The following is a 144,179-nucleotide window of genomic DNA, read 5'->3' as shown; positions in this document are numbered from 1 at the left end:
CTTTGACTGTGTCATACAGCATGCCCGGAATTCGAAAATCTCCAAACAGGTACACTGAAAATTTTGAACTCAGTGGCCTTTGCGAGCCTTTTATAAATATTTGGGAAAAACTTTTAAGAAACTCTGGTGACATTATTTGGCATTAAATTGTATAACTGTAATAATTTATACACCCGTCTGAGACAAGTTTTGCAATAACCGGACAATTTTATCTGGGTGAGTAGATGTTTTAAATCATTTTCTTTAAATCATCAATTTGTAATTTGTGGCAAATGTTAAGTGGCAAGTTTAATTGTAACATATTATGTTGTATTTTTATGAAGTTGTTCATCGTGCCCATCTTTATTTAATTTTATTTCCGGAATACGCAGTAATTAAAGATAAAAATTTGTCTTTTCTCCTTACCAAAGAATGTAATCACATATTTAAATCCGTAAGTATTAACGATAAAGTTAATGTATTCAATTCTGACAGCTATTTTACATAGTTTCTTTAGGGGCGTAGCAAACGTTGTATCAGCTATGGCAATGCTACGGAGCCAGCTAGTTACGAGAGCCCACCAACACACTTTCGTATCGTATTGAGTTTAACATACAAACCTAACAATCGATGAAATTCACGGCTTCGAAGCTTTGTGGAGACCGTGCATCTAAGATCTTCTAATAGCAAAGTTCTCTGTAATTGTATATGATGAATTTGAATTTTTGTATGTAGTATAAGTTGGATCATTTAACGGGTATTAATACTACACTGTATCTGCCGTTCTTCTACAGGGGTCACTGACTTTTTATTCTAAGTGTCCAGTATAGCAGAGCCTATTCAATGTCAACTACGCCAACGATTCTGTTTCCATTTACTTTCTAATTACGTCTGTATGGCTTAATAACTGCCTCTTATAATTTGTTTTTAGGTTTCATATGTATTATATAAAATTAAATTCCATCTTATATTTTTCTGTGTAAACTTCGTTTAGTACAAACAATATTTTGGTTAAATCTGTTTTAACATTTTATTTTGGAGATAAAAAATTTTATATTAAATATTTATACTTATTATTTACTGTATTTCCGAAATGTAAAACATAAAAAATTATTAAATTATATGTTATAGAATACAAAAAGTTTTTCCAAGTGATAAACTATCATTTCAGCAGTATAAAAATTCTTTACAGACATCTTACCCTGTGAATATATTGATGATATGGATACTTTCGAAACACATTATGCCTGGTCAGTGGCGTAACTAGGACGTGTGGACCTTGGTAAGGAAATAAAAAACCGAATCATTTTATAACAATATTTTTTTGGAACTGTAAAAAAAACTAAAATTGTACCTACACACACATAGGTAGAGGCAGTGGTGAGGCAACATCATTTACTTCATTATAGTTACGCCGTTGTGCTTGGTGCATTTTTTTTAAATTAATCGTTACTCAAATCTATTCATACAATATTTCAAAATTTTATGTTATTAGCGATTTTTAGAAGGACAGTTCTGTTAAAAATTACAACTCAATGAAATAAGTATTACTTGAAAAAAAATTTAAGTAACAACTTATAAAGGCTATTTTTTATGCCGGAATGTATTGTACAGTACAAGATTTCAGTTTCAATCCGTAGTATTTACTAAGAATTGAAGCAGAAATCTTGTACATTCTGATATAAAAAACGAATTATCACAAATAATTTCACAGATTACTTATGAAATTTCAGACCGCAACATTTCTTGTAAGTGGAGATTATTAAAGCCGTGAGCTTATTTTTAAATATAATTCTTACCCGAAAATAATATGTAATTATTAACTTAAATTTATTAAAGTGACGTTAAAATGCACATACAGTTCAAATGCACGAGACCTTAACTTTAATGTTCGATAAATGTATATTTAAATAAATGTATTATGTTCTGTACATTAACTTTGTTTTACATAAATATTTAAACAAGAAAAGCTATAAATAAACGACGACAAATTCATTATATCACATTCATGCGTTTTATTTCTCAGATAGGACAATATTAATACATAGAAAAAAAGAATTCTCATTTTCTATTTGTAATATAGCTCCAGAAAAATCTATCAATACATAAATGCCTGTCATATGAAAGCTTTTGCTATATTTCTGGACATGTGGGTTGAATATCCGTTGCAATCAGTAGCTGTTAGTGTGTTAACAGATCGTTCCATGTCTTGTATAAGGTCCTGTTGTCCCGGATAAGTGTATCTAGTATTGATCTTGCTGCGTTTTTAATTTTGATGAAAGCTTCTTCAATAGATCCAGCTTATAGGAATTTGGCGGCAGAAATTTTAGAGCATGCATTCTTTCCACAACATATTCCTAATTTTATGTATTTTCATATTAACCATTATTAGCCATACATTAGACAAGTTTTCGTGAGCATCTAGATATTCCAGTAGTTCAACAATGAACTGAGATATTGCTAGTCCGTGTATTAATTAATTAATTAATTAGTAGTAAACAATTGAAACTAAATTCACACTAGCAACTATTGTGACGTTTTCCGTTCTTTTATGGTTGGAACTATTCGCGAACTTTTTTGTTCTACTGTAACTATTGTTTCGTCTAAGATGAAAATAGAAACCACATTCACCGATAAATATTAATTTCAGCTGATCATTAGGTACAGTACATTTGCAGTGGAGTCATTCGCATATTCGTAACGCAATTCAATTGTATTTTGACCGTTACTTCTATTTAATATTTGAAGTTTCTTTTTAGAGTAATACATAGCTGTGTAGTTAAGACATTATGTATAGTTGCTAGAGACAACGTCACCTGATGTTACTCATAGATGAAATTAGGAATAGCTTTCAATGTTATATGCCCATTTTCCTTAATCTTTCTTTCAATATCATTGACTATTGTAAATGTTATCTTTTTAAAGTGTTGAATTAGCGATGTAGGTCTCTTGTCAAGTAGCTAGTGTTCCTATACAGTGGTGCTTCGTATAACGTACGCCTCGAATAACGGACACTGCGAACAACGGACTTTCTGTTTGGCCGTTACGTGACTCGAGCAACGGACTGGCTGCGAACAAGTGCGAATGATGTCTCCACTCTTTTGCCGTTGCCAATGGCAATCTTCTATTTTTAGATGTTTTCCCCTTCTCGGCTTCCCAGAATAGCTTCTTGATGTAGGTATTTTGGGAGCCTTTGAAAACAGTTGCTCTTTGGCTGCAGAAGAGTAAGCTCTTTTTTTTCTTCTTCTTTGTCCAACCTGCCTGTTCATTGGAAGTCTAACCAAAAGGCCTGGGTGACCCAGGTTGTCTTCAAGGAATGGATCCTGAAAACCTTTGCTCCTGCTGTAAAGCAATGCCTGCTGGACAAAAAGCTGCCGCTCAAAGCCCTGCTGATACTGGACAATGCCCCTGGTCACCCAAAAGACCTGAAGGATATCCTGGAAGAAAGCTATCCTTTCATCAAGGTGCAGTATCTATCAGCAAACATCAATGCAGTATCTTCAGCAAACACCACTGCCATCCTTCAGCAAATGGATCAGCAAGTCATTGTCAACTTCAAAAAAATGTACACCAGAGCTTTCTTCATGAAGGTGTTTGAAGAATGTCAGCTTTGTGGAGATATGATTGTCCGAAAGTTCTGGAAAGAGAAGTTTGACGTTTTTGTGACAATCAGACTAATCCAGAAGGCCTGGGGAGAAGTCACGCAGAAGACCCTCAATTCAACCTGGAAGAAGCTTGTTCCTGAATGGACCCAGGAAGAACCAGCTGAGGATACAGAAGTGGTGCAGGAGATCATCTCGACGGCCCGAGAGTTGGAATTGGAGGTGGAGGATGTTGAGGTGCTCATTGAAGAACACCAAGAAGAGCTGACAACTAAAGAACTCCAAACACTTCTGGCCCAGGAACATGAAGCTCAAAGGGAAGCGTCATCTGACGACGAGGAGGAGCAATCCAATCAACTAATTTCAACTGCTGCCACCAAGGACTTCTTTGTCAAATGTGGAGAGCTTTAGGAGTTTACCAACACTCACTATCCAAACACAACTGAGGCCAACAGGATCAATGATCTCTACAATGACACCTTTGCCCGTCATTTCCGACAGGCGTTGAAGAAGAGAGAGAAACAGACCACCTTGGAAATGTTTTTCAAGAAGCCAGCTGCCAAAAAACAAAGGATGGAACAAGAGGAGTTGACCCTGCAAGTCAAGGTAGCCTCTCTTGACTCTGACTCCGATTTAAAAACAACAAAAAAGAGACCTGCTGCAAAGTGTAAAAAGTGTGTGTCTGTATGAATGTGTGAAAAAAGTGTTCCTCCATCTTCTCCTAACATCTGACTACCCGGCATAATTGGTGACTGCTCCATTTTAATTTTTTTTCATGGTACAGTACGGTTATTTTATGCTGAGGAACGAATTAGATGTTTTAACATGTATTTCTATGGGAAAATGCGTTTCGTATAACGGACTTTTCACTTAACGGACTTGCACCTGAAACAGATTAAGTACGTTATATGAGCACCACTGTATTTTGCAACTATGTGTCGAGCTGCATTGTAATTTAAGGAAAGTTGTTGGCTAACTTCTGGAATATTTAGTCATATTCATCAATTAACTTCATCAAAAGGTGTCGTTTCTCACTACTTATTTTATCGCACGACATTTTCTACAGAGAATCGTTCAGTCCATTGTTTTCTGATACTGGCGAGAAATGTAAATGAAATCTGTTGACACATGTTTTAATAAACGCGAAAACTTATTTTATCTATCTAATGAAATATTTCATATGTTGATATTTTAACTTGATGGAATGTATATAAAAATTGTTGCTAAGATATAGTAAATTGTTTTTATCTAGATTGTAAAAACTCGGTGATGCTTTTGCAGTGAAAATAAGTCGAAAGTGTTTGAGTTCTGTTGATAAGTCACGAAAAATGCTTTAAATAAATATTATTTATGGATAAGAAGAAAAAACATTGTCGCATAAAAAATAACATTACGATTAACAATACAAACGAGCGCATTTTAGTTAACTATAAAGACTAAGTAATGACAAGCTAACGATTAAAGATATCTCACGAACTGAAGTAAATCAAACCTACCTTATTTTCAAAAGAAAAAAAAAGACAAAAAGAGAGAACTAGTACAAAAGTTCTTGAACATTTTCTTAATTTCGTTCTCTTTTAAATCGCTATTATTTGCATTTCGTTTTCTTCTTTTTCGGATGCTTTTACAAATTATCTCGATCGTTTTCCCTCCTCTCATGTGCACACTTCTCAGTTATTATTATGCTTACGTATCCACTTGAATTTTCATTGAATTCATATTCAGAAAACTAAATAAGGATTACATATTTCAATCGATACTAATACTAATTGGTAGGATAAAATACTGTATTCGATTTTTTATACAATTTTATTATTGTACGCGACGTTGAAGTCTTATCATTCGACTGACTCTTCTTTAAGCATTTTTGCCGCATTTTGATTAATAATATAAAAAAGACATAATAATATTTATTAATAGATTTACATTAGACAAAATTTAAGTTCTACTGCTAAAACTTACGGTATATTATGTTTTATTTACTGATTTTGTATTTATTTGCTAAAACAGCAAATTTTATAGAATTGAGACTGAAATGTGAACAAACTGTTAATAAAAATACAATTTAGGCATTAAAAGAGTACACATAAACGTTTATTCTAACTAATAATTGTGTATAAGCGCTGTATATAGGCTACATGTGAGCCTTTTATTTTGAAATGGTGCAAATCCATCTTGAAAGGAAATTATAACCATATCCGAATATTTTATTAAATTTAGCTCCTGTAAAATTTAGCAACACTGTGAAAACGTAAAATTTATGCAATATTCGGGTATTTTCCATTCGATACAAACAATGAGTATATAAGTCATTTAAAATTCTCGATTTATCACCACAACAAGAAAGATCGAGTAATCTCGGAAATAGAAAATTATCTTCTTTGTATACAAAAAAACTAGGCCAATTACATCAGAAGAACGTAAGGACATGATAGATTTATTACTATATGTACTGTAGTACTGTACCTCCTATTTATCACGAATACTTTAAAATATTAAACTCTAAATAAAACTGAAAATATAAATACTGCATAAAGTAATAAATAGATAAATTATTTATTTTTATATTATATAAATATAATAATTAATCTTTTACTTTTAATTTTTATCAAGTGAATAAATATTTAAATAAAATATCATAAAATGTTCTTGTTGTTATTAAAAAATAATGTCGTTTAATTAACGTTTACAATAATTCGTAAATAATAATGATCGTAAAATAAAAAAAGAAAGATACTAATAAAGAAAAAATTAATACGCTTAATTAAAACAAAACGCTATGGAATAGAGACCACTTGACAAAATATAATATTTACAGCAAAAACTTACTGTAATATTTCGAATGATTTACATTTTATATACACACAGTACATTTTTACATCGAGATTCGAACTAAACTTTAAATTTTGTGAAAAACGAGTCAAATTCGTTTATTGTATTTCATAACGGAATAGCAATTAACGGTGATCCCGAGAGCACGGAAGACCAGGAATCCGTTGAAACATTTGTAAGATAAGTAGGCTACTGGGTGACAATCGCTCGCGATTCACGAAAAACAGGTGTAGAAGACTTTGCCGTAACTCGAAAATTTCCAATACAAACACTGGAAATTCACGATGTCGCGAGATTCTGTGTGACGGAAAAAAGTTTATGGCGTTGGAACAGTGCGTATAGAAGGAAAAACAACAGAGATATCAGTGTTTGACAATGGGAAGCGGGAGACCCGCTAATACCCGCGACAGAATACTCGTACACGTTCGCGTACAAGACAGTAGCATTCTAGTTGCTACTTAGCTGCAAGAATAAAAGTATTTGTCGAGTGGAATTCAACAAAGCGTGCATTTCCCTGTTTTTTTCCCTCTTCCGCGAATGTGTGCGGGGGTCTTCTGTCAGGAGTATTGGGTCTCCCGCTTTCCATATCTTCGTATTTTCGTTCTATATAAACCATTCCAACGCCTTATGCTGTTTTACATCACACAGTATCTCGCGACATGGTGAATTCCCGATATTTTATTGCAAATTTTCGAGTTCTATCCCTATTTTCATGTATAGCAAGCGCATGTCACCCTGTACTTATCCTGCAAAAGTGTCGACGGATTTTTCGTTTTCCGCGCTCTCCAGATCGCCGTTAGTTAGACCCAAATTACTTTATGACTATCCAATAGATTTTTTAAAATTCTATGCCATATGGGTACAAGAAAAATCTTTATTACAGGCTTATTATAGATTTGTCCAAGCCTTCAATAATCAGCCAAGTAATGAAACGTGAAGTCCCTGACATAGCCGAGTCGAATCATTCATGAAAAATTCCTCAGCATTCGATTCAGACTCGAAGCGAATCTTTCAAAATGTCAAACGGGCGTATTAACTGCCTTGGCCAATTGCCATTATTCGTTTCCCAGATAAAATCAGAATGAAATAAATTTGAATGGAATCATATTTTGTATATGTCAATGAAACATGAACATAATTAAAATATTTTGATCGTCCATAATCCTGATATAAAGTTCACCGTCGTATCGATTTCTTGCCGAATTTATAGAAAGAAAAATTAATTAAACTGTTCCAGAAATAGAACATTCCAGTTAAATTTTAACCTTTGAAGAATTCTAATTACAAATATAAATTGAAACGAATTAAATAAATAACTTATAAAAAATATAAGGTTAACAATAAATAATATACAAGGTTAAGAAAATACAAATAAATATGCTAATAAGAAAAATATATACCAAAAAAAAACTATGAGAGTATAACACATAAGCTAAATATGATTATAGAGGAACATAATTCAAAGATTTTTATGTCAAAATCGTCTTTCAATGATGTATTTCCAGGCTAAAGATAATTCGTTTGCATCTCTCGCTTTCAGGCACTGCTCTTTCATCATGCTCTTGTAAATAATCTTGATGTGGAAAAAATAGAGATTTACAAAAGCAAGATCAAAGAGCGGTGCCTGAAAGCGAGAGATGCAAACGAATTACCTTTAGACTGGAAATACATCATTGATCAAGGTCTATTTGTGGCACAGTTTCTAAAAACGGTTTTAAGAAACCTGATGATGTCCTATAGGAGAAGGCTGAAATCGTTAATTAAAAAATGTTCACTCAGCAAATGCATAGGTGTGGTCGTAAATTTGAAATTTATTCTCTGTTGAACACGTCGAACTGTATCAAATGGCATCGTTTGTTGTACTCAAATAATAATACGTTTTATTATGGTTAATGTGAGAAAAAGACTTTCAAAACTGAAAATCTGTCTTAATAGAGGAATGTAAGAACATTACTATAGATATAGTAAAGCGAATAGTTCCAATTAATGTGTTTTATTTTCCCTCAAAATTTCAATTCAAAAATTTTTTCCAGAACAGATTTACATAGATGACCGGCATGACTCCATTATTAACAGGAAAAGTATGATGTACAGGGGAAAGACGTTACAAAGAATGTTTTAAATTAAATAAATTTAAAATATGATTAAATATTACAGCCCGGCATTGCAACGATATCACAATAAATAACTGCTCGTTCTTGGTATCATATTTTGATTCAACATGAATTAAAAATATATCTGTTAATATTTAAAAAGTAATATAACTATTATTTCATAGAAAGAAATATAATTTATTCATTAATATTCCGAATGTTTATAAATATATGTAATAATAATAGATACACAAGAACCAAGTTTATGCCATCAAAGAGAATATTTCACACTTTATGAAAGTTTGAACATTAATATCATTTGTATCGATCATAACCTATCATATCAAATTTGATCATTGTAAATTGTGGTATATTGAAATTGTAGTTAATACTTACCTATTAATCATTCTCTAATATTGTATTTTTTCAACACTGACTATTAAATGACGTTCTTGAATAGACAATTCATAAAATGATGGATCGGTCGAAGAATCCATTTACTAACTTCCGCAATCTCTAAGTCCAATATCTTATGACTTTATGAAAGATTAGGTTTATTATATATCAACATTTACAGTACTGAATCACTTAATTAAGGACAGCGATTGCCTTCATTTATATAACAGAATAGCTAGTACTATGTCAATTACCGTCATCTTTGAATAGTTATCTCCGTTATTCTATACAAAAAATACAATCTAATTTGGGTGTCAACATGGTTGTGAACCTCAGCAAATTAAAACATCACAGACCTACATAATCTTACGTACTGTATACTATATCAATAGAGTAACTTCTATTGCAAGGGTTCCCAACTTGTGTCCCAACAATAAAAATTTGGAGTTCTACAATAACATCCGTTGAGTCTAGTGATGTATGAATAAACCAATTTGGGATGTGAAGAGTAATTGTTCTAGTCTCGGATCGAGTCCTTGTATGTCGATACGAGGACTCCATCCTAGACTATATACGTGCTAAAGTTATTTATAAATTTAAACAGTGGAGACAGACTTATCGAATCAAAATTATGATATAATGATTGACAAGGTAACGGAAACCATAAAAACAGTAAAACAAGCTAAAGTTATAAAATCATTTAAAAAATCAGAACCTTAAGAAGGATCCGACAAATGAATAAAAATACAATCATTAAATCTGTATACTGTGTATATATATATTAAAAGCAAAATGTTTCGTCAGCACTGCACACAAATAACGTAAATTTGAAAATAAATTTGATTTGATTTCAATTGGTTAGATTTACCTATGGTATACAAAATGGCGGCGTTCCGGTCGCCATCTTGTTTGCACACGCACATGTGCAAACAAGCTGGCGGCTTTCGAAAATAACCAAAACGCGCTTAGATTTATACTTTATTTTAAATTAAAACATTTTAAAATTGTAAATTTGCTACTTACTTTTTCTTGTGCTTTTGTTTTCATTTCTTTCATTTTGAATCAAAGACGGTATATAAAAAATACACCATTCTACCTTAACTCCATCTAAAACTGGACGTAGTGAATTACGAGATTGGATATATCAGTTGTTCGAACATGTTTTGCCTGGAGTGGACATAAAAATGTAAGCCTCTGGGAAATTAAGCCTTGCAGTTCGCTTTGCTCGCTACTTCGGCTGCGATAGGCTACGTCTCCTCGGCGAGTTGCACCTCTTATGCTAGCCCACATTGTCGTGGCCTCGGAACACACGAGAAAAATAGCCTTGGTTATGAACGTTAAAGGATGAATCACTAACCTCCGGGATGTCCATCGGAAGCACGAACAGTCAAACGCCATCAAATTTAAAATTTAATAACAATTATCGTAGAGATTAACAAAGATTTGGGAATAAATTTCTCCTAAATAACTTAGTTTTATAAAAATCGTACTGAAAACTTACGTAGGGTACACACAGCACGCAACGACAAACCTTCACACACGTCGCACAACCTATTAATTTGCATATTACCATGAGAAACGGTCATCTACTACGTCATTTTTATTAATTTGCATTTTAACATACTACCACATTTCACGCCGCTATCATCAAAAAATGCATATTTTGTCACACGTGTTGTTAGATATCTCCATCTGTCAACATTTTCACCAATAATTACCAAATAAATTCGTCTACCGACATTTTTTAGGACGACAGTTAAAAAGTAATCGTCATTGGGCACATTATCCTACACGTTAACTTTAAAAAAAGAAAAAATTAAAATTGTACATACTTTAATAAAACACGAACACCATTCGAAAACATAACAACATGCATCATCCGTCTACACCATAACCGAACTCGATATACGAATAATTCCTCATATTTCCAGACTGTAAAATTTTGAAAAAAATTTGCATAAAAACCCATCAGTACGATAAACGCCATCTACTTTGCACTTCTAAACACTCATGTCATCGAGATTACCGGAAGCGCTGCCATTTTGTATACCATAGGTAAATCTAACCTTTTAACTAATTAATTTTGATTATATCTAATTATAATTTTACTTTCGATTTTGGTTTTGGTGTAAAGTGGCTACCTTGTATGCTTTAATTTGTTGATATCTGCAAGGTTCCAACTTTTTTTATTAAAGTGAAAAGGATTCAGCGATAAAAATAAGCTGGGAACCACTTGGTCTATTGGAACAGTAGTAAATGGACGAATAGGGTAACGTCTAATGTCTTAGACGTTATGGCGTTTGACGAATACGCTGAGGTACTGAAGATCATGTTGTGGACCTTACAGGTATCCTTTGATTAACGATGTTAATTAATTAAAACTTCTGCCGCGTATATAAACGGATTGCCGCAATTCATTTCGCGCGTTAAGCAAAAGATGCCTGTATTATCATAATTACTGTTGGTTCATTGTCTTACTGGATTGATACGATGTCTACTGCACTGCCGGACATAAATAAAGCAAAAGCTATTATGATATTTTTATGTGTTGTTGGTGTATGTATCTGTATTTAAAAATTTTTTGACTAAGCGACGTGTTTAGTATGGCCGCATTCTGTAACTATTATTATTACCAAGATTTAATATAAATTGTAATAATGAAACTACAATGAGATCAATAGCGATTAGTCTAATATAGAACTCCTTTTTTATATAAAACATAATCATTGCAGCTACATGTTTTATATTTTACTTCGAATAAGGAAAAAATTTACCTTAAATCTAAATTTTAAAAATACATTTTTTGAAATCAGGCAGGACAATAAAATATTACCGAAACATTAGCTTTTACATTAAAATCTATTACGCAAATCAACTTTATTTCAATGATAATAGTAATTATTTATGTCTAAGGTTTATTACATATGAATATTTCGGCTAGTTGAATTTGTAATACTATACTTAAACCAAGCCAGAATTTTGATAACAAAGAGTTAGTCACCCAAGAGAAAATTTTCTCCATCTTATTACAGTGTTTTATAACTGAATTTATTTGATTTTATTATATATTACATCATTATAACCCATGAAATCACTAATACGTCATGTACAGTACATAGTTAATCAGTTATAATATAGTTAATATATGACATCACATCATTTATAACGATATAAAGCAGTTTCTGTGAAACAGTTTATTACCTGCTACAGTTTTTTATAACAACATTCAGATTTAAAATGCTGACTTTAAATTCTCCTACGCATTGTTGTTTCCAGCACTTTACTTTTCCGGATGATCTGTATATAACACGTAAAAGTATTGGAATTATGTTAGATTTGATCATTCAGGCATTTTGCAAATCCCCACGTTGTGAGACCACTGAATTCAAAAAAGTTAGAAAAACGGGCAAAAATTCCATTGATATGTATGTGTGTATGTATTGGTGTTTATTTGCTTTAATATCTCGGGTTGGGGTAATGATTAGGAAACGAAATTTGGCATGGTAACTTCTTTCTAAGAGACATTGATGTCATTAAATTTTGGTGCTTAGAGGTCAAGAGAGTGGGAGATAGATGGGGGTGCCGTATGTCATATCTCAAGTGGAGTCGGACTTAATAAAGATTTAACTCGTTATTATCATTTATAATTTTTTTAAATAAAAAACTCTACTCTTAAAATTAAGCTTTTTACTATTTTATAATAATTAATAATATAAAAAGTTTTTTAATAAAATCTTCTAACAGATGGCGCCACACATAATTTTAACATTGTGCTAATAACTCTTAATGTCGCTTAAACGAAATATTTTTCGACAGGAAAGTTACGCAACTCTTTGCTGGATTTTTTCTGTAATAAAATTAATTCTCTTCATTTGTATTAACAATTATTTCAGTAATTTTTCTTCGTTATGAAACCTGTTTTAAATCGTGTTTTATCAAAATTTTATTTTAAAAAATCAGTATTATATTCTTAAATAAATTAGTATTAAATATAAAGTAAGCGAAAATAACGATTACTCATAGTTAATATATTCTAGCATTCATTAACAATTGCAGTATTAATTTTGTTTAAGAATTTTAATGAAATAAACGGTATTTGAAAATTTTCTCATCCTTCTTTTCGTCATCTTGATTCTTATAACCGTATGCTGCACAAGATTTTGACATTTTCTACTTTTTTCTATATAATTTAATTATTTTCTATACCGACAGCTTCATACTACTCCTTAAGTTCTAATCTTAGTTGCCCGTTTCAATCTTCATGTAATTGAACTTGTTTAAAATTGTTTAAACCCTTAATGATAATTTAGAAATGCCAGTTTTTTTAAACCTGAATTTAGAAATTTTAATTAAATAACTTTATAATCGACTTTCTATTACGTTATACGTATTTATTGTGTATTTCTTGACGTTGAAATTGTCTCGTTAAGAAAGAATTGCTTGAATTAACTGATAATCATTACGGACCTAGATTACCGAATAAATAACAATTAACTCATTACTACATACATTTGCTCCCTAATGTAAGGATACAGGGAAAAATATCAGATAGCATTTTCTGATAGGTCTACTTTAGCAAAAATTATAACAATGCTAAAAGTTTAATTTAATTAGCATTTAATTCTTTTATGCTGTATTTAATACATTACACTTTCTACAAATACACAGTAAATAATGTTCGTATGTGTCTTGTAACATTGTTAATGTACTTTTTGACTTATAAAAAATATATGGTCACCTAACTGATGAGGGCTATTTAATACCATGGGCCGAAATGCATTTTAGGTTATAAATACAGCAACAATGGTTTCAATTGTTTGATACCACTTCAAGAGAATTATTTACTATGTACAGTATTTGTAGAAAGTACAGTGAACGTAAAAAATACTCTTTATATATGAAGTTTGCTTGTTTGTTCCGTTGTTTCTTTATGAATTTGAACACGGTTGTTTCAGGATCACGCTTTTATCCAGGAGGACGAAACGACTACTTTTTGTTGAAAAAACTTTATTTCTTCCGTCCGTAACAGGACTTCTATCTATCATTAAGATTGCGTCATTTGAACAGAAAAATTATTGAAAAATATATATGCGCAAGAATGAAATATGTACTGTACCTAGACGTTTTTGAGAGTCTAAGTTTCAATCTTTGATCTATTTGCATCGAAATGTGATTAGTCGGTTTATTATCAATTGGCATCCACTTACCAAAATAAATAAATAAATAAAACAACAAACACATTTAACCCATAAGTACCCAAATATATATATATATATATAAAACTCATCTCTACCCTCAAAATTAAGCCTTTTGCCATTTTATAACAATTAAAAATATAAAAATTTTTATAACAAAACCTCATAACAGATGGCGCCACAATTTATTTATTTATTATGATTAATAATATAAAAGTTATTTATTGAATAAAATCTCATGACAGCCAAGATAGTTACACAACTCGTTGCAAAATTTTTTTATTAACCGTTTTCTGACTGAGTTGAAGAAACAAATATCTCGATGATAATAAACTACAGATTTAAACTCATTGCTTATAAAATAGCCTATTAATCATTTCTTTCAAAGTCTTAAGAGGACGCCAGTCGGAAATTGCGATCAAAATCGCGTTTTTGAATGAAATTATCTAAGTAACAATAGACTAATAAACTTTAACTCTAAAAAGAAGAAAAATTACTGTTTAAGTTATAAAAACGAAAAAACAGCAAGAAGGATGATTATTGATATCACGTCTCTGATTCCAGCAAACAGAAGAAACAGTGCGACGCACGTTCTAACCTAACCTAACCTATTCTAATAATTTGGTTGATAATAATTATCGCAATTTATTAGAATAGTTTAGGTTAAGTTAGAACGTGCGTCCCCACTGTTTCTTCTGTTTGATGGAATCAGAGACGAGCCGCTATTTTGGCACCATAGGTAACATTAACCGTTATCTGTAATCGTAAGAAGTAAACAGTTTTTGAAATCTGTTAAATATTAAAACTAACCCTTTTGTAAATCGTTAATTTATTGTTTGATTTAACAATTGTTTTAAATTTGAAAAATAAAAACTTGCATTATTCGGAAAAATCGCAATTTCCGACTGGCGTCCTCTTAACCCATAAGTACTGTACCTATATTTATTAGTGCTAATAACAGGTAAAATATTTATTACGTCCGATCCCATACGAGATGTGACGTATGGCCACCGTCTATCTCTCCACTCCCTCGATCTTAACTAAAATTTAATAGCATCAATGCTCCTTATACACAAGCCACCATGCCAAATTTCGTTATTACCCTATTCTGAGATATTTAACGAAATAGATGACAACACACACTCTCTATATAAACCCAACATAAGAAAGAAAGAAAGACAACACACACATAGAATTTTTTCCCGTCATTTGACATTTTTGCAAAAAAGTTTTGAACTTGATGAATCAAAATGGTTTCTCTTTCTTGACTGCTTGTCTATGAATCATAATGAAATATCCACGTTTCATTAAACGCGATACACAATTTAGAAATTTTTAATTATTCCTTTTAAACAAATTTGTGTAAGTAAATGACTATTGTGCAGTCAAGTTTTACGTGGAATCCAGTGAGCACGGATTCAAGACACTTACAAGCGATGTTTTATGTTTACGTGAGTACTGCTATAAGAAATTGACAGCAAAACCACCAAATGAAACAAGCAACTCCAACTTGAAACCGATACCCCGCGTTCCTAAACAGAACGTATTATTTAGAACACAATTAAATTTAAATTTTCCGTATACAGTATTGTACTGTATGAATTGTTTCTTCTTCTATAAGTACTTATTCAAATTATTAATTTGTCGTAATTATGTATATAAATCATAATATTTTGTAATTATATAATTATTTTACTGTTGATTTTATTAGTTCATACATTATTATTATATTGTAGGCGATGTCCGTATGCCATTACCTACTCATGAAAATAAATAAATAAATAATTGGCAGTTCTCTCTCATATCAATTCATAGAGAAGACACGATATGAATAATTCATTTTTAATTTAATCTTCCAGAGAATTATATAACCTGCACATCATAATACAAGTACTTGGTATGACTGCAAATATTGTCCTAGTTATCATCTAAAGAGCTGTGATAAATCTTTTTAAAATAAATCATAAATATGCATACTGATAAACACTGTAACTGCGGCGTTTTGAAGATTTATGAAAGATGGAAGCCCTAGTGATTCAACATTATCTGAATACGAAAAGGAGAATGCTTTTATTTCTGAAATAATCCTCCGATACTCCTGGAAAGAAACCGAATGAGTCTAAGGAGCTTTAAATAATAGATAAATGATGCCGCCAATTTGGTCATTGAAAAGTAGGCCTATTGCCTAAATTGTTTTATTCCGTTCAACGGTAATAATAATTATTATTTATTACACAAAACGTTAAATTTAAAATTACCGTATTTCCTCTATTATAAGAAATCCTGGACACCAGGTTATATCAAATATTACCTTTATTTATGCAAAACGAATTAAAACAAAATTGAGAAAATGAGAAGAAGGATTTCTGTTCAAAAATTGACTTTCTAGTCGACTCGTGTTCAGAGTTACTAGATTATTTTAAAGACAAATTGCAAAATCTTTGCCAAAAAGAAATGAAGCTATATAAAAAGTCTAATGTTTATAGCACAATCACAAAATAACAATGTATACGAAATACTTCCTTTGCCAATCTATTTTGTATTACTTTTATACAAACATTAACCTTTTCAACATAGTTTCTTTAGTCATATTTTCTACTAAATCGGTTACAAAAGTTACAATTTATGATTTTTTTTTCTCAATTTGGCTGCTCTGTTCATGTGAACATAATTGTAGTACGACATTATGTGCTTCAATCATGTACACGTGCACTTTCACTGAATAAAACTGAGTGCTCATTCTCCACCATACGTTGTAACATCGTGTAATTTTGAATGGTGTAAGTATGATTAGATAAATATGCAAGCAATTTATTTTTATAAAAAGCAATCGTGTCAATACTATTCTATCACCTATAATCGTAAATTACAGTTTAAAAAATTCAGCAACGCGTTGCGTAACTTTCCCCGCTGTTAAAAAATAACTTTTACAGTATAGTTTTAATTATAATAAATAAAATTTTGTGTAGCGCCATCTGTTATAAGATTTTGTTATAAAATATTTTATATTGTAATTGTATATTATATTTTATATAATTGTAAATGATAATAACGAATAACGTAATCATTAATTTCGACCATACTGAAGATATGACAAATGATACCCCTTTATCTTCTCATCCCTCGATCTTTAATCACTAAAATTTAATAGCTTCAATGCCCCATATACAGTCGTGTGCAAAAGTTTAAGATCACCCATAAAAGAACAACAAAATGGACTTAGAAGTATTTTTATTGAAGAATTGAAGTTAAACTCGGTATTTTGTAGCACCTCCTTTGTTTTTAATCACTCTGCAATCCTGTTATGCATACTATAGATCAGAGACTGACAGTAGGCTTGAGAAATCTCTGTACATCAGACATTCTTTATGACTCTAACAAGTTCCGTAGCACTTGATGGTTGCTTTTCCGCCACTTTATTTTTCAAAGTACACCACAGATTCTCAATTGGGTTCAAATCTGGGCTGTTACCTGGCCAGTCAAGCACCTAAATTTGCTCTGCCGTCAGGAAGTCCCTAACAGTTTTTGACTTGTAACACGGAGCCCCATCATGCATAAAAATGGAACATTGATGAAAATGAATGTGAAGTTTCAACTTATGGCGTAACAAATTAAGATACTGACTTCCATTCATAGTGGTTTTAGGCGGCAGGGAATACAGAGCAGCAGTACCAGATGCAGACATTGCACCCCATATCATCTGGCTTGGAGGATGTTTCACGGTTGGACTCGTATATCTTTCCTCATTACTCCTTCCCATTGGGTGGCGAACACTTCTAGCACGAGCAGAAAATTGCTGGATACTTGACTCATCAGAAAATAACACTGCACTCCACTGTTGTACTGTCCAGTTCTTATGTTTCTGGGCGAAAGTCAGTCGTTTCTTTTTCATATTTGGGGTAAGCCGAGGTTTCCTAGCTGGTTTGTAGAATAATAAAGCAAAATCTTTAGTCAAACATCTTCAAATAATACTCAAACTGATGTTGGTGCCCTTTGCAGCAAGAGTATGTTTAATCTTCTTGCTGGAGGTTGTTGGAAATTTCACTACCATCCTTTGGATCACATGATCATCACGAGCACTTGTTTTTCTTGGGCGACCGCTTCTCTTCGGGTCTGTGTATTTTCCTAAATTCTTAAATTTACTGACAGCTTGATGAACAGCAGTCTTGCTCATATGTACCATTTTAGCTATTTCACGTTCAGAAAAGCCAACTTTATGCAGGGCCACTATTTCTGCCCTTTTTGCAACAGTAAGTGATGGCTTTTTACCTATTTCAATAATTAAAAGCAGCGCCTATATGGTTAAATCCACAAAACAACTGGCGATGAATGAGATGGAGGTGGTTATTTATAGCAGTCAAAAGTGTCTGATGCAATCAACACATAAGATAATGCAATATTCTGTGAAATTAATGCTATGTTTTAAAATACAAAAAATTGGCTGCTGGTCTTAAACTTTTGCACACGACTCAATACAGTGCAATACTGTAAAGTACAATACATATAGTATAAAAAATTATTATATGATATTCTTTTTTTAAATTAATAAAAATTTAGAAAAAAGTTATATTTTACAAAGTTTAATAATATATATCAAAAACTTTTTATAAAACTCCTTAATTAAAATATTTAAAATATAAAAATAAATTTAACTGTGTATTCGAGTCTTCTGACATTTTAATACAAAGGAAACCACACTAAAATAAAAAGGAAAGAATAGTTATGGGCATTTTATATTACCAATTCTGCCGAAAAATCATTATCAAATTAAAATTTAACATTAATTTAATATCTTGAAACATTTCTACAGTAGAAGGAGAAAGGATATTGTTGGTGCCTATCATAAAAATAAGAAAACAAATTTGCTATGGGCATAAATTGAAAAATTTCAGATTTATGCCCGTAGCAATTCTGAGACTTATCTATTGTAGGCTAACAATTGCATAACCAATAGCTTTTTTAAAGTATTAACATATAAATCAATGTTAAAAATTGATTAATTTTTAAATGATTTTCAGAAATAAAGTTAGAAAACAAATTAATTTGTTTCAAATTAATTTTTTTTTTAATTTTAAAATCGATAAGGGTAAACATGATTATTCCTGACTGGATTAAGTTTTAAGCTATTTTTTGAGTCTCAAATTATGTTTAACGCAAATTAATGAAAATTCTTCGTTTATCTGATTATAAATATTGTTGCATTGTCCTCTTCCTCTAAAATTGTATCTTCGCTGATTAATCGTAAACCTCTTTATATTTTTCCAATTAGTACTATTTCGCGATATGACCTCTTTATCATATTACATACAATTAATAAATCTTCATTAATTATTTATTTTTATGAATATAATCGTAATTTGTGTGAAATTAAATTATAATCGGAATATAACCGAAATATTCACATTGAAAAACTAACAATTTACTCAAAGACCATCATTTTTATTATGTTAATGGCGATAACTATCTGTAGTAAATTTTATTTGATCTTAAAATTTATTTGTTTTAAAATTATAATGATTTTTGATTATATTTAAGATAAAAAATGCAAAAATTATTCACAATTGATTAAAGCAACACAATCATCAAATTAACTGTTTAATTGATAAATGTAATAAAATAGTAAATAATAATTATATTGTTATAATTTTAATGAAGAACAATACATCTACGTATGATTTCCCTGATTTTATTAACTGTTAACTTTATACAAATTCTTACAATTGAGTTTAATTTATCCATTATAATTTTTCATTTTTGATCCAACAATGATCCAGTTCTTAAAACATTTCAAAAATAATATATTACACTCAGCGGCTAATCCTAATCAAAATTTTTGGGTTTGCTGGAAGTTATAATAAGAATAATAGGCCTACCTCTAGTACTAGACAATAGGCAGAAACGTTATTTGGTGTGAATAAAAAAGTGTCGACTATTATAAAGCCCGTTATATCTACACATGAAATATATGAAATATATTATAATGAAAAAGTATTAAAAATTTATGATAATAAGCAAACCACCACGCGTTCCCGCAAGCATCGCACTGACTTGAAACGGCTAGCCGCTAGCTGCCAATGTAAAAGGAAACACAAATGATAGAGTTTACACGTTAGAATAAATTATTGTTGGCATATTTGTTCTCATATAAAAAGTATATCGACAGTCAAAACTTTCTCTTAAGCATGCGGCGCATGCTAGCAAGCCCAGAGAATTCGCCTCTTATTACCCTCTGTTTTAAAGCGAAGGATTGCAGAGAAACAATTTACGAATTAAGAAAATAAATTTAGTGAAATAAGGCAAAAGATTGAAAAAATTCGGAGACGAATTTCCAAAATGTAGGAAAAAGATTAAAAATAATGCATCGACAACCGTGATCAGAAGAACCAAAAGAAAAACAATAACATTCGATGAAATCAAACTATTATTACTGATGTATGAAAATGGTGTGTTTGCTATTCGTTTATGTAACGATTTTATACGATTTAAAGAAATAACTTGTATGGAGCTTTGAGTGATACTCATATATTGAGTTTGCTAATGATGTATAATTCATTTCCATTGTAATACCGCTTCTCATAAGTAGTAATGAATATGTAATTACACGAGATTGCATAACACATAATGTATTTTGGCTTTAATTTCAAAACAAAAATTAATCTGTGTAATTTGTTAGATTTGTAATATGTAAAATGTTTTCGTTAAATTTTGAAAAGTTTCCACTATATGAACGGATTTTTTAGCGAACAGCGGTATAACGATGACGCTAGACTAAACAGCGGAATTTTCGTCAACGCGTTATTTAACATTATTAATTAACAAAAAATAAAAAATGAAATAAATTAAGTACACAAACGATTAATGCTCTCATTACAGTGAAATTAGTCTCGACACACAAAAATATGTGCCATGAAAATTATAAATTTAACAGCAACCGTTTAAAACTGTACAACCAAATTATGTACAGTACGATTGTGAGATCGAGGACCTGATTTTGCTCTATTTTAAGGAAATTTTTAACGTATTTCTCTATCGCAATCGTTAAGAAAACATCGCATAGAAAAAGTAATGTCACCCTTTTCATCAACAACTGTTAAGAAATTATAACAATCTATTGTTAAAAGGGGGGAAAGTCGAGTAAACAGGATGAATCTCAAAAGTCTCGAACCAAATATTATACTATCAGTTCCGTTTAAATGACATCTTAGCATCATCAACGGCTCACCTATGACCTTACACCTGCAACTTCTTCTCCAAACAGCCGATCACCTGATCATTTTTCCAGGTCTAAGGAGGATAAAAGGAGCTCGAACTCGAGTCCAGGGCGGACACCGGCGGACTCGACCATAGAAAACCCAGTCTCTCATCTCGCCATATTCCGGTGGACACCAGCAGGCTCCAACCAAAGCTCCAGTCTCACCATTATCCAGGCGGAAAACCCTATGCCTCGCCAATAATAGAGGACAACTCTCTTGCAGAGGTATTTGGTAGTTTGTCAGAATACTTGTAAACTTTCTCTCTCCTTAAACGTAGATAGAACGGGAACGATTTCTCGAGAACCTCGCGAGCGCCGTGCTCACGCTTAGTTATGTTTCGTAGTTATTTTGTAATCTAGGTTTATATCGTATACAATATGTTAGCTTGTTTAAACCTGGTGTCGACCGATTCCATTTTTCGGCTTTTAGACCACTATCGACTTACCCATTTCGCTCCCCACTCTACAGTCGAATCAGCCCTCCTACTCAACATTTGTTTACGAATCGCGAGTTAGGACGCGATCTTTTAACTATCCTAACTGGTGTCAGGTCCTGATGTCCGAAGGATCTTGCAATTTCGACGACAATTTATCGAATAGCTATCCAGTGACAAAATGAGCAGGTTTCACCAACTCGTTGCCGACTAAGCGGTTAGAGGGAACCCCCTTTACCCCCGGTTTCTCACGCGATAATAAAAATCGAACTAAGACTGTTGTTGATATTCTGAATCAAAAAGGAAACAGTGATGTTTCTGACAAACTGAATTATTCAAAACTGAAATACAGGTACACTGTATTTTATTTTCTAATTATTAGTGAAACTTCTGACTTATTTTAATTCTTTTTTGAATAAAAGTAAAAATTCGATTTAGGCCCTATATTCTTGTGTTTTTTATTATAATCTGATAAACACAAAAAATAGTAATAATATTTTTAATATTGCTTATTTTAATACTTTGTAATTCGTCACCACAACCAAAAAAAAATGTTACGTAGAAAAACCGGAAGAAATAATTAATTGCATGTATTTTATCACATTAACTACAAATTTTGATTATTTTGTAAAATAACCAGTGATTATACCGTAACATATGTTTATATATATACATATACATAATTTTCTTAAAACAGTGAATACATTTAGACTAAATATATACATATACAGTATATATGGCTCTCGTATAACAGCGTATACAGTTTTAATATTATTATTATTAATAGTTATTGTATTATATTAATTACATATCTGTATATTATATAATTTGTATAATACATTCTATAATATATATTGGTTACGTATTATATGGTTTGACATTCACTATAAATTCCTAACGTCTAACTATTACAAAGATAAGTTATCCTCTGCAACTATCTCCAACGAATTTTGGAATGTGATTAAACCTTTGCCATACACGTTAACTAATGCGGAAGAATCCATAATTCTTGAAACTAGAGAGACTATCAGACTAGTGATATTTACAGTTCACAAATTAATGAATGCCTTCCTTATTAACATTTCGAAGTCATTCATTAATTATTATAGAAATGCAAAGGACTTTCCCCCGAGAGTGATAGCCTGATTGATGATGGTATAACTATGAATTCCAAGTATTCGCCGTCGCTAATAAACTTCTTTACTGGAGAGCTGATCGAGAAAGAAATTTCGAAAACTATTATAAATACGATCTCGAAAACACTCGATGGTACTCTAATTATTAGATGATTATTTTAAAATGGTAGCTAATATTAACGCTCAACTATTACTTAACTTATTTGCATGGAAAGGAATTTACGTACAGTGAAACCTGTGTAAACCGGACTCGCACGGTAACGAATATTTCTTCCGGTTTCGCAAGTTTCCGTTTTGGACAGGTTTTACTGTATAGGCTAATATCTTTGTATATAGAAAAACCGAAATCAATAACTCTATGATTAAAATCCATGAAAAAGACTTATGTCATACGTAAAACAAATGGATTTAGGGCTCTAAATTAAATATCAGTATGTTACCTAGCACAGACTTTTCACAAACAACCGTTAGCATAACAGATTTCCCAGATTAAAAATTATTGGATAAGAAGCTAAGAGGTTACGTTTTATATGAAGCATTCTAAATTGGTCGATGATTTATTTTTCGCATGAATGAACATTTAATAAGAATTGCCTCGTCATCTCGGCAGTCTTTTCATTTCAGTTTTAATGAAGGAATGTCACATAGCTCGATTTTAGCATTTTAACTCTTTAATTTAATTATGAATAACATTTTCCAAGCTATTGACTGTAATTTAATAGACTTCTAAGGCGATGATATTCTTATCAATGAATCTGATAACAGTATCAAGAAGTTTATCTCAATACCGAACATTAACTTATCCAACTTGATATAATAAATGTTTAATAATAAACTGTACAATAATGAATAAATTGCTCTATAGTACTTCGTAGATATCTAGTTTGGTTTTTAATAAGAATCTCAATTCAAATACAGTATATAAACTATGAAACAATCCAAATTTGTCTATAAATTAAGATGGCTATCGGGTAAATAAGTGATTACAAACTTTATAACTCATTTCTACTTTCGAAAATAATGTGTAAATAATAATTTAGAAAATATCTCCTTTGTGACTGCGGATGCTGTTTAGTAATTCATTCCGCGCTGTTATATTACTTAGAATCATTCAGTTTCAAATAGAAAACGCTAGTAGATAAAATAATTATTCTCGTTTCTTCAAAATACAAACATTTTCAAAGATTTTCAGCATTTTATTCATTTTCTTTTGGCCTATTTAAAAATTTTGTTTGCGATAAATGATATGTAAAATAGAATATCTGTATGCTGTCTGTTTGTTTTCTGTACTCTTATAAATCTCTCGATCGATCCGCACCAAATTTTTCATATTATTCTCTACGATCCTGTGGAAAATATAGCCTACAACGAGCAATTATGTATTTTGACATCGTCACAATACTGGGCTGCAATTTTTAATCATATTTTCAATTGATTTAATTTAAAATATATGCACTCCTCCTCAAATCAGTACTGTAGTGTCTTCCCCCTGTACATCATACTTCTCCTTTAACAATGGAGTCGTGCCGGAGATTTATCTAACACTTTTCAGGAGAAACTTTTGAATTGAAATAACAACTTTCGGTTTGTATCAGACGTTTATATACAGTTAATCAGGACCTCCTCCCCCTACGGTTTCCATATTTGGTTTCCACTTTTATCTATCTAATGTTGTTCTCAAGACTAAGAAAAGACTGACTAACAAACGGACAACAGTGGGAATTTATAGGTCTACAATTTTTTTTCAAATTGCAGCCAATAAAACCAGCACACCCCTTCGATGCCATCCCTTCCGCACTTGTGATAATTTAAGTTTATTGCATTATTATATAAGTAATTATTACGTAATAATTAATTATTATGCAATAGTAATTAATTATTGGTAATTTGGAATACTGATGATTAATATTTTTGTAGGGCCATATTTTGCTCTAATTACAGCCGTAATTCTTCGTGGTATTGTAGAAATAAGCTTTTTACATACTTCTGGATCAACCTCTAGCCGTGATTCTTTTATTGTCTTCTTTAATTTTTCTATGGTTGTAACTCCTTTATAGATACCATTCTCTTCACAACATTCCAAACATTTTCAACAGGTATTAATGTTTCTGACATGACATTAAGAAGGAGACTAGCAGAAAAAGGTTACTACTAAAACTAAAGGCACAACAAAGCTCTATATAACCAAAAAATAAATAAATAAAGATTAATTGATTGTTTTAATTTATTAGATGTGTAATGTATAACCTGTAAACGGGATGGTAAAATAGCAATTCTTAATAGTATAATGAATGCTTATGGTTATTTAAAGTTATTAGAATGTTTGGTTGTTAAAACGCCTGAAGATCATTTTGGTGATGAGGATTTCAACTACCAGGATGACAATGCATCATGCCATAGAGCTATACAAATGGATTGAAGAATATGACATACATCATTTAGAATGGCCTGTCAACAGTCAAGATATGTCTCCCATTGAAAATGTTTGGAATGTTCTGAAGAGAATGGTGTCTAAAAAGAAGTTACAACCATAGAAAAGTTAAAGACGACAGTCAAAGAATCAGGAGTTGATTTAGAACTATAAAAAACTTATTACCACAATACCACAAATAATTGCGGTTGTAATTAGGGCAAAAGGTGGCTAAACAAAATATTAATCATCAGTATTCCATTATTCCATACTTTTGTTCAGGGGTTATATATGTGCGTTTTATTAAATGTATAACATAGTGCTATAATAATTAATATAATCTAATCTAATATAATTATTAATAATATATAAAATTTTCCCATCCAGTTTTTTAAAAAGAATAAGATTTTAAAATAAACACAATTCAAATTAAAAATAATAATTTCTGAAAAGGCTTATTATTATTTATTTAATTATCAATATCAGTTTATAAAGATTATCTGAGCAGATTAAAGAAATAAATTTGTTTAGGTCTATAGACCTATAGAATATAAATATTAAATATTTATTCAAATGAGAAAATAAATATATATAACATATATTTAATAATTTGAAATATATGAGAACACGTTAATATCAATGATCCTAAAATAATCAAATTCACAAAGATATTATTGAACTTTTAACAACTGGCAAATGTAATAGACATATTAAAGTACAGTATTTACATACCAAACGTTGTTAAGATATTTGCATTAATTACAAAGTTACAGCATTTTAAACAAATAAGAGTTGAACAAAAGTGTCGTATCACGAAAAACAAACAAAAGTATGGAATACTGATGATTAATGTTTTGTAGGGCCACCTTTTGCTCTAATTACAGCCATAATTCTTTGTAAACACGTTAATATTAGTGATCTTCTCTTAACAATAGTCAGTGGATGATTTACAAAGCTCAATTATTGACAACTGCTAAATAGAATTGTAATTAAAACACATTGTGTTAAGTTGCAATAATATTGCAAAATTTAATTTATTATCTTTATACAAATCCGTAATTTACTTTGCTCTCAATTTAAATTATTATTTACTGATATTAAAATCATAAACTTTAGTGCAGCATTCACTTTTTGCAAAAGTGTTACCTATCCTCAAAATTTAGAGAAAATATTACAGATTATATGCTTTTATTATTACTAATTACAACTAATGATAATTATGCTGAATTGTTCAAACGATTAAATTATTATAATTGATAGCTACAATAATAAATACGAATCATGAGCAATGTTGATTTAATGAATAGAGATGCAACATATTCAGGATAATATCTATTTTAAGTTATTTTTCTATTTTAAAAATAGAAGATATTTATATTATATATAAAAATATTTTATTAAAACCTAAAATACGTTAATCTAATATAAAAAATGAATAGGCCTATATTTTAATTTTGAACTCATGACTTTTCCTCAAATTATTCAATAATTGCAATGTGTTAAATTTAATCTGAAATTTGTATAGGAAATTATAAATGTGCTCAAATTTTCTGTGAGAATATCTCTTCCTACAGGGCCGGATTTACCAATCCAGGGGCCCTGGGCACAAATTCGGTGGGGGTCCCCCCTTTAAGAGTAAGCAAATTTGATGATTTAGAAAATTTACACAAAATACTGTACTTTCAATTAGATTTGAACTAGGAAGTTGTAAATTTCATTTAAAAATAAGGTTATTGTAAACATACATATATTTTATTGTGTAAAACTAATTATTTTAATTTAACTGAAAAATACCCATGTGAAATTTTTTCCCGAAATTTTCCGATGTTTCATAGGTTTTTTCCCGGGTTTGGCTTTCTCTGCCTGTTGCCCTCATGATTAGGCCACACTAGGCTGTCGCGGTAATAGAAAAAAAATTATGTTTAAACATAATTTTTTTTTCAGTTTGGTGGGGGCCCCTATTTTGTGGGGGCCCTGGGCACAGGCCCCAAATGCCCTTATGTAAATCCGGCCCTGTCTTCCTACATATATTTCAGATTAAGAATGCATATGATTATTTACAGAGTGGAATAGAGATCTATTTCTGTTTTAATTCCCGTATCCATAATTAAAGCGTAGAAATAGAAACAAATATCTATTTTTCCTATTTATTTGAAACTCAATTCAAAACTTTGCACACTTAGCGAACAAATTCCAACTATGCAGCAAATTTGTTCTCCAGGTGATTAAGAATCATTACAGTAATGAATCTATTTAAATGATTCCGAAACACAGAGCATTGTCTTTAATCAAAATAATATCTTCACTCTCGCTAACAGATGTAAAGATATCGAATAAAAAATTTGCTCTATTATGTGCACTATGACTCATTATAATCGAATGAACAATAAATCATTGTGGATATTAGAAATAGAAATTAAAAGCGTGGATCATACAGCCAAAGCGATGTGTTTAGTACTCCACGTACATCATTTCACTAATCTTATCCCAGTAAAGAAACATTGAATATTTACTTTCGGAAAATCCTGATTCTTTAGATTAGATTAGTATTTTTTCAGTCTAGTTTCAATATTTTTCAATAAAAATTAAAAATAAAAGTCTAAAATGCAGTAAATAAATAGCCTATATGTACTGTACAATTTCAACTAGTCTAGTGCAATATAGGACAATTTGTGTCTAAAAGATTGTACTTTGTATTTTCAATTTTTTATTTCCAAACTATCGAAATCATTTATTGACTATATTTCTGGGTTACAGCTACAATATTTCAGTTAATTACTGTTTTCATAGTTAACCCGATTCAGTGTTTTCCAATTCGGTTATTATGTTACTCTGCTTCGATGTCGTAGGAATCGAGCTCTCGACTATCAACTTCTGGTTCAAACTCGTCATCTCTTTCCGATTCGAGTTTCCTAATTACCCTTCGGCCGATGAGCTTTCGACTTACGAACTCGATCGTACTTTCCAACGCTCGATATTCGACAATATTTACAATTTTTTCATAAAATATTTTTGTGAACCTTGGAATAGAAAGAGTTGTCTGACTGTAAGACAATTTTAAGATGTAGAATTTTAGTTAAACTCTTTACCTCTCATTTTAAACTACATTATCCTGTACAGTATTTTAAGATGTTTACACGCTTTTCAACCGCGTTTATTCGAAAATCGAAATTAATCCTCTTTATCCACCGAGATCTACAAGAAAGAAAAAAATTTTAATGCTTTGCAGACGTCTACTAAAAGTTATAAGTTTCCTTCTTTGCTGAGAAAGACCTTTGTAAATAATATAATTTTTATTCCAATAATTTTTGATTTCAATGATTGACACTAACTTGTAAGATTAGAAATCCAGCAACGAATTCTGTAATTTCCCCGGCTGTTATAGAATTTCATTTAAAAAATCACTTAAATCATTACTCATAATAAATAAAATTGTATGTGGCGCCATCTGTTATGAAATTTAATTATAAAACTTTTTATATTATTAATAATTATAAAATGGAAAAAAGTTTAATCGTGAGGGTTGTGATGATTCTTATAAAAAAAATTGTAAATGCTAATGACGAGTAAAGTCCTAGAGGTATGACTTTTCTTGTCTCCTACATCAGAAAAGTATTTGTATCATTCATAAATTAATTATAAATAAATTTTCTGAGAATCAAGTTCTCTAACAATAAGATATTTTATGTAAGACCGTAGTCATAGGGCCATTTAAGTTGCAGTGGTTTCGTTATCCAAACTTTTAGATTTATTGTCATACATAAGAATAAATTATAAAACAATAACGATGACTTTTGGCATAAGTGAATCAATAAATTAATTTTTAAAGAATTTTATTTTTTTGTTTTGTGTATATACAAAATGTAACGATTTGTTAAGTATATAATATAAAAGAGTGCATTGAGTTTATAAAAAAAACGCTTGCAATTTTTTCAAAGTAAAATAGACTCCTGAATAATTTTGAAACAGTCTGTTTTATTTACGATCGTCAGTCTTACAGTTAAATCTCAATAACAAAAACTGAAATTAAAGTAAGTTATTTGTTACAAATTGAAATGGGCCCGAACCGTTCTTAATATAAATGTATTCAGGCCGGATCGCCGAGCGGTCAAAGTGGCCTACCGTTCTGGGAAACCCGAGATCGAATCCGGACGGGTTGAAAAATCCCTAGGAATTTTTCAGGGGTGGTCCGACCGGATATGTCGGTCCCTGTCCTTCACTACCCGGCTGCCCCATTGTGGGCCTGGTCGAATCCATAATGGGCTTGCCCTCTTAGTGCTCAAAGGGCGGAAAGAGAAAAATAAATAAATAAATAAAAATGTATTCAATGTTACATTTCAAACTTAGAAGTTATTATCAATAATGTATAATTTCATTTCGTTATATAATATAAAGTGACTCCAGTTTACCAGGTTTTTTAAAAAAAATTTTATATTATAAAAACATTTGGGTCGCGGAACCATTACAAACAAATGTATTGGGTCGCATGAGCAAAACGTTTGAGAAAGGCTAGTCTAGATAACCAATACATGGGAAAGGTATGAAAAATATATAATGACTTTAAACACAGGTTTGTCATTTACTACCCAAAGACGATTTCAAATCTTTAATTTTCCATTCATTTACTTACCATCACTTCTTCTCTTTTTCAGAAGTTAACAAAGCTATTGATTCCCCAAATGCTGCTGTCTTCAGCCCAGATATATTCCAGCAGTCCTTTATAAAAACTTAAAATCGACATCAGCTGTAGTTCGCTTCTTCTGTCATCGCTATTCCAAAAGAAGATCAAAAATCTTTTTGTCTAACACTATTTCTTCTGCTACGTTAAAAATTTTTGAAATATGCATTTACCGTAATATACTTGTAATATACTGGGTGTATAACCCAGATTTCTTCAAAACTTCTCCTAATTCAACACTGTAGCATTCATTTCCATTTGGCCACAACTAATCTGATATCATTTCTTTAATCCTCCAAAATTTTAAATGTAAACGTCCCGTTTATGTTATATATGTTACAGTCAAAACCCGTATTTAGTTAGAACGCGTTTTAACTAGTTGAAACCAGTTTATACTGGATGTCTTTGTTAAAACCCGTTTTGTCTAGTTAAAACTAGAATTTACTGCTAGTCAAAAATGAATTTGAGTTAGAACTAGTTTTAACAAAGACATCCAGTATAAACTAGTTTCAACTAGTTAAAACGCATCCTAACTAAAAACTGGTTTTGACTGCAACATATAGAATGATTCGAGGTAAGATGGTAAGCAGGGAAGATGCCTACTTTTTGATATTTTCAAACGGTGACGTCAGATATTGTCATGTGTTTGTATGATGAATCGTTGGGCCAATATTAAGTGCGGAAAGCTGTAGTTGGCTACCGTTACCTCATTTTCTACATCCGAGAAGAATAAAAGCAAGATAAGAACGAAGTTTTTGTTGCGAAATGTTTCTAGAATCATTTTAAAACTGAAAGTTAAAATAGAATTTATTAAAAATTGCGAAAAACAATTAATGTGTGATGTAGTTAAGGTTCTAAAGTTTCCATTATGAGCCACCGCCGATCCCGATCGGACATGCTGGAACACGTGACTCCACTAGACATCTTACCCCGTCTAATGGGAAAGATGTCACATTTTTCTTGGGGTAACATGCCTATTTTTTTGTTAATTGAATTCCAATATGCCTATTTTTAATAAATTTTTGTTTTCTCGTTTTATTGCAGGATATGCATAGAAATTATATAAGGACTTCTCAAAAAGGTTTTAGGACTGAAAAAAGCTTTCAGCTAGCTATAGAGCACGTTAGAACGGGCGGAAACTTAACAATACTTATACTGCGCTGTTATACTTACTATGAAGTACTTTGTACTACATATGCAATAAATTAAATTTGGTTAAGATATTCGAAAATTAATTTCATGCAATTATATTTGGTATCTTACCCTAATGGCATTTGGCATCTCACCCGGATACTTGGGGTGAGGTGCCTAAAATGCCAGACAGTGAAAAAGTAGTCATTGCAAACACAACATACAATTATTTTTCATATACTCCAAAGTTTTATTTGAAAAACATACTCAAGAATATGATATTTTCGTTAGAGGCCTCCAAAACTCAAATTATCGCTATAATTTCCTTCATAAGCAAAATGTTAGACATCTTCCCCGAATCACTATACATAACTTTATTTGCTTCCCCCAAACATATTTATGTAGCTAAAATTAGTTTTAACTAATGTTAAAAGTTAAAATTAGTTTTATCTAAAATCAAAACATGTACAGCAGTAAATTAACTAGACAAAACCCGTTTTGTCTACTTAAAACTAGAATTTACTGCAAGTCAAAAATGAATTTGAGTTAAAACTAGTTTTAACTCAAATTTTAACAAAGACATTCAGTATAAACTAGTTTCAACTAGTTAAAACGCGTTCTAAATAAAAACGGGTTTTGACTGTAACATATACATAGATATGTCTCAGGCTTTCGACCAATCTACGAGAACAATTCGATTTAGATTTCCATTCGATTTGTAATGTATTAATTAATTAATAATACGTTTTTTTTGTCATCTTAATTCACATGTTATAGCTTACGCGGATAATATTAAACTAATAAACATGGCTCCGTTTTACTACAGTCGACCTAAACTTACTATCCAAATTATTTGAAAAGGCCAACTTTAAAATTAATAGTGAAAAAACTGTCGCTAGGTGCTTTTCGTTAACTAAAAATTTCTCCTTTCCTTCCTTCGTTATTCGTGCCGATCATATAAAATAAGTCAATTCTGTAAACGACCTCAGCGTTAATTTGATAGTAAACTCTTATTCAAAAGTCACATTGACAAAATAGTTACATTTCTTGTTATTCGACTTGGAATCCTATAGAGAATTTCCCATCTCATACCCTCTAAAATTGTTTTAAGTTCCCCCTTTTTTTTGCTAATTTTCAATCTCTTATTGAGTACTGTAGGCTATTCCTATCTTGTCGATGGCTACCCTCTCTTTGGACAAAATCACGAAACAACTTAATAAAATATACCTCATCTTAAATAAATTCTGTAACTTACCTTTAACCAACCACCCTAACGTTGCTAGGTTCAGGTTATAACTTTCCTAATTTAATGATCGTATAAAATATTTTGATCAATTGTTCTACCATAGATACCACAACGGTTATGCGATGTCTGATTGGTTTAGCTTAAGAATTCCTTTACGTAATACTCGTAATTTTTCAAGCATCTATACACCTTTATTTAGAATTTTAGTTTACCTCTCTCTCAAAAGTCATTTTTTACTTTCCTGGCTGTTATGTACAAGTACATATAACAAACGAAAGTAATGGAATCGTGTCAAATATCACCCTTCGAGTTTTTTGCAAATCTCCACGTTTCGAGACCTCCTGAATCCAAAAAAGTAAAAAAAACAAAAAAAAAATTCGGTGGATATATATACGTATGTGTGTTGGCGTCTATTTCACTTAATATCTCAGGGTGGGGAAAACATTAAGTAACGAAATTTGGCATGGTGGCTTGTACATGAAGGGCATTGATGCAATTAAATTTTGGTGGTTAAAGGTCCAGGGATTGGAGAGATGGGGGGGGTCGTGTGTCTTATCTCGAAAGGGGTAGGACTTAATGAATATTTTATGTGTTAATGACATTTGTAGTTTTTAATAAAACCCATCCTACCCACATAATTAAGTCTTTTGCCATTTTATAGTAATCAAAAATATAAAACGTTTCTATTAAAAAAAAATCTGAAAACAGATCGCGCCACACACAATTTTATTTATTTTGCTTAATAATATAAAGGTTCTTTTTTAAAATAAAAACTCATAACAGCCGGGTAAGTTATGCAACTCGTTGCTGTATTTTTTACTGCGTTTCACAAAATATAGGTAGTTCCGAACATTTACTTCACGTTAATTATTACTGTTTCAAAAAGGCCTGTAAACGAATATTACACAATTTTTAATTTTTTTCTTTTTTTAAAATAATTTTATACTAATTACTTGTTGTATTTTGCTTTGCTGTACTTTATTTGTTGTATTTTATGTAGTTTAATCGGGGTTTTACTGTTAATTAGAGAGAGAGTATTTATTGTTGCAAGATTCTTCCTATTGTCAGACGTATTGTATACAATACGTTTGACAATATAGATTGTTTGTTGTATTCTAATATTTTTCCACTATAATACTTTATAGTCTCATTGTTTATAGGCTATAACAAAAGAAAATAATACAATATTATAACTTATTTTCATATAATATTGATTAGTTCAGTAATTTTAATATTAAATTGTTGACACAATATATTGAAATTCCGACAATAAAGAGTAAGAAAAAATTGTTTTAAAATTGTTATTGCTGCAAAAACACTTATTATTTGTAAGAACATAAATATTCAATTCTAAACACAACTATAGAAGGAAAAGGATATTGCTTCTTTTTGAAAACTGAGATTATAGTGTCGTAAACCAAAATTAGATGTAATATTAGGCGCGTTACCTGATAAAGCGACTTTAACACGGCTGAATAAGGTTTGCTTAGCCAACTGTATTAAAGCCGCTGTATCAGGTAACGTGTCCAATGTCAAATAAAGCAAAAAGTGATTTTAAAGGTGTAAACAATTACTTATCAAAAGAGCTAACTGTAAGTGTTTATTTTGGCACTCGTTTCAGCGTGAAGTTGATGAATTTTCAGCTAAATATAACTTTCATGAATTTAACCATACTCGAAACTGTTTGTTTCGATTTTTTACATGCCAATAGTTATTATGGAAAATATTTTGCGTTATCTTTTATTATCTCATTTAAATAAAAGAAAATTCGGATGTGTCATTTTACTGCTAGTTCAATATATATATTTTTTTCTTCTTATTTTTCAGTGATTTTTTTCAAACAAATATTTTAGTGCATCTAAGATAGATAATTTCTGGTTTAATATGATTAAAATGTTTTAATATAAAAATATAGATTAATATTTATACAGATAATGTATCTTCACTTTCCTAATAATAATATAATGCTTAAGATGATAAATTCGTGAGATAAATGTACTGAGAAAATTGTATTGTTAGGCTGCAAATTTCAAATTGCAGATCTATAAATTTCCACTGGATTCTGTCTGTTTAACTGTCTGTTCTGTCTGGCATTCTTGAGATTAAGGTCTCGACTTTCATCTTAGATAGATGAAAGTCGAGACCAGATATGGAAAGCTTAGGGGAAGAAAGCCCAATATATACGAATATTGGGCTCATGTTATTGGGCTCATATACAATATATATTGGGCTCATGTTATTTCAAAAATTTTTTCCAGAACAGAGTTAATGAGATGACCGCATGACGGGATTGATAACAGGAAAACATGTAGGTAACATATAGCACTTGCCTGTGTGGAATCAATAGTGTTTAAGCCTGTGAAAGCCTGTGAAAAGCCTATATGTGTTTAATTTTCCACGTCTAAACTAGGGTGTTTTTTTTATTTCTGAATGGTACTTCAGTAGCAGAGTGGATAAAACCACCGAACACCGGTAGTTAGTTAGTCTTGGATTCGCGTATGGCCAACGGACTGGCCAAGTTGAGTTTTCTGGGTTTTCTTCGCATTAGTAACACTTAAATTGGAGTTAACTTTACATAAACGTCTTTCCGGGATGCATCCACCTTGGCAGATCGCTCGCGTGTCGCGTTGCCGTAACCAAATAGACCAAACTAATTGTAACGAGCGATTATTTATTGTGACATCATCGTAATGTCGGGCTGCAACTTTTCATCACAACGTTGTTCTCAATTCTTTTAGTTGTGGTATTGCCCCTGTAAATCATACTTTTCCTGTCAGCAATAAAGTCGTGTCGGTCATATATCTAACTCCGTTCGGGGAGTTTTGAATCAAAGTAATGTTACTTCCGTTCTAAACCGGAAGTTTGTATGTAATTAATCTGGACCCCCTGCCCTAAGCTTTCCACATCTGGTTTTTCCGATTTTCGTCTATCTAAATCCTTTCTCGAGATTAAGGAAGGACAGATAGAGGAAGACAGTGGGAATTTATAGGCCTACAGTTTTTCTTAAATTGCAGTGCAATAATTTTTCTATAAACGCAATATTTATAAGAACGTACTTTCGACATAGTTTATACAATCTGTTGCCAAAATTAAAAAAAAAATTATTATTACATAAATGCAATTATTCTAGCATTTTTATAAGATTTTTTAAAAACTTAAATAGTTGTAATTGAAGCTTTCAGAATTGTTTCAGTATAGATAAAAACAAATTACAGTGTAATAAATTTGTAATAAAACTGTAGACTTAAATCGATTATGAAATTAGTCGACCAATCTAATCAATTAAATAACATAGAAATATTTTCTAAAATTTGTTTAATTAAATTAATTAATGCTATAAAAATGCTTTATTTATCAACGATATATCAAAGCTAAAATGTCAATAGACCAATGTTGTCGGCAGGAGAAATCCAATTCCAAGTTGGATCACTCAAAGACTTTTTATAATTTATCACAATTTACCATAGTTTATCACAGTGGAATGATATATTATTAATTTATCACCAAATCAGATTCTATAAACTGCCGAGTGCCTCGTTCCTTATCTTTCACCCCTGTTGGTCGACCTCGTTACGACTCAGACTGCTTCATTATGGGCATAATTGTGGCAGGTCATAATGGACTCTATGATTGATTAATTAATTAATTAATGTAAGGTACACTCATTATTCTTATCGCGAAGGAAATTCAAGAAAATCCTTTAAAACCTTTTCGTGAATGAAGGAAAAATGACCACTTTATTAAGATTAAAATTCAAATTTTTATGATGATTATTACGAAAAAGTTATGTAAATCTTTTTTGAAATGCATTAATATCCTGAAACCTTACTATCGTTTAGAAAAATAGTGTAATCGATACAGGCTTGTTTGCTGATGCTTTCATTTAAAAAAGAAAAAAGGGAACTTATCCACAATAAGGGAATTTTTGCTTGCAGGTATCCAAGTATGATTCATGTGTTTTGAAAGGAAATTTGAAAGAACAAAATAATCGTATCGAAAAGCATGACTGTAATCCATGATCATAACCTTTACATTTCATGAATATTAAACGATTCTTATCAAAGAATATAACAGCAGAAACTTCGCAGTCGATCTCGAAATCAAAAATAAAAAGCCCTCTGGCTTTGTGGTCCAGTAAATGAGACAGAAAACAATCGGAAATTCAATTGTCGAAGAATTTCAATGGATTCGTAATGTAAATATCGAGATTGTCAAAGGTAAACAATCAATACAAACTTATTTATTTTATTTGACACGGAAAATAACTTCGTCTCAAAATCCCCAAATTTTACATTACAAATAATCGTAATTATCTTTTATTGCGATTTATAAAACAAGTACAAAATGCAGTTTTTACTATCGAAAATTGATATTAACAAATGTATATTTTCACAAGTTTCTTTAACACCAAAACAGATTTAATTTATAATGAACAATAAATATTAAACAATCAATACTTTAAAAATCGCAAATATTCGTATTACTAACAAAGTGAATCAAGTTTCTTTTTTTTCTATAAAGGCACTCAAATCTTGAAAAATCGACATTTATCTAATTAATATCGATATTGCATTTAGCATACGAAACTTCATAATTTAAGCAAGCAACTTATTATAAACAATAAACCCGGAAATTTACTTAAAATATTCACTAATAGAAAGCTGTAAATAAAATATTTACATATTTTAAGTAAATTTCCTCCAGGTTTATTGTTTAAACTGTAAAGGTCTCAGAGCGACATTTTAGACAAATTTATTTATTGAGGCGTAGAAGAGCCTCCAGGTAAAAGTCGATTTCGCTGTATGACTTTATTGTTTCTATGGAGTAAAAAAACAGACAAATGTGAAAACTGTAAGAATATTTTTCTGTCTTTCTTCTATTGCTGAGTACTTTAACCGATAGATTATTTCAAAATTTTGAATCGTAAAATGAAACGAGCCCAATCAAAATCGGTTTAACCTGAAAATGACCCGTAAACGAATCCGAATATAATAGGTTATAGAAAATTAATAATATTATTTAATGAATTAAGTTTTTAAATATTTAATTTATTTATAACTTTTTGGACTTGCAGAAATGAAATTATAATAAGTTATATGAAAAAGAAACTATAATTTCTTACTTAAATATTCACATAAATTTTCATTACAGTGAACTGTAATGGTAGGATAATGGAACAGTAACTTAACATCATCAATCTTATGTTTAAAAATGCAAGTTCTACCGTATAATCAATGTATTATCAAGCATTTTTTACGGATTTACAAAACAATAAAAGTTATTTTTAGAAATATTATATAGTAATACTCAGAATAGTTTCTAAATCTAAACTTTAAAGTCTTTATGAATGTAAAACTGAAACAAAATCTAAAATAGATGTTTAAAATGAATTCCAGAGCCTATAATTTTGCATAATAAAATAATTTTAAAAAGGACCATATACGTTAATCAGTATGAAAATTTAATAATTTTTAATCTTTAATAGAAAGTAATATTTTACATAAATATAAACTGTATGAAGTATTCAATAAGGATGCCAACTGTCCTCCATTAAACTGTGTTATCCTGTCGTCTCCTTTTATCAATTACGTCTTACTTTCGAATACAATTTTTGTTTCATTTTTATTTTATTATCCCTGAAATATTACCGGCAGATGACGTACCAATATTTTATTTTCTTATTCAGTTTCGTCTTTATCACTCACTAGAATAACAGAGAAAGACTCTAGTATTAATCAAAGGTAAAATTTGGAGATTCAATTAGGATAGAGTTTGGTAATAATTTTAACATTGAGTTTAAAACCATATTTATTGTCTATTTAATGTTTTATAATTTACGGTTAGTCAACATATATTTATAACAAACTACTTGTTATAGATGTCCTCTATTGTACAGTACATTATCCGTGCAATGCCCTCTTTTTTGTACAAGAAAGTTGGCAACCCTAGTATTCAATTTCTACCAAAAGCACTAGATACGCTATAAACTGAAGTGAATGATGATGCTATTATAAAGGTAATATTATACAGCATAGTTCTATTATTCGAGTAAGCGTACACACGATTACGTTGATTTTTAGACGCTAGTTCATCACCATAAATTGTTTGGAAAATTTAATTTGGATGCTAAATAATAGTTGTAACGTGTATAGATCAAAGGATATCTTGGTGAGTCTATTATTTTTCACAGGTTTAGCTTAATGATTATGAAACTACAAGAATGAAAATTATCAAATAAAGTACAGTATCTACAGAATAGTAAGACTTAACACTTATTATTATTTTATTACGTGCACCGCTCAATGAGTAACACGACGAACAATTGAGAAATATACCCTACGTATAATCGCAATATGATAATTGAGTATTGTTATATTGAAGCTTTTTTGTGAATTTTTTTTTATAAAAGATAAGAAGATTGGGAAAGTATTCAGATTTGCAAGAGTCACAGTCACGGTGCTAGTTTATATTTACAGTATGCAGTTTCAGTTGAAACTGTGGTTATTTTGTTGCATAGATTGGGCGACGGTATATGTATTGTATCTGTCTTTGATTCATATATGCAGAAAGCTGTAAGTAATATTATATTTTACCAGGTATCTCCGAAAGCTTCCACGACCAGTTAACATTTAGATTATAATATGGTTTATATTATCGTTAGATAGAAACAATGCTTTTTACTGAAGGGAAGAATTTGTTTGTTATTGTTTCTTTGTTTATGTTATTCCAGTAAATGTTCCAGTTTTCCAAAATTTATTAATATAAACATAAGTTTATATAGTGTCTGGAATATGGTATGGTTTTAATATCCAGGTTATTGTTAAAAGTAGTTGAATTTGCTGTTTGATCTGCTAATTCATAGCTATTTTCCAGTCATAGCTATGTGACCAGGAACGAAGTGCAGCTTTATAGAGATAGGGACAGGGTCCAGAAGTTGCTGTATGATTTTAATTTTATTATGCTTTGTATTCCAATTTTTCATTAAAGACGATCTGGAGTCTATAAAAATGTCTACAGTTTGCTTAGTATTTTGTAGTTCGGAGGCCCATAAGATTGCCTCGAAGATGGCATTGAGTTCCGCTTGAAAAACAGATATAGCAGGGATATTTATATTGAATGATGTACAAAAGCGTGTATTTTCCATTATTATAAATACATATATATCAAATCCCATCATGTCATTTTTTAGCCATCTATATAGATAATAATGGCCGCAGTTTTTGCAGATGAAAGTTCAAGAGTGGCAGCTCCTCGGTAGCAATTCCATGTGTAGTGTAAAATTGAGTTTAATTTCTTAACAAGAAGCTAAGAGGCTCCTAAGTTAAGTAGAATTTCAGTATTTCTTGGTTTGCAATTAGAGGCAATGGAGTAAATTTTGACAATACAAGTAAGACATAGGTAAAAGCTGTTCTATAATTTTTTTGTGATATTTTTGAACGAAAATTCTTTGTGTGCTTTAGAATCTTTTAGCTGTCCTATAATTCTTCTGAAGGGTGTGTCTCCACGATAAAACCACGTAAAATAACGAAGGCTGAATGGCACCTCAAAGCAAAATTATACATGCTTTTGAGTCTACACCCAAGGTATTCCTTGCACATCTAACCAATTTATTTTCCTGCATCCTGACTTTACCCAAAATGTAATCCACAAGGAAAGTGAGTCTTGTGTCAAGAATGACAGTAAGTATTTGTATTATTTTACCTACTCCGGAATGAAATAGCTTAAATAGACTGTCGAAAACTAATTATATTTTCTTGTAAACAACATGCCTTTAGATTAACTGGAGTTGAATTCTAAGATGAGAGTTTCTTCCGTTAGTATCAATGTGGATAATTTTCTTTCTAGGTTATACTGCATTCCAGAAATTATCAAAAGCTCGTTTAATATCAGAAAACTACGGTAATAAGTAGGCAGTGAATAGGTCATTTCTAAAGCCAGATTCAATAATATCCGTGATTGGAACTGCAACTTCTACTAACTTACCAGGTACAAAACCAAATCAGTTAGAGGAGATCCAGTAAGAGTTTTTATTTAATATGAGTAACCTGGATAGAATTTTTCCAGAACTTTGCCTATTATAGGAAGCTGATAGGTCTAAATTTATTAGAAGTGATTAGCTGACTACATTCCTTTCTTTCAATAGATATATTTCGTCCTCTTTCCAGCATGCAGAAAAACAGATCTTATATAGAAAAAAGCGGTGATTATTGATACTAAAATAAAGGTTAAAATAAGGTTTCTGAAAAATAATAGTCCTTGTGTTATCTAGTCCCGGAGCTTTCATCGGGTCAATAGAGAATAGGACTACTTCCAATTCAGTTTCTGTTACTTATGGAAAATTTTAATAGGCATATATTCAATGTCAGAGTAGCATTCATGGATTTCTCTTTAAATGTCTGTGTAGATGGTAGCATTGTCATAAAGCAGATACTTGCTCAGCAAATAATTAGTCTAATTCACAACACAACACCTTTACTTGTTGCTGAGATAGTTTTATTGAAAGATTGAAAGAACTAACGTTTTCGGCCTACTCAATAGGCCATCATCAGGCTTAACTTTCGAAAACGGAACATTGGCGTTCCATTAAAAGAATACATTTGTTTAAAAATTCAAAGCATCAGTAACGGAAAAAAAGGAAGAACATGGTAATATATACAAATATAAATATACAATAAAATCAACATAGTGAAAATAAGAAGTAAAAATAAAAAATAAAAAAAAATAAAAATGAATCTACTGGTGATACTTTATATAAACAGAGTAGCAAATTATTGAGGAATAAATGTAAATATAAGCTAAGGCAAAAGCCTACGAGTTCGTGTTACATTTCTTGACTACAAATTTCCAAGCTGTCGGTAGGCAAGCTTTTATTTTTTATTTTTTACTTCTTATTTTCACTATGTTGATTTTATTGTATATTTATATTTGTATATATTACCATGTTCTTCCTTTTTTCCGTTACTGATGCTTTGAATTTTTAAACAAATGTATTCTTTTAATGGAACGCCAATGTTCCGTTTTCGAAAGTTAAGCCTGACATGATGGCCTATTGAGTAGGCCGAAAACGTTAGTTCTTTCAATCTTTCAATAAAACTATCTCAGCAACAAGTAAAGGTGTTGTGTTGTGAATTAGGTAGTATTGTCTTGAGAAAAAAAGTACCTACTAATTCTTAAATTACAGATTAAAAATTTTCTTCTGAGTGTCCAAAGACTTTAACATTTAAATAATTCTATGATCGACTTGTAGATATGATTTTATAGATCTTTATATCCTTCTGTTTTACATTTTTGTCAGGAGTTTAATTTGCTCTTTCTTGTATATATTGTTTTTGTTCTTGTTTATGAATCTGTAATAACGTGTTATATTTTTGTCTTTGGTAGCACCATCGAAGCTTTATAACTTGCTTTCTTAGGATTAGGTGTCCACCCAGGAATGGCTTTTTCTCCTGGTGTTAATATGGGGATGGAAACATCAGCACAGCTTTTAAGAAATACTTTGAAATTCTTATGTTCTACCTTCAATGACTAGATTATCAACTTAGAGATCTAGATTAATGGTAGAAAGTTTGTCAGTCAGCATGGTTTAAAGAAATTCTGGTTTGTTTTTCGTAATTTTACTTTTGTGCAGTGTCTTTAGAACTCCATGGAATATAAACCCACCAGTAGCGGACTGAATGAAACTAATGAACATTGGTCATGAGTTCGCGCCTCGCCAAAGGGCTGGCTATGTGGAGTTTTCTGGATGTTCTTCACTCTAGTACAGTACCACTAAATAAAGGGCAGTTTTTCACAAAAGACATCGCGGAAGGCATTTTCCCCTCGGCAGATAGCCCGTGTATCACGTTGCGAACCTAATAAATCCATCGGATATATCAAATTTCAAAATAGGTGATATAGTCTGAGCAAATTTCCTCCTCTTTTACAGACTAGTTTTGAATGAGCGATTTGGCTCTGTTTCCTGCTAAAGTGAGAACAATTCAGCTTTTCCCTTATAAAAATTTGAAATGAGACCAGCTTCTTTATTAATTATAGTAAGTTCTTACTCAGATAGATAAACAAACTAGTCTTCCTCTCTTTGTCAGTTTCAAATCAAACTCTATTGCAAGCATTGGAGTCGGTGTCTACTATTAGATTATTGACTTTCAAGGCACTATACAGATATTTCGGTGCTGTAATTGTTTCATTCATTGGGGAAAAATGGGGAACAGTAAACTGATGAAAGAAAGAGTTTCAAGTCAGATTTTGTCATTAGACATTGATAGCTAAAGCAACCGACATAATGGGAATGTTTGAACAGGCAAAAGGTGTGTCTCCTTGGATGAAACACTTTAATAAAATATTTAAATAAATACAAGTTCCCATTAAAAAAATTAATATATAAAACAAATCTGATGAGGCTGATTATACATTCATAATCAGGGCTTTTCCTCGTATTTTGTTAAAAATAAAAAATGGCAAAAAGGGTTGGCTAAAAGGAAAGGGCCTGCTCTGCCCTAGCTGCGTGTATAATCATTAAATTGCTAGTTGCCTAAATATTCGGCTATGTCAATACGTATTGTCGGGCTTATAATAATATTTGCAATATCGGTTTCCTTCAAAAATAATAAATAATTGTTGAAAATTAAATTACTGTATTTATATAATTTTCGCATTAAATTTGGAATATTGACTTGTAATTAGATTTATTTTCTATAATAATCATACAAATAAAATACAATTTTGCTGTAGTTATAGAATTTGTTGAATTTCGCTTTGAAATTTAACAGAATGTAGTTAATTATAGAATAAAGTTCTATAATTGAACATTTGTTAGAATAATCATGATTTATGACGTGTATGTATATCAAAATGTATAGGGAGTTGAACTTCCTTAACAATAAATAAAATCATGTCTACAATAACATATTTTATTTCTAATTCAACATTTTAATCACATATAAACTTCAAAATTTAATCATATTTAATTACAGCATCTATAAATGGGATGCCATATTAATTATTTATTTATTTTTAATAGATAATATGCTAATGGTGTTAAAGACATTTAACTATTTAATACCTCTAACATGATAGGTAAATTAGTGTAACAGAAAAAAATAAATTGTTTAGATTAATGTAACGAAGATTGAAAAAAGTAAAGCCAAGCATCTAAAAGAAATTCAAAAGATTCCTTCTAAAATAAAGTTTAATTAAAATTTGTAAAGAAATCTTTAAAGTTTTAGAACTAAAAATGAAATCGTTACTAAATCAGATAAAATCTGAAAAAGTAAAACACGTAGGCTAAGAAAAGCTAAAATCTTCTAAGTAGGATTTTAAAGTACGTGAACTTTATTCATATTTGCATCCTTCGAGAATATAGAAAACGTATAAAAATTCCTCTTCTGTCATAGGGATCCCCCATTCGAGTTCGATCCGAATGGAATCTTAACATTTTGACATTAATTCTGGTTTCTGCTTCGTGTTTTATTTCTCGTCGGTGTCCGAGCCATCCGTAATTTGAAAGTCGACACCGAAAATACAACCCATATTATTGGTCCTCTGCTACTTGGAGAAACCCAGTTCCCAATATGAAAAATTTATTACTTTCCGGATGTTATATATAAGAGAGGAAAAGTATGGCGATCGGTCAAAAAAGATGACCCTCCAAAATTTTTACATTTTTGGACTGCAAAAATAAATAGAAAAAAAGAGAGATTTTTCTGTATGTATGGATGTTAGTGAAAAGGATGGCACAATTTTGTTCACTCACTTTCAAGGTTAATAACTCCTGTGCCTTTTGCCAAAAATTTCTAAAATTTTGCAGGGAGGTTTCTGTATAAGAGGGATTCATTCTATTGAATTTTGGTGGTTAAAGGCCGAAGGAGTGGGTAGATTGAAGGTCATGTGTCATATTTCGAGTGGGGTCGGACTTTAAGGATTTTACTAGTTTTTATTTTTTCTTTTTATAAAACTCATCTTTACTCTCAAATTTAAGCTTTTTGTCATTTTATAATAATTAATAATAAAAAGCTTTTAAATAAAATCTCGTAACGTATGGCGTTTAAAGTTTGGCCTGAAAGTTAGGCAAATCGTTTATTCTTATCGATATTTACACGACGAAATTTTTAATACACTTGAAAATACATTAGATATTTTACAAATATATCTAATAAAAAATAATCTGCGACAATGAATTGTAGAGAAGTCGCGGCTTCGAGAGTGAGTGTTCTTGTAGATCTTGCTGAATCAGTCCGAGATCCTTAAATAAATTTACAAAATAATTTAAGATTGTTTTGATTGAAATAACACGCATTTAAATCAAGAATAACTGTTAATGCTCATTCGTCATGTTATTTTTCAATTATAATCTCTTAACTAATGTTCCATCAAACTAATAATAATGAATTTCATATCGAAATTTATCATTTTATCGATAATAAAATATACTCGCTAACAATTAAAAATTTTACACAATTAAGTAATTTAAAATATGTAATTCTTTTGTCATTAAAATAATTCAAATTCACATTTCAACTAAATAAATAAATTACAGTAATTAATTGAATAAAAAGAGATAAAAACTGATGTCTTTCACAAATGAACTCGTTAATAAAGGAATATTAAATTATTTGTGACAAGAAAATGTCACAAAAAATCGTAAAAATTCACAATATTATTCGGAATAAAACGTTAATAAATTGTAATCCTATTCAAGTAGCATTTTACAATTTATTTCTTTTTATTTTTTGTATAATAAATTTGATAACTACTAATTAAATATTAACGTATTACAGAGAAATTGCATTTATAATCTTAAAGATAGCGTGTATTTGAATATTGTATTTCAAATATTTTTAGGACTTGATTGCTTACTTTTCCCTCATTTGGTTGTATGTTCTTTGGAATTAAGCGAAGAACTTATCATACAGGAACGGTTTTTCCCATGGAAAAAGTAGAATTTATTTTCTATTTTTATGAAAGAAAATGCATTTCGGGCCAAGGCCCTTTTTCAGTCCTTATTATATTTTATAATATAATGGTAAAACTAAAATATGACTACTAGAATAACTGTGTTAAAAATGTAGTGTAAAACCAGTAAATAAAAAGATAAAACATGCTAAAACAGAAAAAATTCGACAATTAAAAGAAGTAAAAAACATAAAAACTGGCTAAAAAACAAGGTATAAAGTGCTTCACCTCTATATTTTTATCACTGAAATTAATCTAAATTAGTATACATTTTCTATTTAAATAATTTAAACTTAAGAAAAACTTTTTTTATTTATTAAATTAACAAGATCCAATATTTTATGAAAATATTATTATTTATAAGACTTAATATAAGAAAATTTTAAAGAATTACACCCTTTAACATCACTTTTCAACATTTAATTAATCGCTTAATTTTGATTAAATTTGATTTTATTTATTTATCTAAAGCCAAATATTTATTTTTTTTGTATTAATTACTAATTATTTTATTAATTTGATTTATTATTTACAAACTCAATAAAATTTTAATATATATTTTTTTCCCCTCCAATTTTTAAATAAATGAAAACATTTTATTTCTTATTCAATTATTTAAGCGTGTGCTTATTTATTTAATTATTTATGCGAGCATTTATTTAAAATGCACACCTAAATAATTAAATAAATAAACACACACATAAATAATTGAATAAAAATGAATGCACACTTAAATACTGTGTATTCAAGTGTGCATTATTTAATATTATAAAGCAATTACAGTATAATTTTTGTATTAGTTAATATTATATTATTCTTAAAGTTATATACAATATACTGTCTTATATATATATATATATATATATAATATTTATATATATATATTAATATTTCAGAATCATCTTTACGCAAATAATTGAATATTCTAACGCATCATTAACCTATTTATATTACACAGATCCATCTTATTTACGTTGAATTAATGGTCGAGAGATTTCATACGTAAGAGAATTTTTATTTTAATCATTGTAACGTGTAAAAATGTTACAAACTTTAAACTTCGTGTAATATAAGCTTAATAAGTTTAAAAATTTCGATATGTATATTATTAATTTATAATTATTAACACTTAAAAATTTTATATACAGTATCTATTACTTAATACAAAATTCCAGATTTTTTATTTGTTAATTGAATGACGTTAGGACCAAGTTTCGGGGATTATAATATTAAAAAACTGTAAATATTAATTTAAAAATTATTAATTATTCATTCTTATTTAATATAATAATTTAAATAAATTTTTTTAACGTAGTAATACGATATAGTAGCATATTTTTATCGGTGTTAGCTCGCCATCTAGTTTCTAAAAAATAAAACTATTCATAAATATTTTCTAATTTATTGGATTAATATGCAAAAAATATAATTAATTTATAAAATATTTAAAATAATAATTATTATTTTCTGTATATTAATTTATTTTATAAATTATTAATAATTTATTCATAATAAAATCACGAGCAAAATTATGAAAAAAGAGTGACTTTTGCTCTTGTATTTCGAAAGGGAAAAAAAAGACTGATTATTTTTATTTTATATAAAAATAAAATAACAAAGATTTAAGCTTTAAGTAATAAAATATAATTTTTCAAGGTTTATTTTGCATATGCAGAACCTAATTTTGTTAGACTTATATATAGTATAATAACGTTTATATGAACGTATTTCGTTAAATATTAATTCGTTATAATCGTAGAAAATACTGTTTAACGAATTGTAAATGAATATTTTAAAGAAATATTATGCTAAATCAATGGAGAATTTTATCTTTAGTGACATCCCGATGAGGACAAACCCCGAAGTGCAACCACGAGGGATGTAATGAAACCAAGAAGGATCCTCGGCAATAATCGATAAGACCCAAGGCGAAGGGTGTAACAGAAGAGAAATCTGGTTATCAGAAAAATCCCAGTTGTTACAGTTTTAGCCACGGCGTCACCGAGACGACGTGTACGATACAATTACGAAAAAAGTAGTAAGAATTTTCGACACAGATAAATATATTACGCTCTCGATTCCTTTTTACATATTTTAATCAAAAAAAGGCAATCTTTTAACCGAACGATTTACCTTTAAAAATTCTCATTAAAATACTAATTGTACGTAATTAATATTTATGTTTATGTTTACTCTGGCTAACGTAAATAGAAGGAAATGCCGTGTTACTTAAAGGGGAAATTAGGAAAATAGCCGGTGAGAAAAATAGTAAACGCTAAACAAATAGTAAACTTACTAATGTCAAACGAAAATAACCAAGAAAAATAATGAAAAAGTATCGATAAGTATAGAAATTCTAGTTTATATATAAGTCGAATGTTTTTTTAACTCGATCCGAATGCAAAAAGTCATGAAAGTTTTCATGGATACATATTGCTTTCGCTTTAAAATCACATTTTAAATTTTAGAAGTTGAAGGTAACATCGCTCTTTCTATTCCTTAAATCGAATCGAACGATTCGAAAACTTTTTTTATTGCATTATCGGCTCATTTTTGATAGTTCGAGTTTAATATTATTTCGCTAACATCTACGCAATTTTCAAATCAAATCGACAGAAACATTACATTCAATTATTTTATTCCAATTCAAATATTTAATACTGATTAAACCTACTCTTTTTGTATATATTTTGATGTTGGAAATATTTATTTATTATTTAATTTAATAAATAAGAAATTAGATCCGGAGAAGTTACATAGTTTTTAAGTCTAATTATTAATATACGTAATAAATTAAAAGCTTGAATTATTTTCAAATAATTCTCGTAGATTACAAAGTAAATCTCCGATCTATTTTTTAAAAATTTATAAATTTATCATGTATGAATCATAGATACAAATTTGTTTGCGGGTATACAAATTATAACCCATATAATGCTGGTAGCGTTAAATCAACTACCTGCAACATTTCTAATGTTAAATAAAACTAAATAAATAAAAACACTTATATCGAAATTATTGCGAGTTAAGACATTAATTGACCTAACAAAATTATTATAAATAAATAAATAATAGGCCGAATAACGAATGTCAGATACGCATTACTTTAACGAAGAAGTCGTCTTCGATGGGGGAGAGGGGAAAAATGGATTCTCGATGCGCGCTTTTCATTAAAATTATTAAATTTTTTCCTGAAATTTATCCAATATTTTTTTCCCAATCTTACCGTTGTTCTTCAATCCTTCTTAGCAATAACGGATTAAAATCTTCCGAGCTTCCAGTATAGAAGATCGGGGTCCCTTCTACGTAATTTTACATCGTAAACGAATAACATCCAATTATGGCCATAGAATTATTTATCAATTACAATTTACAACGGGAAAATTGCTTTGTTTCCAATTTTGGGTCTCCGTGAGTCGAAGCTCCCGTCCTAGACGTGCCTAGTGGGCAATGGCACGTTATCCTGTGGGCAAAATGGGCAATTGTCTCGGCCTCCCACCAACAGGAGGCCCCAAACAAGTCTTTTATAAGACAATATTTTCCCCAAAAAGTCCCTCGAAGTCAACACCGTACGTGGGACCCCCTAATTTAAATTTGCTTGGGCACCCATGAAGATATAAAGCACCACTGCTAGTGGGGCAATTAGGCATTGCTTCTTACTCATTGTATTTAAAAGTTCATACGTTTTCATTTTTTGTTTCTTCTTCATATGTAATTTGAACATATTTCTTTATATAGACCTATTTTTTGCTTGTTTTCTGTTATAAGAAACAAACTTTATTTAATAAACAAACAGATTTTGTACAATTGACGTGTATCAATTGTAAAAATTTACGGAAATACTTTTATGTTATACTTATATACAAGAAAATTTTTTTATATATATTTATTTAAGTACGTGGAAAAAATCGCATGTAGCGAATACTTAATATATATACGGTACTTAATGTAAATTTATTTTAGTAGGTTTTGGCCCCGCTTATTTTAAGTTAAAATCAAATCTAATCCATAATTAATTAGTGCACTTTTGCTCTAAATAATAAACAACATTTAGATAAAATCTGTCTGTTGAACCTCGCTTTCTCGCCTTATCAATTTACATTAATTATATTATATTATGTATAATTTTGTTAAATTTTTATGCCTCGTATTTTTTATTTATAGCGATTTATATAATTTTAACACTATTAAATAATTAAATTATATTAAAAAAACATCGATTATTACTTTCGTGTAAACACAGTTTTTGTTAATAAAATTATCTATTTTTTATTTATTTTTTCATGTATAAAGTTTTATGAATAACGTAGAATATTCGGAATAAAATTTCAGTTATCTGTAACATTAAGAATAATAGATATAGTAAATCATCTGGTAAAAATTCCCAATAAATTAAATCATATCAATCTGCCAAACTAATCCCAGTTACGATAAAATATGGAGTAGATAATGAAGTCTATAGTTATCTGATACTACGTTTTGATTTATTTAATAAAGTTTCATCAAAATTCGGTATGGAATTTATCCATACTTTTCTATAAAATGTCTCGATATAGTTATAAGATTAAAATACAGAGCGATTTATAAGGAGTAAGTTACATAAGAAATCATTGTAGATCCAAGCACTAACCAATTTAATATTGAATTTATTCTGTGACATTAATAGATCAGAAAGTGGTAGATCGATTTCACTCGATCGATATTTATTTAAAATTAAATGAAACTTTTAAAGATTGTACGAAACGTGATAAAGTTTTCGATAAAGTTTAGTCAGATCGTCTCTTAGTATTAAAGCGAGCGAAATTATTTATCTTCTCTGCCATTCTCGCATCTCTTATTTTCATTCCGACTGAAGGCAAACAGTCATTTTCGTCATTTGTTGACGTAGTTCGTGCAGTCGTATAGCTGGACGTGGAATTTTTATTAGCGCCAGACCATCGCCTTTGACTATTACGATACATCCCAATGGCGACCAGTCAATGAATTATGGGTCTGGCACACGTAATTGGGTCGTACGTATACTATTTACCTTTAAACGTTATCCAGTTGATACGTTTTTTCGATACTTTTGTCGTAAAATAAAATCCGAATTATAGCCGAGTATGGATCTTTTATTTGTTAGTCCAATTTTTCCTTTGTAAGGTTTAACGTTAGATTATTCGGAAGGTGCATTAGTTTTGTTGATCTTTTCTACAGATAATTACCAGTCGATTAAAGTAAAATTAGAAAAAGCTATAGATGCAGTTGAACTAACGTCTGGAATATTTAATATATTTAAAAAAATACGGTTTAAGGAAGAAAAAAGAGTGGAAAAGCATCCATTAGAGTGGCGTTTTCCCTGGTTTTTCCATTTTATTTCGAGCGCGCTTCTGCAGACAGCATGGCGACCGTCTGCTTTCGGCCGAGTGACCCCTTTCTCAGCAAAATAATGACGACTGGAGAACCACTCCTACGGACTTCACTTTCGAAGATCTAAAAAATAAAATCAATTGGATCTCTGCCTCTAGAAGTATAAACTGACGAGAAAGGAAGAAAAGTCCAAAAGAATAGCAGACTTTCTCTTCCTCGTCTTAAAGATTTTTTTGACAAAATTTAATATTATTATTTTTTACGGAGCGAGGTTTAATTATTGCGATTGTTCCTTTTTAACAATCTCGCAACGAAAATCAAAATACAGCTACGACTTTATTCTTTCGAAATAAATGAAATTATTAATTTAATTTCTTTTTTTCTTCTTCTTCTTCTTCTTTTCCTTCTAAATTCGCAGCTTCCCGGATGACACGATTTTCAATTATATAGTCTAGATTGAAGGGGGAAAATATAATTAAATTGAAGTAATGTAATTTACCAAGAAGAATCGATGCAAAATTCTGTCATCTTCATCTAATGACAAACATTCCTTTTGAAATCGTTTCTTTTCATAATTGTTATTAAATTGTTTGCTCGAGAATCACGAAAAGCGAACTTTATTGGATTCTTTTCAAAAATGTCTCCTTTATATTCATAAGATGTCCCGATCAAAAAGGCTAGGAAAACCTTGAATAAAGTTTTAAGTGCATAAAGTTTTTAAAAAAGAAGGAAAAAAACGCACTTTAAAACTTGTAACTTTAGAAAACTGTAACTTACTTCGTACTTTTAAATTTTGCTGCATGCTTAATGAGCTCTACAAGAAATCTCTCCCACCTTTTGCTGGAAATTTTCGACTTTAAAAGGAATTTTTCTTCATAAAAAAAAATACTTATGGAGGATGCTTTTTCTGTTTTATTATTATTAAGAAAAATTTTCGCCAAGTGATTAACTTCGCTGTATTAATCAAGCGAATCGCTGCGGTTGTTTTTAATTCGTTCCACTTCTCTTCTACTTTGACTGGTCATCTCGCTTTCATTTTTGAGACCGGCGACGGATTAACCGGAAATAAAATATCCGTCAACCGGGAGAAGGAAAAAAAAAGATGACGTAGTCTAAACAGAAAAAAAGGTTATTATTTTTTAAATGCGGTATTATCATCTTTCTAATTTTGAATCAGGTATTTTGGTTGAAATTCTATTAATTGCCGAAGCGGAGTGCACGCCCAGTTGCCAATCAAGGCTGGCGTGGCCACCCATCCACCCTAAAGGGAGAGTGAGCCGACCTGGCACCTGCGCAGTCGGGACGTAGCACCGATTGCCGGCCGTGTTGTGTCAAGTGCGATCCCGCGGTTTTGGCCGTCTCGATTTTGTCATGTAAAGGAAATTACCAAAAATGAGTAGTGCGGCCGTCGTCGGGAGACAATTACGTCAGCACAATGCCGGACGTGTATCGGTTTCATTTGGACAACCGGTCACCCCCATGCGTGGACGTCCACGTGCTTCTTCTCATCACAACGTTCAAAGCAACCAAAAAGGTGAACAGGGACAGAAAATAAGTAGATGGCAACAGTTCAGAAGTCAGATCACACCCCAATGTTTCTGGGCCGTTTGCAAAGCGCTGACTTGTGGTGTCTTCCTATTGTCGGCCGGAATGGCGATGTCGGTGGTGGGATTCTACGCAGAACCTCTCTCCACGGAAGAGGTTCAAAAAGGTAATAAAACTGTCCAAGTATTAGACGAAAGTCGTCAGTATCATTTACATAACTTGACGTACGTAGGACCAGTTATTATGGGTTTAGGAGGTTTCGTGTTATTGGCCGTTTGTGTGATGAACTGCGACGGGCCGGAGACGGCTGGTTCTAAAGTAGTGCCAATTAAGACTGATAAACCGATTACGAACGACATTCAGATGATAGATAAATCAAAAATGAATAATTTCTCTTCTGCCGGACCCTATTTGACCGTACCAGAGATGCAACCGGATATCCGGTGAATGACGTATGCCAAATTGCTGTTGTGCATAAGGGAACGGAGAAGATTCTATGACCGATTGACTGTGTGTCGAGTGAAACTCTAACATAGACTCAATATTTTGTGTATCCGTTAAGGCTAACTACCACCGTTACCTTTTTTATGTCGCAGTAGACGCCTTCAAATCAGATATTAGGAAAAGGGAAAGAGAAAAAATATATGTGGGTCGCCTATATTTGTAACAGACAAGTTCAATGTTGTTCCGGTCAATTTTCCATTATATTTTCTGCACTATTTAGTATTTTATTGGTTAAAACATCTTTCCAATTCACAGGAGTGATAAAAATGAAGGGTGGAGTTAACGCGACAGCACATTGACATAATTTTACCTAAATTTCGGTCACGATATATTAGCACCCATTATCGACGATTAATTTCATTCGTTTTTCGATCCTTGTTTACGCGAAAAAACAAATATCGTAATTATTTAGGCCACGGTGTTATTTGTTGCCCGTGTTACGGAGTTTGCATTTCCGATAACTTTATACACGTTTCATTATTTAATTTGGAGGAAAGATGCGAATTGCGGACTGTTGTAATTACTTAATATCTTCCCCGACTATGGTGTTTCGTGGCCATATTGTATAATACGTATTGTATTTGATACCATGGGTTAGACTATATCCAAGAGTTTAATTTTGTAAACCTCGGAGAGGTCCTGTTATCTCTGCTGTTTGTATACCTCGCATATCTCGTGTAATTTCTAATATTCGAGCAATCAATTCATCCGAATTATGCTTTCTGCTATTATTTATAAAAATCTCATTAAATATGAAATTCATTAAATTGGATTTTCAATTTACTTCTTGCTTTTGTTACATTGTTAATACGATATCTTCTAATATTCATTTATTCCAAATCAAAATTTTAATTTAAGATTTTACCACGTTATTAAAATTATTTAAAGTTTAGATTAGTATTTAAGAATTGAACTAACAAAGGGAAAATTTCATTTTCTATCTCATTGGAGGTAGGCAATAAATTATTTTCAGACCCTGGCTACATTAAAATATTAAGTACTTTGCGTTTTTTTCCTGCTTTATAGACGTAAATGTTACTTTAAAAATATTGTTTTTTTTAATTACGGATAGTTTTAATTTGCATATGGATAAATTTAAGCCCTGCCCTAATTATAAAAATTTCATTTGTTTCGTGAAATTAATTCAAAGATATTTTATTTCTAATAAGTGCAGTCTTCTGTCGACCTTGATCTTAAGCAGGACGGACACTTTTTGAGTACGTGCCAATTCGCAAATTTTGCCAAAAGTCCGACTCGATTTTAATAAAAACCAAAATAAAACAGTCTGTTAACATAGTAACATTATCTGAAAACTTCTTCATACAGAAGATCTCGCGTTTTTAAACTATGACAAGGCTGATATGGCATATTTCTTCTGTTCTTCCGTGATCAAATGAATTAGTACAGCGAAATGTTTTCTCTCAACAAATAAACATGTTTTTTTTTTCTTTTAATGAAAACAAGTTTAAATTCTACTCTTAAAAATGTCATACAGTTATCTTTATACAGAACTCGATAAAGATTGATAACGATAATTTACTAGTAAAATTTTTTACTTACCTTTATCCGATTCTTTAACCTTTCAACACAGTTGAATAGACTAAACGTGTCTACGATGAACGGAATTTGAAAGAATATGTTTATGTTTTTGTTAACATTTAAGACTTAATATAAACGTAAATTTAGATTAAAACTATTCTGTTTAAATATCTGGGTAGATACGAGTAAATGCAGGATACTAAAAATGAACGAGTAGGCTCTTGATTGAATTAAGAACTTCATTTACTACATAACATATAGTAGTTTCGAGTGTATATTTAAAGCAATTATTGTCGGAGTATATATTTTCTAATTCATTTAACGAATGAATAAGTTTCTACTTCGCTTTCCAGTCTCATATTTGAGTCTACGTTGTTAGAAATTCCTCGTTCGGTTCGTAAATTTGAAAACAGAGGGATAAATCGTAAAAGAGTCGTTTCTTTTCTATTATCTTCTAGTAAATGTCCGCAATCATTCCGAGTCTGATTACTATAAAGGTAATTGTACTGTTAAGTACAGTTACATGTAATGTATTAAAATTTCAAGGCAATTCGATTTTTCTCAGTATAGAAGTTAAGTAACAATCGCGATATACAGTAATGGTTTTTCTCAATTTTGTGTCGGAGTAGAGTAGACCTAAATCGTACCTGGCCTTAGCTAGAAGAATAGAATTGGACTGACCCTATTACACGACAATCAATGCCAGATGCGACGATCGATACTTCACAAAGGCCACACACCGATTCTTTATCATAATTTATAAACTGAATTATTTATTTGTAGAGCAAAATATTTCTCCTATCTTTATGATTGTTACTAAATATGGAAGTAAAAGAATATGCGCCAGTATTTTTAAGTTTAACAAAATTTATGGTTTCCATATTTATCGAGTAATATTCCGGCGAAATGACCGGATATTCATCTTAGTGGTCGAGCATCATTCCCAATCTTAAATGACTATTAGAGATTGAACGTGACAGCTTTCTCTTTGTGCCGTAATGATGTAAGAATTATCAGAATATTTTTTTATGCTCGATGATCGTTTGATATTCTCTGCGACGTTGTAGCCATTGTCAATATCTTTGCCAATCTGATTTGAGTTTGCGAAAGCAAATTCAATCCTTCTTTCTATCCGAGCTGATTCGATTTTCAAATCTACATTTATTTCTATTGTATTTGTGGTTAACGACGTTTCACGTTCAATAGCAAGTTTTCAGAATCCCATAACACTGTTAACTGAAAAAATAAATTTGAAAAGTACCAAATGCCCATCATTAAATGCATGCAAACCATATCAGGTACAAAATCCTTTTGATAATTTCGTTTTCTACAACTTTTAGCAAAGTTTAAATTTATACAAACTAATCTATTTTAAACTGCAATAGAGAATAATTAACAAGAAAAAATCAATTTCTGTTAATATTTAAATGGAAAACATTGCATTTAAGCTGATCATTTTTTATGCTGATTTATATTTGGGTTACTTATTTTGCAACAGTTATTACACTATTACCATTCGAACAAAAATCAAATATACCGACTTTTCAGAACAATATTTGAAAAAATAATATAAATGAAAACCCGACATGCCATTCACCATATTCAATATATACCGTTTTAATTGTAATCAATCAATCGATAGAAAGGTAATAAATTATAAGAATTCCTCTCGTCCCTTTCACGACGTCGTGTAAATAGTCTATACCATAAAATAAAACATCAAAGCTCTATTCCATAAAGACATTCAAAAACTATTCAATAATATTGCTTGGAGTTAAATGATGCATCCGTTTCCGGGGTCCGCGGACTGCAATTACAATGGATTCGAGAATGGAAATTTTTGTTAATTTTTGTGTAAAAACGACTTGCGGTAGATGAAGTTAAACAAGGAATTCGGACGTTTCAATGATTCATTTAATGAATCGACCGTTACCGTTAGAGTGGTGCAGTTTGTGAACAAGTAGAGGCGAAAGTTTATCGATGCGTTGCAAGTCGGAGTGCGACTAATGAAAAGTGGTTTCCTAGGTAACTGTAAGAGTTGAAACATACTGATTCGATGGGTTCTCAGAGGGACAATATTGACTGGTGATCAGAAAAGTAGAAACTAGAAAGAGTAATTGTGAATAATCGAGATTTTCAGATTACACCCGAAGCAGGTGTGAGTAAATGAAATGTCAGAGGTTTCTAGGGCACATTTTGGGACGCAGACGAAAACGGCTTTCGCTTCGTCTCTGGTATGTTTGCTTAAAGACTTTCTCGCCTTCTTAATCGGAGATTAAAATACAATGATGCGTAAATTTCTGCATATAAAGAATATACGGACGAATACGCATAGAATAGCCTTGTTGTCAAAGTCCTTATATATTGCCCGACTTTAAACTCGAGAGATTTATATATTAATATCTACCATTATTTTATTTTTCCGGCGCGCTATTTATCGATTAAACTTTGCCATCTCTTAATTTAGTATCGATCGTAACGCAAACTAAAGTTATCTTTAAGATTTTTAAATAAGATAAGTGGTAAAATTACTATATTGTCATTAAATATATGCCGGAATCCATATTAATTAACCAACGTATTCCAGATGGTTAATTGAAATTTGTGTAAAGGCAAACAATAACCTTTAAGCATTTATTTTCTTCGAGTTTCTATACAGTTTTAATGTGATTTATTACTAACTTAATTTGAGAAATTTATCATTTGAAGAGTTCTCGAACAAAACCCGACCGGCGAGCTAATTAAAGGTCGTTTCGTGTCTCGCAACACCTGTTGTCTGGCAAGAGGAGAAACAATTTGATTGGAACAAATTAATTGTAACTTATGACTAAACAAGAGCCTTCGATTAATCTTCCATATTTAAAGTGAATTTGCCGTGATAACCATAAGAAGAAAGAATTTAAAATGCCTTTTCAAATCTATTTATTATTAAAAAAGAGAAAGGACGATTCCCAAGGTAGTCTTCAAAACGCCACTTCTACAATAAACTCTTCGCAAACATCGATCCACGAAACTGCAACACAATTACGTTAAAGATTGCTTGTTTGTATTTTAAATAAAATTTTCCCCAAGCAAAAATAAAATAATATTTTGCTTCTTTAAATACTATTACTCATTTCTTTCCAAGTCTACTAACTTGAAGCAACTCGTATCTTCCACTTCCCCTAACAGTTGATGTAATAACTCTTATTTTCTTCGCCTTTATTAATGTTACACAGACCTGCCGAAGAAGAAAGTAATATTATCGATGGACAAAGGCTAATGACCTATGTCGCTATGTAAACATTGTAATCAGCAGTTAAGACTGGCAATCTTCGGCTTCGAAAAATAACTTGTATATTGGCAGTGGATCCGATTACAGAAACTTTTCCTAATCACACGTTATTAAAATTGAAAAAAACTCTGAGAAAAAAATAATAAATAATAATAATAATAATCTTAAAAATAATTAAAACAACTCTCAAAGTTTAATAGTAATTTTGCATTTGATAATTGAATAGAATTTCTAATTATATTTTAAAACGATAATATTATGCAAAATATTCTCATAATGTTAAATGAGTATTTTTTCCTTCGTCTAATCTTGAAGAACTCCTTTCGAGAGCATTTAAATCCGCTCAATTCCAAGTTTAAATAAGAGAACATAGCTTCGGAACACGTAAAGATATTCCTTTAATTACGTATAGTTTAATGACTTTTCTAGTTTTAAAAGCGGTGGCGCATGTCGGTTATAACCTCTTTGATGCAATTATAAAAGATAAAAATTTCAAACTCTCAGATAAAATTTGAAAATTACTAGATGAATTTCATTCGAAACTTCGTTATTAACTAGCGATTCGATCGAGTTAGCTATCCTCCAATTAATTTCACATTGCAATTAAATTATTAAGTAAACATTTATAAATAGTAAATGATGTAATTTTATCGTTTTATTAGTAAAAATAGAGGAATTCTTTTATTCGTTCTTATTAAAGGAAGCACTAACTCCTAAGTAAATATCGCCCGACTGACTTTCAATTACAGTTAGGTCGAAACTATACCTTATTGTCGTTACTATGTCATTAAACTGATTAACGGCTTTCGTACCTGGCATGTTTACTTCGTGTCGGTTGTATTCGTGTAGGCCAACAACTACACAAAAACAAACTTATCTCAAGAATACAAAAATTCTAATTTCAGATAATGCTTTTAAAGTTTTACTTATATATATATATATATATATATATATATATTTTTTCCTTTTATCTTAAACTTCGAATACTTCTTTGAAAATTTCAATTTTTGTCAGACATTCGTAAATAATTGAAAATATATAAAGGTTGTAACAAAAAATTGTATATCGTATATTAACGTCTTAAATATTTAATATTTAAATTATCGAAGAAAATTCCTGGACGTAAATGATGTAATTAATTAAATATTTATTTTTTAAAAAAAAAGAAAATTAATATTAATTTTATAAGTATCAAACACAAATTCGTGTTAATAACAACCACTTGGCTTTTTTCCACCTTTATTTAGTTGATAACCTCAACTAAATAAAGGTGGAAAAAAGCCAAGTGGTTGTTATTAACACGAATTTGTGTTTGATACTTCGAAGAATAATACAACACGGTTTCACAAAAATCAATCAAATCAATCAAATCAATCATTAATTTTATAAATTAAAAAGTAAACAATTTTTTCTCCTAAAGAGTCGACTTGAAAGTTTTTATGACAGTTCGCTATTTTTTTCTTTATATTACGAGAATCGATATTAATATTCCTGAGTGATCCTAATGGGCCGAAACTATTTTGCTTGCAGCTAATTTTGAGAAAATTTGCCATTAAAATTGTCAACCAATATTAAATATTGTAATAGAAATATTCGACCGTATTTCATTTTTAATGAAAATTACCTCTCATTTTCCCCCTCTTCCTGTTTTTCCTTCCTCTTTTACTCAAGAACGAGTCTTATTTACCGAAGTCAAATAATCTTCAAAATAAAATATAAATTAGATTTTTTCGTGTTTTCTCGTCGTCAGTCACGAATGCTATAAAGACCGAAAGGAGATAATGGAAAAACACAAAGGGTTTTCTAGAAATACAGTTATATCCTTTCATTCGGAAAGTGTTATTATGAGGATATGGATGTCTCTTAATTCGTTTCTTAGCACCGATAAAGCGATAGGACTAAGAATGACTCCGTCGAGGATGAACGAAAATTGTGTAGACATAATCTCTATAAAAATAAAGTTATTTAAATATAACAGTTGCAGTCGGTGGGCTATTTGATAGGCTGCATCGTATTCGACGTAATTCTAATTTATTATCAACAATACGTTTTATACAGCGCGCATTATGTTATACACTGTAATTATTGTCATCGTGTATAATATGTAGAACGTTTATATCAAAATTTATTATATACAAAATATATTCTTTGTATAAATATATTATATGTTAGTATTTTTAAAAATTTTACTTATTCTTAAGAAGAATATTTTATTCCAGAATATTGATTTTTTTCAGTTGAAAAAATCTAATCAAAATCATAAATTCGGTTCAATACAGACCCATGACCTAAAACATATCATAAATACTGTCAAAGAAATTCTGATTCCAATGATAAGTAAATTCAATGAATGTTACAGATAAAAGTTGTGCATGTAGCATGTAGAAGTACACTTTTTCGTGATATGTCTCTTATTCTTCACTAAGTAAAATGATTCTATGAATCATTACCTTGGCCGAATTGGCGAAATTCATTTTACGTCACAAGTCGACGTCTTTGAATGCTGTGGTATTCAAATAATATGTTAAAATTATCAGTGAACTTTCTGTAAAATATTCTATAAAAGAACTGTATTTATAACTTACATTTATATTTAAATGTCGACGTAAAATATATAATTTTCGATTTTAAATGATTTTAATTTGAAAGCGAATCAAAGTAAATATTGATGTTTAAATATAGTAGCATTGATATATGTTAATTCTTTCAAATGACTCAATTTTGAAAAATTAATCGATAATATTTAATAATAACAAGAAGAAAAAAAACATTTATATTTTAATATTTAATCGATAAAAACTAATTTTTAAAATTAAAATAAACGTTCCCTTTTTAATTTAATTAACAGAAGTTATCGATTTTGCTAAACTTGTGTTTTCTTGTTAGCCAACAGGCCGAATCATTTCATTGCGATAAACTATCGGACGAATCTACAGTATATTATTGTTTTCCTAAGGTTCTATCTTCCCAATCATCTGCTACAGTATCGACTACACTTCCAATATCAATTTTAATCAATTATACAATATCCGATACAACTGTATAATGTCTCAAAGAGATTATTTTATGCATTACCTTTCTTTACTCAAAGATTATTATTTTTAATAGTAATATTCTTCGTTGTAAATCAAAATTTTGTAACTGTACATAGGTTTTTAATTCGCGTATGACGGATCGTGTATACATTGGTTGTACTGTACTGTACTGTACATTACGTAACAGGTGCGTAAAAACTAGAGAAACAACCTTTCGGGACAAAATAGAATAAGCAATAAATAATAGACAACAAAGAAAGAATAGAAGGAAATTTTCCTTTTTCTTTATTCGAAAGCTTATCTTAACAATCTTTTCTGTGTGATTCGTATCAGTAAATTGTATCAATTATTTTAAGTGGTAATCCACGGAATGTTTTGACATTTTAAACTATATAGGTATCTGAGTTATCGTTGCTAATCAATACATACGTTATACTCAAACCATTTTTATCATATTATAACTACAATTAATAAAAATAAATAAATGTCCTCTATAAATTACTTTCATATTCTTATTTCATAAATTTCAAACAGAGTAAAAAGTTTACTTCTTCGTAATTGTTATACAATTATTGCAAATAAAGCGCGTATTTGTTTTAAAATAATTACATTTTAGTTTTTATTAAAAGTGATATTAAATTATTTCAAACTAATTTTTCAATTGTATTTCTATACGAGACCTACTATATTCTGAATCTATCTAGTTTCTCACAGGAAAATGAGTCGGGATCAACGAGATTATCACGCAACATAAAGAATGCTCGTAGGATCTTATAGAATTTGGAGTAAATTCAATTCGATTCTTATTATTTTTTATGAATATTTCGATCAAAATCATACTTTCTATTTCTATTTAATACTGATTAATATCATTCGGATATCTTCTGATGATAATCGGTAATCGAGACCGATCACGTAGCTCATTAGTAGCCTAAATGAAAGCTTCGCAGATGCGCTAAATCAGGCTAGGAAGATCTTGATTCGATTCTTTTCTAGAAAACCATTCATTGTTCTGATGATCCCTCTTAGTAACTTCAATGAAAGAGGTTACTGGATAAAAATATTGATATCAGACCTATATCGTTGCCATTTGCTCCATAAAGTTAGTTCGTAATGTCGCAAGAAGATTGGGAATAATAAAGATAAATCTACAGATACGACATATCATACTTTCATTACTAAATAGCTTTATTATTTAATTTATTTCTTTGAGGATTATTTACTACTTTAATTTACCATAATACAAAATAAGAATCTGTTTAATTTATATTTTCTATTACCAAAAAACATTTCATTGGACGAACCAATCAAAAATTTTGAACTCATTTCCGAGAAGGTTAATTATCGGTTCTAATGAATGAGCGATATGATCGGCAACTATGCTTCAGTCCTTTTACCCATAGGAAACTCGGTGCCTGTTTGGAGACTGAATTGGTCCCGCAATCTCTCAGAAAAGCTCAAGATAATCCATCACCTGATTCGATCTCAGATGAGATCCGAGATCGATTCCATGATGGATTAGTGAAAGGTGTATCCATATAAATGTAAGCCTACATCTTCTCTAGGAAGGAACGTTTCTTATTTTTCTTTCCTTTTTTTGCTACAGATTTACGTTACAAAGCGTCAAATATTTTTTCATCGATTGCATTAACGGGGGGAATTAGTTTAATGTAACAAACAGTTATGGCAAACCCCACAGGAAATGTGATTAGAACAATTTTTGCTTTAACGTAAGTCCTGAAAAGAAAGTGAAAAAAAAATAAAGAAGTAAAATAAAAGTTTCAAGATTTTAAAACATAAAAAATAGCATTCGGTTGGTCTGTAGGATCCGAAAATAGATTGTGGTATATCTTGCTAAAATAAAACGAAAATAAACTCGTGTATTTTTTAAAAAAAATGAAAAAAAGTCGATTTAAACTTGACATCGATAAGATGAAGTCGAGTTTTTACGTGATCACTTCTTTGAAAATAAATTCTTCGTTCGTACTTTTCGTGGATATTAAAAACCGACTCACATGAGTGATCGAGTTTTTAAATTTGTGTTAAAACCTCTGCCATTTGACAAAATTAAAGTAAGTGTAATAAAATCTTAATGATTAAAATAAAATGAATATTTAAATTTTAGCGAATTTACTGATAAGCCAACTTAATAAATTCTTGAATAATCACATTTCAATTGGAGATTTTTTATAAAAGATATTTAGATTAGCACCTAAAATTGACTCTAATTTAGAGTGAATTATTTAAATTATACTTTTAAATAATAAAATTGTTTTTAATCATTTTAATCTGTGGTAAAATAGTAATATTTTAATAGAGGTCTTTATTCGTTTATAAAGTATCTAAATAACACGTCATATGGGAACTATAAAGGACTCGTATCGAGTAAAATTAACTCGAAAGAGTCGAGATACAACTGCACATCCCACATGAGTTCGTAAGCAAACTGTTTTAACACACATTGGACTATATTGTATTCTGTTGATTTATATGAGCAATTAGCCTTCCATTTATATTTAGCAGAAGTTTTTGAATTTAAATTTATGGCATTCAAAACAATTATTCTACATAGATTAATCTATCTTAAGAAATAATAACGCTAACTAACGATTAGACGTATAGCACAAAGTTAATATAACGTGCTATCAAAATCTATACTTATTGCTTATGTTGTATCTTTTAAAATTAGTAATATTACAATATTTTAAATTAATATTTAAAAATTACAATTAAATCAGTTGATACTTTATATTACAAAAAAGCAGACTTCTGAATGTAAAACATACATAAAATATGAAATATAATATAAATTAGAAATAAAAATACAATGGAAACGATTACATAATGTCATTTCTAATGTTTCTTTCTAGAATAATAAGTAATTGGCATATAAAATATATTTATAATCACATTAAATAAGCGCATTTCTAGCAGGTGATGCTCTAGTAAAGTTTGGATATTTCTCTTGGTAAGTTTTAATCGGTTATTAAATATATTTTTACAAATAACAGACCCCCTCATTCCCTATGGGTACGTTAAATCGAGGGTTTACTGCTCTACATCAGTGGATTAGATGGTCTCGGGATTAGCCGTATGATCTATATCAGTCGATGTAGATTCACCACGGAAGTCCCACATTACCGAGTGAATACAGAATAAAGCTTATAGTGTTAAATTATTGTAATAGAAATTTATTTCCAACAAGATACTAAAATGTCTGAGAAGTAATAAATTTATATTTTAGCGTGAATAATTAATTTCTATATTTAGAATTAAAAGGCTGATAATAGAATTTTAAAAATTCTTTAGTCACGCAGATCGAATTACTTCATTACACATTATCATTAAAATTGCATTTTATGAAACCCGAGAACTCGAATTTTAGCGATTACCTTCCTTTTATTCAAATTGATTTCCATAAAAATACCGAAATTTGAAAATTTTAATAGAGTAATAATAAGCTCGATATTGTTTCTCGGCGCCATTAAAGATAGAATAACTGATAAGACCAACGAAGTTTATTAAGTATAAGAGTGGAGGCTGGATACCATTTAGATCCAAACGTAAAGTAAAAATATAAAATGATAACGTCTTATATTTGATATTATTATTGTTAATGTTTCTTGCATGCAAATCGGCTTAGCAAATAATACCAGGCAAATTATTTGACTAGATTCTGTCATTACTCGATAGCCTTAAAGAAAAATATCGGTTAATTCTATCTAGAATACGTCTTCTTTTTTGATTTAAAATGGAAAATGTTTCCGAAAGTATTAAACAGTTTATTTTTTTTATACGAAGAATACGAGATAAGGGTTTTAATTAAAAGAACGCCATTAGTCGATACTCCGTGGAAAAGGCTCTGCAGATAAAAGACGTAGTTGCCGTAGAACAGGTGCGATGAACACAATAAAAGAAGAACTAAAGCATTCAACCAAGTATCTATTGAACATGACAAAACCAGAGAACTATAATTATCTAACCAAGACTCTAAACACCACTTCTTGCATTCATTCCAAATAGATAATCTTTCCTTCCACGGAGGAAAAAAAATGGCTCGTATTCCAATTAAAAAATATTTTAAGGAGGCAACAAATGCGTATAATTAAATATTTCGTAAATTATAAACCGCTGGAGACATTTTTCAAAACGATAATAAGTTACGACGATATTTATGGGTGTAAGGAAGGAATTGTTTTAGTTAAAATCCGGAGTCTTATTCAAATTAAAAAGCCAGTTAATTAGTATTAAGCTAAAGTTTGTTTCGACCTAAATAGATAATCGGTTGTTGATGTTAAGTCGGCAATTTGAAGTTAATAAAGTAATTATAAAAGCAATTTTCTGGGATAACTTGGAGTTTACATTATCCTATTCATCGATATAAAAGAAAAAAAGAGTAAACACTTTATATTTTAAGCGGAAGTTAATTCGCTTGTTTAAAATTGGCTATATTTATTTAACATATGTCGTAAATGCCATCTAGCGGAAAGTTTGCGAACTATATGGGGTGACATTCTCCATTTAAGGTCAACAATTCTGGTAGAGTGGATAATGTCGTCATTGAATAGCTTGTTTTCTATTGGTTTCTGTGCGGTTACCTAGGCGACGTCAGTGTCGGGGCGATAGCAACTTGTTACTGGCCCGAACTGAAAATCTAATATGTTGTCAGTTGTTCGATGGCGATATTGAAAGAAGTGGAAAGCCGGGATATAGATAACTGATATCTGAGATCGGACCTAAACATCTGGATAAACACACTCCGGGCCATAGATGGGACGCAATGGCTCGATTTCGTAAACACTCGGTTGGGGAGGGAACTCTTAGGATATTTGTAAACGGAGATAACTTAATGAAATTTCTAAAGACAATAGTGAAAGTGTCTTTCGGAGCGAAACAAGTTCCGCACAAGTTGCCATTTCTCTTCCGTGATGCGGCCGAGCAGCTGCAGCGGCATAGATAGCGAAAGGCTGCCTTTACTTACATCTTCTCCAGGTAATGACATGATAATTTAGACACGTGACGTACGTGAGGCGATAAGAAGTCGCATATCGGACGATTTATGTGGGCGAAGTGTAGCAGTTTAAAAGCTAGAAAGAACTCGACGCAATATATTCGGCATTGGCTTCGTCCAGATGGTGCTGTGGGGAGTCGCCATTTCTGTTTTGATGGCAAAATGTGAGAAAGACATTAATCATCCACTCCGAAGGTCAAAAGCGCTCGCGTGTTTGATGATAAACTGAAAAATTGTACCCGAGGCACCTACTTGATGTTCTTTATTCGCTAGAATTGAAAGAAAATTTGATATTCGATATTCTGATATACTTGACCGACGTCGAAAATTGAATCAAAATTCGACAATTTATCACTTTTAATGTTCTATCGAAAGTTAAAATTCCGAATTGTTTGTGACAGAAGAGCTAATTATAATGCGGCTGACGATAAATTACACTTCTTTTTTTCTTTTCTTCGCCCACTTTCGCGGCTCGTTTTACAAATGTTTTAAAAATTAATCGATTTAATTTGCCTAATGAATATCGAGAAGGCCAATATCTCTAACTTTCAACGCGTAATATTAACGATGTTCAAAACACCGTTAATGTCTTATCGGCCAATTATGTGCAAATATAATGAATACTCTTTGAATAATACGCTACATTATCGCCAACTATCCGCTTTATATTGATAATCCTGGCGTATAAATTTTGCCATCCTCTTCTTTCCATACAAATGAGCGCCATTTTAAATAACATATATATAACTAGTATTGTTATCGTATTGTTATCACTTAATATAACAAAATTATAAATGATTTTTTCCTTCGATTACCGATTACCGGGTGATAATAAATGCCCCAGAAAAAAGAAAACTTACTTATTTAAAATATACTCTGTAGACAGACTACAAGAATGAGAAATTTACATTTTATTGATATTTAACATCAATATTATGAGGACATAAACTGGAAATTGGATTTAGAGTACATTACCCTCGGTTACTATTAAATTAATAATTTGTTATCGGCTACTCATCTGTATTATGGTCTTTGAAATTGGATGAGTAAAATTCGCGTCGCTTGTTTGTCTTTAGTTCAAAAATCTCGCATTTCAAAAGGCGATTGGTAAGGATTTTTCTTTAAAAATCTTCACAAAGGTAACGATGATGATAATATTTTATGGAAATGATTTCGATAATTTTGATCTTTAATTCGGAATAAAGCGGATGATCGATTTTTATGATCATTTAACGAAACAGATGACCATCAATCAAATCGATCAACCGTAAGAAATTTTTTAAACTTTATAGATTTAATATTTAAAAAAATATTACGTAATTTGTATAAATTTTGTATTCGAAACAGATTATTCTCCTTAACACGAAAGCATTTCCACTCGAATTAGAAGTTTTGCTACCAACTGCATAACCCTCCTAAGATTTACTTAAAACCGAAATCTCCGTTTCTTATTCAAGCGTTATGCATCGCAATTCACTCTCTTCAGTTTTAGCGACATTCGTAGAATAAAAAAAATCTCATTAGTGGTCTCCATTTACATATCATTTACCGAATCGCGCCTTTCAAACTACTACTTTAGCACATTTCTACTTTTGAATATGCAAGGAGCTAGATCAACTCACCCACATAACTTACTACAAGCTACGTCATTTCAAAATTGCGTTATAAATTTATAAATAACGTTAATTTAATTACAATTTTATGCAATTAAAAATACATTTTATTTTAAAAACCATCAATGAATTTTTAGAAGATTAAGATAAGAAAAATTCCTCCGTCTTTCGGGTTTACGCCAGTGAATATTAAACGATTTATTTCTTCCGATAGATTTTTTATATAAAAATCAAATGACGTTATAATATATTAATATTTTATAATATGACCTTAAAAAATGATCTAAAATGGCGCTTGTTAGATGCACTTTTTTTTTTGTCGCTGATTTTCCCAGCAGCGTAATCAAATTAGACATTTGCACAGGGATTTGAACATGGAAAAGTAAATCGAACTCTCTTAAAATTCTAAAGTTTTTCCTCCTCTCTCCATTTACGATTTTCTTGATGGTGTATGCGCATTTATAACACGAAATACCTAGCATAATATAAACGAATTTTATAAATATTCGATTGTCTCCGTGTTTTATATCCATGGAAATTGGCGATGGCTATACCTACAATAATTCTATTCTATTTCCAAAACAGGAAATTGAGTCAAACGAGGCACGTGTATGACACAAATCGGTAAATATTATTATAAAGAAATAAAGTCAAATAAATTATTTTTAACTGCATTTTTTCTTTATATATATATATAGGCCTATATATTGAATTATAAATATTTTTTTTTCGTACGATTACGAAATTATCTCATTAATTTATGAAGATGATAATGTTAATTAATTAATTATTGTTAATTTTTAAATAAGCTAATTAAGTGTTATAAAAGCTCACATATGAAATCACAATATTAATTTCTTTTTTTGTTTTCCTGTTTTCTAATATTAATTTTCTTAATAATATTCAATTTTTAAAAGTTTATTTCGAAAAATATATGATTTATTAATTATATTTAACACTTAAATTCACAGACAATCGGCTTTAATCGCCAGTTTACGATTCGGTAAACTGATCTTTTGAATTAGTTGTGGAGTTTTCGTGGAGAATTAATCAAAATCCGATTCCATAAAAACATCAATGTGACACAGAAATTAATTTAGTATATTCATTTATTTAATTTCAATTAAATAATTAGGTGTATGCAGAGTAGACCCACGTAGCCAATATTTTAAAATAATTCGTTAGGCGATCATATAATTAGCTAAAATATTAAATCTTACGAAAGATCGATCGAAATAACACATTATCCGTAAACTATACGATTAATTCGAATTAATGTTATTAAAATTTAATTAAATAAATCGAAGAATCGAGTTAAAAACGTAACTCGATACAGGACCCTTATAGAGTTATGAAATTATATTTATTAAAGAAAAATTGAATGTAAATTCTTAATATTATTTTTTAAAATACGATCTTAGCAAAGAATAATGAGTTAAATAATAAAAATAAGAAATAAAAAAATGAAGAGAGAGAGATTATTAAAGTCGACTCTTACTCCAACGGTGTTTCTCGTGTATAGCAAAGAGGTAAGAGGGAAAATAGAAAGCGATAAATAAACTAAAGCTACCAAATGGATTTTATAGGTTATATTTAGTTTCTAGATCGCCTCTTGTGTCTTTTAAAGTTATTTTGGAACACTTTCTTGTGAGATGAGCATTTTCGAGCAATAAAATTGACCGTTAAGGATCCAAAAAGTTGGTTACGTCTCGTCGCAAGTTCTTTTTTTTGCGGTTTTATACAACTCACTACACGAAATTATTCGCGATATTTTACTCCGTTTTTGATATTTTTTTTTCAATTTTTAAACGAATTCATATTTGCTAGATAATAATTCCGATGCGACAGAAATATTTTTACTACACGTTCGTAAAATTCTCTTTCGTGAAATCATTTTTATATTGAACGTGAACCGATAATTTCGATTCCTTCACGACTTCGGCTATTATTTTTTTTTTTTTTTTTTAGTAAAATCATTTTTGCATTTTCCTCTTACTAATATTTTATTATATATAATATTCTATTTCTTCGCATTATAAAAAGAAACATAAAAATTTTCTCATTTATATACATAAAAAATAAATCCAATTGGTACGAACTAAAGAGAAAGGAAAGCAAACATAGTAAAAGCACGCAGTCTATCGATAAAATCGAATGTATAATATTTTTTTAACATTTTAAACGTTATAACATTAATAAAATATGGCAAAAAAGATTCCTTTTGTGAAGTCAAAATACCCCCACAATGCTTCAAATTATGTGTAAAGTTATTTAAATGAGAACGATCTAGTTTCTGGCACGAGGGCTTAGCTGCAATTTCCAAACAAATTATATGTTTTCGTTGATTTAATACTGGAGATTGGTTTCCAGGTAGAAATCACTCAGTCGACCATGTTTTCGATACACTCCACCTGCTCTAGAATTTCCGAGTGGAATTTCCCTTGGCATGAACTTACGAGTGTGCTAGCAGAGCGATAGCTCCGTCACGGGATATTTACTACAGATGACGTATCCGCAAGAATTTTTACATTTCTCCATTGCTCTTACTATATTTAATGTCTGTAGAAATGAATTACTTTTTTCTAAGTTTTAAAAATCCGAAGAAATTTATTTAAGTCATAAATATTTATTCATAAAAATGCGAAGAAAGTCGGTACGTTTACGAGTGGATGACGATGATTTTCGGTGTTAGATGCTCCATATTTCTACCGATAGCGATTCGATAAACAGATTTCACCGACAGGTGAGAGCGTATGAAGGAAAGTCGACTTTACTCCACCCATTTTCTTGACTACAAAGTATCCGAATGGACCACCCAGATCCGGAGAATCGCCCCACCCAGCCTAATTACAAACAGGATTTTCGAGTGCATTTTCAACATCGACCGGGATAACAGTTAATTATTCGACTCTATTATTGTTATGCTCGTACGTAATCGACTCATCTTAGTTACATTCATGCTTGTTGACGGCTGGCTTTATGTTATGTTAAATGGCCCCGATGAGCCGATTACGGAAATGCCTTTTCGTAAATTTTTAAAGATTCCGTGCCGTAAAACTCCTATCCGTCTAATTAAACCAACGTTAATTTACTTGTTTCGATATTCGAATTACACGCTTCCCGGCAAGATCCGGCAAGAAAATTAATATTCTTACTATCGATTCGAAGCCGGCATTTCCGGAATAAAGTTACATTTTTTGACGATTTATCGAAAAATATTCGTAAATTCGCCGATTCGCCCAACAGAATTTAATTTTTAACGTACAAAAAAAAATTTCCAATTCTTCGAATATATATATATATATATATATATTTTTTTTAATATTTCTTTCTTCGTCCTCACTTGTCGTTCGATTCTTTGTTATATATAAGTTTAAAGTATGGATTTTTCCACCGTTATTTAAATATTTTAAAAATAGTTACTTAATGGCGCGAATAAGGTTCGGTGCTTTAATTTACGAGAAGGCATTAAAGAACGCTTTTAAATAACGAAATTTATAACCAGATATGGAGCCGCTTTTTATAAAAATGGCAGCAATCAATCGACAAACGATTGTTATTTGCCTAATAAATGTGCACTAGAGCATTTATCGGATTTGCATATTTTCTCGAAATATACTCGCTAAATGGAAATGTAACCATTCTTTTTCTTTCTTACATCCAAACCTGGATGAAGACGTAACGTTTAAAGCGTAAAAACCCCCTTTAGACTAGTATTTTGGCCCTTTAAAATGATCAAAAAATGACGCGAACTTATCCGTCGCCACGTCTTAAAGTATAAAGTCGTGATTATTAATTTAAAAAATAAATTTTTTTTAATATTAATTTATTAATGTTATTTTTGTTTAGAAAATTAAATAGCAATTCGTGGTCCAGTTTATTTGCATATTCAAGAAGAGGAAATAAATTATTTATAAGGTTGCGCCTAGAACGATCTAAGTGTGATATTAGCCTGGGTAAAGTGGCGTAGAATTCTTTAATTTCTGACGGTCGTACTGTACACATAGCAGCAAAGCATGTAAAAGGAAATTCGTCTGCTTAGTTAGAATGCCGCCGGCAGCGACGCCTGATCGCAGTTTTCTCGTGTATTTTATAAAGCGGAATTTATAGGTTAGATGCGAGCCATAATCCTCGTCTGAATGTGGATAACGCGCGTGTTATAAGAGGTATCGACGAGAGAAATAATTAGGAAAAAGAAGATTCCAGGTAGTTCACCTGTCACCCGACCACCCTGAAGGGAGAGTGAGCTGATCTGGCGCATGCGTGGTTGGGCTGGATGCTACTGACTGCCGACCGCGTTCTGTCAATTCCCAGGAAACTCTGAGCTTGTGTCTGCTGTCATGTGACGGGTCCGACTCAAAATTCGAATATGAACAGTGCCGCTGTTATAGGTCGCCAGCTTAGACAACAAAATACAGGAAGATCGGGACCGGGGCAACCGGTGACACCCGGAAGAAGGCCACGTGCTTCGTCTCATCAACAATCGAACCAAAAAGGAGAACAAGGTGAGAAAATAAGCCGTTGGGAACAATTTCGTAATCAGGTTACCCCTCAATGTTTCTGGGCCGTTTGTAAAGCGCTGAGTTGTGGTGTCTTCCTGTTGTCGGCCGGAATGGCGATGTCTGTTGTGGGATTCTACGCAGAACCTCTTTCGACCGAAGCGGTGAACGAGAACAACAAGACTGTCCGAGTGTTGGACCAAACTCGTCAATATCATCTTCATAACTTGACGTACGTGGGACCAGTCATCATGGGTTTAGGCGGATTTGTCTTGCTGGCCGTCTGTGTGATGAACTGCGACGGTCCGGAGACCGGTGGTGCTAAAGTGGTGCCCATTAAGAACGACAAACCCCTAACTAACGACATTCAGTTGTTGGATAAATCGAAGCTTAACGGACCCGCTCTAACGGGACCGTACTTGTGTGTTCCCGGTGTACCCGTGCAGAATAACGTGGTTATTCCCGCCCCGCGACCAAAGTGTCCGACTCAACAGGTGACACATCCGGGCCCGGCCGTTCGACCAAAACTTCCTCTGCCCATCAAAGATTCGCCTTCGTCTTCCGATACGAAAACTTGGGAAGTCGAAGTGGTGGATTTAGTCCCGTCTCCGCAAGATTTGCAGCTGACCGATCCGGATGGCTGCGACACACCTCGACCGTCGTCCGTCTCGTCGATGGACATGGAATTATACTTGGCTTCTTGTCCTATCACCGTCAGGGTTCAGATAGAACCGCGTTACTTGGCGTCGATGGAGAGTTTGTCAGACAGTGACATGTCGGAATCCGCCGTCTTGTCTTGTCCCCTGTATCGTGAGCAAGGTGTTCCTCTCTTACAGCAGACTTCCAGTCCCAATTCCTCCCCCGAGCATATGGAAGTACCACTTTTAAAACGTGATACCAACAGGAGACTGTTGGGTTCGTCTCTGCACCAGTCTGGTAGAGGATTAGATGCCCATATGGGAGATCTTTTCACTTAACAATCGAACGTCAAAGACGGATGATGTGAACGATAAATTATTGTCTATCATTACCAGACGGGCAGGTGAGGGAAGTCCTCCACCTAAAACCATGTAAGTAATCAAATTTTCTATTGATACATCAATTATCTTTTTTCTACTCGTAACGGGACGTTCTTCTTAAATTAATTTAACTCGAGGATAAATTCATTTTTACTTTAATTAATATTCCTGTAGACTTTAAAAGGCGGAGGGCGATAACTATCGCGTTAAGATTATAATTTCCGACCGAACTAAACCTTCTGTCTTCGTTTTAAATAATTATATGAAAATTTATAAGGAAAACATTCAAAATCCAATCTGCTAATTAATTCATTTCGGGTTTTGTTTTATATAATTTATCTGCAAACCTTAAAGATATATCTGTCCAATCTACTCAGAAAATTTAATTTTTCCATTTTGTTTCAATAAAATACAAAACGAATTACCTTGTGATGGAAAACAGCTCGGGGAAATCTTAACCAACAAAGTTTTAAAGAAATCATTAAAAGTAATTTTGCTGAAGGACACTACTCGACCGAAAATATATTACTTCGCATATCTATGCATTTGTATATTTAAAGATAACATTCTTGAGCCGAGACGATACTTTAACATCCGAGTTATTAAATTTCATAAAGTGGAAATAGTTCTTAATATCGGAATCCAAACAAAACGTAAGGATCGAAGTTGTCGAAAGTCTTATTTAGATATATATCGTTTCCTCCATTGTTCCACCTTCGATCCGTGTGCTTTGTACTTAGAGTTAAAGGGCCGTTTGTATAAATCAAAAAGAAACATTTTCGGACAAAAATAAAAAGAGCAGACGTAGTCTCATTCGACATTTCTGCATCTATATGGTAATTTTCATCGATCTGCAGCGATCTTTTCGTTTGCTTTCATCGGATTAAATACACCACAAAGTTTTCGTTATGAGTAGATACGGATCTATCTGGAAAATTCACGTCAGAAGCCTTTTCAATACGGTTGTTTGTCCGCCAACTAATCTGCTGCTGCAAGCCGGATATGATGGGGTCTGCAGGAAATTTGAAGCATTAGTTTAGCTTCCTTTTACAACAGTTAAGCGAAAGTACGCCTCGTGTTTTATATAACTTTATATATTAAATCGAAATCGTTGCTATACATTAAGCAGAAATTAACCCCAGTAAAAGTAATCCCATCAAATTAGGCGCGTGAAAATTGATTCAGGTTGTCAATCTGTTCCCAACTTAACTTTTGTTAGACACATCAACATTGATTAAGCAATTCGGTATCTTTTTTAATGTCAAACGTACATTTACCAATCATTAAATTTTTTTTATATCATTCAATTAGTCACTAGCAGAGCAGAAATGTTTAACCTGACATAACGATTCGGTAATAATCACCCTACCGAATAAAATTTTAAATCTCTATTTTATTATAGAAGTGAATTTCAAAATTTTCCACTTTTCTCAATCACATTTTTGTGTTTCCAATTGTTTAAAAAAAATGGCAAATCGGATAGAGATGATAAAGCAGTCTCCTTTTTATCACATATATATATTTTTTCCCTTTTCTTCTTAAGAGTAACTCGAATTTCGGCGCGTAATTCTGTTGTTATTATAGAAAAAAGGAAGCTGGTGTTGCAAAATCTCAGAAAATAGGCTTTCGAAGGATGTATACAGAATTTCGTAGATGATGACGCGTAGCGCCCGAGGCATTCCAAGCAAACTTAAATGACTGGACCATACACTGACATGTGCCTCCAGCTTATTTATGAAATGAAGATTTTGAATTTTCATTAAATTAATATATAATAAATCAATCCAGAATTATTATTATTATTTATAAATTTTTTTAAATTCATCCTTACTGATAAGAAGTGATAATTTTTTAAAAAATTTTTATGGCATTGTCTTTTTTGTTTAAATTTAAGGAAAATTTATAAAAAGAGGAGAAATCCCATTCACGTTTTTTAACTGGAATATCCGAAATCTTTTTAATTAAAATATTTCAATGGAAGTAGAAAGAAGCTCTGAAAATTCGATCTATTTGATTAAAAAACGAATTGGAAACTGTATCTAACGCATTTCAAAAGTTGTGCTGCTAGAATTTCAACTTATAATTCAGAGAAAGTATCTCGACATCAAATTCCTAACCGCACTTGGATTAGGTTCGAGTAAAGATCCGACAACCTCGCCAGCGTATAACTCTATCAGATATTAGAAAAAAAAAATTCTCTAATTTCTCTTATAATATACAAATATTATACAGCGAGAACACATAAATCTCCGTATGTTCCTATAGTACTACACGTGCATTTCCTCGTATTAATGAATGGCGACGTTTCGAGCCTTCCTGTTCTAAATTTACCAACTGTTAAGTAAATAAAGATGTAATTATCGATAATTGAAATGTTAATATAAATATTTACTGCCTACTTTAATTCGATTATATTTGCATTTTAAACATTTTCGATTATTTTCTTTGTGTTTTAAGTGTTAAAAATAAATAAATATAAATATCTTTCGCATCTTTATTCTGTAAGAATATCAAGAAAAAAAGTGTACGGCTAACGAAAGACCGAGCATGAAAATAGAGGAGGATTTTGGTATTTCAGCTATGCAATAACTCGGAATTCTGTATATTTTGTCTCACCGAAGGGGAAGGATAGTCCTATATTTTTACAGGAAGACAATCCGATATTGTATATCTGTGCAGCTATATATTAATTATATCGCATGAATTAATTGGCATTTAGATAGACATTTATTCGTACGTCTATTCGTCTTTCTAATTTATGAAATTAAATAATTACGAATTTTTCCCCCTCGATACTAGTCTATTGACTGAATTAATTCGCTTTGTAACAAAATATAAAGCACGATCGACCTTCCTGTATTTAAATTCTGGAAGTCAAAATATATTTTACCGCACAATTATATTAATTAATAACCTTATTTTTTCGAATTTATCCTTCGCTAAGTTTTAGTCTCATGGCGCTTTTTTAATTAATTACTATATAATTATACGTCGATAAATAGCTTAAATACATGAAAAAACGCGTAAGACAAGTTAACGTTTATAAATTTTATAAGTCTTTTTTTAGGAGGAAAATATATATATGTAATTTTTCTTTAAAATAAAAAGAGATTTGTATATTTTTTTCTATTTTTTTCCGCTAGAAATGGTAGAGATAGCAGCTATAAAAGGTACTTTGCTTATATCCACGTAAGAGTATTTTATTTAAAATCCTCTATAAAATAATTCTTTTGACTGAGTTCAGTTTCTAAGAATGATTTTTTTTCTCTTGCCTTAGCTTTAAATTGCAAATAAGAACACGTAGAAAAGTTATGTCGAATAATTCAAAACTTGCTAAATATGATTATTCTTTAAAAAAATAAAAAACTTTTTAATGTAAAGAAGGAAGATATAATGTAATATATTTTTTAAATTTTCAAATAATATATTAACTTTAAATGTCTATGTTAAAATATATACAGCCTTAACATAAGTGAGCTCTGAGCTTAAATAATCGTCTCAAAAACAAAGATTTACAATAGAAATGATCAATTTATAATCAGAAAGTTCCCCTTATATTCATTTAAGTCATTTATAACTTAAATACCGTGTAAGATAGTTAATTAAAAATATATTACATGCAACAAAAAATGTATTTACTCCTGTTAATTCGTTTTGCTTATTATGTTTTGCATATTAAAACGCAATTTAATCTGATAGGCGAATTATATGAATTATAATAAGATAATTCTTTCTTCCCCTTTAATACGAATCTTTAGATTTATAAGCAATTTTACAGTATAAAAATTTTATTATTGTATTCTTTTATACTATAAAATTATAAAAGCCAAGGGTTGCTTCGGTCGTATACAGTTTTACCTTTATATATTATATCTAAGAAAGATTAAATTTAAAAAAATGACAATCGAGATGGTAGTGCTTTATCAATCTGTCCACGTGCACTTTCATCTGTCATCCACAAAATCAAAATTATATAACGAATCTCGTGTTTTGTTATATAAATAATAATAATAATAATAATAATAATAATAATGATTTCCAATACACTGTTAACAGAACACACAACTGGAAGACACCTGGTGTAGACAACATCCACAATTTCTGGTACAAAAAGTTTACATCACTGCACCAGGAACTAGCTAAACATCTAACACACATCATCATCAATCCACAAGACATGCCAAATTTTCTTACCCAGGGCATCACCTACATGAAACCTAAAAACAACAATACCACAGACCCCACACAATACAGACCAATTACATGTCTTCCAACACTCTACAAATTATTGACATCCTGTATCGCAAACAAAATATACAAACACGTTGAAGAACACAACATTCTAACAGAACAGCAAAAAGGTTGTCGTAGAAACCACAGGGGATGCAAAGAACAGTTACTCATAGATTCAGTCATTCTACGGCAAGCACACAGACAACACAGAAACATACACATGGCATATATAGACTACAGAAAAGCATTCGACAGTGTTCCACACAGTTGGCTGCTACATATTCTACACATGTACAAAATACATCCATCACTCATTGCATTCTTTCAAAACACTATGCAGCACTGGAGAACAACACTACATCTCAGGGTTAGTAACACTTCCATACAAACAAACCAAATTCTTATTAGGCGAGGAATTTTTCAAGGAGATTCCTTGAGTCCTCTCTGGTTCTGCTTAGCCCTGAACCCATTATCCAACATGTTAAACAACACGCAATATGGTTACAATATCAGACACGAAAAAACAACACAGTTTACACTGTCACATCTCATGTACATGGATGACATAAAACTTTATGCATCCACACAAAAACAACTTCATCAACTCCTACAAATCACACATTCATACACCAAGGACATACAAATGAAATTTGGCCTAGATAAATGCAAAACACTTCACATAGAAAAAGGAATCCTGAAGAAAGAAGATTTTGCACTTGGAAATGGAGACATTATTGAATCCATGGAAGTGGGCGAGTTCTACAAGTATTTAGGATTCCAACAGGCCAAACTAACAGAACATACACATATAAAGCAAAGATTAATTAAAGAATACCAAAGTAGGTTAAATGCTATTATCAGAACACAATTAAATGCAAAACACACAGTTAAAGCAATAAACACATATGTCATCCCAGTACTCACATATTCTTTTGGAGTTATACATTGGACTCACACTGATCTTGAGCAACTCCAAAGGAAAACAAGAACAACACTTACTAAGCATAAACAACATCATCCTAAATCCGCCACAGAAAGATTAACCCTTCCACGTAAAGATGGCGGACGTGGCCTGATTGACATAGTTAACCTTCACTACAAACAAATACAGTCACTGCGAGAGTTTTTCTACAAAAAACAAGAAACATCACAATTACATAAAGCAGTAACTCTAGCAGACTCGAATAACACACCATTAAACTTACACTCACATCATATGGACACAACACAACATATAAAAAGCATAGACACCATTAAGCAATCGTGGGCTCGAAAGACACTCCATGGCAGGCATCCTTACGATCTGGCCCAGGATTTTGTTGACAAAACTGCGTCAAACAGCTGGTTAGCTCGGGGATGCCTCTTTGGGGAGACGGAAGGATTCATGATTGCCATACAGGATCAGGTCATAAATACTAAAAACTACAGAAAACACATACTCAAAGATGCAACACTCACAAATGACACATGCAGAAAATGTCACATCATGCCAGAAACTATACAACACATCACCTCTGGTTGCAAGCTCTTGGCACAGACAGATTATTTACACAGACATAACCAAGTAGCAAATATAATACACCAAGAGCTTGCAAAGAAACACAAATTAGCAGACATCCACGAACCATACTACAAATACATTCCACAGACAGTATTGGAAAACAACACGCACAAAATGTACTACGACAGAGCCATAATCACAGATAAAACAATTTACCACAACAGACCAGACATCACACTCATTGACAAACACAATAAAATCACATACATTATAGACATATCCATTCCAAACACTCACAATATACAAAACGCATGCACTGAAAAAATTAGCAAGTACACAGAACTCGCCCAGGAAATAAGGCATCTGTGGAGGATGGATAGGGTGCTTATTGTACCTGTTGTTCTCTCCTCTACAGGTGTCATACCACACACACTACACAAAAGCCTGGGCACATTAGAATTGAATAGAAACACATACATCACTCTACAGAAGGCCACTATATTGAATACATGTCATACTGTGAGAAAATTCCTGAATACAGACACACACACTGATACACTTCTTTAATTTCTGTTTTGGTTACTATGCCTTGACTTTGGTCCGGCATAGTACTTAGCCACCGGTGTTAACCGAGTATATCTAACTTAACCCAACATAATAATAATGCGTTATCTCATTATGCAATATATATTAAAAAATGTATAATTTAATATCGTTTTAATATATAAATATAAATATCGGGTGATGATTTTAGTAAGATTTTAATCGACAAAGTCAATTAGCATTTGGTTTAGTAGGAAGCGACGTTACAAAAGGAGCGATGCATTGGCTGTACGTCGTAAAACTCAATATTAATTTCTAGTCTGTCATCTTTAATGGTTATTTACATTTATAACATAAAAAAGTCTTTAAATACTAATGAACAAAATCTTTCGAACATAAGATATAACTATAAAAAGAAAATAGTTTGCCGAGAGTTTTGTTAATCGCTATACAAATTTTATTTTCATTCTTAATTACGATAGTTTTTAATGTTTAAAAATTTTCTAAAAAGTAAATTAAAAAAGAGTTTATGAATTTAAAAATAATTTTCTTCCTCTCGAAATTACGACACATGTTTTAATACCGCTGCTTATGCCTTAACTAGGCCTTAAATTATGCTATTGTATTAAAACACACACACACACACACACACATATATATATATATATATATATATATATATATGCAATTTTAGGGAAACGTGTACATTTCTCGCCATCTTAAAGCAAACATTAATTATAATATTTACATTTACTTTTATTTTTTAGGTTTAAATTGATTTAAATGTCGTTCTTTTAATGTAATTATACGAATCGATGATGCCGGATGAATTTATATTCTCCTCGACTTCGTTTGAATTCACTCTACTAATTGCTTTGTGTCTTTGTACCCTTCTATGTTTCTGTAATAGTTCTGTTAAGCTATCACGCAAAAGTCTGATGTAGAAAGTAGCATCTGAGTCAGCTGCTCCAGTTCGTGACAAACTACATAAAGTATTTAATTTACAAGATGAATTTTAAACCAATTAATCGTGTATAAGACGATTTTCTTCCGAGTTTATTATGATTTGCATGTTATTTTTTTTCTACGAGTAATTATCTCGTTAATTTTTATGATTTGTAAATAGCAATTTAAATTCTAATCTATAAGATGTAATGGTGTTGTGTGAAAAATTATTCATTCTCCATCTGCATCCATTCGCAGCATTATCAATACAAAAGGATAGTTTGGGGAAAGGAAATTCACCGAAAGAATAGTAAAAAAGTATTTAGAAAAAACAAAAAAGGTTTTAACCGTTTCGTTTATGCAGATTTTAAGCGGGATGATTGAGCGATCTGTATGAAAAATTATGCAAATAAATAAACGATTACTACTAAATTGTAAGAGGGAAAATAGACAATCGAATGAAAAAGTTATGATTAATTTCGAATCGTGCTAATTTATCCTCCTCGCGGAATATAAATTCAAAAACACAGTTTTTTCCGCTTTATTAACCATAACACTAGCGTTAAAGTGAGTGTAAACCCGAGATATTCCTCGAACTTTAAGATGGCAATAAAGCAGGGGAAAAAAATTATCGATCTTATAGCCAAGTGACTAATTATTAAACTCCTTCTACTTATGCATTTCTCTCATTCGGTACGTCGAACGAGAAGAAAATCTCTATTCGTTTACAATGTTTATATCTAATTAAATAAATGGCAATAATTTTTAATAATAAAATCATTTCCAGAGAAAACAAACGATCTACTTATCTCGAAAACAGATAGATCTATGCACGGTAAATCTTTTTATATAGTCACTAACTAGGATAAATCTTTAGAACAGTCTTCTTACCTCATTAGGAGAAATAGGTCTTCTTTTCTAGCGTAAATTCAACATTCTTTTTTCGATTGGAGTACTGATCAATAAAATACTTGAAGTTACAGTAATGAAGTCCCAAGAACGCTAAAAGACGAGGTAATGACAGGGTGTGGTCAACACTACCCTCTTCTAGGTTAGTGACATCACCGGATTCTCATATTTACTTTCTTTTCTGGAATGCATACCTTGTAAAAGGCATACTACATCCGAGCAAATGTTATCTTTACTAGCGTTATGTAATCTTCATTACCAGAAAACTCGAAAATTCTATTTTTAATCGAGGGAGAGAAGACATATTTATAATTTCTCAAATACGATAAATTTATAGATTTTACAATATTTAAGAGAAAATGTAGATAGCAAAATATGTGCTTTAACGATTTCTATTTTTTTTTATTAAAAAATAAATAAGATTTCTAGGGGAAAAAATATTAAGGAATTCTCAACGTTAAGAACTAATACGTGGGGGTTTTTTTATTAGGCAAAAAAACAAAAATGATTCCATTTGTCTTATCTTAAATGCAGTTTTTAGTTTGAGTTAGAGTCGTTGGTAGCAGATGCAAAGAAGTGATTTATGTTATGAAGTGAAGTAATCGCTTTAACAAGGGTTTGACAAGTTGTAGAATGTCACTCTGGGATATGCACAACCGAGTATCGTAAAGTTAGTCATAAATTCTGCCATTTTTTAAATTTATTCGTTTATTAGAAAGATATCGAAGACTCTGGCGACTACGAGTTACCCGTGCTTAAACTATAAACTTTAGTTTAAAATGTCCCCCGATAAAAAGAATTCTTCGTAACATAGTTTGTAACAAACGATTTCTCCCAAAAAACTTTCAACCTTGATAATCCATCAAAGAATCTTTTTAAGAATTTATATATTTTGTTTCTATATATTATCTTTGAATTCTTTGTAATTCAAAAGATAAAATAGTTCATATACTTAAAAAATTCGCTAGAAAAAATTATTTTAAAAGCAATAAAAATTCAAATTAAGTTTTATTACTTTCTATGAGTATTTATTTATTTTTTAAATTCATTTTTTTCCTAGTAAGAAAAAAGGATTAAATATTAATTGGCATAGCCCAGAAAGTAACGTACTTTTAAAGCAATCGAGTAATTTATACGATTCCAATTTATAATACTTAAGGAATTTTTGTAATAATTTGCTACGTTAGGAGTATTTTCGACGAATAAATTCTTAAGATACAAGTAAATAAACGTAGGATAAGGTCTTAGTAGGAAGAGTTATATGCAAATTAAATAACCCGTATGTTATGGTGGAGGAGTGCATGATAATTCTTCGGAGTACGTCCTTTAACACAGAACGTAATCTAATAATAAGGATCAGGTTGATAAATTCTCCTTTCTCGTCCGGTTATAATTATTTAATAACCATCGAACAATCTAAAAATTAAAGGACTTATGCGTATTAAGCCTGGACAATGAACAGCAAAACATAAATATTTCAGTCTATTGATGAAATGGGATATTCAAAAGAAATATTGTTATTAGTGTGGTCACGTCTTCGGAACTTCAGCAATTAGGTCAGGGTGATTATAGATGATGGAACGACACTAATGCTTCCGCTCACTTCTCTGGTCTGTAACCATAGCAACCATGTGCTAATGTCACGCACGTGGGAAGATGTGCATTTTCATACTTATAGCACCCCCGGATGAATCCATCAAGAATGTGTAACATTCGAAACTTTTTGTTTATTAGCAGATAAGGCGACAAAATATCATCGAGATAATTGCGCTTTTCTGTATAAACACTACGTTATTCCTTTAATTCTCATTTAATATTAATTTTTAATATTGTAAATAGGCACGAAATCGCCAGATACCTTCGAATTCGATTTATATTACGTAATAATAATTTCTAGTTTGGATATTAAGTACTTATATGTGATTAATAACGTGGTATTAGGGAAACACAACAATATTGGAACTAGTGCATAAGCTTCAATTTTCAATGTCGTATAGTTAAAATACTACAATAGTCCTTAAATAAATAATTAGTATTTAAAAAAATCTGATTTATTGACATATTTTCTCCTTTTTTTTATTAATTTGAATCGATTTATATTTAAGAAAAATCAATAATGTCGATGGTGTAAGCGCTATTTAAAACTTTTCGATTGGTGCTAGAAAACGAATCTACGAGGGATTAAAATATATAAAAATAGTATTTATCCAGACGTAAAAATATATAAAATTGTTTTATTTTTAAAGGAAAAATGACAGGAATAACCGATCGCTAATCTGGAAAGTGTTGTTCTTGATACTTTCAGCTTGCAACAAGGTTGAAACTTCCTTAAAACCTCATCCTTCTCTCCAGAAAGCTCTAATCGCATCTTCCATCTTTTAGCCTTTTGTTCTTCTCGTTTATTTTCTTTTCGAAATTTGATATTTTCTAATAAACTTCTCTTCGTTATTTAATAAATGTAATTTGATAGGAAAACATATTTTAAAAATTGACTACTTTTTTCACAAATTGTCTAATGATTAACAATTTTTAAAAATTAAAATATAATATAAATTTTTAAAATTTTTAATTCTATCAATTGTTATATTATTGTTTCGACCTTTTGTTTAGGTTAAATCGTGTCTAAAAGTATGCCAAATTGGTTAGAACTTTGCAACGTTTCATAATTTTAAATGATTTAATATATATATATATATATATATATATATTGAGGCATTTTTGTAACAAAGAATAATAATAATAACCTTTGCATGGCGAATTTTATTCGGGATAATAGAAGAAAATTCTCGAGAATGAAAAATAACGGAGGAAAAAAAAATTGAGGCGATATAAAATATAAAAATTCTTTTAATTTACTTTGTTATTTAAGTGTATAAATTTAATTAATTTTTACAGTTGTATAATTATATTTTTTAACGCCTGTTTATTTTTATTTTCGATAAATAAAAATTCGACTGGAAGGTATTTTGTCGTCGTTTTAATGAAATTATATAGAAATTTAATATTAAAATCAGCTTAGCCAAACTTTTATCTATTTGAAATTCTACTACTTTTTCAATAAAGATTTTTTGCTTCGATGATCTTTTGGAAGAAAATGGAAATCGGGAATCTTTCATCTCTCCATTTCTACTTAAAATCCATTAAGAGTAATACAATGATTAAAGGAAAAAAAAGGGTCGAGTCGATGTTTTCTAATGTATAAAGGGACGGTAAATAAGGATCTCCTATTGTTAAAGACAAGAACTCTTTTGACCCGATAATGTTAATGCAAGCTGCTCTTCTAGAAACAGACATCACATATTATAGAGATTAAACACGCAAACTTTGACAACTTGTGGAGTGTTCCTTGGAAGACTGCTTACGATATTATGACAGGCGCATTAGTCATTATAATTGTAGATTGGAGTGTGGGCGATGACTTCTAATGATCCGTTTTCGGTATCAATTTCCTAAAATTTATATCTTAATCTAGATAAAAATTGGACGAGTAATTTATTGGCAAGTTTGTGGCAAAGAATTGAAAGTTTAAATCGATTTAAATTGCGACTTCTGGTGAGTTTCAAACATTTCTCTAAGGAGTAGACTGTAGAAATTTAGCAAAAGTGGTTTGGAAAGAATCAAACTCGAAGTAAAAATAGATATACACAACTAAAGCATTTCGATATAAATAGATTTTGATGTGGAAAAAAAAACTTGGCTTCCAGCTTTTCTGGGGTCCTCGCTTGCTTGGTTTCTGAGCATAGTCGGAGGCCGTAACGTTCATTAATCTTTTACGATTAATAAAGCCGCACTAATTACGCTATTATTCGCGCGATCCGACAAGTAGAACGGCTTTCTCGTTTAAAAATCTGATATCCTCGGACCGTCCGATCGTTTATCAGTTGTTAGTTATATCTGCGGGTGGACGTTGGTCCATCTGGAGAAGAAAAAGGGGACGACGGAGACCTGGTCGGAAGATTGGAAGAGGAAGAATGACACAAAGTGGCAAAGACGTTGTTGCCGTTAACACTAAAATTAGAGATTTTGTCAGCCACTCTCGCAGTTTCCACAGTCGCTAATGGAAAATGTTAGCCGAGTGACAGGTGACCGTAAATGTGTACACACAAGTTAGTGGAAATTGTGCTGAGGATTTGTACAAAGTCGGAGAAAAGATTCAATCTCACGCGACAAACAGCAATATATTGGGTTGATGTTAGAAAGGAAGTAAGGGGAAGAATTACTGAAGTCAGCAACTCCCCCGGGCCGTGCAAAGGAAATACGGTAGCAGAGCGGGGATAAGAAGACACTTACTGCATCCGAGAAAAGATAACTGCTAGGGACGGTAGAGGACGAGTGGTTGTTGTTATCGTGGTGACTCGGACTTTACTCTATGATATTAGATAGAGGATGACGGGAAAGATTGGACGAAATATGTTTGTAATATCGAGACACATCTGATTTACCATTTGATCATTCGTTGGCTCCGCATTCCCGACGTGTTTTTGAAAATATAGGTTGGTATTTAGAGGAGAAAATTTGCTGAGTTCAGCCTGGAACTACAGCATTTGCAGTCGATGCATTATTGATTCTTCCTGAATGGAAATAATCATGTCAATTATATACTTTCAGCAGTTTTTAAAGAGAAAAATTCTGACATTCTTTACGGTTTTAAAGCTTTAATCAGTAAGAAATTCATTTAGTTTTAAAATTATTAATGAGCCGTAATTAATGTTTTCTGTTTTGTTTGTTTAAATTAATCGTTGTAATTAAGCGTTAATTAATTTAATGAATTTTTCGTTTATCTCGAAAAGCGAAATATTCTTAATCTGTAAGTTTTTGCAATACACTTATTTTAAAATACGTTAATGAAGAACTTTAAAACTTTCTACGGCCGTTAAAAGACCTTATCAAATGCAAATGCTTTTATGAATGCTATATAAATACAAATCTTGATGCATGCCGTCGGGTTTCCCAACGTGACATTAACATTTAAGAGTACGGTCGGGGATATGGAAGCTCTGAAAGACGAATACTGTTTGCGAGACGTTCTCTATCAGCCTGCATTTCCGGTACACTCGAAGAAAGGGCGCCTACTATGTTGACGAAGAGACTGGCTCTTCTCGGCAAGCAATCGTATTTTATCCTGGTCTTCTGTACTGATGGTCTGTCTAGGATACGGAATGACAGATGCGATCACGTGTCAACAACATTGTGCCGAACGTCAAGGAGAAGGTTGTAGTGGCTGACATTCTGAGAACGTATTGATCGCAGCCTGAACTTTCATAAAGTCAGACAGATAACTGAGGAAATTATTAAACTTTATTTTTTCCCCTCCTCTCTTCCTATCTTTCCTAAAACAACTCTTGCATCTTGTGAAATTCCCAAGTTCAAATATTCTCTCCTTTCATTATACGAAGAAATCCTCACGTCTACATTCTTTCTAACTCTAAGTGACAAAACAACGAAACTGTTTAAACACGCCTATAAAAAATTAAACGTTATAACGCGGAGATTCTTATTTTATAAAGTGTGGTAAACCTAATAACCCTGTCGTTATGTACAGTACAGTAATACTAGGTTTCGGCCCCTGTATATCAATCTTTCCTGTCAACACTTCAACTTATGCCAAGAAGCTAACCCGAGGAAAACACGACATTAAAGTTATATTAGCGACACTCGATTACTTTAAAACTTGATAGAGTAATTTAAAATTTAAAATTTATCAATTATTATTTTAATTTTAAGAATTTTCCGCAGAAGATTCAAATTATTTCGGTAGTGAAGAGAGTAAATATAAGTCGTCATTAAAAGCGGCCAAGAAAATCGAAATTACAGAACTGCATCCGATAACAAATAACTGCCGATTATTATATTATATATAATTATGAAAGAATCGTGCGCTTAATTAATCATTACGTTCCTCAATTATTTATTTATTTATTTTTTTAAATAAGAAAGATTGAAAAATATTTTAAATGCTCAAAATTAACAACGTTTCTAGTCTTGTTGTGTGATTGATGGGATAAAGTTTGACATTGAAGAAGCTCTGTTTGTCTATGGGGATTGACCCTGTCAATAACAACTGACTTATTCTGGAAAGAATACATTTTGGATGATCTGCTTCTTATGGTTTTATCTGCTTGACGATTTCTTTATTTCCTTTTAATTCCTACTTCTATTACATAAGTTTATATTGTCATCTTGACATTTAAAAAATAATTTTTGCTTTGTAGACAAATATTTTTCCCAAAATTTAATTTACTTCCAAATATTTTCCATTAAACTGAAATATACTGAAAAATTAAAAACTATATGCACTCGGTTTTTAAATTATATATATACATAAAACAATTAAAATGTATTATTTGTTAATATCTATCTATCTATATTAGATTATTTTATTAATAAAAAGGATTTCATCATTGAATCATACTAAGAACTTATTAAATATCTTCAGTGTCTTATGCATTTTTTACACGAAGTTTCATCCCTAATTTCTCATTAAATAAAGAAAGAAATTATGCTTATTTTAATATGTGTAATTAATCATAATGAAGCATTTTTCAGACATTAATTTATTCATTGCTCAAACACAAAGAATGACTTAGAGGAGAACGATTGTTTCTTTATGAGAATACTATAAAAACCTGCTAGAAAGTTTCCTAACGTATTTAAATATTTAAAAAAATAAGGGAAGAGATAGGTAAAAATATTTACATTTTTTAACAATAAAGTAAATTTTCGAGTTGTTAATGTCATTTAAATTTTAAATATTTATAATATTTAATATATATTCACGAAGATAGGTATAGATTTTGGCTAATTTAAAAAAAATAATAATATTTTACGTTGACACAAAATTTCACTTAGTATTTTGATCCATTTAAATATATTTGTGTAACGTTTTTTCTGATTATGTTTCACGGTTAAAAATGAACATTTACATATAATTTACTCCGCTAGTAATGGTTTAAATGTACATTTTTGTATTGAATGAACATAGTCTACTCTTTGTTTATATGCTAACCTATAACAAACTTTAACGAATGAACTTGATATGATTAGTTTATCTTAGTTAATTAGCTAATTAAAAAGCTATTAAATTTCAAAGTCATATCAATATACAGCTCGAAAAATTCATCAACCAAAAAGATCGATATAATAAATTCTAGGAAGGGCAAATGCTAACATTTCTTTCATTAAAAAAAACATTTATAAAAAATTATTCTAATCGATCATATTTTTGTATTCAAAAGTTTTCAATAATTTTGTATTAATGTAATAAGAGTTGTGAGGCTAATAATTATCAAAATTACCTCCTGCCTCCTCCTCCTCCTCCTTCTCCTCCTCCTCCTCCTCCTCCTCTTCCTCTCTCTCTTCTTCAAAATTTCTTGTATTATCCAATCGAATTCTTTTACATAATTCGTCAATATAGGCCCAACCCCAAAGAAATAAAATTGTACAGAATAATTTATATAAAATTATTACATTTTCTATTTTTTTTTTACTTTAAACTTCTTCTATATTTTCCTTTTAAAATCGTTTCGTTCTACGTTTTATTTCTATTCTACCGAGACACTGACTAATGTTTTTTAAAGCTTAGAGATGAGAAAATCGTTCATAAAAACAATAATGTGACGATTGTCAAGTAAAAAATTTATAATTATCAATAAGGCGAAAATCTCCTCCTAAAAAAAAAAGAAGATAATCGTTATCATCTTAAAAAGAGTCACACCCAAAATGAAAGTATTTCGTGTATCTAACAATTGAAAATGGTCGAAAGATTCAATGTTTGCATTTCACTTACACTTTTCCAATATTCCGAAGAGGGAGAAAAAAATTCAACTCGTTAGAAATAATTACAAGCAGCAGGAAGTAAAAATTTTTCTGGTTTCTAATTTTCTTGGTCCCTGATGATGAGAAAAGTTGATCGACTGTAAATATTAATTCTTACTCATGATGATTAAGTAGGCAAATATATCAGAGGATATAGAAAGTGTAATATATTGGCTGACAGCGTATCATCCTTTTTGATCTTTTGGCTAAGTTAATATTTCTAAAACTAATGAATTTTAATCTTACAACGTTATTACATATAATGAAGAAAGAAAATTAATTCACTGTATCATCAGTTATACAGATTATTATTCGGTATTTTTCATTGCATTAAGTTAAAATACTGATTTAAAAATTACAATATATAAGCAGAAGATACGTAAATAATAAAAATAATAAAGGAATTATTAATTAATTTATATATAAGTCCTACAATAGTTTACTTTTAAGTTACTTCGATATCATTAAGTACTACAGTAAAAAGCTTTCACGAAAACTTGCCCATCAAAATTTCATATTCTTTTTTTTTTTTTGTTTTTCCTGTTAAATTTCTTAAAGCATGAAGAAGTGGCTACCAAATTTAGATAACCTTTCGAGTTAAAAACTAATTTATAAACTATATAATTATAGAATATTGTAATATAATTTTATATATATTTGTAAGAGAGCTTTATACGTTTTTCTCCTATTCTTAACTTGTATATTTTTTAGAATTTTGTATACAGTGGGGAGAAAAAGAGAAAGAGAATTGTCGATAGTAACTGAAAATAACTTAATTTGATAAACATAAGTAAAGAAGTGTTTCTCCAACTTTTTGAATCCTGACTTTAGTTAGTTTCCATTAAGGAAATCTCGCGAGATTCCAATACTGAATACTTTTTAGATATTCACGTTTCTTTCATCTTTTTACAAACTTTAACTCCCGATGACATTTTTTTCCCTGAAATGATGTTTTTTTTGGCTTCAAATTCACGGTTGATGCACTTCGTAAAAAAAGAGAGGAAAAAGAACGAAAGAAAATACTTCGATACTAAATTCAAAATTGTATCACCGCTTGTCTATTGTCGAATTTTCTTATATATTTTAATTAAAATATTCTCGTTTCGAAAAATTTTATTTTAGCCACATTAAATATTAAATATACAATATTCTTCTTTAGAATGGTAACTCTAATCTGCAAGTCATTAACTATGGGATCACGACGTTTAGACAGGTGATATTTTTATTAAAAGAGAAGGGTTTTTGAGCTTTATCTCGCTAATTTTCACAAGAGATTATCTGACAAAATAGAAAGACGAGAGCATTCATTCCATCATCTCTTTCAACACGAATTAACTATTGGATTATTATTATTATTTTTTTTTTTTCCGGGGTGATGACAAACATGGTTTAACATGATTCAACAATCGTCTCGGCACTAAAACGACGTAAACATATTTTTCCTACGGTTATAAATAATTGAAAATCCTTACATAATTTAGTATTAATAATGGCAAGTTTTATATATACGACTTTTAGATTTATAGAATAAAAAAAATTTTCAACAAAGTAAATCAATTTTTACACTTTCAATTTGAAGTATTTTTTATTAAAATGTATTGATTTGATATTATTTTGAAAAATTATGCTCTACTAAATTAAATTTTTAAGATTTACAATGTAAATTTTATTTTATTTATTGAATACAAATTTTCAGAAAAATGTCGATATAAATCAATTTTAAATGTTTCTTATTATATAGAAATATCGTTGTAAGGAAACGTGAGATGTGGAATTTATTTTATTATATTTTTAACTTTTATAATTATCAAAATTGTTTTAATTGTCTTATTTATCTTTAAATATGATGTAGCACCTCCTAAATAACGTATTTTCTTCATAAAAATTAAATAGAGAATCCTTCGACCATATTATTATCACTAAATTAAGTGTAAAATTCAAATTCACAGACTCAAATTGGTGTATAGCTTTCGTCACTATAAACAATTCCCATTATTTGAGGTACAGTACTCCGGTTTATCGCCATATTCGATTTAGTGCTAATTTCAGAGGCAAACAAATAGAAGTCTGACAACAAATACATAATTTTATTTGAAAAGGTATACCTAAAATAAATTCTAATCATTTTATTAATAAAAGATGTTTATCACGTTTAAAAAATTCGGTTAATGTTACCTGTGGTTCCAAAATGGCCGCTCGTCTCTGATTCAAGGAAACAGAAGAAAGAAAACAGTGGGGACGCACGTTCTAACCTAATTTAACCTATTCTAATAATTTGGCTGGTAATAATTATGGTAATTTATTAGAATAGGTTAGGTTAGATTAGGATAGAACGTGCATTCTTACTGTTTTCTTTCTTTCTGCTTCCTCGAATCAGAGACGAGCCGCCATTTTGGAACCATAGGTAACATTAACCAAAAATTCAATAAATGTAAAAACAGGTGATGAAATTTATATTTTAATATTAAATATTGCGAATTACAAATATCTTCGAAGCAAAATTCCATGTAAATCTTAATTGCATTCAATCTTTGCCGTCCATTGTAAGCAAATTTCTGTGAACAAAAAATGTCAATATATTATTCGCCTTATAAATATGGAGTTAGTCCAATTATTTATTTAGATGCGGCTGTACAAGGACATAAAAATTCTATGATGTTGCTAGAAATCGACATAATTCGTTTTTATTCTTTATTAAAGATATAAATAAACAATATAAATGACGTGATATAATGTAATTATGACGAAATGTTATGTTAACACTAAGGAAACTTGTTTAAAATCGACATACAGAACCTGATTTGCATCACTGAAAATATCAACAAATTATATAAAGTTTTTAGAAAAAATAATAAATATAATAACATAATAAAATTTAAATTATTTTAAGTCATTTAAATTATAATATGGCTCATAATATGCTTCCTTCTCACTCTCTTATTATTATTAATAGAGTGAGAAAGGATATTGTATCCAGTATTTTCCTGTAGTCGTGTATTGATTAAGGACTCGTATTTAAAGACTAATATATTTTATTTTACTCATATTATACTATATTTTATAACAGTTTTTGTCTAATTTAAAAAATCATAACACAATGAATGTTCTTCCTGAATTCTTTATTGTGCACGTTAAAGTCATTTTTATGGTCTTGTGGAATTCTGTGACTCTCTCCATTATTACTAACTCTTCGTAAATAATTACAAGAGAAATTGCTGATATTTTTTAAATTTTCTAAGAAAATTTCCTCGTTTCTCTTGTAAGCTTCAAATTTTATATGTATAAAACTACTTTATGTAGCAGATTAAACTTAACAAATACAGATATTGTTAATACCTTTATCATCTTTAATAAGCTTAAGATGTCTGATGTCTCCTACATTATCAATGTTATTGAAATCAATTTCCGAATTGTAATATCGAAAAAGATCCTCTACAGCTTTGACTTGTTTGATTTTCTACATTTCCTAAGAATATGTTGCGCTTACATAATTAATTTTTAAACTTTTACAGTAGAAAATTCGTCTTTTAAAATAAACTTAACACAGGAATCTTTCCAATCTATCTTTTCGTGTGCGCGAATAATAGCGAAATTTATATTATAATCAATGTATTATATCTGAAATTTGTTACATTAATATCCAATATTGTTGCCTGAATTAATAGAATTAAATATTTTATAATACTTTTATATCAAGCTTGAGGCGACGTCAAAAAAATTGTTGTGTAAAATGGGAAAAATTCTAATTTACACAACGGCATTGTGTAGACAGTTTACTTTATTTTCTAATTCTTCGATATTTTTAGCCGTAAGAACTAGTCTAAAGAAAGTAACTGTAAAGAATTTGAAATGTACTGTACTGTACGCTTAAAGTCTCTCTAATAAAAAGTTTAAATTAGTTTCTTTACAATGCATTTACTTCGAATTTTTAATGATGATTTATTCTAAACCATTATGGATAAAATGTATAAAAGGAAATAACAGAATCTTCCGAATAAATTAACAATATTATTAGCTACTGTATAACAGAACTTAAATGTATTTCTTATTTTTTTATACGAGTTTTCTTTAATCGATTAAAATCGTTCGTTGCTAGATTTAAGCAAATAAATAATCTTGTAAAATATTTACAGTAGATACCATCCATGCTTCACTTTGGATTGACTGCGCATTTTCAGCCTTGCAGTATTTAATTAGCTATGTGCGGCCAGGCATTGTCGTGTATAACAGAAACAGAATTTCGCCTGGCGGCAAAAATCTTCCGCTTTTGGAGAAGCGTAATTCACAATTTCTATCGTGTTTACTCGCAGTCTATATATCGGCATTATCTCTCCAGCTGTTAGGAAGCTCGACTAGGCGATGCTTCCTTAAGTTTTCAAAGTTGTTGTCGTAATCTTACTCTTGTCGAATTCTTCAGGCGAAGATCTCTTCTTGTTCCTTTTTTGCTGTGGTCTATTGTTTCACTTATTCTTTTAAAGTACACAGTTTATACCGATTACCACGATGTTTTATTGCATTTGGGCTGCAATTTGAAAAAATTACACACCAGTAAATTCCCACTTTCGTTCGTCCGTTTGTCTGGAGTCCAAGACAGAACCAACTTTTATTATCTTGTTTTTCAAAATATTTTGGCTGACTCTTGTAAATAGCGCAGTTATAAGGCCAAAACCCACTGTTACACTGCTCTTCAATATAAATTTTGTACATACTTGTTTTGTTTCAATCAAGGTCTATATAAGAAGGTCACGACACGCGTACTGGAGCCGCCATTTTGGGACTTTTTGAGTGGCATGTTTAAAACAAACTTGTACGAGCAGTCAGTTTTATACGACATTAAACTAATCTATGCAATTTTAGTTAAATTAATGTCGTATAAAACTGACTGCTCGTACAAGTTTGTTTTAAACATGCCACTCAAAAAGTCCCAAAATGGCGGCTCTAGTACGCGTGTCCTGACCTTCTTATATAGATTTAGGTTACAATAAACGCCGAAGCTACTCATGGGTTTTCACTTCATCTCCTTTCCTTTTGTTCGCCAACTTTTCTCTTTCCTTCTTCCTTTTTTCCTCCTCTTTTTCCTTTCCGCTCTATAGGGCTGTCTATTTTCAGAGAGCTCTCTTAACCTGTTTCGCATGTCTGTCTGTCCTTCCTTAATCTCAAGAATGGTATAAGATAGATGAAAGGACACACTAGATACGGAATGCCTAGAGGCAGGAGGTCCCGATTAACTATATAAGAATTTCGGCATAAATCGGAAATCGCGCGATTTCAATTCAAAATTTTTTTTCCCAAAACGGAGTTACATAGATGTTGTTATCATGGAAAGTATAATGTACAGCGGCAAGACACTACTAATCTGAGAGTGAGGGGATATATTTTAAATTAAATAAATTAAAAATTGCAGTCCGGCATTATGAAGATGTCACAATAATTTTTGCTCTTTGTATTGTTTTTAGTGAGGTAGTACAATATTCAATAATCTCTTAAACCTTTTAGAGCCAACCTTCGACAGGTTGCGAAATGTATACCTCCGCTAATTATTGATAATATTATAAGATAACATTAATTTAAACTTTTATGATTATTGGCGGCCGCAGATGTTTTGGGTGAAGATCCTGTTTTACGATTATCAGTGTGTTTCTTTCGTTGGAATAAACGGCTGATCCATCTGGTTATTTGACTGTAGGAAGAAGTTTCCTCTCCATAAACATTCAATAGCCTAACGTAAACGTTGGACGGATTTTCACTTTCTTTGATAAAATTCTATTATGGCAATTTCCGTTTTATGTAAATAAAGACTATTTTAGGTAAATATTTTCAGATTCTTTCTGCGTGTGGAAATATATTGTTTATTGCTAATTTAAATATATATATATATTTCTAGTGTAGTGAAGAATATCCATATAGAAATGCTATGAAAAGCATTTCTTATTTTGGATGCTCTTCTACTGTACTAGAGAAATATATTTATATTTGATCAACAGTAGATGCGTGTCAGGTATGAATGCAAGCTGATCAACAAAAATTCTTAAAAAAAAAATGCTTTTCATAAATACAAAAGTACTTTAATCAAATAAGAATGTTAAGTTTTAATTTTATAAAATATTAAAGAATAAAAAAAAGTTAGTACAACAACAATATTTGCATATTGCAATAACTAATAAAAGCAATTTTACATAAACTTTTATTAAAATTTAATTTTTTTTTTCCATAAATAAAAAATTTCTTTAATATTAATGTCGAAAAAACTCGAAAATTATGAATTGATTAAAAAATATGTCCCAAAATTATACTCTTCATATTTCATTACATTCATTCTTGTAGATTATAACATAAATAATTTTATTTTTTATATTATATATTGATACGTTAATTATTGATCTGTAAAGAATCTAATGATTATTATCGTAATTCTACATTTTTTTTCTATGTTTTTTTTAATATTTAATACAGTAGCAATGCTATAAATATCAAGAAAAATTAGTTTAATTGACTTTAAGATTTAATTTAAATTTAAACCATAATATTTTTTCTTATTTTAATTCATTAAATATCTGAATATTTATTTCTTTTTTTAAATGCGAGTTAAAAATATTTATTTTTGAAGTTTTAAAATTTGTTTTTTTTTATTATTATTATTAAAACATTTTTAATTTGATAATTTAATGTAAAATTTTAATCAATATGTCCTTATTTTTAAACTTTTCTTCCGAGTATTTTAAGAAGTTCTCTCTCTTCTCTCTCTCTATATTTATATCATTTGAACGAAATTTGAATTTTTATTGCACTTTCGAGCATTTCTGATAAATGTGGCATCCTGTTAAAAATCCAAAATTTGTTTTTGTTTTGATCTTCCCCTCTTTATTCTCTTAGTTAATTCTATATTTTAAAATTTCCACTTTAATTACGTGTTTGTAAGTAATATTTTTACTTAAAATTATTTGAAATGTTTGTTAATATAATTTGCAAATAATAATTATACGTCGTAAATGGTACAAAATTTACAGCTTCCTAATTTACCGTAAGCATTAAGGACTTTAAAGACTGATGAAAGAGTCCTAATTAAATGAAGATCTCGCTAATTTACAATTTTTTAATTTAAAATTATAATGACTAATGAACGTAAAGAATCGAGAAATGTGCCAAAGACACGATTATTATTTTAACAAGTCGAAATAATTCTATTGATTTATTTCTTTTATGTTTACGTAAAGAACAGTTCGTCGAAATAAAAGCGAAATCCTTACTGGAGAGAAATTGAAATGTGTCAATTATATATTCTTTTATTCGTTGATTATTTTTCCCGTGTTTAAGAATAATTGTCAGATAAAAAAACTATTTGGTTAGGAAAAGGATTCATGCTATTTAGTCATATTTATGCCTGGGAGTTCGCGACGGAGCCACGCCTTTGAAGGGTGGTGTCTTTTTGTTGAAAATTCTAGAGTTATTATCTTCTAGATTGCTGTTGATTGAAATTTCTCCCACGCTAATCTCTCTTCTTTCCATCTATCAATACTGCTGACGCACAGACTCCATCTAAATAATTCATTAATCGGGAGTTAGAGCCTTGGATGAGAACCAGTCCAATGCTCTTATGCAAATCAGTCAAACAGACGAAACTGATTAGCTGTTAAATATCTGACGGAAACTGAATTGGCTCCATATATTATTGAATATCTCGTAGAAATTCAATTGTATAATATTAAGCAAATTAAACGATCTTTTAATCATTTAATATAGAATTATATGCGAATGCGATAAATTGGACGAGAATTGAATTATTCACTAATAAGAAATCTCTAGTTTCTTTTTTAGTTATAAATATTATTCACGAAAATTGAAACTGTTTCTGTTTTATTAAATATTGTCTGAAATTTATTCACATAATCGTCATTATAAAATTATTACTATTAGCTAGATTCATCTAAAAGAGTTATAAGTTTGATACGGATAAGATGAAAGATGCATTTTATGCTTCATATTTAAATATGTAGGCTTTTTATTGTAGTAAATGCACTGAAATTTGTTATAATAAATATTCTAAATGAAATTCTGCTGTGTAATCTCTATCCATAAAATGATTATTATTATTTATGGAATATATCAGGCACGTTCGCGGCATTTTTAAAAGGGTGGGGTTTTAAAAACACGTTATTTTTTCGTAGCGTAGTTTATTAATCTCTACAGTATAGATACGAGTATATAGAGTAGAGTAACAATACAGTAGATTAAGAACGAATGCAAAATAAGTTATTTTTTCTTTTTCTTAAATGGGTCTTTCTGTCTTGTGGGTCATAAGAAAGCCTTTCCATCAAGCCAATCGTGAGTTCACTAGGCCCACAATGAAGAACGTGGCCCAACTTATTTGGAATAGATTACGTCCAAAAAATACCTGAGATTTTTTCGACCCGATCGGATTCGTTTTCGGGTTCTCCCAGCGTGGTGACTAACACCTTAACAACTCGGCCATCCTGCCTTCTATAAATATAAATTACATACAATTTACTGTTTTATTAACATATTCTTCTCATATGAGGGGGATCAAACTTCTAAAACTTCCCGTTTGCATATAGACCTGTTCAAAACGCAACCTTAAAAAACCGGAAACCTGCTTATACGGGACAAATTCTTCGAAAGTGGCGAGTTTTTGTATTTAAAAACCTGTTCAAAAAGGTAACGGGCCAAACCAGAAATAGTATTCGGTGCTACGCGAGTCCGGTTTACACAGGTTTCACCGTACTGTATATATTTTAAAGATGTTACGAGGCTGTGTGTCTGGGTGTACGTATGCATGCAGTATAAGAATTAATGTATTGTGGCACATTTGTCTTATTCGGGTACAACTTTCTTTCTTTTTAAGAAAGTAATTGAATAACTCGGTGTTTACGATAAACTTTATAAAATATTGCAAATTGCAATCGTAGAAAATCGAAAATACTAATAAAATTTCTTATTTTGCGACGATTTACACTCGATTGTTTATAGAAAAGGACTATTGCTTCTGCAGTTGTGACTAAGTCATCGTTCTCTTTCTCTCCCTTTATCGCTGAAAATATCGCCTTTCAATATCCATTTTCCGAGTATGTGACACGAATTGTTTGTTTTCATTTCGGTTCAATGAAATTTCGACATAAAGACTAACTGGGCTTAGAATGATGACATCTCTTTCTTCTTGTGTAGTAGCCTTTGTTCTTTGTATGTATGTCAATTGTTTAATCAGAAACGAGTAATCACTAAATGGACAGAACTGCTCCGAAGCTCTCTCTCTCTCATAACTTAATTTACATCGAATAATGTAACATACCGCATACGGACAAGACAGACAATTCCGAGTGTAGATTTCGATTCTAATTTGTTAAAAGCAATTGTAACTATTTGAAATTTTAATTATTAGAAAAATGAGAATTTATAGTGTTTCCATCGTTACATTCAAATTCATGCAACTCATAAGCATAAATATTTTAACGATTATATTTACGCATGATGTCTTTTTAAATTAAAAATTTTTTTTATTAATTATAAGCAATATACTAAATTTTATGTCGAGATCTTAGGCGTGATCCAATGAAACTTTTCGCTTTAATAAGAATATTTTTATATTAAATTTACCACTAAATGTTAAGCTAATTATATTTTCCGTCATTCTCTTATCATTAACTTTTTTTAAGAATCTTTCTAATTGAAAATTTCTGGAAACGTAATTGTCATTTAAAACAAGACGAAGTAAGATATGTTTAATTAATTCGTATTTGTTTCTATAAACAGTTGAATGACCTCATATTGGTAAAATTGTATAAAGTAATTAAAGATGAAAATTTCGTACAAAAGGTTTAAATAGTTTGCTTGTTCGAGCATCTCCTTTAGACAGTACTCTGGCACATTACATTTACAAGGCGATGGCCACACGACAGCTGGCGACATAATGCTAAGAGATAGCACAGATGTTGGCAAACAAAGATCTAGTCCGAGCATGATTCGAATCCACTCCTTAATTCTAATCGCATCCCAATATACTTCCCTGTTTAATCATTAATTCATGATGCTATGATATTGAATATTTCAAACAAAAAAATTTTATTCGAGGTCTTTTCATTTCTGAATGAAATTCTTTAAGTTAAAAAAAAAGTGGAATAATTTTTCATATATATATATATATATATATTTATATATTACCTAATATACTTAAGTTATTTTTCCATTCCGAGTTTTTTTTCTTTTCTTTTTTTTTATTAGATTTAAATTCCAAGACTAAAATAAATTTGAAGAAGAAGAAGAAAGGGGGAAAAAATGTAAAGAGAATGTCGAGAGAAGTTTTTATTAAGAAAAGCAGCAAGTTCAAAAATTATTTAAATTAAATTCTCATTAAAACAAAAATTTTCCATTTAATTGTTTTCGTTTTTTGTGACGTTCATCGCTGATTTCTTAATGACGATCCGTAAAGGTAGATTTATTGCAGCCGGTTAGTGTTATATTTTATAGAAATAATTACATTTTTTTTTCTTCTTTTTGTCCCGTTATCCCTTATAATATTTTATTTTTATGTAGTTTGGATCTCGTTTATCATTTCTGCTTAGTCGTCCTTGGTCTTGATATTGAGAATAACACGATTCAAAAACCTATTGTGCTTTTTCGTTGGCAAAATTAAATGAAAAAAAAAGGGTTGTATTTTTTTTATTATTTTTTTTTCATTTTTCTTTAGTTTCCTAGCGACACACGAGAGAAGATCGAGAGCCTTCGCGGTCCAATTGTTGCGGATTAAATTAAAAAGAGACCATACATAATTAACAATTTTTCAGGATGAGTGATGTCTTCGACACTTATTTGTACAAATGTCTGCAACTTGTGGATAAGAATGCATCAGCTTTGATTGATCTGAAGATACCGCCATTATGACGATGCATTTCTTCTCTCTCTTTTTTATGTTTCTAAATATCGATGGCGATAATGGCTTCTGATACTATCCAAATGGGGTTTATCTAACATCTTTAAATTATCCTGGACTCTTGTAACCTGAAAAGAAAATGAAATAAGCAAAATATATTTATATATAAATCATTAATCGCTGGTAAGAATCGTAGTGAAAAGTATCTGGACGAAAAGTAATCAGGAGTGAAAGCCGATATTTGCAATAAATGAATATTATTCTGAAGGCAATCTTCTACTCGAATCCTTCGATGGCAATGCCAAAAGGACAATATTTATTTAATGGCATTGGCTTTGAGTCGCCGGCAGTTTATTCTAATGCTATAGTTTGCATTCTGTCCGTTTTTGGACGGAATCTTCCCGATAATAAGTTTTAGCTTTAATGATCTCCTGTCGTTATCGTATTCACTGTTTGCGTGTTTGTTCACACGAAACTAAACATGGAATTGCCCATCAAAATTTACAGGTTCAATAATAACCCTATCATCTACGTTTGCAGAAATCTCCGAATCTTTACAGTAATTGTATTCTTTCATTTCCTGCTTTCATTCTATGTGTATTTAGGATAATGTTTTTAATTGAAATCGCGGTTTTACTGTTTCTGCAAATGCTGCTAAAAGAATTTAAAGCTGCATCCGCAGTAAACAAGAAAATTATTTTCTCGTTAATAATTTCAACTAATTAATTACATTTATCTCTCTATTTTAATTCAATTTCTTTTCTCAATTTCAGAATTATGTTAGCTTTACATTACCTGTAAATTTAATTTAAATCGAAATATTTATGTATGCACATATAATTTGAAATGGGATTTTTTACCATAGCTCTAATAATAATAATAATAGGCTTGTATTAATGAAATTTTTTTAAATGCTTAATAGTTATACGTTTAATTTATATGTAACGAACTTATAAGTAAAAAAAAAATGTATTCATTCAACAAATAATAAGTTCGTGATGCCATTGTTCTATTTACAAATTAAATATGCAATAACAAATATGTATATTAACCATATAGGTGTATAACATTTGTTTCGTGACACCTGCCCACATGACAGTATTCTCGAAGCCTACACGTAAAATATATACATGTATATACAGAAATCGTTTAATTCCTAAATCGAATGAAAAAAATAAATCCCATTACAATAGCTTTACCATTATTTTTCTTTATTTGTAATGTGCATACCATTCTTTTAGTAAGACAGCGGTTGAAATTCGTTCAGACTTGTAAATATATTTGAGTATGCACCGGTTTACTCTCTTTGAATTTCAATTTTTGCTTTGCCAAATGTTTTGGTTTTTACGCAATTTTGATTTTTCTGAGTCATGTTTATTTGCTAGAATCCTCTGCTTTGTTCGAAAAATAGGTTTGTAGAGCAACGCACTAAATATAACAAGAAAACGAAATTAATATTTCCTTTGGTAAATACGTAAAAGGGTTAAATTTAATTTAGAGCCAGAAGCGAGATAAATAAATTTGTGTAATTCATTAATATTTATTTCATTTCTTATCGCGGACGGAATTGAGATTTAATAATTAAAGATGAATTGGAATGAATTCGTTTAGCAAAATAGAAATTTACCTCTTCCAATCTTCCTGTCCCGGTCTAACTGGACAGAGAAAGTTGTAGTCTTCCTCTTTATAAATTTCAACAATTTACTTCGCTAAATTTCTCGTGGGAATTCTACAAGTTGCGCGAGGTCACGCAAAGGTTACAATGTGTAGAAACCACTGCTTTTCGAAAACTAAGCCTGTCACTACTACTTCCAGATCGTGACAGAAAAACTAAAACACATTAAAAGTTTTTTGAGATTAAACTTAATCTGATTATTTTAACTTCTCTTCTTATAGAGCACCGTCTAAGTTCTACGCCTTATCAAAATATTCAATTAATATAAATGCATTTTTAAATACACCAAGTTTTACTTTTATATAAATTCTTCCCTCGTCTACGTCTCTGTACTTTTACTGAATACATTAATAATTTATTTCCAATGATAAATAAATAAATACGAGGTATATATATATATATATATATATATATATTGAAATTATTCTCATACTTTACAAGTTTTTTCTTTTACATTTTATGGTTATATTTTAATAATAATATGTGCAGAAGCTGAAGTAATGTTATGAGTAATGACGACTGACAAAACATTTCTTTGAACAAATATTTGCACGATTGTTTTTTTCGACGGGACAATTTTTTCTTCAAATAACGAAAATAGTCGATTTATTCTTAAGGATTATTATAATTTCTGAAATAACTTTTTCATCTGTGAAATTTTGCAGATGCAGAAAATATTGCTGAAATTGTATTTTTATAACTTTCTCATTTACTGAATGAATTGGTGAATAATGGAAGAGGAATTTCTTATATTTAATTTTCTTAATTATTATATAACAAAGTGAAGGAAACAGCGATTGAGCATTCTGTCAACTCTACAAGTAACAAAAATATTGTAGATATGTTCGTACAACATAACGAGTGCGGAGCAAGATAAATCATTCTATTCTTTTTATGCGTAAGCGATATCGAAAACTCGGTTGCAGTCTCTTTTGAATCCAAAATAATATCCAGACAGAGGAAGTATAAAAAATCCCGTTATTAAATACAACAATAATTATAAATAATAATTAATACGTCAGTATTTCAAAATAATTATTTCTTAAATTATTCAAATACATTTTGTTAAACTTAAGTCGCTAATTGTAAAAATCCAACAACGAGTTGCTTAACTTTCCCGGAAACATTTAAGATTTTGATGGCGCCATCTGTTATGATATTTTTTTTAAAAAAAACTTTTTTATATTTTTAATTATTATAAAATGACAAGAAGCTTAATTTTGAGCGTAGGGATAGTTTTTATAAAAAATTGTAAATGATAATAACGAGTAAAATTATCATTAAGTTCGACCCTACTCGAGATACGATACACGACCCCCGTTTATCTTTGATTTTTAACCACCAAAATTTAATAATATCAATTCCACTAATAAACAAACCTTTCTGCAAAATTTCACAAAATTTTCGACAAAAAAGCACAGCAGTTATTAAGCTTCAAACTGGGTGAACAAAATCGTGCCCCCCACACACATACAGATAAAAATCTCCCAATTTTTTTTGTATTTTTCGACGTTTCAAGGTCATCTCAGTCCAAAAATTAAAAATTTTGGTGTCATTTTTGACCGATAGCCATACTTTCCTTCTGTTATATACAAAAGAGCGGGAAAAATAAAAATAATGATTTTTTTTTTACTTAAAAATACCTAAATATTGTAAAAATTTCATAAGTATTATAGCATTAAATCGAATTTTTGCAAATTAGGCATAATACTAAAGCTATTTAAAGAAAAAATAAATAATATTTTATTATCTACTGCTCTTGATTTACATTGCAAAACATTATGTAATGCGGAATACATTATAATAAAAAAATCCATTTTGCATTAAAGCTCTGACCATTGTGAACGAAATATTAAAATAATATTGCAAAACAATAATTCCATTTTTGGTTTATGTATACTCGGTTATACCGACTCTAATTAGTTATATAAATATTGAAGCTTGGTATACAAATGCCTTCTATCTTATATAAAAGAAATAAAAACAAATAATACATGTAGTGCGTGCGGACAAATGTAAGGCACGCAATTCATAATACGTACATAATACATTAGATATTGACAATTCAAACTTGCCGTATAAAAATTTATATATATATATATATATATATTTATGCATTACATATATTTCTTTATAATTATATTTATTCAAATAATAATACTCTATTTTTAAATAAAAGTTTATAAACTATACAAAGAGAAAAATAAAGGTTATCGAAATAAACATTACATTCTATTAAAAGAACTAACCATTATAAAAACCTGCGAAACATCGGTAGAAGTACTAAACATGTGTATTGCATATTTTTGTAGGTCAGGAAGAGAAAAGGAAAAGCCAAAACATCTGCCATTTATTATTATATATCTTTTAAGGAAGCAAATAAATAAAAAATTGGGCCTACAAAAAAGATATATACAGTAAGCAACAATTGGAATTAATTGACTGTACTGTATTTAATTGTAGTACATACATTAATTTTACAAGAATATAATCGAAAGAGTTAATTATTTATTTTTATAAAACTTATATTATAAATAATTAATTTTCTATTTGATTTCTTGACACGAAGCGGCAGCACGCAATGGGTTATGAGGCCTTAAGTTTGTGCAAATGGTACAAACCTTGATTTACCCTGACCCAAAATAGTCCTAAATCGAAAAACGGATACACGTGGGAAAAAAAATAATAACGTTGTAGATTTATTCCTTAAAAAATTATGAGTCCAATCGAATTGTCACCTCACGACAATGGAAGGCTGTCGTATCTCGTAGATATCCCCCAAATAATTAATATCATCTATTTAACTTTAATTTATATTCTTTATTATATACTTTCCTATTGTTACTATATTATATATTTATTATTATTATTTTAATATTTAAATAAAAACAATTGATGTTAAAAATGTAGTATATTTTTATAAAAATTAAGTATTATTTTAAAAATATCTTTTTAATTTTAGGAAACTTGTAGAGTTATGCATAATTATAATACAGTTTATATATGAATTTATTCAATTATCTATTAAATTACGTACGGAATATTAAACAGAAGATGGTTTGTTTGGATAAGGCAACGCGATCCACCAAAACTCGTGCCTCCCGGGTGGACTTTATATCAGAAAGTATAGTAAACTGGACCTTATTTAGGTGTACGTGAAGAAAATCCGGGAAACTGCACGCGGCCAGCCCGTCGGTCGAACGCGAACTCGGGACCAGACTACGTGTTTACTGTTATGTGTTACCACTCGGTCACTGATGGGCTTAAATTGATGATAATCCTACATTTTTATTTAGTATCGGAATTTTTAAAACGGTAACGTACGTGTCCGACCTCTGTTTTATTTATTACGGACGGGAACTGACCCGTAATAGTGTCTGGTATAGGTGAGAGAGATGGAAAATCATCTCCGACTCGAATTCATTAGATTTAAACTCTAATTCCTGCCGGCGACGAATAGTTTGCCTTTAGTTAAACAAAAATTTTAATCTACTCTAGAAGTGTATCTAAATGATACATAATAATTATGATAATGCTTCTTTAAAGCAAATAATAGTTTTAATATTTAGTTTGTCTTATATTTTATTGTAGGACCAAAAGTATTCAATTTTGACATAAAAATACAGTATACATATATTGCTAAACTATAATAAATCTAATATTTATTGAATATTTATACCTTAAAATACTTTTCTAAAAGTACTGATTGATAAAAATAGAATATTTAAAAATAAGTTGCCGTTTTTATTATAAGAATAAAAATTAAATAAGCGAATAAGGCAACAAACATAGAATAATAAACACGTTGTATCTATTTATAATTATGCAGGATGTAATTCGATACTCAAACCACGAATAAATGGATTTATTTTAATTTTATCTGCGATAAGAAATGTTAAATTAATTTTCTAAGAGACTCGATTATCGGAACTGTTGAATTACCATTTTTGGAGCATCGTTTTCATCGAATAACCAAAGTATCTGTTTCGTATTTGTTGGCATTAAATTTCGGATATTAAATGGGGGCTTATTTCTCGATGGTTTACTTAAGACTAGTGGTTTATTGAATTTATTCGTCCAACAAATCCACCGACATTTCTGCCTACCTAATATGCAATGTTTGAATTTTCCGTATTAAAACCCGACAAATCCATCTATTCTATTGGAGTTTGTGAGCGCCTACATGCTCCTGCCTACACTCAAGACGTGCTTATGATTCCGTGAAGTTATTTTTGTCGTGATGTAAAGAAAAAAAATATATCTCGAATCATGTAAATTCCCGTGATATATTGGACCTTGGACAAATATTATGAGATACTTCTTTAAAGTATAAACAGTTCTTTGGTAAATATTTGTATTTATGAAATTTTAGTTTATCTCTTATCGTAAATCATTTTAAAGTGTATTTTATGTTGTTTTATTTTTCACCTTTTATTTATGAAAGATTTGCCCATATCATTCTTCGCCGCCTTCGTTAAATAATCGCTCTATTATTATTAACGATAAGACTACGAGCAGAACTTTATCATCCGAATTCATGTTGAATATTGATGTTGTGTTGAGAAGAGAATAGTGTAGTGTAAATGGATGTAGAGTACAAGTTGGATTTGTTGGATGAACGAGTAAGCTAACTGATGTACGATGAAGTAATTCGACTCTTCATATGAGACTAATGAAAACTATAAATTGTGCGATGTATATACGTTATATCCGGGATATTCTACTTGTATTTAAAATAATGTATATAGACATACACATTTAAAAACTTTACATACGGGCCTATTGTTAAACATTATTAACAAACAGCGAAATAATTTTATTTTTTGATTTTATGTAAGTCTATTCGCTGTCAAAATTCCGAGTTTAGATAAACAGAAATTGAAATATTCAATACATATTTAATTCATTTCGACTGCCGGTTTTTGGGCTGCAATTTAAAATTAATTCCCATTGTCGTCCGTCCGTCAGTCTGTCCTTCCTCCCTTAATTTCGAGACCAGATATGGAAAGCATAGGGGTAGGATGCCCCGATTAACTATATATAGATATGATCTTCCGGTCTAGATCGGGTCTTAATTCAAAAATTTTTCCCTGAATGGAGTTACATAGACGACTGGCATGACTCTATTGTTATCAGGAAAAGCATGATGTACAAGTGCTAGAAACTATTAATTTGAGATGGAGAACATACATTTTAAATTGAATAAATTAAGAATATGATTAAAAATTGTAATAATTAAAAATAATTTCTCGTTTATATTTAGTAAAAAGTTATTAATGATATCGAAATTCTTATTTTTCAAGTAAAATTTATAGGAAAAATTGTCAAATACTTCTAAGAGTAACGAGTCGATACCAATTTTGTAATAACAGGAAAAAAATCAGGAGTACGAGTATATTTGCTATAAAATTAAAACATACGGAAGATATTCAGTGTTGGAATTGAAATACAATACTATTAACCTACAAATATAAAAAAGATAGAACGACTATTGGATTTTGAAAGCCAATGTTTGTATTTTTTTTTTTTTTAATTTTATTTTGTAAGGTATTTTTCTCACGAATTAGTTTCTAGCATGAACTTTTTATGATGTTTTGGAATTTATTTGTCAAATAAGGCTAGCTCACTGTTAAAATTGATGGGATTGAGAAATATAGGAAACTAACAGCAATAAAAAAATTATGTGAAAATGATACTTGGAAATTTTAACTTTGACATTATTTTGTCAATGTTTCGTTATCGTTTACACTTAATTTATATTAAAACTTTTTGACATTTCGTAATTAATTTAACATTTTCTGTCTCTATATTAATGACTTTACCAAGAATATTTTTTTATTTTCAATTATAACAGATAGTCAACGATAAAATTAGTTATTTGACTTTAAATGATTGCAACCCCATTACGAGCCAATAATAACAGTCCGAGTTAATTTGAACTCATTTATTTTATAATCAATTCATAAAAGAAACCCCCTTAATGCTTAATTATTTGATAGACAGGTTATTATTATGCATCCTTTCAATGTAAATAGGAAAATAATTTGATATTCAGTTATACATTAAAAAAAGGATTATGATAAATTAACGCTATAATTTAATTCTTCTGTATAAAATATTTATTTATTTGATTAAAATATATTTAATATTCCGTTCTCATCCCATATTTCGTTTATAAATTATTTTAAATTATACAAATTGAAACTTTTTAATACTATAAAGGCCTAACACCTGTAATTTAATCTGGCATTAATTTTTTATAAATTATTTATATTATAATACCGAAAGTTATATAATTATATTCATAATATTTTCTACCGATGCATCTTCATCATAGTCAATAATGTTAATAACAATCATTTTAAATCAAATGTAGTAATAGGTTCTACATTATACTATAATAATTGTTTAACGAGCCACATTAGAAATTATCGATTCATTTTAAGTTAGTATATTCTAATTTACATCATTATTATTCTTATTCTTTTTATATTTTATAATTGACTTGTTATATATTTAAAAAAACACAAAAGAATACAAAAAATATATTGATGTAAAGAATTTTGAAGGATGTTTTTCAAGACTCTAGTGTATTTTTTCACGAATATAATGATAATGTTTGCAGAGATTTCCCTTCTTTTTCCTCTATTTTTTCTTTCGTTGATTGTCTAAGATAGAAATAATTTTATTACAATAACTTATAAAATAGTAACTGAAGTTTTAATAATAGTTCGATAAATATTTCTAAAAAAGTTAGTCTAAATTAGTATAATTTTATTCGTAACCAGTCGAAATTACTTTGTTATAAAAATAAATAAACCTAAATTAAATTTTTAATAAATATTAAATGAATAAACGTACTTTTTTTAAATTTAGAAACGAATTTATAATGTATTTTATTTATTTTTTTAACTATTCGGTAGACGTTTATTATTGCCTATTAAACGATTGTTACATTTAATGTGTGTATATGTAAATATATGTTTTAATCAATTTACTTGAAGTTTAAATCGTAATTTAAATGATTATTCATTAATTAATTACAATAAAATTACATTAAAAAGCACTGATAATTAAGAAGGATATTCGATTAATTTTACTTGCTTTTATAGAATATAATTAATCATGCGTAATGATGACATAATAAGTTTTCTCTGCATTTTCTTTATTTCCAAATAACTTATATAAATTCGTATAGAAATACTTCTAAGCAAATCAAATTTCTATTATAATCTTCATCATTTTCTATATCTTCTCTGCAATGAGGATCTTTATTCGTTTTAGCAAAAATTTTTCGTAATTTTCTACTAAGTTCGTAATTATTATCATTATTATTATTATTGAATATAATGTTACACTCGATAGATGTAATGTACAAAACGCAATGTGCCGGTGAAATGTGATAATACGTTGGTATCAAGTTATCATAATAAAGTTGTCATTATAGATAATTGGCGAAGAAATTAAGAACTCGACAGTTCGGCAATTGGGAAATTCAGAAGCTTATCCTTGCTTTATTCGACCACATTTCATACCGAAGTGTAATACCAAAAGTGTTAATTATTGCACGATATAAACAGAAAAATGCATTATTTTTCACTAATTATTGCAATTAAAGAACTGAGTTGTGTTCGTAATATTCAAGCGGAAATGGAACGACATCCTTGGAGTAGAGAGCACAAGTTAATTTGGTAAATTTGAGATATCTTTCTCAGTAGATAAAACACGGTATATCAAAATATAATACGAGATGTACTAAGACATATTGTAAGATGTATCAATACATAATCGATGCAATTTTTTATCTTATTTTTAATTTATTTAATTTAAAATATATGATCTGGATCTCAAATTAGTAGTATCTTTCCCTTGTATGTCTTACTTCTCCTGACGACAACAGAGTCATGCTGGCCATCTATGTAATTCCATTCAGTGGAGAATGTTTAAATTAAAATTACGTGACGTCCGTCCTATATCGGAAGTTTAATCATACTTAATCTGGACCTCCTATCCCTGAGCATTCCACATCTGGTCTCAACTTTCATCTATCTGAGACCATTTTCGAAATTATGGAAGGACAGACGGACAAACAAACAGAGAGACGATAGTGGGAATTTATAGGTCTACAATTTTTCCAAGTTGCAACCCGATTCGTCAACATTATGAAAAAAAGAACAATATTAATCGACTATTAAACAATAATAATCAAACATAACTGAAAACACTTCACACGCAACTTTGATTAAAAAGGAAAGTGTACTTTTATACAATAATACTAGACTGCATGATTATAATTAATAAAAATTATCGTTAAAGTACAGTTCATTAAACTCTATTGCTTCATTCATCCAATTCCCTTCTCATACAATTCTAATGAAGAAAAATTCGTGGACGAACATTTAGATGGGATGAAATTATTGAGGAAGTGAAGACCTTTCTCCGAAAACTACCCGAAGAGTTTTTACTAATAAGGAAGAATTCGCTTCGAAAGGGGAAAGTCATATAAGAAAAACTAAGACATATTGTAAGATGTGCAACTATTCATAAGCCAGATAAGACTTATTTTCGATCATTTTTAGCCAAAAAATATTGAACAAAATTCTTATACGTGGATAGAAAATACTTCAAAAAAAAAAAAAAAAAAAAATGTTAACAGTTATACGAGACACAACACGCTTTTAATGGAAACAGACTGACTGTAACGAGATAAAAAAAACGTTTCTTCATAATTTCAGAATCAAAGAATCCTTACTTGTTCGCCATCATTGTCAACACATGCCTGGAATCTTCTCCAGGTGGTCTCTGCAGCTCGCGGGCATATTTTTTGTGTTAACATTTTTTAAAAAGCATCTTGCAATCATCAAATCGCAACCGCAATCATCTAATATGCGTTTTTATATCAGTAAAGTATAATTCGAAAAAATTTTATAACATATTTAATGTTTATTTCTAGTAATGCGGAATGTGATATACAGTATTATATCAGTTTTTGCGTACGCCTACATGAAATTGGCTCTATTTAGTCTATTTCATTTACGTGTGTGTGTATATATATTGTATGTACTATAGATAGTAACGTCACATACTAGCGAAGTTATAAATAAATGACGATCATTTGATTGTCAACAGCGCCAAAATTTCACATAGATGGATAAATTTTTGAACTGTATTTACAAAAGAATAATAAAATACAATAAATAATCTCAATTACTTGAAAATGTTAACGAATTTTCAGTAGCAAACATACTGTATGTCGTATTAAAAATCATTTATAATTTTGCATGCTCCATACAAATATCGAATAAGATAAAGTAAATTGTTTTCTTTAAATTCAACGCCACCTCAAATTAGTAGTGCTCCTGCACTTCACACTTTCCTGCTAGCAGTAGTCACGCCGGTCATCTATCTAACTCCTTTCGGGGGAACATTTTTGAATTGAAATAACGTTACTTCCAGTGCAAAACGGAAGTTTATATGTAGTTAATCGAGCCTCCTGTCTCTAAGGTTTCCGTATCTGGCCTCGTCTTTCATCTATCTAACTCCGTTCTCGAGATTAAGGAAACACAGACAAACATGCGGACGAACGACAGTGAAAATTTATAGGTTTACAAGTTTTTCAAATTGCATCCCAATTAAACCAAAATGCTGATACTTATAATAGTTTTTCTTGATACGAATTTTGTCCAGGAACGAATCTTTAGAGTTTCGTTCGTGTTTTTATCCATAATTTGATAATATTTGGGCAGAGAAAAGTTTATTTATAGAAAAATCAAGACGAATTCATTGTTTTACTATCAAATATTACAATGTTTCTTTCATTTCTAACAATTAAGTTTTTAAAAAATAATTGTTGTTTGGCTTTGGTAATTGTCTTAACGATGCACTTATAATATAATCTTATTGAATCCGTAGAGATTATAATCACAAAATATCCTCTTCTTACTCTTCAACAATCAAATGACACGCTTCCTTTTAATGGCTTTAAAGTAATTTGTAGAAGAAAGGCTTACGAAACAATTTTTTGAAGTGTTTCTTTTCGAAATAGAAATTAATAACACAAACGTATAATACAGTATACGTTATGCATTCGTGTTCTTTATGTGTACATGTATTCGTGTATCTATGTATGTAAACAATATATGTGCATTATAATCACAGCAATAGTCTACGAATTCTGCCGTTTGATCAAGATTCTTGACGAAATTCGTTCTGAATCCTAATTATTTTTATGAATGATTTATGATAGGTTTCATTGTCATCTTTACATAATCTAGTCCAGGGATCCCCAAACTTCAAGAATTTCTCAATATTTTATCGGCCCTCTCTACTTTACTATTACAACAAGCGATTATTTATTATGACATCGTCACAATGCTGGGATGTAATTTTTAATCGTATATTTAATTTATTTAATTTTAAATATATGCTCTCCACCTCAAATTAGTAATGGCTTGCCCCTGTACATCATACTTTTCCTTTAACAAATAGAGTCGTGCCAGTAATCTATCTAACACCTTTCAGGGGAAATTTTTTGAATTTAAATAACGTAACTTCTGGTTTGCATCGGAAGTTTTTATATAGTTAATCGGGGCCACTTGCCCTAAGCTTTCCATATCTGGTCTCGACTTTTATCTGTCTAACTCCGTTCCGAGATTAAGGAAAGACGGACAGACGAACGGACGACAGTGAGAATTTATAGGTCTAGTTTTTTTTCCAAATTGCAGCCCAATTATAATAGGTCAAGAAAACAAAAGACGTGATTTTTAGATTATTTATTTTAGTGTTTATTATTTATAATACATATACCTAATATATTTATAAGTAATCAGATACATTATAATAAAGCTCTTATTAATTTAGTAAAATTGATTGACATTGTCAATGTGACGTGTGCTTGCTGAATCTTGGCAAAATTAGCAGTGTTGGATTCAAGATTAGTAAGCTTCAGCTTTAAATCTCCACATAGTTCTATATCTAACCCATTTCCCTGTTTTGTTAAGGTGGAATTAACACGGCCGAAACCAGTTATTTATTATATTGGTTAAATTTACCTATGGTATACAAAATGGTGGCTCGTTTCTTCCAGCAAACAGAAGAATGGAAACAGTGGAGACGCACGTTCTAACCTATTCTAATAAATTACCATAATTATTACCAACCAAATTATTAGAATAGGTTAGGTTAGGTTAGAACGTGCGTCCCCACTGTTTTCCTTCTTCTGTTTGCTGAAATCAGAGACAAGCCGCCATTTTGTATACCATAGGTAAATCTAACCATTATATTAATAATTTTTAATTTTTTTCCGTCGACCCCCGAGTCCGAATCGACCCCTCAACGTTATATCGACCTATCTATATTGACAACTTTGGAGTTCCCTGCTCTAGTCCAACGAGGATTAGAAGCGGTACTCGTAATGAACAAACAGAATGGCGAATCCATATTATATATTTGTCTCACTAAAAAAAATCTAAATCCAATTTTTTTTCATTGCCAGAAATTATAGCCAGTAGGATTTTCTGCGTAAGCTCTTCTGTCTTGATAAATCTAGACTCGAATTTGTTCCGGATTTCTGTGATATTTCATGATTAACTTCGAGTCGTCACTTTGTTCTTCATTTCTTATCCTTCTCGGCTCCTTTGTGAATCAGGTAACCGCAACGGACAAAGTCGAGACTAATTATATCACTTATAATATAAAAATAAAATTGGCTAATTTTTCTAAGGTCAAATATTAGGTTCTAATATTTAACAATAGGGATTTATTACCCGTATTGGTCGATTTCATTGCAGGTTAGATTCATCTATAACAGTGAGTGTGTGTGCCAAAGTATGCATTTTAAACTAAAAAAAAAAAACATTATGCATGCCATAACAGTACGGTACATTATAAAGTACATATAAAGTAAAAATTAAACGAAATGTACAAGTGTTGTGTACCAGATTTATCCCAAGTGTCATAGGTTAGACCTATAATGTGAGAAACTGCGAAAACAACATAAGAAATTGAAAGTTCTACGAATTTTAATTCAGAAAATAATAATAATAAAAAATAACTCTCTACTCGTTTCCGGAAAACTAATATCAAATAATAAAATTCCACGCCATATTCAATATATTAACAATCATAAATCAATCTTAACATTAGTCGTGTGACATTTGAAGCAAATTTAAGTTCCGCCTGCAGAAGGTGGGGGGGGATGACGAAAAACATTTAATAGATTTATATAAAAAATATCGTATTATTTGCAAATCTATCAAAATAATATACTCGATTTTTTTCGGAGTTGCGGAAATGTTAGTAATCGTTTCTATTGTCTGATAATTTATACTTTCGGAATAACAAGCGAATGTAATCAGATTGTTACTTAATTAGACTTATAAAATAGATAAAATATATTTTAAAGTAAATAAAAATACAAATATGTAACCTAATTTATTTGAATAGCGGAAATATTAGTAAAGAAATGTATTAGACGTAAAAATAAATGAATATACAAAATATAAAGTTATAAATTTAATTTTTGGCTTTCGAAAAATATAAATAGAATTAAAAATATGAAATTTCATCAATATAATTAAATTTATTAATCATTATGAAAGCTATTCTTATACTTTTAGCATAAATTCAATGCATAGATGTAGTTTCAGAGAAACATATATTCAATGGGTATAAAAATGTGCGGTTATAAAGAGGGTTTTTTTCTGTTTTTAACCGAAACTAGTGATGGCTTTTGTTGTAAACAAACTATTTTCGAAATGCATTGCCTACAGAAATAAATCAAGCGCAATAAAAGTAATATTTTTTAAAGCGGATTCGTTCAGTTTCGTGTGTTTCCGAAAAGAATAAAGTGATAAAAGCAAAAAACAGGTGATATGTCCGAGGACACGCTGAAAAATTGAACCGTAAATTCCATCTGTTTATTACAGATTTGTCCTTATCTTAATCTTGTTTTATAAAAAGTAAACCGAGCTGGTACTTTGCTAAATTCTATAAAATAATCTATCGATTAGGATCAATCGTTAATAACTCTCTATATTCGACTTAATTGATAGTGAAGAGTTTTCAAAATAGAATACATCTGCATTTAAATCTATGATTAAGGTCTTCCGAGACTTTATCCCAGAGCTTCGTTAATGACGATGCTATTTATATAAAATGATATATTTAGAAACGGTATATGAAAATTAAAATAATAGATATTTAGTGGTTAAATTAACTTTCTAGGTTTATTTTCTTTTATATTAAAGAAGAAAGAACAACAAAAATAAAATTCGCGATAACATTTCATTCGGGGTGAAGAGGCGATATAAGATATAAGTATTGAATTTGAGCGATGATGAATCAGCACGGTGTAGAAAACTAAAATGTGTTTACTATGTTCGTTTTTATTAAAGAAAATAACAAAAAATTCCCCAAGTTTTAGTCACCGAATCAAGAAGATACGCTGAAAATTTTACAGACTTTAATTAGAACTAAAGTGCCCAATTTTCAAACTAATAACCCAAACAGAATGGTAATTATTCTTGTAAGCATTGCTTGTATTAATTTCTTTTTACGTTTAGGGATTTATAGATAAAAGAGTGACGACGTGTCGATTAGATATAAAAAAAGTGAAATAAATCTGAATATTTACGCCATTTTTTATACCCCCGAAAGTTTGATAAGAAGCCTCGAAATTGCAATCCCATAATTCTTCAACGTATGTTGTATTGATGATAGTTACCTCCCTTTTTCAAATCAATTATTGATATATTCTTCTCTACGTAATTTATTTAACTATAAAATATTCTTTCCGAATTTATATTTAAGACAAACGTCGAACTCAACATAAATTCGGTATCGTGTCTAGACAGTTTAGGAAGTTCGATTTAGAATTTTCGTACATTGAAAGCTTTCTAATCTATATTGATTTTGATAAGATGATAATTTGAATATGTGTTTAATATATTTTATCTATGGTTGTATCGGGTGCATGTATCAGATTTCAATTCTGTAGCATTGATGTATAAAAGTAGGTATTGTTGACTAGAAATTTTAGGAATCGATAAATGGATCCGTTCCAATCATCTTTATCATAGTAGATAAATTAGAACGTCGTGATTACAATCTCGGTGTAGCTTTGTAAAAAACCAAGGTTGAGGAAACCAGAGAATGTTTAACTTATTTGTAGAAAAAATTGGGCAAAGAAAAGAATGGCAAAATGAGTACTCTAAAGAGAAAAGGAAGGTTATGTCTGAACTTGGAAGATCTTTAGCTCATTATACTGAATCTTCCAAGGAAAGAAATCAATAAGAAAAGGAACCAGCTAAACACGATTAAGGTGTCACAATTGCTAAAATGATTGGACTTTCCATCCTGGAAGCAAAGTTTTTGATATGTCAAGGGATTTCTTTCTAAAGTAGACGGGAAAGTCATGACACAACGAGAAATTGAAAAGAACATAACAAAAATAAGCATTAATTCTCAGAAAAATGAAATCCAAATATATGTGTTCAGTCATTAACATGATTTTAAGGTGGTCTTGATTTTAAATTTGTTTTTTAACATTAATTAAGCGTAACGCTTAATTATTCTAAGTTTTATTCGTTACTGAAATTAATAGAAAACAGTCATTTTTAAATTGGAATATTTAAAAAAGTCGCCAAATACCGAAAAAAACTGATATTTATATATTTAAAAATTTACGATAAGCTCTGCTAAGTTGCTTTTAGACCGATGATTAAATTAATGATTAAATTAGTACTTGAGAATTGGTAAAAACTAAATTCCCAAGTACTAATTTAAGCTTAACTGATAATTGTTTTAATTCGGTTTACAATTTTAACAATTTAACTATTTATAGTTACACATTCCTTAAAGGAAAAGCTTTATCAGCTCCTTCAAAATCTAACATAGAAAAATATCACTTACTTTAAAAAGATTGTTTAAATTATTAGAAAATAATCTCCTTTAGAAAAAAAACCTTATATCTTGTAAAATTATATCAAACTAATTTAATTTGCAGGCGTATAATAATCTAACGTTACAGCATAGACTTAATATGATTTAATTGGGTCATAATGAGAAAAATTAGAAAAGTTATTTTCAGTATAAAAAAACAATAATTTAGAATTTCTATATTACATTTAAAAAATAAAAAAATTAAAATATAGGTTTTGATTTTAGTAGTTTCTTGCTCCTGTACATCATACTTTTCCTATTAACAATAGAGTCATGCCGGTCATCTAACTCAGTTTTGGAAAAAGTTTTTGAATTGAAATAACGTGACTTTTGATCAGACAGGAAGTTCGTATATAATTAATCGGGACCACTTGCCCTAAGCTTTCCATATTTGGTCTCGACTTTCATCTATCTAACTCCGTTCCGAGATTGAGGAAGGACGGATAGACAGTAAGACGGATGAAAGTGAGAATTTATAGGTCTGCAATTTGAAAATTGCAGCCCAATATAGAAAGACTTTTTAAAAGAAAAGTTATTTGTGTTTTTGTTATATTTTATTTATGTATTTTTTTAACTTTTGGTTAAGGAAGGACACGTTGCCTCTCTGCCTTTTTGAATACTCTACGCAATTACATACTAAACACTTTTCTTTATTACATTAATAATAAAGGATTTTTTTCAATGTATTTAGGTTTTTAATTCAAAACTATTATTTTATATTAATTTCCAGTAGTCAGTTTATATCCGGTCGGATTAATTGTTTTTATTTATTTTACTTTCGTCCATTAAATTCTAAGGAATACATCTTCATTTAGGCATTGAATTAATTAAAGTGCCGATTTTTTTCTTTATAAAAAAAAGCAAAACTTGCCAAATTTATATTTATAAATGTGAAATTCTTTTCTGGATTCAATCAACATAAAAGTGACTAAAAGCGAGAATAATACTCACACCTGTCATTCAAATATCCCGAGAGAGAGGATCGGTTGACAGCCATTCTTCCTTTGGGTCTTTTATCACATACGTGTGTCTTCTCTAAAAGAACCAGCTGAATTAATTAACAAAACTTTAAATTGACAAGTAAAAAGATAGCTACCGTCTTCGACAAAGTTTATCCGCAGATAAGAACTAACACACGGTCTATTATAAGTATAACAAAGTATAACATAAGTATAATTACGTATAACTTCTTTGTGTAAATGCCTAAAAGGTCTGCTTGTGACTAATTAAAAATATGTTGTTACACGTATTTCTCTTGTTTTTCCACATCGAATCGAATCTAGAATATTCATTTTGAATTCCTTCTCTAAGAATACAGTTGAAATTTTATATATTAATATTTAAATAAAATATATCTTTAAATACTTGACATCATTAATCAAGTATTGTTTTACTTTAACGTTCTGCTGCTAAACAAAAATTCCTGTTTTATGATTAAGACCGTTTATAAAGTATCAAATTATGATAATTTCTATTCTAAAAATAATCTATTCTAATAATAAAAATGCTATATAAACGTATAGTTCAAACGTGCACTGATATATATTCTAATTATCGTAATTAGAATATATATTTTTATAACAAAATCACGGCTTTAATTCTTTATCAAAGCAAGCACCACTCTACATCTAAAAAGCTAATTTACTGGTTTTTTTACTGTATAAATTTAGCTTTCTTTTGATAAATAAGTAAGCGACGTGTTTAACTATTAAATAAATAAATAAATAAAAGTCGGTGAGATGTATTATAAAATATACAGACCAAAATGGCAGAAGTTGGTGACGAATCGCTATTGCACGTAACATTGGAAACGTGTCGTCAACATATTAGGACATTAAATCTGTTTTTACCGAACCGAAACACATTAAATTGTTATATTTTATTTATTCCCAAGTATACGAATAACCGTAAATCGTTACGGTGCATGAACCTCGTTTGTATAAAGAGAACATCAAAGAAATAGTTTAGAAGGGACCGAGTCAAAAATATCAAATCGATAGAAAATTAAAAGACATTTTTGACATCGATCAAGGCTCTAACATTCCTGTTTTATTTTTCTTTCTTTTGCAGATCACGTGAGGCCAAGCGACCCCAAGAATACTTAAAAAGGTGGAGGAAGAAGTCGTAATATTCACGTGTGTTTTGTATGATGAATGTTAATAAAAAAGACATATGTTGTACTTGATGTATTATTATTGTACTAAAATATATATATATTGATACGAAGAAAATTTAATTTAATATTAGTAAATCGGTTAAAGTTAATAAAAGTTAATTTTATTGTATAAAACATTTTCGTTCGTGGTATTGTAACTTATCCTGGATAGACGTGGAAAGAGAGATGCTGACACTACTACTAAGTCTACAATCTTATCGTTAAAGTTTGATCTGATTCCCGGATATCCTTGGCTCGATTCCTATCGGATCTTCTGCTCCAAAGTGGCGTTTCTCTTTGATTCATTGTTAAACTATTCTATAGAGATTAAGCGCATGTTAATAAAATAACAATTTAATAGTAACTTGATCTTAGTTTTTAAAATTTTATAAAACAAAAACTTAAAGTGGATTTAATAATATATATATATATATCTTTTTTTGTTTAAGTTAATGATATATTATGTTACGAAACTTTTAAACTGATTTATGAATAGAATTATTCTCGTATAATTGACTTTAATAATTGATCCTAACTACAATTATAAAATTGTAAAATGAATTCCCTTCGGCGATCAATTTACATGGTGTAACAATTCTGTTCTTTCGATTTATATATAAAAAAAATTCTGTTCTTTCGAGTGTTACGATGAGAGGTAACGACTCCATTTTAGTCACTATTTTAACTAGAAAATATGTGATAAAATTTAAATAAACGATAAGATAAGCCCAAATATTTATTTACTTTATCGTCAAATAATTAACTTATCGCTTCGACCACGTTCAAATAATCACAATTGTCTACTGTTAATTACAGAACAAAAATGGTAGATTCTCGTATTAAGACACACTAGAAAACAAATATTAAAATAAATATTTATTCAGGTAAAAATTCTTCGACAATTCCAGATAACTGCTTTTTATTGTATCCTATTGCATCGTGCTTATATAAGTCGAAAGTTTATGATAATATTAGTAGAATTTTCTTTTATATTATATTATACATATATAGAATGATACGGAACAGAGGAATCTTGCTCGGTATTTTTTTAATAAAACAGAAATATGTTTGACTTTAGAACTAATTTATGGCATTGTAAATATATATAAAGAGGTAAGAAATATGTGAAGATTCGTCTAACTGTACATTAATTTCGGATCGTCGATCGTTTTGAATAAAAATATAACACGCATCTCGAGAAAGAATTGAATTTCGCAAAATGATAAGTAAACACGAAGATATATTGTTAGTTTTTCGAAGAAATATATATATATATATTTACTTTTTTATATAAAAGTTCAAGTTTATTTCTACGAATTGGATTATTCCTTTTGTTCGGCGTCGACCAAACACAAGTCGAAAAGTAAAGACGAAGAGTGGTTCAAGCCTATTTCTTATTCTCTATCGAAATCGTTGGTCCAACGTCGCCAAAAGGCAAAAGTCAAACTGAAAGATCCAAAGAATTTTGTACAACTCGAAACTAAAATGAGAGACGTCGTTTTTTGAAACGAACTTCTGGCTCGGGGCAATGGACAACGATTCTTTGACAAACTCTACGGGAATGTCCCACGTAATCAATGAATATTCCTTCGAGAAAATTTCTGCTTTGGAAAAATATTTTTATTGCGAGATAAAGAAGATAATAAATATAGATTTGATTAGAATTTTCAGCAAAAAATATTCCGACAATTGTATTTTCTGTAGAGAGTTCTATTTGGAATTATTATAACGCGGTCTAACTAATGGCTAAAGGATAAGGACCCCGAGGAAGAAGCCGCCTATCGAGTTAGTGGAGCGGACATTATTGTAGCGAACACTAGTTTGGATAATTGGACACGTTCGTTTATTTTGGATGCTAATCTCTTCCATGTGTTGTTTCAATTGGAGGCAGTTCTCTCTATTGGTATGCCGAACAATAATGAATAATTCGAAATTACATCATGTAACATGAATATCGCTATCATTTACATATTAAATTTATCCATCTATAAAAATGTTAGTATTTGCAGAATACTAATCTCCGAATAATCCAAAAAATATATAATTTTTTATATTAAAGAAAATGGTTTATAGTTCTGGAATACTTAAAAGTTTACCGCATGATTCAGTTGAAAAAAAAGAATAAAAAAAAGTTAGATAGACGCCATTCCTGGAAATGGCTTCACGATCGCATTAATCATTTAAACACTCTCCAGTTAAAAATGAAACCGAATCTAAAGGTTCGTACACTCGATAAAGGAAACCAATATAAAATTTTCATTTTTGTATTCTATATAAAACACTTTATTAGGTCGGGATGTATCGCGAATGTAGAAACATAGAGATCATTTTTCAGTCTTTGACTTCAATTTCTTTTGGGGAATCACTACACTTCAATCTTTCTCGAGAATATTGTCAAAATCTGTCCCAAAAGACCGAATTTTCTTTCTATGGACGTTCGTATTCGGAGTGTTTTTCGGCCCACAGAAAGTGCAACCATTGTATTCTTCTTATATATATCGCAGCCACAAATTATACGAATCGCAGATAGAATCGTCATTATTGTTTTATAGTCATCGCTTATCATAAAATTCTCCTTTAGAAAGTGTTAACAACCGCAGGAAAGAATTCCGTTTATTGTAATATTTGTCAAATATAACAATCGTGAAATGATGCCGAACCATTCACGTATGATTTTATGAGGGAGAATAGTGAAACTGACGTACTGCTATAATAAAAACATGAATTTTTCAAATGCATTTGGTATAGGGTTTCCAGCAATAGCCAATATTTCATCCCCTTTTCAGAAATGTTATATTTAAGAATATAGAAAAAAAAAAAAAAAAAAAAACAAACGCAAACTCCAGGTTAAGCCAACAATGTCGATACATACATAAACAATAATCGAGTAAATATAGATAGATACATTTCTGTGTCTTGTAATAAATCATTGGGAAACATAAAACGCCATTGTCTATTGCAGTTATAAAAATTATATCTTCGTCTTCGATAAACATAATACAATACAATAAAAACAAAAAATCCAAAAACCAAGCTAACAATGACGTAACTACAGTGAATATATTTAAAATACAGTACTTTATTCGATTCGATGTAAACTCGAAATGTTCCTTAGGAAGAAGAGTCTTTTTTTTTATGCGAGATTCATATGGAGAGTAGAAAATATTTTACAAACTTCACAGTATTTCAAATAGTAGATAACCTTTTAAAGAAGCTGAGAAAGGATGAAAGGCAAAAAATCGATTATTATTGACTTGAATAATGGCATTGCCTTTTATACCAAAACAAGTCGAGTTTTCTGGAACATGTTGAATCTAACCTGGCATCGCGTGTCCCGAATAACCCGACTTTGAAATTCTAATTTTCACAGAACTATATCTCTACATGAAATATATATATATATATATATATAATATAAAAAGAAAATTAAAAAGAATTTTTATAGCTTGTTTTTCTAGAAAGTATCTAATGGTTTTAAAATGCTTCACTTCTATTTCGATGCATTGTTAAAGCCATCGTTTTGAAGGAAAATTCTTTCACCGAGTATAAAGGAAAAAATAAAAAATAAAATAAAATAAAATATGAAAACGGAGCTTTATTAAACAGGAAATACGAATTTCTACTTTTCTTATTTAGAAAATGGGTGATTTCTGTAAATCGAATATTGATTTCTGTCTTTTCTTATACGCGATTGCTCCAGATAATAAGGTGTTGTTTGCATTTATCCAAAGACGTCCGGCAAAAATTAAAATAAATAAAATAATAAATAAATCGAAAAACTTTCTTATAGAATAATAGCGATTCTTCGTTTCTACTTTCTTAATAAAAAAAAATAAATAATAATAATAATAAAAAGGAGATTATAAAGTTTAAAATGGATTATTTGATGTATACCTCACTTCCCCAATTCAAATACGATGTCATATTTTATGTAAATGCGTTTTAACTTATTGAAATTTTGGTAAAAGTCATATACATATATCCAAACGATCAAAATATTAGGAAATTTATAACTTGGATATATCGCTATACACGATTCTTACGAAACAATACATCATTCAGAAAAATGAGTTAACCTGTGTTCTACACTATGGAAAAGCAATGCCATCTCGCGGAGAAATTTGTAAACTGAATTTAACACTAGAAAACATATTCAATTTTTTATTTTTAAAACGTTTAAACGCTCCAATTTTATTCCAAGTTTCGTTCGGATTAATAAAGATTAAGACGTGAAAAATTTAAGGGAGAAAAATAATTTTAATATGTGTTTCATTAATTTTTGCTGGTTTTTATTAACGTTCTTGCCACGTAAACAAGAAGATCGTACGTCTATCGGCGAGAGAATATTCGTAGATATTTCTAGGAATTGCATTAATTTTAAAGAGTCGAGTTTTAGATAAAAATCTAGGCACGTTTTCCGTCTCGGCGAATATAATAAAAATTTAAAAACCGAAGCGATATTTCTAATTAGAGGAGACTACTCTAGAAATGGAAGGAAGGACGAAAAGTGACAAAAGTATTTAGAAAGTCCTTCAACTATACAACAAAAGACAAGTTACTGACAACAATTACAACGATACTCGAAGAAGACTTTAGTAAATGAGAGAGAGAACCCGAGGGAGTAGTAAGAAATCCACTTATGCCACAACTGCTTTTCTAGCCGCCTCCTTTAATCTCGGACCGTGTGACCCCGAGACAGTCGGTCAGCTAGTTCCAATTGTTGTCATGGTAACGGGATGGCCCGACCTACGCGCATATCCGGCCATACAAACACCGTCTTATTACGAAACCCGACTCTCTCCACCGTGTGCTTTGTGCTCGTTTAATATCTCCGAAACATTTTGTTATATTGGCTATTCATATATAATATTTATCCATTTAGATCCTTACAAATGGGATTTTTCCTTTCAGAAAAGGGGGAAAAAAACAAAAGAAAAAATGTCATTTAGATAATTCGATCCCGTGCAGTTGTAATTTTCGTCATAAAAAAGGGGGAATACCCACTAAAAAATTATCTTTTAGAGTTTTTTTTAATTAATTTTTAAATTTATTTTAGAAGTGTTTTGCTGCTTTATTTATTTATTAACATGTTTTCCTCCTCTCTTTCTTTGCAAATCTGTTTTTAATTATGAGAGGACTAAATTTAAATTCCGAATAAAACGAATTAAAAAGGGGGTCACAGAGGAAAGAAATAAAAATAAGAGAAAGTTGTCGTCGTCATGATTGATTTCCAGAACTATATCCAAAGAGCAAAAGCAATGAATAAAATTTTAATAATCGTATGCACGAAAGAAATCCTGATTAAATTTCGCAGATACGAAACAATGTCAGACAAGCCGCGTGTGACTGACACTCGTTATAAAACTTTTGGCTTTCTAACACTATCCACGTCGTTACGTCGGCGGTGACGTATTACGTGACGTAATACGTGCCCGTGATTAGTTTCGATTTAAAATCCATTAGTTTTAAATAAATTGTTCTCGTTCCGTCGGACAAAAGAGTATTCGTTTACAGAAATCGATAATAGAAATGTAATTTTGATTTCAGAAATAGGACTAATTTATTCGATCATCCGTGTAAAAAAAGAGGATAACTCCCATCGTCGTCGAATTAATTTAGTATAGGCTAAGGGGGAGGACAAATTATCGTGCCGCAATAAATGCCATTTAAGAAACCGAGATAGCAGAATTTTGGAAGACATAAACTTTATTTAGTAATGTTAGATATAATAGTATAAAAAAACCAGTCATTTATTACATACGGCTTTCATCTATTTCATCCTGACAGGGAATAAAAGAGATATGCTGATCGCCGCTCCGGATCAATATTCCAGTCTTACCCCACTATAAGAAATACACTTAAAGAAAATACACTCCACCGCACCAGAATATATGTTCGTTAGCCGAAAAATGCTAAGAAAATGCCAGAAATAATAGCCAATATTGATTAAAATTACGGAAGTGGAAGTAACTGGCCTGGATGTCGTTTCACATACTCTACGATACGTAATATCGAAAATAGAAATACGTAATGGATCTACATACCAATCGAAGAATTTCACCATTTTCTCGTCTATTTATCTTTGTTTTTTTAAAAAAAAGTAAGCGAATTCACTAAATATTTAGTAAATAAATAATTTATTCCGATTAATCTACACAAGACTGTATTATATATTAAGATCATTTCACTTTGTGTTTTCGAGTTATTTTTAAATAAAAATCAAAATCGAATTTAAATAAAATTGTTTAGATTCGATGGAATTTACGCAAATTAGCAGCAATATCTACGGAAAATATCGAAACGAAATGCAAACAGGAACAGAATTTTATCACGCCACGTAAGGAAAAATATGGAGAACGACGACAGAATGTAATACGAATCTTTATATTTAATATAAACGCATTTAAAGTTTGTCCAATGCGAAGTCTCCTCTTAAAAAACGGGTCGAAAGCGTCATTTCCGTGTCTACCCGATTTTTTACAGTAAGTTAGCGCAGCCGTTAGACTAGGATCTACAACCAATAACATATATCAAAGCTTAAATTTTCACATAAAATACGAATACGAAAACGGGTCGATGTGACGTCCGACGGGAAATCGAACACTTCGAAAACATTTACCTCCCCTCTCCGGACCTTTCTTTACCATTTTAGGCATAGAGTCGAGCGTTTAATTAGTGATAATTTGAGCGAATAACGCTGGAAATTATCCGAGAAGAGCGTGTTCTTTAACGTAACTGTTACAGAAGATAAAAATAAAAGAAAATCCTAGTTACAACGAAACATAAGCAAGGCGTTGGCACAAATGTAAGTGCATTAAAGTTGTACCGGGACCGTCAACTGTTCCATTAGACATCGCTGTTTCGTCCGACCGCCACCTGTTTCCATCGATCCGATTTTTGGAGCATGCGCCAGTGTCGAATCGATTCGGGGTTGACGCTTCGGTAGCAATGTCGGAAAATGGCTGCCGTAATCCTTCCTATAGAAAAGTAACCGGGTGGAATCGGTCGACCAAAAGGTAAGATTGTCTTCCTCTATCTACGAAGCTAATGTGTAAGATACGAGATAAATATTACGGAGACCGACGAGGAGCGGCCAAATCTTCCATTTCCTCTTTCCGTGCCAAAATTATATAATTAGATAAGGAATCGAAGTAGTATCGACGACGATTTAGCTATTCGGATAAATATATTAATGACCTAAATACAATATATTTAGGCGAGTCTAGCCAAAATTGCAAAGCCGGAATTTTTATTTATTTATTTTTTTTTTTTTCTATTGGATTTCCGAGAATTGTTGGAGTGCAGTTCTTTTTTTTTTAAATATTTAATTCGGAAATAATATTAACATATTTTCTATTTTTAGTTACTTTTAGCTAAAAGACGTTACGCTCCACTCGATGTCGCCAACCCGCTGACAGCCGACACGTCCATCATTATCATATATATTAGAATGTTCTTACAAATATCTTTCTCGACTCTCTTATAAAAATTAAAGCAGAAAATTTGTCCTTCTTCTTCTTTATTATTACATTTTTCCATTAAAATTGGAAAAATCGTTTAATCATTTGGGAATTTCCATTCGAATTTTGCTCGGGCGAACTTCTTATCTTTCTTGCCAGATGTTATTTAAAGGAAGGGAAAATATTTTTATATAGAGTTAATAAAAGTTTGCTTAGAAAATTAAAATCAAATTATTGACGTATCTATGTTTTCATACCCTCTACAAGAATAAAACCAATTTTTTCCCTCCCCTTCTCCCTCGCTTTCGTCTCTTTCGGATAAGTTAACACCCAAATTACTTTTCTAAACGTAGTTTCTTACCGAATAAAAATGTAATAAAACTATGAGATTTTTCAACTTTCTCGAGAGATAGTTACTATGACAACGGGAGGTTCTCTAGACGGTTCGGTGACAGTTGACCCATTTGAAACACTTAAAATATATATGTATGTCTACCTATACGTTTAAATATAAATCATTACGGAATGATATTATGCAAGGATAAAATACTTCTTTCCCCACAGGTAAGAATGGTCGAGACGCAAGTTGCCATAGAAACGGGAGGAGGAGGCGAGGTCAAGTGTGACACGCATCCGGATAACCGCACAAAATGGTGGACGATAGATGCCGTCAGAATCAAAATGGCGGAGAATTCTCTGTGGACGGTATGCAAGGCCATGACGGTAGGTGTATTACTTTTAGTAATAGGCGCCGGAATGGCCACGGTCGGATTTTATTCCGAATATTTGTCCAGAGTGGAAGAGCAAAGAGGAAACACCACCATTTGGGTGAAGAACGAGAGCAGAGATACTCATTTGGGCAGTCTGACGTATATAGGCCCGGTAGTAATGGGAACCGGAGGATTTATCATCGTCGCAGCTTGTGTAATGACTTTCGAGGCCCGAGATACCGCCGCCAAAATCGTGCCGGTCTGGCTACGAAAAGGAAGAAATCTGGCTATATCTAGCACTGCCCCATCTTCTAGGAGATCGAGTCAAACGTCTTGGGAGAGATTTCTTTCCAGGTCGAGGAGAAGAAAACGCGAAAGAACTGCCGTCACGCAAGCGCTCATCGATTTTAGTTTGCAAATTCAAAACAGTGTCGATTCGAGAAACATTTCCACCGCCTCGGACAGAAACGCTCTGAGGAAGTGTCCTTCCGACCCAATGATTTTTAGACGCACGTGCAACGAACAGATAGCAGACACTAAACCTTTGCAGCTAAGCAGCACCCCACAACCGTCCAGCACGCAAAGAGACTCTAACTGCTTAGCACCGACTCTTCAACGTCAAGCCATATCGGTCGATTCTCCCCAATGTCCCTCGACTACTCTGGCCGTTCCTAACAACATTCCGGGTAAAGAATCGACCCAGTCTCTAGCAGTCGACGTCTACCTCCCTCAGGGGCCAGCATTGACCCTCAAGGTAAAAGACGAAGGAAGAGATACCAAAGCCACTACGGATGATCAAGCCACACTACTACTAGTACCTACAGTTGCCGATCGAACCGGTTCCGGTTCGATCAAACGACGCCCACTACTCAGGCAAAGTGCTTTGGATACGTGTAACGAGGACGACATCTCCGACGAATCTTCCTGATTCTATTGTTTTTAAATGCGCATTCCGACACTCTATTCTTCTCTCGATCCCTTTGTATATATAATTCCAATAAGAAGAACTAAAATCTTTTATCCTCTCCCGTTTCGACCGCGATGCAAATTGACGAGAAACAGCAATAATAATTGATAATATTAGGATTTTTTAAAAAAGAGTTTTAAACTTTCTCTGTCTATTATTGCAAATCTTTCTCTCTAATCTCCAACGCTAAAAGCAATTCCGTAATTAATTAGCAAAGAAGAAGATAAGAGGCAAATATTTCATTGCTATTTCTCTTACACTTAATACTTAGACGATGATAGATAGACACTCACCTACAGTAATCGAAATTAAACGACAAAAAATAGTAGTTTGAAACTATTTAAATCGCCATCTTCTATTTACGAACGATGAATTTATATACTTTTATTAGCAATTTTTATAGGAAAAACCATCTCTTAAGCTGTCTGTTTGTTTTTGCGGTTGCAATTCGAGAGTGCAACACAAAAATTCGTTCGGGCCCGTTGACGGGTAGAATAATAATTCTATTTTTTAATTAAAAAAAAGCAATCACAGAAAATAAAAATCGGTAAATTCTGTTTTATATTATAAATTTCCAATCGCTGGTCATAAAAATTACAATTATATTTAAATTAGATTCTATTCTAAAAGCGTATTAAACAACGTTGAATTATTTATACACCATTATTGCTCCGGATAATTTTTAATAAAATATCATAAAATAAGCCTTTGATCCTGTTAATGACCGATTATATAACATTATTAAAGTTTAAGGAACCGATTAAAAATATTTTTTCCTTTATAAAATAAATAAAAATAAAGATTTTATATGTAGAAACGATCTCTTGTGTAAGTTACTATTGAACTACGAATATTTTAATATTAAGAAGAGAAAACAACTCGTCTCTCTCGAGTCTCTTGCGCTTGTTAAAGATATAAAAATCGTGTATACGAAAGTTAAATAAATTCTATAAATATTTCATATTTTTAAATGAAATTATAGAGGTGTAGATGTGAATTCTCAACCGGTGGTACGCGTACTAGTAGGGGTGTATCGGTTAGTGTTACGAGTCTATAGACAGAAGGTACGCGAGTGAAAAAAGGTTGAGAACCGCTGGAGTAGAGAGAAAATGACACAGAGATGAAAAATATTAATTTAACGCATTAGAAACTCGATGGAGACACCCGCCTAATTTTGTCAATTAGATCTTATTTACATCCGGTTTAATTTAATTTGTAAATATTGTATCAGAAATTATGTTTCTAAAAGATTTATTATTATTATTATTATTTACGCTTATTATAATAAATTAAAATAGAAACTAAAAAAAGAAAGCATTTCCTAGTAATTTCTCCAGTTAAAAACTTTTAAAATTAATATTAATCAAATAAAATTTAATTGTCTTGACCGTGCATGAAATATGTTATATGTGCTTTAATATAATTGCTTAAAAATGAAATAAAATTAACTCTAAATTTAAGGAATTTTTATATTTTAATAATTCTAAATTTAGCATTATAAACTTATTTATTAAGAATTTTTTTTTCTAATATTAAATTGATAAATTGACGTAATATTTAAAAAATTTCTTTAATAACGTTAACTTTTTATAATGGTGAAAGCTCGACTTGAAATTTTTATTCAAAGTTATTCATATTAATAATATAAAACTATTTTTTTAATTAAAAAATTTAATGAATGATTGAACTAATTAAACTAATAAGAACTAAGCAAAATCGATAGTTTTTTCCCTAATTTTTTTGTTATAAAAGTGACATAAAAGAAGAAATTTTCATTACTAACGTGTTATTATTGCTCCTTATTATAGATTAAACCGGTTACGTCAAAGTTTCCAACACCTGCATATTGAAATTCTTCACGCGAAATTATTTTAAAATTCAAAAATATAAATTAATTAATTAGTTAACAAAAATATTAATTAATAAACTATTTTAATCATTTTAAAATTAAATTCTATTTATATAACACTTCAATTTATTTTGTAAATATTTGTAAAATTTTATGGATAAAATTTTTTCAAAGACAATTTTGATGGGTTGTCTTTGAAAAAATCATAAAGTAAGAGCACAAATCAGCGAATAAATGCTCAAATTTTATTTTATTTAAAAATAAAGTAATTTAAAATGTGTTTATTTAACAATTTACGGATAAAAAAGTTTTTTTATAAATTTATTTATTTGAAAAATGTAAATTTTATAGCCGTATTCTATCGAGCGCCATTATCATTCCACAAATCTATAAACGATTTTAGCAATTATAAATATTTAATAAACAGACAATGTTAGACAAACTTTTCATTTTATGAATTGATGTTTAATATGTTGTTGATTAAAAAAAATTTAACTGAACTTTTCCTCCCTTAATTTTTGCCTCACCAAATTTTTTGAGGACATTTTATCGTTCGAGATCTGCAGGTACGATACGATAAAAAGAAATTCGACTATTGGGATATTAAATTTTTTACCTTTTAGATCCTTTTAATCGATTAGAAAGGAAAAATGATGATAATCATCATCATTTAGTACAGAAACAGAAGTATCATTTAATACAGAAACAGTAGAATTATTTAGTACAGAAACTAGCATCATTTAGTACAGAAACTACAGAAACAGAAGCACCATTTAGTACAGAAACTACAGAAACAGAAGCACCATTTAGTACAGAAACTACAGAAACAGAAGCACCATTTAGTACAGAAACTACAGAAACAGAAGCACCATTTAGTACAGAAACTACAGAAACAGAAGCACCATTTAGTACAGAAACTACAGAAACAGAAGCAGTATTTAGTACAGAAACTACAGAAACAGAAGCACCATTTAGTACAGAAACTACAGAAACAGAAGCACCATTTAGTACAGAAACTACAGAAACAGAAGCAGTATTTAGTACAGAAACTACAGAAACAGAAGCACCATTTAGTACAGAAACTACAGAAACAGAAGCAGCATTTAGTACAGAAACTACAGAAACAGAAGCACCATTTAGTACAGAAACTACAGAAACAGAAGCACCATTTAGTACAGAAACTACAGAAACAGAAGCAGTATTTAGTACAGAAACTACAGAAACAGAAGCACCATTTAGTACAGAAACTACAGAAACAGAAGCACCATTTAGTACAGAAACTACAGAAACAGAAGCAGTATTTAGTACAGAAACTACAGAAACAGAAGCACCATTTAGTACAGAAACTACAGAAACAGAAGCAGTATTTAGTACAGAAACTACAGAAACAGAAGCAGTATTTAGTACAGAAACTACAGAAACAGAAGCACCATTTAGTACAGAAACTACAGAAACAGAAGCAGTATTTAGTACAGAAACTACAGAAACAGAAGCACCATTTAGTACAGAAACTACAGAAACAGAAGCACCATTTAGTACAGAAACAGAAGAATTATTTTAAAGAAGAGCATCTTAATGGAATTAATCGAAATCATAACTTAAACCTTGCAGATTGTGAGGTGTTGCCTCATAACAGTTCGTTTCTGCAATGTTTCTTGAATTCTTATTACATATGACCGATGACATTAGTATGCTAGCATGATTATATGTTAAACTAACATTTAATATGTTAGCATTATCTATGCATGTAAATAGCAATTAATTGCTACGGTGAATACGTTTATTACCGAAAGCCATAATTTTCTAAACGGATATTTGATATATATATCTTCATCGAAACTGTAAATATCGAATTACGTTTTTGGGTCACGTAAACCATTCTTTAAATCGTTACGACGAGAAATTTACCAAAATTTTTACCACTTTCTCAATAAATAAATGACGAAGAGTAGCTTTTTATTTGATAAAACAAGTTCAATTTAGCAAAAATAGCTGTAGTAACTGTTGCTTGCTATTTACTTTATTTTTGTGATAGTATTCAAAATACAGAATTCTCCAGCGATAAATATTGTTAGTAAGTCGATAACACGATTAACACCTCGCTAAATTATCTCATATTTAAATGGGACGTGCAGTAAAATAGAATCAGTGGCCCTGTAAAATAGATTCTTCGTTGATCCGGCGTAGAATTTTTTTATCATAAAAGTCGATAATTTTACAATATCGTGTCATTTATTGAAGTAATCAATAAATGATACGACATAAAGGATTTAATACGAATCTATCAAATAGCGTATAATGTCTTTTTCTTTAAAATAATAGCTATTTTGGATCCCGTAGATAGAGATTGATAGCTGTAATTAAACAAACAAACTTTTTATCGTAAATAAATTCACTCGCTTTAAATCGATTTTTTAAAAATCTGATAAAAGTTATAATTAAATAAAATAAAATCGCCGAGAAAGCTTAAATTAAAACTTTCGAATCGAAGTTTAAGCGAAAAATTCCTTTAAGATTAATGCACTCTTCATACTGTATTAATCGTATATATTTGGTAAGAGGTAAAACAATCGCTCGTTCGTTGTAGAAATAAACCGTTTTCATTAGAATTCATTTATAATAAATACGAGAATTATATAAGAAGTGATTATTTAAAAAACGAATTAATTTGGAATACAATTGCCAAGACCGGAAGAATATTTGTGACTAATTAAATTTCCGATCATTAAAAGTTGGAAACTGCACACTCCCATCTCGTTACGCCATGTTTCATCACTCCCAACAAGTAATAGACATTAAACAGATCCTTTTACATTTCGAATGAGTATACAACGTTCATTCTTTTTACCTTTTTATCTTACAATTCACTCTCGATTTATTTTTTTAAAACTAAATATATAGCCTATTTGATTCAATTATAAAATCATATAAATCATTTGAAAATCTATTTATCTTTAATAAGATGGTATTAATATAATAAAATCTGTTAAATTAAAATTAAAACAAGCTGAAAATTAATTGAATTTGTTGGGAAATGTTTATCAAATACGTTTGAATAAGCTTGTTTTAAAAAAATTGTCAACAAAGGACATTGGGTAGTTATATAAGCCAACGACACGTGTACTAGTCTTTTTCTTCTTACCACTGATATGAAATTTCTCATCCTTCCTTTCATCTCCGAGAGAAAAGAAAGAGGATTCACATAACAGAGAGCACTAGTCACTTAATCTCCAAATAAAATAATAATTTTCCTTTGATGCACTTTATATCTAACCGAATTGTAATTAATACAACTTATGATTAAAGATGTCATTTAGATAATAGACAATAATCGGATAAAAACAATCTTATTTTTAATTTTTCCTACATCGTTGCGTGTTTTACCATTGTTTTTTTAATTTAAGAATTGATAGAGATGCGCATCAAACAATAAAATATTTTTTATTGTAGAAATATCCTATGACATAATAAGAATTTAAAACAAAACAATAATTTTATTATGACATCGTCACAATGCTGGGATGTAATTTTTAATTGTACATTTAATTTATTTAATTTTAAATATATGCTCTCCACCTCAAATTAGTAGTATCTTGCCCCTGTACATCATACTTTTCCTTGAGCAATTGAGTTGTGCCGGTCATCTATCTAACACGTTTCAGGGGAAATTTTTGAATTGAAATAACGTGACTTCCGGTTTGTATCGTAAATTTGCACTTTGTTAATCGGGGTCTCCTGCCCTTAAGCTTTCCATATCTGGTCTCGAGATTAAGGAAGAACAGACAGACGGACCACAGTGGGAATTTATAGGTCTACAATTTTTTCAAATCGCAGCCCAATTAGACATTTGGGAAACTTTTGATAACAAGTACAGTTTATCGGAAAGAGAAGTTTTATCTTCAAATTTGTAAATTTTATAGTCTCTGTTCGCATGAATTTCGATGAATTTTCTACGATAAAAAATTTTAAAATCAAGTTTGAACGTTTAACGAACGGCATTTTGTTGTTGCGAATTTTTCCTATCAATAGCAATAAATAACAATTGTTAGTAATAATTGAAGAACCCGAAACAAAGAATATGACAAAAAGTTTATTCATTGAAGAATTCGGCTTTTAAATTTCGGGAGGGTTCAAATTCCGAATCGTTCGAACTCCGAATCGGTTTGTCTTATTAGAAATAATGAAAGTGAATTAACCCATTCCCACACCCCAGAATAATATCGATTTTGATAAACTTATAACAGCAAATAGGCATAATTTCAGGTAAAAATAATACAATTAAATGCCTTAATAATAAATAAAAACATGAAAACCATAAATAAAATACGTAAATACTGTATAATAAAATGAAAACTGCATTTATTAATCGCACACTTTCGACTCTGGCACCTAAACATAGATGTGTAATTTAATTTTTAGTCATGAAATTTAACATATAGATAATGTGAGATTTTTATCATTTGTTTAGAATTTTATTTTAAACTCTTTACTTCGCGTTTTCTTTGAATAAAATCACGCTATAATGTCTTCGGGTTAAAAGCATATCAGACATATTGTGCTTTGTGAGTTTCGCCATATAAACAGTAAAAACAATTGTAATGTGTCTGGGGAAGATGCTCCTAAACTCCGAAAATGTCAAATGAGATTTAAAAATTCCAGTTCGGGAAATTTTGAACTGATGGAGAAGCCGCTCAAATGCTTCGATAAAAGAAAAATCGAAGGCAGAGATTGTTAAAAATCGACGAATAACACTCAATGCAGTACGTATGACCAAACATGCCAGAAATAAAACGAAAGAGGCACTGAAAAAATACCAGTAATGCAAGAGCGAGAGCGAGAGATAACTTGGACACATAACAAAGTGGGGAAGTTTGAATTCCGAGATGAATTTTTATGGAATTTTGCGTAGAGTCGTTCGAAGTACTAGGCACCACTGTATGTATATATATATATATTTTCATAGGCTTTTATTAGTAACTCCTAAAATTTCAATGGTCAACTGATTCGTTATTAGAATTTCAGAAAAAAATTATTTCGAATATTTAAAACACGAACTGCAAAACAGAATTATTTTCGCATCGGCACTTTATCGAAAACGTAATTCTAACTTTAAATTTCAGCAAAGAAAACGATTCGCCCAAAACTTTAATCAGGGGAATTTAGTATCAATAATTCCCTGTTGCAGGGCGTTTTATTTTATTTTATTTTTTTTAATTGAAAACTATGTAGAGAGAAATTTTAATTAATGAACTGGATTCAACCTTTGAACTGATATTTCAACCTTTCTTTACCAATGGTAAATTATGAGGTGAGGTAGAGTGTGAGGCAGAGGATGCAGTCATCTGTGGATCTAACGCGTTGAAGGAACCCAAATTTAGTCGGCTATAACTTCTCTTTATTCTTCCAATGCACAATGGAGTATTTGACTGATCTAGTTGGCCAAAATTATATCTGTAGTTTTATTAGTTGAAAGTTTGCTTTTTTACTGAATTATTGTATTTTTGGTAATTAGGAATAGTTTTTATTTAAAAAGAATAAGAAAGTTTTTGTTTTCTTTCTTGGTGTTTGTCACATACCCATTAAAAGGGGATCTGAGCTTATTAGTAACCTGTTAAGCACTAGTCTAGGTTGCACCTATTAAGCACTAGTCCACATCTGAGCTTATTAGTCTAGGTTGCATGACTCCCTAAAGCACTTTCTTGCGTAATTCTGGCGGTACAAGCGAAAATGTTTCTGTGGCCTCCTCGGAAAGCTGGCCTATAGGAAGGAGAGCATTTTCTATTACAATAGCCCTGTGTATAAGAATCTCATGCATTGTGGGTGTCATGGGATGCCACGGATATAATTGTACATAAAGTTTTGCGTTTCCATAGCATATTGAGAGAATTTTTCAACGTAGATTTTATGCCCACTTGATGTAGTTTCTAATATGACTTTGAAACGTATTATTAAAGTAGTGTCGAGGCCTGCTATTTTAGATGCTAACTCTAGATTTATGAAAAATCTAGTGTTGCCGTCATTTGTATTTCTAAATCAAACCTAGTTTCTTTTTAAATTCCTCTTGAATTTCTATTTTTCTTTGCTTAACAATGGCTTTCTCGTGTTCTGATTTTAATTGCCATTTCTTATAGGCCAGATGTAGTAAACTTTCAAACGTACGAATTCTGGCATGCAAAATGGATAGCCCAAATTTTAGTGTTTCCGCTTTAACATCCTTTCTGATTGTTAAATTATTAGAGTATTTGGACGTTGCACCACAAACGTAACACTTCATTGTAGATGTTATTTGAGTGGCAGCGTTACACACCTTAGAAGATCTTTTTCGTGTTTTGTAACAAATTTGTTGAATTTTCTATATATTTCGAACACACTGTGGAGGGATGTACGGCGAAAGTAATAAGAATAAAAAGTAAATGGAAGTTGGTTTTACAACTGTCAGCGAATTAATTATTAATGTGCCATTTTTCGCCATTCAACTTATCTTCTTATCTGTCTTGTGGGCCCGGAATCTCTGTGCCATTAAAGGCAATTCCCTTGTATTAAGGAGTCAACCTCGATTTTGGTGTTATGTGGCGGGACAAGGTTAGAAATTTAATACTGAAATTTCAAAACTTGTCTTACTAACAAAGTTTATAGATTAGGCTAGATCACGATCGGCTTAAATAAAATATCACTCCGAAAATCTTATGTTAAGTAGTAAAAATGTAAATAAGTCTACTGTGTACTACTATTTAATCAAATCAATAAATAAAGTTTTTTAAATATTTTTATAAAAAAATACTGTAAGTCCTTATCAATTATTTTATTAACAAATTAAACGTTTTTGTTATAGTTTGCTTGATACTTTTCACTTAGTTGCACGTTAGCTTTATTCGAAAATTTACAGGTAAAAAACACTAAAATTTAAGAGAATTGTGATTTATTAATAAATTCCGAATTTAAAGAGAATCGTAATATGTAAAAATACACGTGATGTTCCATAAAAAATAGACGACAAGTATAAAATAATATTTCATTTCCGGTCGAACCGGAAACGATATTTTTACTATAAGTATAAATTTTAATGCATTTTTATATCCATTTTACTCGTATAAAATATCATTGTTATTGCTTAACAAGCAAAAAAGGTTATTTGAAATGAACTAAAATTTGTGGAGTCCTTTAAGTCCGTTCTAAAATTGAATTTTATTGGGCGATTAATGGCCCGCCTTAGCTCCATTATAAATCCAATGAATTAAACGTCATTCCTTTCCTTGTTGTGGAATATCTAATTTATTTTTATTCCAAAACTTAAAGAATTTTTCACTAATTTTAATTCAAATTTATCCGTTTTTTGGATAAAGAAACAAATATTCCAAAGAAAATTATAACGTATTCTGTACTTCAAAATTCTTCTTCTTCTTTAATCCAGTTTATATGGAGATTCTAGCTTCCAAAATTCATTTTTAGACGGTATAATTACAACAATTCAAAAATATCTACTTTATATGTGTGTATAATTTTAAAACAGAATTGCAGTTAGTTTATACAGCTTAAAAGCACACTAGATACATAAGGTCTGCACAAAAGAAATGGAGAAACAGAAATACATTCTGTTAATTCAATTGTCAATTTGTCAATTACAACTAAAGTGAAACTAAATACATTTGGTGAATTATCATGTAGGTTAGTCAATTTAAATAGAAATCGTAAATGCAGGAATCTCTGGAATCCAACGTTTATGTAGCTCTCTGCATAATTAACGATGCAAATCAAATACGTTCGATCGTCTTGGAACTGCTACGCTTTTCATCCGTTAATCTGCGATGATGCTCTCGGATAGAAATCTAGATATACTCATTTGTAGCTCATAGAAAAGCCAATTTTTTAGAGATTTAAAAAAGATATGTTTTAATACTATAGTTTAAAATCTCCTCTTCGTGTTTTCAACAGTAGCAGTGAAGCTCATGCATAACCGACGGTAGATTTATGAGATGCACCCACATAAATCCGCCTGGCCTTACTCGCAAAAACCTCCAGAAGGGGTTTTTGCCGAGCAAGGCCAGGTATTTCAGGTAGTAAAACATTTTGCAAAACATATTTTTTCCTTCCTAAACACCTTTAATTATTTCTGGATCCACCATTGTTCATAATAAAAAATAAATAATCACGGATTAAGCAATCTCTGCAAAAGGTACATTTACCTTAGTAAGTTAGGGTTTTACGGTTCCGAGTGTTCGAACTTGGAATTAGGGGCGCCAGCACATTGGGACACTTGCCCACTCTGTTGTGGGATAGCCCTTTTCTATTCCCAATAGTTGTATTTTATCTTTATCTTTATTTATAAGTATTTTATTATGTTTATGTAAGTTTTTACTCAAGCATAGTAAACACTGAGTTTTCTTGTAAAATGTATGCATTTTTTATTGATATATTATAATCTCATTCCATCAATCTGCAGACCTGTACTCAAGTCCGGGCGAGCAACGCTCCAGGATTTTTTCGTGGATGGCATGCCCCGGTTACTTGGATTTCGGTCCCTCACCACCCGGCCGCTCTGATGTGGGCCTGATCGAACCCATGATGGATATGAAAAAATGGCCCTCTTAGTAAAAAAAGGGCAGAAAGACTTAAATTTATGCTCATGTATTAAGTTACATTATTATTCATTTAAAAGTAAATTCTTAGAAACATATTTGCAATATCTCAATGAATGAAAAAGATTTTATAGTGATGATAAAGTGTTTCTTGAGTAGAAGTACAGCCACTGCGCTGTGATTAACAATTTTCAGCACCCTTGCACAACTACAGTATTTCACTTAATATGTTAAATATTGATACAAGAAAATCTTAACATCCCGTTTAAGTAATATATATATATAAGATTATTACCCATACACAAATAAACAGTGATTTACTACATATCTGGTTATGTGGCACGGAGATGTGTTTCCAATATCTGTTCAAATTGAAATAATTGTTACAAACAATTACTTGAGTCACAGGCAAAGTGTGATAAAAGTAATGCTAGTAATTCAATATACATTGAGATGCCACTTTATTACGTGCTTTCACACAAATTGGATGTTCTACTATTTTGCAAATCACATGAGCACAGTTTTCGATATAAATGCAGGAGAACAACCTTTCTAGCATTAGTCAAACATATAACCGCATCAAGAATGGATAAAAAAACAAAGGATCTAACAGACTGAACGTGGCAAGACAGCGAGGACTGTACAAGACGAACTGTACAAAGCATTCTAAAATGGCAACTCTCCTGAGCTTTTCACGCACCACAGTTTCAATGATGTATCAAGAATGTGCAACGAGAGAAAACATCCAGTCATTCGCACTCCTGTAGAAGATTACTTGTTGACGAGAGAGGCCGGAGGAGGATAGCTAGAATTGTGCAAGCAAACAGATAGGCCACAATCTCACAAATCATTTCAGATTTCAACTTTGTGAACAGAATAAATCGCACCGGACCACTAGTCGCATGTTCTCACAAATGGGTTACAAAATCCGATGGCCAGTTTGAGTACCATTTCTCTCAACGAAGAACAAGAAAGCATGTCACCTGTAAGCATAACACCAGCATTGCACTATCGAGGATTGGTCTGACGAGTCAAAGTTCCTTTCATCATTGCTGTGCATTTTGGTACACCTAGTGTAATGGTATGGAGAATGTTTTCCTGGCATGCAATGTGGGAGCCCGTTGATACAATAGTTTCACTTTCTGAATGCCACAATGTGGTATTCAGAAAGTGAAACTATTGTATCAACGTATCAACTATTGAGAACGTCGCGGACAAAATGTATTTTTTCATATTGACAGTTTATTTTCAGTCAAATGGCCTTCAGTAGGATAATACACCAGCACACGAACACTGAATCACTATGGAATGGTTTCAGGAACTGATCATGACTGCTTTACTACAGTGACCCACTAAGTCTCCAGATCTAAATCCTATTTACAATGAGTTGGAAAGGATTGTTCACTACAGGTCTATGCCTCCATCAAATCGCCAGGAAATACGTGACAACTCATGATTGCATTCTTTACAACATATCCAGCATCTCGTTGAATCCATGGCTAGATAAATTCAAACTGTTCTAAAGGCTAAAGAAGGCTTAACATGATACTAATTGTGGATACCTAATACAGTCACGTCTCAATATATTACAAGTAATGATGGGCACTAACTACTAAAAGTTAGTTAACTAGTGTAAAAAGGCGATGTAATTTAACTGCTAGTTTGTTTGTTTTTGTAAAAGTTGAAACTATTTAGAAATACCAAAATAAAATATGAGGCATTCATGTTTATACGTATTTTTAGTTACACTTTCTATTAATTTTTATGTTTTTCCCACGAGCGCTCCATTTTATTTTCGGTCACATGCCAAGAATACTGTGAAAGCTGAAATTTTTTATTTCTCAGTGTATTTATATAAATGAAAAGCGTTTTTAAAACTGCTTTTATATGCTTTTTATTTTTATATATGGAACATAAATTATCGAAATTCTTCTTGGTTCAGCATTTAATTGGGAAGACGACGAAAAATTTTATGCAGACAGGACGACTAAAAGGGGCAAGCCCTACGTGTAGTGCCATCTATTACCAGATTTTTACAAATTTTAATTTTATCGCCAATCGCTATAATTGTTTGCAAACTCTAAACAATGCGTAATGTTAGCGGGAATACATATGCATGCAGTTTCAACGTGATCGGAAATTCGGAAGTGGGTGAAAATTGAGTTACTTTATATGGACTAGGGTTTCTCAAACGGGATCCAGGGATCCAGGGATCCCGGTCGTTTTTTTAACCCAGGAAATATCCCGGGAAATTTTTCTTATCCGGGAAATCCCGCAAATTTTTTAAAAATTCACTTTTTTCTTATTTTACGTTAAGGTTGAGGAAATTTTGCAAATAGAAAGTATCATTAACTCATAAACTGTCAGAATACATTTGTATTTATTAATTTTAAACCTACTTATTAGTTTTTTTAACTTTTGTTCGTTATGGCAGGTCACAAATGGTCAATAATCAATACGTAGCTTATTTGTGGCAGAACTCTCAAAATTCTTTACCAGTAATATATGGAATAAGTGTGCTTATGCTGTCTTAATTTTTAACCATGCTTAGTAGCTTCAATAACTGCGTAAAGCCAAGTTGTGCAAATTAGGCCAGGATACAAACGAGTACGAAGTCTGCAAGTATGAAGTTTTTCTTCATAACCTGATTATTAAAGACAAACGAACTGCCGAATTATTGGGCTATAATCTTTCTATTAAGGCAGCCGAGGTAGACAAATCAAAAATACTAGAGAACAAAAGAAGTACTACAATCTCGAAAACAAACTAGAAATCTTTCAGGATACAGATGAAAACACGTATTTGTCTTCTCTTTAATGCATTAGGCACGATTCCAATCACATCAATTGAATCGGTAAAGGCATTCTCGGTAGCAAGACTTTTCATTACTAAAATAAGAATTAGATTGAGTGATCGGAGTATTGACCACCTTTGCTTTTTAAAATCTTATAAAAATTTACAGTATTTTGTATTATATTTTATTTAAAAAATCAAAAATTACCTTCTAAGTTAGAAGTTTGATCTAAGTTCATTTTTTTTTTTTTTCAAACTCAATTCAAAGGCATTTTTGTCGTTGCTGTATGCAGTTTCCAGCAAACTTTAATAAATTTTTTCTATTTGTGAAAATTTCTACGTAGTGGGCCGGATGGCCGAGCGGTCAAGGTGGCAGCCTACCGCTCTGGGGGACCCGGGATCGAATCCGAACGGGTCGAAAATCCCCAGGAATTTTTCGGGGGTGGTCCGTTCAGATATGTCGGGCCCCGTCCCTCACCACCCGGTCGCCCCATTGTGGGCCTGACCGAACCCATAATGGGCCTTCTAAAAGAGGGCCTCTTAGTGCCCACAGGGCGGAAAGAGTTAAAAAAAAAATTTCTATGTAATTCAAAGGTAATTTTTAATACATATCTTATACAGCATTATTATATTGATTTTGGAGATTGCAGAACGTATTAAATTACTTAAAAAAAAATATAAAAAAAATTATATCACTTGATTTCAAGATATTTTGTATATCTTAAAAATAATTAATTTTGTCTCGGGATTTTCCGGGATCCCGGGAAACAGTTCACTTTTATCCCGGGATTCTGGGACAAGCAAAAGACCGGGAAATGAGAAACCCTAATATGGACAGACTAACGGATAGACAAATAAGAGTAAGTTAATAAAAAGACTTACTTTTCTGAAATTTTTTCTGGCATCGTATAAGTGTTAAAAGGAAAAAAATGTTTCAAGAAACACTACTGGCCAGAGTAGCACTATATTCTAAAAATCCATTAGAAAGCCAGTTGTGTAACCATTATTAAGCGCAATTAAGCGATGTTTAGGGCCTATGAATAAAAGGCGCCCAGACCAGGATCTGGGCACTGTTTCTGCGGACCATATAAATATGAGAATTTTTTTAATTATAAAAGAAAATTATTATTTTGTGTTTATTCTGACAAGGGACGATTTTAAAATTGGCAATTAAAAAATATTGTTTAAATTTCTATACCATCGTGACTAGGGATTGCAATTGCTGGATCCAGCGCTGCGGATCCGCAAATACTCAATTAACTTTCTAAATAATGGCGCAAAAGTCTACGTTGTCGGCGTTGCTGCTTTGCTACGTGCGCTAACGCTCGACGGCGAGAGTTGACATTGCCGTTCAGTGCGGCACGTGCTACACCCAGTGCCGTCTTTAGGACGTAAGGGGCCCTGGGCCAGAAGAATGTTGGGGGCCCCCGTGAAGAAACAGAATCAATACTAGATTACAGACCTAGGGGTCGCTGGTGTAGCTAGCACGGGCGAGACCGGTTACGGATATCGTGCTATCATCCTTTTAACATATCCCAGAAAATCTGTTGACCTTTTTTTTATTTTATTTTTTTAGCCAGTGAGATTTTTCACCCTGTACTCAACACTTCACACTACGTGTTGGAGGAGTAATTTCAATCGTATTTCAATGGTTTCTTCATTTCAAGAAACCTATTTGTTTTCTTTGTAACTTTATTGCTTTCAGATAATGTATCCAGGGGGTGTAGCCAGTGCCGTCTTTTAGGGGAGGGCCTACAGAGCCCGGGCCCCGTAGGCCCTCCCCTAAAAGACGGCACTGGCTACACCCCCTCTCGACACCACACCGCCCGCCCTTTTGCCTCTGCTGATCTAATTGCCAGTTGACTTTCCGCTCTCACTAAATAAAGTGTCTTCACGCTAAATAAAACAAGTAATTCCTCTCCTAGTCCTGGTGCATAATTCTAATTTACGGTCGGTTGTGACGTCAATGAATCACGTGACGGAACGATTTATGATTATTTGATGACCCTGAAACCAACTAACGTAGAGGCAGAGCCTTCTCCGCAGCGGGACATATATATGCAGTTCATTAAGAAGTAGGTTGGGAGACAACACTATCAATACCATTTGTTTCTTGAGATCCTACTTCTAGAAAAGTCAAAAAAAATAAAAAATAACAGAAGTGATTGATTTAATTTTATTTAATCCTTTAAAATACTTTATTCAAGACAAGACTAATATTTTATAACTTCTACTCTAATTCTATTAAGTAAGAGTTTTTAACTTTTATTCTATAAGCGGTTAGTGGCGCTAGGCATAGGCAATTTTATTGTGAAAATTAGTGAGAAACTGAGACTACCTAGTTAGTTAAATAAATTAATGATTATCAGTATCTTAGATATGATATGAATGTATGTGATTCAAGATTGTGATAATAATAACTAACTACTAGATTACTACTAATTACTTACTCACTATTTTACTAACACGAATAATTAAATTAGTTATAAATAACTACAGACTGATATGTAGAGCCTATATAAGAAAATTGGTAAGACTGATAGCCACTCAGCCACTGATTATCTGCCCTTACATTATTATAATATATTAATATAAATTAATTAGAATTACCTTTGTTATTATTTAACTTAAAGATTGCATTATAATTATAATCTAACTAAACATTTAAAGTTAATTATCTCTATCTGAAGTGTTAAACCGAACCAAAGTTAAGTTTAGTACCTAAATGTGTAAGAAGTTTTACTGATTTATAGTGACCGGTCTAAATAATAAATAAAAGTTGCTTAAGTATTTTAAAAAATGTTTTATTTCTTTAAAAAAACCATAAATTGCTGGATAGATAGATAGATAACACTTCATTGCACAAAAATTGCATCTGCGCTGGATTCAGCTGGAATGATGTTAATCCAGCGAAAATCCAGCGAAAATCCAGCTGGATTAAAAACACTGCTGGATTGCAATCCCTAATCGCGACGAATGTACAGGTTTAGGCTCTAGCATTGGAGGGACTTTTACAATATTTTGCTTAAGGGACTGAAATTTATAGTTACGCCATTGTGTGCAACATACTCAAACCAACTTTGTTTTCTGGATTTCCGATTTTTCCACGAAAATTTCCGAAAACTATTTTTAGTAGTAGTAAAAATCGAGACGTGTTTGCACTGTTTAATACATGAATACAATAGATTACTCCGAGATTACATTACAGTGAATTCTTTAATTCACTGTAATGTAATCTCGTTTTTAGGAAAACTGCAGAGTAGTTACAGCAATTGAAACTAAACGTAGTTAACTAGTAGTTTAATTACTAAACTGGGACATTAATTGTAACTAGTAATTGATTGTTAATTACATTAGTAGTACCACCAGTCAGTAATTACAGACTGGTGGTTACAGGTGATGGGCAATAGTTATGTAAATTCTGTCAATTTACTGTACTAATGCTTGCAATATTAAATAAAAGTAAGTAATAAAACGTAACTGTTTAATTATCTAAAGAGAGGATT

The 144,179-nt window shown here is 30.6% G+C and overlaps 3 protein-coding genes and 1 long non-coding RNA gene across 6 annotated transcripts; 3 read left to right on the top strand and 1 right to left on the bottom strand.

Moving 5' to 3' along the window:
• Positions 1 to 71,479: 71,479 nt before the first annotated feature.
• Positions 71,480 to 118,343, top strand: LOC136975085 (uncharacterized). Of its 2 annotated transcripts, none has more exons than XM_067270085.1 (2): positions 71,480 to 72,771; positions 118,234 to 118,343. In XM_067270085.1, the coding sequence occupies exon 1, from the start codon at positions 71,572 to 71,574 to the stop codon at positions 72,676 to 72,678; it is 1,107 nt and encodes a 368-aa protein (XP_067126186.1). In that variant the 5' UTR covers positions 71,480 to 71,571; the 3' UTR covers positions 72,679 to 72,771; positions 118,234 to 118,343. The 2 variants fall into 2 exon arrangements, with proteins under 2 accessions (XP_067126186.1, XP_067126187.1); XM_067270086.1 differs by lacking the exon at positions 118,234 to 118,343 and adding an exon at positions 98,900 to 98,977.
• Positions 99,321 to 117,360, bottom strand: LOC136975088 (uncharacterized). Of its 2 annotated transcripts, none has more exons than XR_010880742.1 (3): positions 117,344 to 117,360; positions 117,115 to 117,198; positions 99,321 to 99,676 (listed from the first exon to the last, which is right to left on the bottom strand). It is a non-coding gene; the product is annotated as an uncharacterized lncRNA (long non-coding RNA). The 2 variants fall into 2 exon arrangements; XR_010880743.1 differs by lacking the exons at positions 117,115 to 117,198; positions 117,344 to 117,360 and adding exons at positions 100,779 to 100,976; positions 101,176 to 101,434.
• Positions 118,344 to 125,244: 6,901 nt separating the features above from the next.
• On the top strand, positions 125,245 to 127,763 carry LOC136975177 (uncharacterized). Its single transcript, XM_067270213.1, has 2 exons — positions 125,245 to 125,334; positions 126,343 to 127,763. Exon 2 carries the CDS (start codon positions 126,349 to 126,351, stop codon positions 127,414 to 127,416), a length of 1,068 nt encoding a protein of 355 aa, XP_067126314.1. The 5' UTR covers positions 125,245 to 125,334; positions 126,343 to 126,348; the 3' UTR covers positions 127,417 to 127,763.
• A 1,284-nt stretch (positions 127,764 to 129,047) lies between these two features.
• On the top strand, positions 129,048 to 130,865 carry LOC136975201 (uncharacterized). Its single transcript, XM_067270237.1, has 3 exons — positions 129,048 to 129,081; positions 129,928 to 129,991; positions 130,049 to 130,865. Exons 1-3 carry the CDS (start codon positions 129,048 to 129,050, stop codon positions 130,863 to 130,865), a joined length of 915 nt encoding a protein of 304 aa, XP_067126338.1.
• Positions 130,866 to 144,179: the final 13,314 nt, after the last annotated feature.

Source organism: Centruroides vittatus, unplaced genomic scaffold (genome assembly GCF_030686945.1).
Source record: "Centruroides vittatus isolate TY-2023 unplaced genomic scaffold, ASM3068694v2 contig_364, whole genome shotgun sequence".
NCBI classification, from domain to species: domain Eukaryota; kingdom Metazoa; phylum Arthropoda; class Arachnida; order Scorpiones; family Buthidae; genus Centruroides; species Centruroides vittatus.
This window is presented reverse-complemented; position numbering and strand designations above follow the sequence as displayed.

Excerpts from the sequence above, each read along its gene's own strand:
- LOC136975201 (XM_067270237.1), top strand. The coding sequence starts at position 129,048 with ATGGTGAAAGCTCGACTTGAAATTTTTATTCAAA. Across the intron at positions 129,082-129,927 it reads ACTTGAAATTTTTATTCAAA|ATCCTTTTAATCGATTAGAA; the intron begins GTTATTCATATT and ends TTTACCTTTTAG. Across the intron at positions 129,992-130,048 it reads CATTTAGTACAGAAACAGAA|TACAGAAACTACAGAAACAG; the intron begins GTATCATTTAAT and ends AGCATCATTTAG.
- LOC136975177 (XM_067270213.1), top strand. The coding sequence starts at position 126,349 with ATGGTCGAGACGCAAGTTGCCATAGAAACGGGAGGAGGAGGCGAGGTC.
- LOC136975085 (XM_067270085.1), top strand. The coding sequence starts at position 71,572 with ATGAACAGTGCCGCTGTTATAGGTCGCCAGCTTAGACAACAAAATACA.